General features: G+C 41.0%; 1 protein-coding gene across 1 annotated transcript; it reads left to right on the top strand.

Annotated features, from left to right (window-relative positions):
• Positions 1 to 35,165: 35,165 nt before the first annotated feature.
• Positions 35,166 to 134,332, top strand: LOC126199479 (transcriptional regulatory protein AlgP-like). Its single transcript, XM_049936400.1, has 2 exons — positions 35,166 to 35,273; positions 133,598 to 134,332. Exons 1-2 carry the CDS (start codon positions 35,166 to 35,168, stop codon positions 134,330 to 134,332), a joined length of 843 nt encoding a protein of 280 aa, XP_049792357.1.
• The last annotated feature ends 9,847 nt before the right edge of the window (positions 134,333 to 144,179 follow it).

Raw genomic sequence — 144,179 nt, 5'->3', positions numbered from 1 at the left:
TACACACACAATAAACTGCAATCATTTACTTCCAGAATGATGGATATAGAGTAATTTTGGGCAAAATTTAAACTGACTGTAAATCGTGCTCTCGAAAGTATGTGCGTAATAAGTGGATTAAGGACGGAAAAAACTTACCGTGGTTTAATGTTTAAATTCGGAAAATACAAGGAAGCAAAAGCTCTTGCAATCTCGGTTCATAAGAGGACGCATAGATGACGAGAGGCAAAAATTAGCAGAGCCTCGTGCGTGTGTGAAAAGGCGTATGCGTGAAGCATTCAACAGCCACCAGAGGACGCGTAGATGACGAGAGGCAAAAATTAGCAGAGACTCGTGCGTGTGTGAAAAGACGTATGCGTGAAGCATACAACAGCTACCACCGTCATATCTTGGCTAAAGATCTGGTGGAGAACACGAGAAAATTCTGATCCTATCTAAAATTGCTAAGCGGGTCTAAGCCTTCCTTCCAGTAACCCTTTGACCAATATGCTTCGGCAGTAGAAGACAGCAAAAAAGAGGCAAAAGTTTTAAAATCCACTTTTAAAAAATCGTTCACGCAGGAGAATCGTACAAACGTACCGTAGTTTTACCATCGTCAGAATACCGTATGTAATAAGCATACCTGGCGTAGAGAAACAACTCAGAGTTATACAAAGAGTAGTCTATGTCATCGGCCCCTTATTTAGTCTGTATTTACCGCGAACATCACACTCAGCGAAAGTGCCAAGCGACTGAAAGAAAGCGCAGATCACTCCTGTATATAATAAGGGTAAAAGAACGGACCTGCAGAATTACAGTCCAATATCCTTAAAACCGGTTTGCTGCAGAATTCTAGAGCATAATCTGAGTTCGTATACAATAAATATACTAGAGACTGAGAAGTCCACGTACAAGAAACAGGGCGGATTTAGAAAGCATCGCTTGTGCGAAACAGAGTTGCTCTTTTCTGATATGATATATATGGCGAACTATTGATGAAGGTAAAGTGGCAGATTACTTATTTATAGATTTCCGAAAAGCATTCCACATGGTATCACACTGCAGATTGTTAACGAAGTTACATGCATACGGAATATGTTACCGGATATGTGACTGGCTCGAAGACGTCGTAAGTAATAGAACCCATTATGTTGCCCTCGATGGCGTGTGTTTATAGGAGACAGGAGTCACATCAGGAGTGCACCACGTAAGTGAGATAGAGCCGTTGCTGTCTTCTGTAGATATAAATGATCTGGCAGAGTGTCGTACGGGAAGGTGTCGAAGGTAAGGGATTGTAGGATGATACAAACTGAGCCACACAAAATTTCTAGTTTTTTTGATAAACGGCAGCTGGTTCTCAGTGTGAAAAACACGTAAGTAAATAAGAATGAGTAGGAAATCAAACCCGTAATTTTCGGATACAGCATTGGTAGCGTCTTGTTTGACAGAGTCACGTCGTTTAAATATGTGCACGTAACGTTTCGAAGCGATATGACATGGAATGAGCATTTGAGGATTGTGACAGGAAAGGTGAACGGTCGACTTCGGTTAATTTGGAGAGTTTTGGAAAGTGGAGTTCATCTGCAAAGGGGACCACATATAGGACGCTATTTGGGATCCGCACCAGGTCGTATTGAAGAAGACAGCGAAGCAATTCGGACACAAGCTGCTAGATTAGTTATCGGTAGCCTTGATCAGCATGCAAGGGTTACGCATATGCTTCGGGAGTGTGAGAATCCCTGGGGGAAGAAGACATTCACTGCCAAGAACACTACTGAGAAAGTTTAGAGACCCGGAATTTGAAACTGACAGCAGAACAATCCTAAGGGGTGAATTTTGCGTGCTTACCACGAAGATAAGGTACGAGAAATTAGGGATCGTATGCAGACATATACACACTCGTCAAATGGTGCAAAGTGTTCGAAATTCTGAGAAATTGGGGTTTAGCTGTATGGAGAGATGGGCAACGTGCAACACGTACAAGAGTCAAGGGGGAATAATAAGAGGTGAAGGTCCGCCACCCGTAGCTGAGTGGTCAGCGCGTCAGAATTGCAGTCCTAAGGGCCCGGATACGATTCCTGGTTGGGTCGGAGATTTTCTCCGCTCACGGCCTGGGTGTTGTGTTATCCTACTTATCATCATTTCATCCCCATCGACGCGCAAGCCGCCGAAGTGGCGTCAAATCGAAAGACTTGACCAGACGAACGGTCTACCCGATGGGAGGCCCTACTCATACATTTAAGGACAAGAACGAAGTTCTCAGATAAAAAATGTTGTAAGTCAGTGATGTAGTCTTTCGCCCATCACTGTTCAATCTATACATCGAAAAAGCAGTGATGGACATAAAGCAAAAGTTCAAGATAGGAGTTGAAATCCATGGTGAAAGGATACCGATAACAACATTGATAGATGACGTTGCTATCCTCAGTGGACGGGAAGACGAACTATAGGATTTGCTGAATAGAATGAATAGTCTACTGAGTACAGAACATTGACTGAGAGTAAATCGAAGAAAGACAAAAGTAATGAGAAGCAGGAAAAGGTGAATAGCGAGGAACCTTACATTAGGACTGATGGTCACGACGTAGGTGAAGATCGGGAGTTTGCTACTTAGGCATCAAAAAAACCAACGATGTATGGAGCAAGCAGGTCATCAACAGCAACCTATTGCTGGCAAAAAGGACACTCGTGGCCAAGGGAAGTCTACTAGTACCAAACGAAGCACTTAGCTTGGGGAAAAATTTTCTAAGAACGTACATTTGGAACACAGCATTACTTTGTAGCGTAACATGGAGAGTGAGGATATCGGGAGAGGAGAGAATCCAAGCATTTGAGAAGTGGTGCTGCAGACGAATGTTGTAAATTCGGTATCATGACAAGACAAAGAATAAGGAGCTTTTGCACAGAATCAGAGTGGAAAGGTATGGAAAACACTTGAAAGAAGAAGGAACAGCATAGTAGAACATCTTTTAAGTCATCAGGCAATAATTTCCATAGTAACAGAAGGAGATGTAGAGGGTAAAAACAGAGGTTAAAAACTGTAGAGAAAGACAGAGATAGGAATACACCCAGCATATAACTGAGGACGTTTGTTGCAAGTTCTACTCTGATATGACGAGGTTGGTACCCGAGAGGAATACATGGTGGGTCACGTCATACAAGCCAGAAGATTGATGACACAAATAGAAAAACAAAAAAAAAACTAGGTTCTGAAGGATTTATGCCCTCATCCCCATGTGCTAGTCTTTCATCTAGTTCAGTGTATGGTTCACAGTATTAATTTCTACGTAGATACTTCTATGGCATTGGGAAGTTACTGAAACCTCAATTTACTTCTCCCTCACAATGCTTTTCACTCTCCAAAACGTAAGAGGAAAATTGTGGAGAAATCTGATAAAATATGGATTAATCTCTGGATTAATTAATTCACATCATTCATCCAAACATATTCATCTGTTGTTTCTGTATATTTTTAGTAAGCCATATTCTGATTCCTCATCGAAACTTGATTGTAAATCAGCTTTCAGATTTGGAAAGTAGAAATTTTTTCAAGCATTCTGATTTTACCTCTACTTCATTTTATATGGATTGTTATTAGAATATAATGCACCAAAATGAAAAAAGTCAACGTAATTTGACACACCAACACTGAGTTTGTGTTTAAATCATCCATAGTAATCTATTTTTCTTTTAGCTCTATGTACACATACCTTTCCAGCAATAGTTAATTCATCTGCATTGAATTCATCTGGCAAAAACTAACAAATTTAAATACTACAACAGGTTTTAGTCCAAAAATGTTGTCTTTGCTATGGTTAATGTGCTTTAACATTCATTCACTTACATTTAATTGGTGGCATTCTTATATTCATTCTTTTTTTAAGTGTTAACATTTTTACTTTTCGTTCTCTTCTTCAGGGAAGTGTCCAGGCGTCTCGGATGAACCAAAGCTATGTTGTTCGAACATGGAGCAGATACGGAGAGACAGGAACTGCGATTACATGCCTCGCTCGGGCCGCCCAACGGCTAGTACTGCAGTGGATGACCCCTACCAACCGATTGCAGCTCGGAAGAACCCTAACAGCAACGCCACCATGTTGAATAGTGGTTTTCGTGCAGCCACAGGACGTCGTGTTACGACTCCAACTGTGCGCAGTAGGCTTCACGATGCGCAACTTCACTCCTGACGTCAAAGGCGAGGTCCATCTTTGCAACCACGACACCATGTAGCGCGGTACAGATTGGCCCAACAACATGACGAATGGACCGCTCAGGATCGGCATCACGTTCTCTTCACCGATGAGAGTCGCTTACGCCTTCAACCAGATAATCATTGGAGACGTGTTTGGAGGGAACCCGGTCAGGCTGAACGCCTTAGACACACCATTCTGTGAGTGCAGCAAGGTAGACGTTCCGTGATATTTTTGGGTGGCATTATTTGGGGTCGACGTACGCTACTGGTGGTGCTGGTGGTCATGGAAGGCGCCTTAACGGCTGTACGATACCTGAATGCCATCATCCGACCGACAGTGCAACCATATCAGCAGCATATTTGCGAGGCATTCGTCTTTATGGACGACAGTTCGCGCCCATGTCGTGCACATCTTGTGAATGATTTCATTCAGGATAGTGATATCACCCGATTAGAGTGGCCAGTATAATCTCCAGACGTTATCGAACTTGCATGGGATAGATTGGAAAGGGCTGCTTATGGACGACACGACTCACCAACCACTCTGAGGAATCTACGCCGAATCACCGTTGAGGAGTGGGACAATGTAGACAAACAGTGCCTTGATGAACTTGTGGATAGTATTGCACGGCGTATACAGGCATGCACCGGTGCAAGAGGACGTGCTACTAGGTATTAGAGGTACCAGCACGTATAACAATCTAGACCACTGATACTGAAGGTCTCGCTGCATGGTGAAGCAACATGCAATGTGAGGCTTTGATGAGCAATAACAAAGACAGAAATGATGTTTATGTAGACCTCTACAACAATTATATGTATAGGTTCCAGAACTCTCGGAACAGAGGTGATGGGAAATGTTTTTTGATGTGTGCATATTTGCTGGAAACTTTGGGTCATTTACTGAAGGCAAAATACATTAATAAATTATCTTTTATTAGAAGCGTTGAGATGCTGTAGAAAATCAGTAATTTGATGTCCGTAGTATCTTTCATTAGGTTTTCTAGTAATGTTAGCGTAAAAATTGCGAACTGATCCTCATTCCAGCATTTACCAGACTGAAACTTCCTGGCAGATTAAAACTGTGTGCCCGACCGAGACTCGAACTCGGAGTTCGAGTCTCGGTCGGGCACACAGTTTTAATCTTCAGGAAGTTTCATATCAGCGCACACTCCGCTGAAGAGTGAAAATCTCATTCTGGAAACATCCCCCAGGCTGTGGCTAAGCCATGTCTCCGCAATATCCTTTCTTTCAGGAGTGCTAGTTCTGCAAGTTTCGCAGGAGAGCTTCTGTAAAGTTTGGAAGGTAGGAGACGAGATACTGGCAGAAGTAAAGCTGTGAGTACCGGGCGTGAGTCGTGCTTCGGTAGCTCAGATGGTAGAGCACTTGGCTGCGAATGGCAAAGGTCCTGAGTTCGAGTCTCGGTCGAGCACACAGTTTTAATCAGCCAGGAAGTTTCATATCAGCGCACACTCCGCTGCAGAATGAAAGTCTCATTCTGGATTTACTAGACTATTCTTTAATATTTATCAGACTTTAAATCACCATCAAGAAATTTATGGTAAATATGATTTATATATGTATATGAGCTACATAAAAGAAATATATCCATCACGTCTATATCCATTGAAATATTCCCTAACTGCATCCTGATATTCAAGAATGAAGTTATCGAGTACTACAGATAAATTATCTTGATATTTATGTGGTGGATTAATTTCTACATTATTTTCAAAAAATTTATAATATTCTCATTATTTAGGACACAGTCAGAAAACAAATTTGTCTGTCACTTGGATTCCACTTTTTAGTATATTTTTATAAATTGTTGGTAATTGTCTGATCTAAACTTTTAGAGTAAATATGTCGACGATTGATTTCATTTCACTTCAAGCATCCCAGAGTCAAACGATAGTGGTCAGTCATTAATATTGTGTCCCTACATCTGTTTGACCCTGTCATTGTACATTGAATAGAATTGGGCAAGAGCCTGATATGCTTATTTCTAGAATTCTTCTCTGGATTTGTTAGTTTTGGGTCCCCATCGGTTTCCATCTAATTAATAATATTTTCATTAGTAGTAGGCTTTAAGTGGTTTATCTGTTTCAGCTGAGTGGTAAGACATCTGTTCTCAAGGAAACATTTACTGATCCTACACAACACATCTATGCTAATGTCACACCAGTAAGTTTTCATACAACATATTATCTCCAAATATTTCATAGGAAAATAATAACTTGTGCTGTGATGGAGAGGCAATAGGAATATTGTTCAGTTTACTTTGAAGAGCTAACAAATATTTATTCATTAAGGAAAAACAAGTATTCAGATAAAGTTGTTACTGAAAGTGATGTTAAATTCCATATGGGTATATGAAAAGACTGATGCTCCTGATGTTCCTAAAATTTTTCCATTTGAATTAAGCAGGATAAATTTTAACCTAGGTGATGGGATGTTTGTGAAACATACTGATCACTTTCATTAAGAAACTAATATTTTAGTTTAATTCAAGCCTAATACTGAATTTTGTTGATCACTAATTGATGAACCTCATTATCCTGTACATATCACATTTCGTAGCACTATTTAGTGTTTAGAAATAACTGTAACTGATGATAATGATAATTTAACTAACTTCATTGCTGCTTGTGTGACAGTTGTTTTAGTAAAAGCACAATAAAATTATATTGTTATTAAAAGAACAAGGTTGAAGATTACCAATTTTATTCATTCCCTGTGAATGAGAAAACTGGATATTACATAAATGTTCCTAACAAGGTTAGTGAAATTAACAATCATAAATGAGATGGATGCCTTCACCCCAGTCACACCCAGTTGTGCATGAGCCTAGATGTTTGAAGCCTATGGAACAGATTACCCAACACATGATGGAAAATACAAAAAAAGAATTCAATCGAAATTTATCTGGAAAAGCTATTTAATTTTATAATAATAAAGAAAGAAATAATATCTTATTTAGAACTGAAATTCCCTTTATTTAATCATTAGTTTTGCTGCATTTGACATCATCTCTTGCTAATACAATAAGCATGGAAGGTCATAACTTAACAATGGAAAAATATATAGCAATAAAAATGAGGTGCTTAATGCATTTGGAATGCTAGGTCGATATTAAAAAAAATATAAGGAGGTCATGTTTGAGGACTATCTTCCTGTAATTATTCTTAGATGGACTCATGGAAACGATTCTGAACTGAAGTAAGATGTAATCTCCCAAGTGCAGGTAGAATTTCCGTGCAGCCCATGGAAATTTGTATGCCTATAGTGAAATATGAACATAGTTATGAGCTTGAGATGGCAGATATATTTGTATGAAGTACAAACTGGGAATCTCTTGCATTTAGAGGTACAAAGATTTTTGGGTTAAATATTGTGAATTCCTATAACTCACCAGTCCCCAGCTCGTGGTCTCTCGATGGCGTTCTCTATTCCCGAGCACGAAGTTCCAGGTTCGATTCGCGGTGAGGTCAGAGGATTTTTCCTGCCTCGACATGACTGGGTGGTGTTGAGTCATCTTCATCATCGTCATTCATCCCCATTACTGTCAGACGAAGGCAATGGCAAATTACCTTCACTAGGACCTTTGAAAGTCCACCCCTTGCTTATTATGCTGATTATTTTTCATGTAAGAAGTATCTCCCTTTAATATATGCGGATGCAGTGCTCCATGGTTCCCATTTCTACTGCTATGTGTTTAATTCTTTCAATTAGGCCCAATAAATTGAGATATGGGTAATCAATCCCGCTAGGAAAAATAGTATTTAATTTAAAAATGAAACAATGGATAACACAACATTGGTGAATGGCCATGGAACAATATGTGCACATTATGGACGGTAAGACATTTTTTTTTTTTGCTACTATGAATTCAGTTAGTTGCATAAAGTTCATAATGCATACAATGGATGTGCCTGGATTGAAAATTCATAGAATATGGTCATTATCTTAGTGGTATGGATGAAGGATACTGAATAATGCTAAGAGAGAACTTCAATTATCATTCTGATTTATTTCGATAATATTTGAGAAAACTATTACCCTCTGTGACAAAACATACATGAAATCTATTATATTTAAGAAACGATCAATCTGAGTGACAAAACCTTCATGAAGCACTCACTATGTCTTGCATCTCGTCATACCGGAAACACAGACAACACTTCGCCGCCAGTTACATCTACTAATGATTGAAATGGGTAAAAATGAATGTTACTGAATGGTGGCCACATAACTCCATTTAGTTATTGTCACACCTATTTAACACGTGGAGTATGGAAGGATATCACCTTTCACGATCTGAAACATTACTTGGGTTACACATGCAGTACCATGCGGATAAGTTCATGCTGAAACCGCGTATTACGCAACCGTAATGGAACGTGAGCATACCAGCCCAGGCTTCATGACTCGACATTATTCATGCTATGATTAACGAAAGGCAAATCCAGTGACTACCGTTATGAATGCTGTCAACACGTGCCCAAGTGCGACAATAAAGAAACGAGTAAAGTAAAGCATTGAATCATGAAAAATTTATATTGCTTGTATCCAGAACTAAACTATGCAACAAATGAAACTTTAATGAACCCATCCGCTATTGACCTAAAAACAAGAACCGTTGGTTCATGCCCCCAATCACCTCGCGCCCAGCCGGCCGCGGTGGTCTCGCGGTTCTAGGCGCGCAGTCCGGAACCGTGCGACTGCTACGGTCGCTGGTTCGAATCCTGCCTCGGGCATGGGTGTGTGTGATGTCCTTAGGTTAGTTAGGTTTAAGTAGTTCTAAGTTCTAGGGGACTAATGACCACAGCAGTTGAGTCCCATAGTGCTCAGAGCCATTTGAACCATTTGAACCTCGCGCCCATATCCGCTAGTTGAAACACATTAATGTAAAAAATTTCTACAAACAAAATATCGCTGAACGTTTCCCGGTATTAATTCACACCCAAACATGTTTCATAATAAATGTGACCCAAAACCCCTACAATATGAATAACTTTTCTCACCATCCATGACGAGCGCCGCCCCCCATGTCAGTCTCGTTCAATCGGCAGCCCCAGAGTCCTCACATGGCACGTTTCAGGACCAACCGTCAACCGTTCAAAAAAACTGATGGTGGGCGTAGGACCTCAGTGAGAACCAACCTCACAAACTCTGCCCTGCTCATCCCCACTATCTTTGCAATCACGAACTCTCTGCCGGATCAACTCAGATTGTTATGTTCGTGCTAAACTACCCTACTGCTTCCATCTTTGACTAACCCAGATTATTATATATTCCATGCATAATTATGTCTATCCATCCACGTACATTACGTGATCACAGGATGAGAGAGGAGGTGTGACACCAACAGAAGAAAACATATACACGGAAGCATTCTTGATTCCACATGTTAATTAGCTAGATGAAACAACGAAAGGACGCTCTCGGTGTAAAATGAATTATTAAACATGTAGGAATTAATCAGTTCGTTAAATGAAGTGTAAATCTGTGACGTTTCACCTTGCCTAGTAAGGTGGCGCGGATGTCCCGCATCGTTCCCCTTCGCTCTGTAACGAGGTATGGGACTTTATGATCATCATCATAACTCACCAGTATTTGATATGTCTTACCGTGTATTTGTTACATTTCAGGCAAATCGAAAAAATTATTAGCTGTTAGATTCATCATTACTAGACTATGTTAAACAAGGCACACTTCATCTTATGAATGAAGGAAGTGAGTTATTTCCTTAAGAAATGTGGAACATTGATCCACCAAATAATTATTTGAAGGCCTACAGTTCTTTTCTGGATTTTAAAAACGTAACACACCTGAAAGATTATGTTTTCATAAATCCATATAACTTGATAACCAGTTATCCAAATCATATGATAATATGACCTATAGAAAGAATATAGTTAACATTCGAAAAACAATGGAACTTCGTGCAACATTTAATAATTAAATTTTTGCTTATGTAACATAATTATTATGTATGACATAAACGAGACTCACACATGATGCACAGCATAGAATATTAAGTGACAATATTTAAAGAAGATAGATGAGATAGCTTCCTTCATGTAGATAATGCTAACTTTTTGAATTTCTAAAAGCGGTTAATATTTGGCTGAGAAATTCTGGAGATCAGAAGCGGTGACGCATTAAATAGGTCCTGACTGCGTGAAAGAACTGACTCAGTTGACCTATTCAGGAAGTGGGCACGACTGCTGTAAACATCAGTTCACAACTACTGCTTTGGTCTGCCTTCTTCTCTCCATCTCGCTTGCTCAGTTCGTTTGCACCAATCATACAGCAGTTGGCAACTTCATTCATAGATGGCAATGAGGCAGATTGTATTCAACGCAGTTTAAGAATGTATTTTGTATTTTACATGAAATATTCATATTCCATCTTCAATAAATCATGAAAGCGTCTCAATTTCAATGAAGCTTTTCACTCAAATACCAACTACATATACAACCTTGGAGACGCTTTATTCTGTCATACTACAAGTGAGTACAACTCCAGAAGGGATTTGGCCATTATCTGATGGAGTCTTAAAAGCATCACATGAGGAGAGAGCTTGCCATTTGACAAACAATTTTCTACCGTCACTTCTATACTATTCATCATCATCCTGGAAAAGGTTTAATACATGTCATACAGAGGTGATGACGAGTGTCAGCTAACTTTAAAGGAGCGCTCTTTGGTGCGCTGACTCGCGGACTTACAGAGGCTGGAACCTCTGTCTAATCATATCACTGAGTGGAAGGTGTTCAAAAGGTAATGTTAGGAACCTTTTTAGTGTATGGTATGCAGCTCTCTGAATAAAATTTTTTTCTGTATCAATGGAGCATCTACTCAAGCAGCTCGATAATGCAATCAATCTTAATTTGTTTAGATAATTAGTGAGCTTGAAGTAAATGCTTTGTAGAACATTACCAGATGCAAATATTTTAATAGGAGATCTGAAAAAAATTGTGTGGATCCTGATAAAGACTTTAATATTCTTTTACCAGGTAAATATTAGAAATTAATTATTAAATCTGATTTTAAGTTTTTTGACTATGGACCCTTACAATGAGGTAAAATGGATTAATGAAAATGAATAATGATTATAATAAATTTCAGGATTAAGAATTTTTAGTTTCACTGAAATTCATTACTTTTTTATGATTATGATTATTACTATGCCTACCTGCCGCTGCACTGGCATCCATGTGCGCCCACTGTTCCCTCTTACTGTTGATGAGTAAGAAATAAAAGTAACAGGTAATCTAGATCATTATTTTCTTTAGTCTTTAATAAAATTTTGTTTCCTAATTTTAAAATCTCCAGCGAACAGGCCCAAATCATCTGCAAAGTGTAATGAATAAAATATATAAGTATATATTATACTTAGATATGTTGATTCCCCTCGTTATTTAGATTTTTATTGTTGTTAGTTTGATGTGAATGATCTGAAATAAGATAAGGACAGGTGAATGAGTTTGAATGAAATTATGTTAGTACATATAATGTGTATATTTAGGCTAATTTTATTATAAGAAGAAACAAAGATTTCTTGTAAATTGTATAAGAACATATTTTTTCTTTAGAATGTTTAGAAGACATCTTTACTTTTTCTTATAATAGATTGAGTATGAACCTACAAATTATGTCTCCTGACTCCATTAATACAATCATCAGCTCCATCAGTTTATGGCAGTTGTTAACTCCAGCATCTGGAACCTGTACATTGTCTATAATACCAAATATGTGATTTGTGTTGACAAATCAACTGTAGGAATGCACATCAGTATCCTAAGGTGCGAGGTGGGCAATGTCATCCGCCTTTAGGCCTCCACGTTAGTGAACACTTTGTCTTCATACGGCGTCCTCATCCAGATAAATTTTTTTCGTCTTCAAACAAATATGTCTTACTTGTTTACACATTAACCTCCGATAAGCAGAGATGTAAAATAAATCGTACATAAAAGAACTATCAGTCTGCTGCAATAGTACATTCGCAGTATTCCTGTATTCCATACATTTAGTAGTTATGGACACAGGACTGGTAGTGGAATATTACAGAACAGCATTTTGTCCAATACCTATCATACATACTGAAGCACCGGAAACAAGCACCATCACTTTTTCTGTAAAGCAAAGTGCAATTAATGTGTGATTTTTACTGAATGGAATTACGCCATGATGATCGTAAAATTACATAAATGGTAACTTATACCGTGAAGCAAAGTATGTTCTTAATTAGAAGAGAACGAATATTTTCTCTACAAAATTGATGAAAGTATTATAACTGAAATTTAGTGCATAGTTACAGAAAATAGAATGGCTGAAGTATTGCATTCCAACTTTATCGCTGGGGCTCTACTGTGTCATGGCTAGTTAATTAGAATGGCTATTGCTTTCCTTACATTTGTAAGGAGTATTTTTGCGACGATAGTATACATCTGTTGCGGCAACTGACATGCAGAGAAATGTTCACCTATGTCGACCTAAAATTGTATTAATGACCTACTTGCTGAATCCCTCTTACTCGTATATGGACTGAAAGATTGGGATACTTGGATGGATACGTTATATTACTGAGTAAAATATTAAGGTCCCTTACAGATGTGTTTTCTCACTGTCTTGTTTATCATAAACGTCGTCTTCTCAGTCGTCGACTCGGTATCCATAGCTCGTTGCAGAATTAATCACCGTACAAACACACAGAATAATATGCTTTCGGTCATCTATTGCTTGTAATTTTTGTCATTGTCTACCATAAACACAAAAATTATTATTATAGTATTCATTGCGTACCCGAGTGTGAGGCAAGTCTCCATGTTGCTGAAACCATTACAAATTCCTTTATACCTGCATAACTAATGCACCCTACTTCAGTTAGCTCCCAATTACTATTTACCACCATTCGTCTTCCAACACGAATTCTACCTCTCCATTTCAACCCACCAAAACAACATATCCCTCCGCTACCAAATTAACTATTCCTTGACGCTTCAGGACGTGCACTATCAAGCTACAGTGGTACCAACAGAGCCATTTTGCGTGAAAATCCTTCCGTTACTTCCTTTGTAGTTAAACCAGTTACGAATGGAATCATAATTTTTCTGCAAACGACGTGTCCAATTACTCTTTTGTCCTCTTGTCTGCCTCATTTATCGTCGACGTTTCACTTCAGTACAACTCTACACTCCATTAAAGTATGAAAAGAATTACCTAGCACTCAAAACTACTTTCTCTGTCAACACATTTCTATTCTTCAAATAAAATTTCGTATTATGACTAGACTGCAAGTTATACTCCCTGTAATTCACACGTTTCGGGTCTTTTTCTGCCCAAATACTAAAACTCGTCTATTATTTTCTGGTTTCAATTGCCAAATCATTTGCTTCTTCACCACCTGAACTGACCAGACTACACTTTTATTATGTTGTTAACCTTTTAATGTTATGCTTACAATCTCAGGAATTTTTTTTCCTTCATTGTCTTTGTGTGTTTTGCGCGCGCGCGCGCGCGCGCGCGCGCGTGTGTGTGTGTGTGTGTGTGTGTGTGCCATTGACAACAGAATTAAAATGGTATCCGAAAAAAACTTCAGATTATAGGAAATTAAACTACAAGCACTGTAGAATTTTAAGGCCACTATCATTCAATAGGAAATTTAAGTGAATGTTTTCGTATGCTGCATAATGTATATGATAGAATACTACATTATGGACAGTGTGCTATATAAGAATTACGTCGCTTGGCCAATTAATTCTTCAGTGAGTATAACTACAAGTTCAGTTTAGTGGTATGTAGAACAGCATGCGGCAGGGCGTGGTTCTGTTCTCTTTATATTGTTATCACATTCACACGGTTCAGTCCACATACCTCGAAAGGCTTCTTGTCTGCTCGTTCTCTCTTCCTGTGTCGGAGCATTGAGATCGTAGATGTACGAACCATCGGTACAACAGTTATAAATTGTCGTACTTTTTGCTACAAGTAATTAGTCATGTAGTGAAATTGAACTGTATAGTTCCTGTTACTTAGTATGAGTACAGGTCATTCTTCGTAACTGCAAGAAAATTATAATCGGATCCTTTTACCGAAGTCCCAACTCAGATGATACAGTTGCTGAAAGGTTCGAAGAAAACTTGAGTCTAATATCAAACACATACCCGAATCATACAATCATAGTTGGTGGTGACTTCAATTTACCGTTCGAGATGTTGGCGGAAACACATGTTTAAATCCAGAAGTATGTTTAATACGTCATTTGAAATAGTGCTAAATACATTCACTGAAAGTTATTTCCAGCAGTGAATAGTAAACGGTTGTGGAATCACAATTGACTTCTTAGCATCAAATAATCTTGAGCTAACAACGAGCATAAAAGTGATAGAAGTGTTAGTGAAAAAGCGGCTGACGTAGCGAGACAGAGTGTTGTACCTCCAGACCCACCAAAAAGAAATCAGACGATATTTCACTTTTCGCCTTCCTGAGAGGCAATCTCTACGCCTTCCAAATTAACAACGTACCGATAGGTGTAGACTTTATGTGGTTTTAATTCAAAGAAATAGTATCGACAGCAGTGAGAGATTTATACCAAATATATTAACAAACGGTGGAGCTGATCTCCATTGGTACACAGAACAGGTCAGAACAATGTTGCAGCAACAACTAGATATGCCTGCCAAATTTAAACGGGCGCAAAACCTCCAACACTGCGATCTTTTACAGAAGCTCGAAATTTTGTGCGGACTTAAGTGCGAAATGCTTATAACTGGTACAACAACGGAACTTTATCTCGAAACCTGCCAGAAAATGCTAAGAGATTCTTGTCTTATGTATAATATGCTAACAGAAAGACACAATAACTCACTCCTCTATGCGATAGCATTGAATATAGTATTGATGACAGTGCTGCAAAAGTAGAGTTACTAAAGACCGCCTTCCTCAATTCCTTCACCATATAAGCCGAAGTAAATATTCCATAATTTAAACCAAGAACAGTTGCCAGCACGAGTAATTTAAAAGTAGATGTACTCGTAGTAGTGGAGCAACTTAAATCACATAAGAAAAGGAAGTCTTCCGGTCTAGACTGTATACAAATTAGATTCCTTTGAGAGTATGGTAATGCAATAGCTCCGTACTTCACAATCCTATACATTCACTCGTCTCGACCCAAGATCCGTATCCAAAGATCGAAAAGATGAACAGGTCAAACCAATATTCAAGAAAGGCAGTAGCGGTAATCCACTAAACTACCAGCTCATAACAATAACGTCGGTACGCAGCAGGATATTGGAACATATTGTTGAAAATTATGAATTGCCCCGAAGAGAACGGTCAATTAACGCACAGTTTGCACTAGTTTACAAAACATTGTTCGTGGAAAAACAGCTTCCTCTTCACTCACACGAAGTGCTGAGTGCAGTGGACGAGGTATTTGATATTGATTCCGTTCTTCTAGATTTCCAGAAGACTTTTGACACTACTTCACAAGTGGCATGTAGCCAAACTGCGTGATTATGGAATATCGTATCAGTTATGTAACTGGAATCGTGACTTCCTGTCAAAGTTCACAGTTACGGATAGAGAGTCATAGAGCGAAAGAGAAGCGATTTATGTCGTTCCGCAAGGGAGTGTTATAATCCGTCTGCTGTTCCCTATCTGTATAACCGATTTAGGAGACAATCTGAGCAGGCGCCTTGGTTGTTTTCAGATATTACTATCATTTATCGTCTAGTAAAGTTGTAAATTGCAGAACGAAATAGAAGAGATATCCGTATGGTGGGAAAATAGGCAAATGACCGTAAATAATAGAAAGTGTGAGGTCATCCATTGAGTGCTAAAAGGAATCCTTTATAATTAGATTACACGATAGTACAGGCAAAACTAAAGACAGTGATTTCAACTAAGTAGCTAGGAATTACATTTACGAACAACATGAATTGGATTGAAGACATACAAAATGTTGTGGGGAAGGCGAACCGAAGGCTGCGGTTTATTAGCAAAACGCTTAGGAGATGTAACAGGTCTACTAAAGGGACTGCCTACACTACTCTTGTCCATTATCTTATGGAGTACAGTTGAACGGTGTGGGACCCTTACCGGGATTAACCGAATACGTCGAGAAGTTTCAGGGAAGCGCAGTACGTCTTGTATCATTGAGAAATAGGGTAGATAGTGTCACGGATGTGTTACAGGATTTGGAATGGACACCAGTAGAATCAAGGCGTTGTCTTTGCCTCGGAATCGTCTCACGAAACTTCAGTCACCAATTTTCTCCTCCGAATCCGAAAATATTTTGTTGACACCGACAGATACGAAGAAACGTGTATCATAATAAAACAAGGGAAACCCAAGCTCGTATGGAAAGATATAGGTGTTGGTTTCTTTCGAGCGCTTTTCGAGACTGGAGTAATAGAGAATTAATGTGAAGGTGATTCGATGAACCCTCTGCCAGGCAGGTTTAATTTACGGAGTACCCAAGTAGATGTAGGTATACATGTGATTGTAGATGTTGACGTATTCACTTGGTGCAAAACAGCGTTAAACAAATTACCATTAATACCTACAATATGCAGGCCACTAAAATCTATCTAAAAAACAGTTTCTGAAAGTTCAAGATAAGAATCGGGCGTTCATGGCCTACACTATCGTAGCAAGATGTTCAAAGTTCTATAAGTATTTATTGCCACTATAACTCAAGCAATCGCTATCAAGTTGGTATTTACGTCTGCACTAGTAGAGTCTCTTCAAGTTTATAGTTATTAATAGGGGCTACACATAGTCACTTGAAGGTAGCCAGAAATTTTGCAAGATTGTCTCGAATATTATTCACTATCTAAAGAGTCACTGACCCATATCTTTACGCGAGTTAAACATTCTGTCAGTTCACTGGTTTTCCTTTACAAATGTGCTCGCCACACTATTCCGTCAAGAACGCGAAACATGTGCGCAGTTTTTTTAAGTTCGACCTGAAGATATAACAATTATCTTTCACACCGAAGCACATAATACAAACGTTCACTAAAATGCTTCTCATTCAAGTTGCTTTCTGGTAGCGATAACCAAATCGAATTAATGTCTGTAAATTTTTGTTTTACCTACTATTAACGAAGAGTGATCTAACATTATGTGTTCGGTACAATGGTCGGAAGCGAATCCCAAGGGCAGCGTCCTCGTACAGACAGCGTTCCTCACTCTACACAGGAAGTTCTCAGTTATGATTGGCTGTTGACCTGGATAACCATTTCTTTCTAGATTATTTACGCGGAAAAATCCTATCTTATTCAATCGCTATTTAGAAAGTAATTTTTTGTAAGCAAACCTTCAGTTTATTACATTAGATGTAATTGTAAACCAAATAAACTATGAAATATTTCCAAAAGTAAATAAAAAACCTACTCCGTTCCTAACTTCTTTTCCTGATGCTTTTTTCACAGCATGCTGACTCAGACATATATCACATGACTTACTGTTCTTCCCAGGAATTTATCCCATGATTTGGATTCCACATCGATCTTCACAAAATAAAAAATTTCAAACTTTCATTTGTCTTTCATTCACTGCTCAATCAGTCCTATGCACTGACATAAAGACATATAACTGAATATTAAGTTTAAAATGTTCCAATTTCCCAACAAAATTATAAATTTTATAAAATGGAAATTCTAGTTACTCGATTTTTAGGAACGGAACTTTTCATAACAATTAGATATGATGTTGAAAGTTAATCTATTGCCGTTACTAGATCAGTTTTGAAATACAAGAATTTTTTTTTAGTGATTTTGCGTTAAGAAACTTTATCTTAGAAAGCGCAATAGTAACGAAATGAAATTATTTAAGAAATAAAAAAAATAATTGAACAGAATCAGAGAGTAACTGATGTAGTTTAATTTGGTTCATAGGGAGTAAATAGTAGTGGCGTTCTACTGGCAGGCTGTCACTGATACAGGTGATATCTGATATAGGTGCGTAGCTGCGTTCTAATTAGATTAATTAATAAATAAAATTAAATAAAATAAAAAGAAAGAATCTCCTGCAGTTACTGGATCAGGGGCCCTTACCGCTACATGCTTTACTGCACATATGATAACACGGAGTAACTTACTATGTTGCATGCGAACTTTTTGTAACAGATTTTCTTTTCATATGAGTAACATGAAGCTGGTCTTTAATTGTCCAGACTCAGTTGATGAAGTAAAAGATAGGTAAATTTTTGTAATTGCACAATTCAGCTTGAAAACTACCAAAAGCTGCTTATCACAGCGAACAGAAAACAGTTCTAAAGCCTTTTAAACATTCACCATAAAGCGTTGTTTCTTTTTTCTTTTACAGATTTCACTTGAGCTTCGTTTAGCAGTTGCTCTCAGTACAGACTGATTAATAAAGGCGATAGGCTACAACCGTTGTACCGTTCCACCTCTGCTACAGAGTCTGTTTCAACTCCTACAACTATAGTCAAAGAGTGAAAAGGACATTTCATGCACTCTTGGTACCTTCATTCGACATAGGTCTGTCAGTGCTCTGTCATACTATTCTGCTGGTGTTTTATCTGCCTTCAAATCTTTCTGAAGTTCCATTTCTACAGCGTTCTACATAAATAAAGATACAAATGTTCGTTTGTTCAAAATCTTAAATCTCCGAAAATTATTCATCGATTGCCTACAAATTTTGATACAACGTTTCGTTCGAAAACGCAAGTGTTTTATATACCGACTTGCCACCTTGTGGCATACACAGTCAGTTCCACAAGAAAGTGTTCGCCGTTATCTGTATGAAATAAAAGACAGTATTATAAATGTATGTTTACGAGAAAATATATGTCATTACTAATTGCACAATTACCTCACAGTTAATCCAATCGCCGCCATTATCAATTATATTTGGGCACTTCAGTAAATCACTCACGTTTCCAAACTCTATATATCATTTGGCCCATTTCGCAACGAATGACTTTGACTTTCTAAGAATTTTAGCAGCAGCTGCATATGAAAGTTTTGGTCCCTTTGGATGAATTTACACGGGTAACTGCCTACTGACGCTTCAGATATTTTGCACTCCTTTTAAGCTGGAACCGACAAAACAAAACATTTAACTCTCACACTGTTTATGTATACACTGTGCGAAAGTGAATTGAGTACAGATTCGGAACGTCGCTGTGGATATTACATTACAATTATGGCATACAGTCTCTTGCAGAACTGACTGTAAATACGTATTGAACGTAGAAAGGTGGAATGTTGTTACAAAAATCTCTAAAAGTACGTGACTGATGTCCTTCAAATTTTTACTCGATGCTATAATGAACATTCGGATGGACGTAGATCACACACTTTTAATTGTATATAATACAGATATACATGACAACACATACAGGGGAAACGTTGGTACCAAAAACCTCGAAATGTTCCTCAGCGATTTACTTGGTATTTTTATATCATACTGTAATGAACATTCTGATGGATATGTACTATATTTTTAATAATATGTCAATAAACATGAAATATATGAAGGGGAAATGCTACTACCAAAAATCTCGTAAAGCTCTTGACCGTTTTAATTCTCATTTTTCCACGTTACTCCAACAAATATTTGTATGGTCCCAGACTACATATTTTTTATTACGTAATACGTAAATGTCTGTATATAATACAACTGGAAAACTGTGTTAGGAAATATCTGCCAAAGTTCTTGAACAATTTATTTAAAAATTTTACAGAACTCTAACAAGCATTCATACTGGAATAAGCTACATGTTGTTTTTTTTTTAAACAACGACGTATAGATTGACATTTAGAGCCAATAGCGGGAGTTAATATGCTGCGTTTTGGTTAGGTTAGGTTAGGTTAGTGTTGTTTAACGTCCCGTCGACAACGAGGTCATTAGAGACGGAGCGCAAGCTCGGGTTAGGGAAGGATGGGGAAGGAAATCGGCCGTGCCCTTTCAAAGGAACCATCCCGGCATTTGCCTGAAACGATTTAGGGAAATCACGGAAAACCTAAATCAGGATGGCTGGAGACGGGATTGAACCGTCGTCCTCCCGAATGCGAGTCCAGTGTGCTAACCACTGCGCCACCTCGCTCGGTTGCGTTTTGGTCTTCTGTTATTACATGCGCATTTGTTTTCTATCTCGTAGTCAGTTTTAACTATGATAGAAGGGCATTTAACCCATTAAAAAAATTGCTTCTCTCACACATGTCGTTTGCCATTATAACTGCAGACAAAAATTATATACAAAACAATGTATTTATGGACTATGAGATTTAGATCAAAATATCACTGCGGAATATAAATTTGCAATAACAATAAACAAAACACAAGACCAGTGAATGAGAGAGGTGTACCTAGACAGAGGAAGCAGGAGGATATCGATATTAGAGAGAGGAATGGACAGAGAGAGGGGGGTAGTAGGTGATAAATACAGGGGGTAGGATGAGGAAATGGGCAAGGAGAGAAAGAAAATGAGACGCACATAGAGAGGTGGAGAAGTGTTTTAGGACACATATCCAGTTCCAATACATATTTAGCAATTAGGAAGCATTGTCCGTTTCGCTAGTACTTTCTCTAAATTTGTTTGCTTCAAGTATCCCTTTCTTGTATTCTTCATCCCTTTCAACCGATTGTTCTTTGTTTAGTAGTTGCTTGTCATCTAAACTGTCATATTCATAGTTTCTTTTCCTTATTCGTTTTTTTAACTCTGTTTTGCAATTATTGATCACGCTTCTACAGCTTCGAATTTGTTGTCTTGCTGTTTCTGCTTTATCACTTTTCTCTTTCCGTCGTTCTGGGTCTTTAGATTACTGTATACGAACTTTCCTGCTCCTTTTGCCGTATATGTATATACTCCATTACTCGTCAGTCCAGTTCAGTATCTCCTGTGATACCTATAATTTCAGCTGTGTCTCATCTGTTTGTCTACGGAACAGCTGCTGTCTTCGCTAATTTACCTTCCACAGTATTCGCCTTCTATTTTGTTCCTTACAAATCGATGGTCAGAACTCTTTCTCAAATTTCTTGAATCACCACAGTTCCAAAGAAAGTTCTAATTTTATTGTGTATGCTACTCGCACTAGAATTCGATTAGCTGAGTGGCCACATTTACAGAACGAAGTTCACCCAAAATAGAAACTCATTCCGTCAACTAATATCTGATTATATAGTTCGGTATTAGTTTACTTATAACGTGATAGGAAACACCACTGTACATCTCAAAATAGTTACACTTAAAAAAAAATACGGAGTTTAAAGACCGATAGAAGGGTTTTCATGTCGAATGTGATTTAAATGAAATAAATTCTCTACAGGAATACTCATATTATTATCCAGATTTATATTCATGTAAAAAACTAGGCGTACCGCGGATAGCGTGGGACGGCGCGTAGAAATTTATTAGTGTTTCTCGAGTTTGTTGCAAAATAGAAGACGTATGTTGTGCTTGGAATAGAGCACAGACATCACTCAACCATTAGCTATAATTTGAGTGATGTAGCTGGTAATCTTGTGTCACAACTAAATTTCACTTATTTTTTAATTTCGAAGCTGATGAAAGGTGCTGTTTTAAACATCGGTTAGAACTTTAAAACATAAGAAGTAAAATTATAGGTCTAACAGTAATATTTATGCAGACTAATGTAGACTGTATCGTAATAATGAAATTCTGGTTACTGAACCCGGATTATGTTTCTGCCTTTTTCTTAATGCGAAAGGTCAGTCGAGTAGTGTGGGACGTACCACAGTGCGGTGGCACGTTTGTTTTACTTTTAGAGCACGATAACGAGCTTGATATAAGAAAAAGCCGGGTGAGTGTCAAGAGGAATGGTCCGAGACTGAAATGAAGCAAGCTGCTTCAAGTCTTTAGGAAGAAGAAATGAGAGAAAGAAATGCTGCTAGTCGTCTTAATATTCCTAGAACAACACTGCAAAGGACGATAAAATCAGCTGTAGCGAATCTGAAGACAACTTTGACATCTCATAAAGGTTTTTCATCGAACATTTTAAGAAAATTACGAGTAAGCGCGTAGATGTGCGTCCAAAGGAACTTTGCATCGTATTCGGAATAATACAGACAGTGAAATGTTCTATTTATCAGCCGACACCGGGGAAGTGACTTTCAAGTAAAATGTCTCGCTTATACGGGAATATACACAATCGATGTATGAGTATAAGTTATCAACACATGGTTGACGACATACGAAAGTTTGAGTGTGGCGTCTGAGTCATGCACGGATACCCAAATGTTAAGGTGACCACTCGCTATAAGCGGTAAAACCTGGTTCGAGTCCTGGTCTGGCACAAATTTTCACTGTCGTCATTCCATTCTACAAGTGATGGTTGTCCATATTCCCAATTGCAAATACATTCAATATATATGTAAATTATCAGTCGCTGATCTGGACTACCGTTTCCGGATGGCAAAACCAGCGTTTTCATTCCATTACCTTATTAATTTGGGCAATACACAGGGAACGTCAGTGGTGCTGTAGCTGGTGTTCCGACACGTGATTTCAATTATAATGGGAATAATAATACGTTACCACGAACAATTATAGCATCTGGGGTGGGCACAACAATAATTTGTGCACTATAAGCGGTAAAACCGGGTTCGAGTCCTGGTCTGGCACAAATTTTCACTGTCGTCATTCCATTCTACAAGTGATGGTTGTCCATATTCCCAATTGCAAATACATTCAATATATATGTAAATTATCAGTCGCTGATCTGGACTACCGTTTCCGGATGGCAAAACCAGCGTTTTCATTCCATTACCTTATTAATTTGGGCAATACACAGGGAACGTCAGTGGTGCTGTAGCTGGTGTTCCGACACGTGATTTCAATTATAATGGGAATAATAATACGTTACCACGAACAATTATAGCATCTGGGGTGGGCACAACAATAATTTGTGCACTAGGGAGCAGGATACAGGCCAGCGTAGCTGGGCTCACTAAACGATATCAATAGACAGTGCTGTAATTGAATAGTCACCCACATTTACTTACGATTTGGCAAGGACTCATGTAAAACAAAAGCATTTCCAGTCCCAGAAAAAACTCTTTTGTCAACTCTACAGTAAACTATCTCTCTACGTGCCCTGCTCCTCGCGGACCTAACTGTAACGTCGGCAGCCGCTGTCCCGTGAAGCTAAGATGTCGAACTGAGGACGCGATCTGCCCTGACGAACTGACGCCCAAGCGTTGTCGTCGTTATCCTTTATGCCAGCGCTGGAGAGGGCGCCAGTGTCGTGTAGCTGAGGTACATCGCCTTACTTGCATATACCGCCACTCCTTGGGATCGGCAGGTACTGACGTTCGCGTTGGCGGGCTCTTGACGGCTAGCGCACGAGTGGTGTCTTACGATTTCTTAATAAGATTTCTCAATCAGGAACCCGCTAGATCTTTCCTCATATGGTGAATGTAGTTCGCATTACACCCACCAAAATTTGTGCGGTTGCCCTAAAACCGTGACATATACTACACATCATGCAAGTTTGATGTTTGCTGCATGTCAACAATACTGTGTTGCAATACTAATATCACGCTGTGTATTATTGTTATGCTGCTTGGCAGACTGTTAAGAAGGCTTGACCCACCCGTCTATATTAATATTGCACAGGTGGGTATAGCTTCCACGTTGAGAGCTGTACATCAAAAGAACACCAGCAACAACCATTCCACTGCCTCCAACATTCGTTCTCATGTAAAGACCGTGCGAACGAAGTAAGCGGGGTTAAGTGTTGTACATAATCACATAGGCCATCATTACGACCTAGCTCCATTAGCGATTGGAATAGAACGTGGAATGACTACCAGTCACACAAGGTATTCTCGTCTATGAAAAGAACAATGCTTCCGAGTTATGAGTGTACAGAGACAGATATACATTAGCAGTTTTGTAAATGTGATTACAGTCAAAAGCTCACTGATCCCACGTAGCTCAATGTTGTATAACTTTAGTGGTCGAGCAGTCTGTAACAGTGCACAGTGATCGATTTTTTCGACAGGTGCGACTCTAACATAACAACCATGAGATGTAATGGAGTGCTTCGCCCTATTTGTCCAAGAAATTCACAGTGCCGTAGACACTGGCGAGCAGATTGATGCCGTATTCCTGGACTTCAGGAAGGCATTTGATACGGTTCCGCACTTACGTTTAGTGAAAAAAATACGAGCTTACGGAATATCGGACCAGGTTTGTGATTGGATTCAGGATTTCCTAGAAGAAAGAACACAACATGTCATTCTTAACGGTTCAAAATCTGCAGATGTAGAGGTAATTTCGGGAGTACCGCAAGGAAGCGTGATAGGACCTTTATTGTTTACAATATACATAAATGACTTAGTTGACAACATCGGTAGCTCCGTGAGGCTATTTGCAGATGACACGGTTGTCTACAAGAAAGTAGCAACATCAGAAGACTCGTACGTACTCCAGGAAGACCTGCAGAGGATTAATGAATGGTGCGACAGCTGGCAGCTTTCCCTAAACGTAGATAAATGTAATATAATGCGCATACATAGGGGCAGAAATCCATTCCAGTACGATTATGCCATAGGTGGTAAATCATTGGAAGCGGTAACGACCGTAAAATACTTAGGAGTTACTATCCGGAGCGATCTGAAGTGGAATGATCACATAAAACAAATAGTGGGAAAAGCAGGCGCCAGGTTGAGATTCATAGGAAGAATTCTAAGAAAATGTGACTCATCGACGAAAGAAGTAGCTTACAAAACGCTTGTTCGTCCGATTCTTGAGTATTGCTCATCAGTATGGGACCCTTACCAGGTTGGATTAATAGAAGAGATAGACATGATCCAGCGAAAAGCAGCGCGATTCGTCATGGGGACATTTAGTCAGCGCGAGAGCGTTACGGAGATGCTGAACAAGCTCCAGTGGCGGACACTTCAAGAAAGGCGTTACGCAATACGGAGAGGTTTATTATCGAAATTGCGAGAGAGCACATTCCGGGAAGAGATGGGCAACATATTACTACCGCCCACATATATCTCGCGTAATGATCACAACGAAAAGATCCGAGAAATTAGAGCAAATACGGAGACTTACAAGCAGTCGTTCTTCCCACGCACAATTCGTGAATGGAACAGGGAAGGGGGGATCAGATAGTGGTACAATAAGTACCCTCCGCCACACACCGTAAGGTGGCTCGCGGAGTATAGATGTAGATGTAGATGTATGGTATCCTAGTATTTCATTAGCTACGTATTCCATATCATATTCGTAATCCGATCAAGTTATACGCAGGTTGAGGCTTTCACTGTACGCGACTAGACTGTTACTCACACTTGTCACTCACTGCTTTGTATGTTACATTTCTCGTATTTGTCTGTGATGCTCTGAACGTATATTCATCCGGTATGTCGCAGTCATGTACCTAATATCACGTTTATAAGGCCAGTAGAGTATAAAGAACGTCTCACACTAATTCCATTAACGTCATATGGAATCTGAAAAGCGTGTCCCTAAGTCAACTCTGCTCAGATCAAACCATTTTAAGTGTTGATTTTAAATATGTACTTTGGTAAGCTCTCATCGTGCGCAGAGGTATCTTAAATTCGATGGAGTCTGCACAGGGAAAATCATGCATTATTATTCAAATTTTATTTGCTTCTTCTATAGTTCTTCTGAAAAGCTTTACTCTTCTTCATCGAATATTCCGCAGGGCTGTAGCTCAACATCTAATTATGTGTAGCTCTCTCTCTGTCCACCATGTATCAATAGTTTCTTTTACTTGGTGCACAAGATTTAATTTTCTAGAACTTTCTGGGACTTTAAAGTGTATTTCAGGCCGCGAATGGAATCAAGAACTTTACCTTTCACTTGTGTATCTGTCACCCACTCAGCTATGTAGACATGACTCACACCCTGCACTCATACTCACATCTTCATTTCAGTCAATAACTCGCAATTCCAGAATTTCAATGAGGCTTTCCTGCATACCATGTTGTGCCTCTCATGGAAGATAGGTTATTGAGGAATCGGCTTGGCCACAGACTGGATGACTGCTTGCCGATTTAACCATTTTACAACCTATTACCTTGCTGTATGCTGTTATAGTCAGAGTTCCCAATGGCTTTTCTTTTAGTATTACCATCATGTTTTGTTTTACATCAACGCTGGATTTTCTCGCAATATGTCACTGGTTGGTTGGTTGGTTGGTGGTTAGTGTTTAACGTCCCGTCAACAACGAGGTCATTAGAGACGGAGCTCATGCTCGGGTTAGGGAAGGATTGGGAAGGAAATCGGCCGTGCCCTTTCAAAGGAACCAACCCGGCATTTGCCTGAAGCGATTTAGGGAAATCACGGAAAACCTAAATCAGGATGGCTGGAGACGGGATTGAACCGTCATCCTCCCGAATGCGAGTCCAGTGTGCTAACCACTGCGCCACCTCGCTCGGTAATATGTCACTGCTGAATGCACTATAGCACTATTGTTCAACTATAGCAGTGGCAGAAATGAAAACGTACAAAATGTTTCTCTCTTGCCAACCTCAGTTACGTGACATTCTGGTTCTTTGGGTAGGTCTCTGAAGATTTGTCCACGAATTGACCCCTTGAGAATAACATGGCGATTTACTTCTCCATTTCCTGATGTCTAACGTGTCTCTACACTAGTTGTGGACACTGATGTAGAGCACACTTTACGTGTAGTACTCCTCCATTCAAACCAGCATCGTTTCAAAATGTTTGAAGGAGCGTGTAATGTCTTTCATTGATGAAGCCACAGCTGGAGCTCTTTTAATGGCACTAACTCGTCAGGTAAATTGTCGAAGGTGCCTTTGATGTCAATAACATGTATACGTTGGTTCAGTTAGTGTCTGCATCACCTGGCTAAAGCCATCAACAATATACTGTCCAACCAAAACGTAAATTACTAGATGTAGAGGTTTACCGGGAGACTGTCGCACACGATACTCTGCATTATTTCGCCCAGCGTACTGACTAGAGAGATAAATGTATACGTTTTAACATATGGTTGTTCGTTGTCTAGGTGTTAAATGAACCTTATTATACGACAAACACATGAAGTTTACATTTTTGTTAAATTCTCTCCGAGTGCCTAATCTAGATATCTTTCCTTTTTAAAGGGTAGCCAATGAGTACTCACGACAGTTCGTTCTTATTGTGTTCATCACTTTTCCTTGGGCACAAATCATATACAACTGTCAATATTAGTTTCAGTGAAACTCTGATCTCACCAAGAAATGTTTCAAGATTGGTTTCATCCCTTAGAGCATTCTCAAGTGCTCATAATAAACTATAAATACATATTCCTATGCCTTGCAACTTTTATAAGTAAGACAGCATATGTTTTATTTATAATGACATGAAAGAAGGTCTCCTGTCGTGTGCGTTTAATATGTTTATCAACATAAGTCTAACTTAAAAGTAGTTTGATAAAAATTTTAATTGTGACGAGTTGTCATGCAACATTATTCATAATTATGCTCTGTATCGTTAATAGCGCCTTATTTTCCAATAGGTCTAAAAGACGTAAACAATCGCGTAAAAATTCTCACTGCAAGTGGATCTATCACACAGTACAACCAGCAGATATACAACCAGCACATACGATTTGGATAAATGTATATGGATACATTACTTGTGACACTTTAATACAGTAATAAAAGCTCTTTAGATCTTTCTTCTCTAATTTATCTCGTCGTTAATCATACGTATTTTACCGAATAGTTAAAGTTACTGATTTAATTGCTTTCCACTTTTCTTAGTGATACCAAGTTGATTACTACCAACTGAAACTGTTGACAGTGATATCGTAATTTTTTGCGATGGAACATAATACATAAGTTTGTTACATAACAAAGCATTGAACACATTTTCACGCTATATAGATAAAATTTCGAGGTATTACAAAGCGTTGCGAACAGTCATTCACATGCGTGTCACAGACATGGTTCTGACTCTTCATGTACTGTCCAGGAGTAAATGGTGCTAGTGCACGACGTCTGAAAAACACAAGGGTTTTCCGAAGCAGAAGCTCTTGTTAATGCATTGAAATTGGAGCAGCTTATATCCAGGGTAAAGTATAACACTGAACATTTCATAGTTGTCCTACACCGAAGTTCTACTTATATGTTAAAAACTTTATGATTTGTCCAGTATATGATTAGATCCCAATGCAAATTAATTTATTGGTATCTATCACTTAGAAAACCTTGAAAAGGTCATCTCACTGCGTTAATGTTGCTGCATTTGCTTCCAGCTGTCTAGTGTACAGGAATGCAGGTAACGAATATATTTTTTATTCCATCGACAATGCATGAGTTCACCAAACAATTTTTATGTTTCTTATAAACCAAAAATGCCACGTGTGTGCGAGACTCGCTCTTTATATAATACGTCACATAAGTAAAGCTTTATTGTTTCATATGGAATCAGACGATGAATGAAGAAGCTCGCTGACGGGTAAGGGTATCAACACGTAAAGGTTAATGAACTCTCGATGGTATGGCTCATCGCATATCACCTTTAAGCACCCTTTTTATACTGAATATACGTTTAGTATAGGGGAAAGTTTGCAGCCATGGATCAGCTTGCTCGTATTGTCCCATTGCCCTTTGTGAGGAACATTCGAATAGCTGGCGAATCGGAGCGAGTCCTTTGTCACAGGGGTGTAATGTCGTTGCTTTGACTCACAGAGGAGCGTTTGGGGCGCTTCTCCCTTTCAGTCCCTGTTCGCACTGAACTTTGCAGTGGATTTTATGTCTGGCATTCAGTCCCCGATCAGACGTTGCGTCTCTTTATAAGCGTTAAACGTGCCTCTCTGAACATATAGCACTGTTAAAATATTTTTCCATCAACTAATCAAATATTGACTTGTAGACTCTACACTTTTTCATTATGTAAGAGGTTCGCGTGTTACAAGTTTTTCAAATAGTATTCCACAGTTAAATTTGTATAATATTGCAATGAAAAGTAATGTCTAAATTAGAAGCGATACTTCAAAGGAAGAAGAAACACTAAATCCCAACAACCTCTGGGCTACTTTGCATCTGCCCAGCTTATAACTAACACGTGACTTCCATTCGTTGGTGACCATTCCATGGTGTCAGAAATATCAGATGGGTCTATGGAGAGGTGAAGGAGGAGTATAGACCATGGGATAGTAAACGGTTATAGTGGTAGACTAGACTAGTGTGTACTTCCAAGAGTCAGAAAACTTCCGATTTCAGATAAGGAGAAAAGTAAGCCAGTGATCAAGACGTCGAAAATAAACTCTTTTGTAGAGCCTTGTTTCGGAAGTGAGCCGAAGTAAAGGAGCAGACGTGAGTTGATTTTGAGTACCACATTCGGGATTTTTATGCACATTTCATGGTGATACATGGCTTGACAGTAGATGCTATATTGGGACTCGATTTCTCAAAATAGTGTGAGATGGTTCAACAATTACAGGAGAACTTAGTTACTCAGAAAGTAGTAGATAAAATTATGGTTGTGCTTTTAAATAACAGTGTGGAAAAGGATGGAGAACAAGGAGTCGTGGCCCTGAAAATAGTAGAAACTGACATTCACAATATCGAGGCAAATCTTAGCTTTGTGGAAGTCGTAAGTCGACTGAAAAGTATCACATTTCAGACTTGAAAGGATTTACGTTGTTAGAAGCATTGAGTAAACTCACAGAGCCGCCCTATCTAGTCACCATTCAGCTTAAAAAATGTAGTTGTCCTATTTACATGACGTGATCCCAAGAAATAGGGAGTTTTAGTTAAGGAAGGAGTTATCACATGGACCAAGCGCAATTTGGACAAAATGTATCAGGTACATGGCGCAAGAGATAGAGACAAGAAAAACAAGAATGCGCGCATTGCTCGTAATTGCCCTGATGAGGAGATGCATATGAATTTGAAGTATAATTTCCTCCCTGCATGCATGTAATGTCAGGTGGGGACCATACTAAGATGTGTACATGCGCCTAGTTACACATGTGCTAAGTTGGAAAGCTTTTAGGTGAGTGTGTAAGTAAGCCTGAAAACGGCTGGAAATTGTTGTATGAAGGGCTCAAGCACTAAAAAGGAATAATAGTTAAGATAGGGGGAACAGAATGTCATCACCTACTCTCATTCCTATATTTTTGCACTGTATTTCCCAATTTTTCAGTTCTGCGTAAAAAAATATTTTAAACGGCATCCTTATCATTCTTTAATGGCAATACTCTAATTTTAGCACGGCACGTACTATATAAATACAGCTTCCCAACGGCTTGTACGTAAATTTTAGAAAAGTTCTGGTTGTTCATTGCTTCCCAGATCCTAGAAAGTGGTACACCGCCATAGGCTATCTGCAAATGTATAAAAAACATCTGTCTTCAAACTATGTGTCACTCTCTTATGATTCACCTAATGCTACAGATATTGTCGCTGCAAGACCTTCCTGGCCGAAAGTAACTCTGTTCTTCTACTTCCTCAGTTTCTCTCTCAATTCCAGTTTTAAATATCCTACAATATGGTGTCGATGTAGAACAGAGAACTCTGACGCCTTCATAAGTGCAAAAAATTAAGTGAAAACATTAACCTGTGGATGATCTTTCGACACAATCAGGTTACCTCTTAACATGTTAGCACCCATCACCTATTATGAAATCGAAGTTCTGCCAAAAACAGTGGCCTCTGACATTACCCGTGTACCTCTCCTATGCACGCTGTAGCTCTGTAATTCCTGTGTGATCTCTTTGCAGGGACGATGCGTTTTATTTACTGAATTTTCTTCATTTTTGTTGAACGTAGACTGACCTGTAAGTCTAACGTACTTAGCTCTGAACGTAACATCATTTCTGGTTATACCCCCTAAGAAAGAACAAGTTTTGACTCACGTGAGTGCGTGGAGCACCCCTCCCATTTCATCCTCTCCTTCCTCGCTGCATGCATGTGATGTCAGGTGGCGACCATACTAAGATGTGTACATGCGCTTAGTTACACAAATGCTAAGTTGGCAAGCTCTTAGATGAATGTGACATTAGGAGGCATAACTTGAAGTGAATTCATCATTAGACTTTCTGACAAATGTGCATGAACATTGATCCAGTGTCGAAGCATGTCATAACATACCAAGTAAACATAAATGCGTGGGCACATTCACAGATGAGACTTATTAATGTTCACCCAACCCCACTGAAGGTTTGACAATTTTGTTCAGCATAGATATAGTTTGTAGCTCATATACTGTCAGCTTATGGTGTTAGAATACTATTTAAATTCTGAGTGACTATTTTCTGTGTCAACTGACACTGCCTTGTTTGCTTAGCGTTGTAGGTTCCACTCTACATTACTGTAAGGTAACATTTTCAGCAGATTGTTACTAATACTTTGAATATGGGGCACTGTAATATATTTTGTTTTAATATGACGATGTCCAGTTTGCTATAGCTTCGTTTGATTCTTATCTGCAACTGATTACAAAATGTGTCACTTCGTTACTGTTTTTCTGTAAACATGGTGACATACCTATGAAGTGTCATGTAGTCTACACTGTTAGCATAAGATAGCAGTATTAGTAGAAGATGACAAACGTTTTGTTCTGAAAGATAAGGTTAATACCGTTCATGGAGGCAGTGTTGGATTGGGTGACCTTGAAAGTGGATGGAAGTGGGTACTGAATACACAGCAGCTCTCCATTTCTACCTGCACAGATCTTTACTACCGCTGTTCAGGATGTTGTTTCACCCAAATGTCATGCAGACTGCACTACCCTCGCTGTGCACAGCTTAGCCAATAAGATTTGTATTGCCGTTTGTGTTTAGCACTATTATTAATGAATTTTTTTACGTATATCGATAAATAACAGACAATTTATGGTTCCTCTCAAGTACGGCACTATGATCAAACTACGCTCATTGTCCAGTGCAACGTAACATTTAAGTTCGATCATCTCCACTGCAATGTGTATTTTGGTAAGTAATAGATTAATTTTGGAAGTGGAAACATTTAATTCAGAGCATATCGTGACCATCATCAGTGCAGTTAAAAAAGTTAACTATGCTCAGTGACGAGTGTAGTTTAAAGTGTAAGTTACATCATTAGGCTTAACATGAGAACTGGTTGCGCTGTTCCTTACTGTTATAGAACAATTAATTAGCAACTGTGGTTCCATGGGTAACTTTGTGCTCATAATCTTTACATATTGTCATAACTAACGCAGAGAATTTTATTTTGGCAAGAATTGAATTTTCGTTCATTATCAGATCCTTGACTATTGTTAGGTATTGTAACAGGCCAACTGGTTAGTATTTGAACACAAAATATTTATGTGTTTTGATACAAAAAAATTTAGTTCAAAATGTCGCTTTTTAGAGTGTTCGAACTTCCCTCTTTTGGATGAAGTCTGTCCATCATTATCTATGAGTATGTATGTTTGCATTTCGTATTTGGTGCCTTAGGAAGATACATTTGTGTCTTACAAAAATACACAGTTTCAGTTCTACAGTGCATTAAACATCTCTCAAAACGTCATGTTTTTAGTGCAGTCTCTTGTGCCAGAATATATAACGACAGTGGATAAACGTTGTGGCGGTACGTCACATAAACGGACATTTGGAGAAAGGGAAAAGAAGTTTTTGTAATGCGACGTGTGAAACAGAAAACGTCTGCGCGGCGTATAACAAATAGTAAAGAATGTAAATTATTATTATCAAATATCAATGTAATTAACAACGTACGGCTTTTTGTATAATCTCTGTGCAACATGGGCCATGATGCTCAGAGACAATGCTTGGATTGAACTCTCCATTTTTGTTTCGTCTAGAGGTAGGCCGCCATTGTAGCGCTGGATGATAATTCATGTAAGTTTTTTCTATATTTTTGCAAAATATAACAGAAATTCTTATTAGAAAGTGTGTATTGTTGACTTAGTTGTCACCTCTCATGGTCGCAACCATTAATTATCACCAACAAGTTCTATCAGAAGTTCGAGTTGCGAGGAGCTCTTCTTCCCTGGCAGCATTTGGTCGGCCATTAACGCTGACGATCTTTCATAAATAATAATTCATGTTATAATATTAAATGTAAATGCGAGAGACTTCTCAGTTTTGATCTTTCACAAATTTCAAAGTTAAAAAGAGTAGTGATAGATTTCATTTACAAAAATGTACAGCACTGTATGATTTCAGTATGTTTCATTTTGGCCACTTAACGGCAGATCAGATTCTTTCCAGTTTTGCCTCGAAAATAATAAACAAGAAATATTAAAAGTCATTCCATTGAACAAGCTCCGCAATATCTCAGATAATCTTTGTGAAATTTGGTACATAAATAACCAGTAGCCCCCGAGACCAATATTAATAATTACAGTTTGCGTAAGAACACGCATATTTCCTCTTCTTAATAGCAGCGCTCACGCTAACTATCTATTAGAAAGCGGTGAGTTGCGCGTTGTGTTTAAAAAATACTATATCGTACGTACATCGGGGTAGCCGATATCCGTACGAGTGTTATCGCGGTATAAGTTAATTAAATGTCTCATGCTAGCCCACAATATTTAAAGACACCCCAGCCACAAAAAATTATAAAGTATAATTAAAAAACTTAAAATATTTAATTATACAGTTATAAGTGGCCACATATATAGTTATACCGTGATAATTGGCGACTAAGAACGCGGGACTCGTATTATTATGGACCAACATTGTATACAGAAAATTCTACAAAAATTTTAGTAAACATTTATGTGTATGTAATAATGTGTTGGATGCAAGAACTAATACCATATATGTAGCATTGTTCCATGTACCCAATAAAAAAACATTCACCTGTACGAAACTGAGGCAGTGACGATTTGTGGACCTGAAGCTGAATCAATACATACAATTGTCTCAACTGAGATATACTCAGCAGCAGCAATACTAATTACTAAAGCTAAGGGTGTAAGTACATGTGCTTCTGGGCTGGAACCAAGAAGAGGAAGGCATCCGTGGGCCATGCACTGTGCTGACTTTCTGGGCAAAAATTTGTCATAAATGCGTAGATAAAGTGAATCACGTTCTTTTGCCACAGTGAGAGTTTGGTCAGATTCATTTACTATAACTTAGTACTTGTGTGTCATTTAGTGCTAGAATTTGCTAGACACTGAAAAGTATTTGACATAGAGGTCACACAAACAGCTGTGTGCATTTCAGATAAACTCAAGTGCAATTAACTAGAGGTCCACTTGTGTGTGTGTGTGTGTACTGTTACCAAAGCAATGTTTCCGTAGAGATAGATTTTTTGTAGTGCACACGAAGTATTGTGATAGGATTACGTCATAAAGTGAGTGTTAGAGGATAGGTAGTAGCTTCATTACTAGTAATTAGTAAGATTTCATTAGATTATTTCAGTATTGGTTCAAATGGCTCTGAGCACTATGGGACTTAACATCTATGGTCAGCAGTCCCCTAGAACAACTTAAACCTAACTAACCTAAGGACATCACACACATCCATGCCCGAGGCAGGATTCGAACCTGCGACCGTAGCAGTCGCGCGGCTCCGGACTGAGCGCCTAGAACCGCTAGACCACCGCGACCGGCATTTCAGTATTTTTGTATGTGTTTTGTATATGTGACATTTTGGAGGACAGCGATTTCTGCGAATATTTGTGTCCAGCTAGTGAGAGTAAATTTATGCAAACATGGTTAAAACACGAAAGGGAAAACTAGTAGAGAGCGAGAATATGTCTAGGTATGATACAGATGATAACATACAGGAATTTCCTGTAAAGAATCCACCCGAAATGTCAGGCTCTGAAATTCCTAGACAGGAAGGTGAGCAGCATGTGACAGATAACGTATCAGGCAATGGTGAGGATCAGGCTCAGATGAGCAGAGAATTTCACTTAGTTGCTGGGACAAGGAAGGATGATGCTACGGCATCAACAGTTAATGTTGTGCAAGCACCTGCACCAACAGCTGATTTCTAAGAGTGAATCAACGTGAGGAAAATGAACGCGAACGCAGGAAACACGAGTGAGATGCTCAGATCCTGCAAAAATGAATGAAATGTTTGAACAACGTGACATGGTGTCATATGTGTTACAGATCGAAGTGATAAAACAAGTCGCAAAATTGGTTGAACAAAACAAGGACATTCGCAAAAAGGTAACACAATTAGACGAGCGCGTAGATCGATTAGACAAGGCGCATAGCGTCTTACAATACCAAGTGAATAATGTTGTTTAATTGGTAGATAAAAGATCAAGCAATTTAGAAGTAAAGTTTGATAACACTCTCACGGACCAAGTGAATAACTTGTTTAATTGGTATATAAAAGTAAAGTTTGATAACACTCTCATGGAAGCTGTGCGTAGATTGGAGCTATGGGCGTAGTGATCGACATCCTCTTTAACACTCTCACGGACCAAGTGAATAACTTGTTTAATTGGTAGATAAAAGTAAAGTTTGATAACACTCTCATGGAAGCTGTGCGTAGATTTGAGCTATGGGCGTAGTGATCGACATGCTCTTTATCTGGGTAGTAAATATAGATAGAAAATGGGCCATGTAATATATGCGAGATCAAAAAATGGGACTGCGAGAGAAGGCAACCGCTCTTGCAGATGAATTATACAGGTATTGTCGCTGCAAACGAGGCCGGAATGCTACCAACCATAGCACAAGTAAAACATGAAGAATCGTTAGTCAAAAACCGGCAATTTCAAATATTTAACGATTAAAAGAAAAGTGTACATCCCGTGAGTTTCGTAAAGAGCTTTCGAAACGTATTACCTGTGTCATAGACTGAACATCAAAAAATTCAGTTCGTTATCTCATTTATTACGGGTGACACGGCACTGTGGGTGATGGAAATCGCGGATGTGTCAGACGTTCTCGGTATTTGAAAGCAAGTGCTTAGCCAGGTACTGGTCTATATACGTACAGGAGCGTCTACGTAAAGGTGTACAACACTGAACCCTTTAACCCTCGCTGTGGTAATATAAGGTCGCAGGTTCGAATACTGCCTGGGGCGTGGATTTGTGTGATGTCCATAGGTTAGTTAGGTTTAAGTAGTTCTAAGTTCTATGGGACTGATGACCTCAGAAGTTAAGTCCCATAGTGCTCAGAGCCATTTGAACCATTTGAACAAGACGAGATATTGGGATGAACCCACGCCCGCGAGAGGTTTTACAAATACTAAACGGCAAATTACCAATAGCTATTAGGCAAAAATTAGTGCACATACCTGATACCGACCTGGAACTGTTCATGGCAACAATAGATTCTTTGCACTTAATACTTGAGGATGACCGGCAGAATGAGCAAAGGAACTCAAAGAACGGTCAAGGTAGTAATCAAGCAAGAAATCAGGGTAATGAGAGCCCTCGTAAAAATTGTTGTGGCAAAAACAACGAATATTCGCATGGAGGGAACCTCCATAAGAACTGAGTGAATAATGGGCCGACTGCGAATAACAACTGGAGTAGCAATGTTTATAATGCGAACCAGTATGCCAATTAAATGGGGGGAGACAATTAGAACCGAAAGAGATGGAGCGAAGAGGGGGGAAATTCCCTCGTCCATGGTACATCGCAAACTGTGACTGATGGGGTGAGACTCACAGACGTGGCAGTCCAAGTATCGGCAGGGTGCGACAGTCCGTCAAACACTGGCCGACCTCTGTAACTCATCCCAGACGGTTGGCAAAGTTAAAGAGGGGGTCAGGCAGAATGTGGGTGTGCATTTACCCTGTTATAACGACAGACACGATATGAAGGAAGAATTAGTAGTTGATCCGCGATCGGCAAAACAACAGGAGGTAGTACATGTACAGGCTGCATTCAGAGCAAAAGTAAATGGCGTAGAAGTGACAGTAATAGTTGATACAAGGGCGAGTGCCTCTTTCATAAATGAGCAGTTATTTAAATTTATAGATCGTTAAAGAAGTTACACAGTTCGCCAGTAGAAAATTGTATGGTCGTAGTTGCTCTACGGGTCAGACTGTTGAGGAATCAGGTGCAGGCTGAGATTTCCACAGAAAAAGAAGCCGTATTATGCTCATTCCTTGTGGTTAAGTATCTTACTGTACCTTGCATACTGGGACTTAATGCGCTGTGGGAATTGAAGGATAGAATTGACATCTCCCGGGCCAACTGCACTTTATCCTGTCGCAACCGTCGATTTGACCTGGCACTCATTAGGACTCCGGACGCGGATATAAACGTCTGCCGAAATGTCCGTGTAACTGTAAATGATCCAGATACTATTAATATCAATGACTGTATCATTAATCAAAACAGTAATGTACAGAAACCCGTTTGGGAGTGGGAAGCTGTCACTATCAAACAACATCTTGTAGAAAACGTAGCCGAATCAACATGAATGACTGTGGAGTGCTTGAAAACTACTAACATTTCTTTCAGCTCTTGCGATATGTGTATTTGTCTTGTTTTGCTGATGAAGTGATACCCAGGTGAATATTTACATGTTGTGCGAGGCGAGCTGCCGGAAGATGTTTCTGACTGCACAGCTTATGCGTCTGTCACAACAAGCTGACTTTAGTCAAGTATTAAATCAATTGGTAAAAGTGTTCTCAGAGAAACGAGGAATCATTAGGGGATATGAATTTGACATGCAGGTTAAGCCCAATCAAACATTCTGTCGTGCTACCTACTCTATACCGTGGTGTAAAAGGCCAACCGCAGGAAAAGATACAGAACTAGTTAAGATTTATTTAATGTATTTTGAATTTTGTGTATATGCTTATTACATATGTGGTAGTTTTTAAGTATGTGTATGAGTGAAATGCTTGTGAATGAGGGTCATGCATTTAAATATGTGCAATCAAATAAAGTATTGGAAAATGAATCCGCATAATAGCACTTTGCACGAACGTGGAAATGAGGGAGAGGCATTGTGCATGGTTGTCGGAAACGCATACTAGCCGCAGATCATTGACTGATTGATAGAAATAGGATGATATATACTCTGAACAGTATAATACATGAAGGTATGACGGATAATTAACATCTGCACAGATTCCAGCTTGGAAGCGCTTGCAGTTGCACCAGCACAAGCAAGGCAATAGCAAATGCAGCAACAATAAAAGCAATGAATGAGTGTTGAATGAACATAAATAGCACAGGTAAAAAACCTACTGAACGAGTTGGTCGACACTTTAAATAAGAGGTGCCAACTGGATCAATCACTTCGTACATAGTGATAAGACGTATCTAGAAATAACTCTAATTTGTATAACGTATGAAATAAGATTACGTAAAGTGAGAGCCGTATTTCTTATGTAGCTCAAGTAATAGGTGTTAACATATGTTCTAATTTACAAGTAAGACTTTCCGGATACTTAGCGCAGCACGGATAAACTGAATAACTGAGTGGAATGTGATGGAAAAAGTGAACAGTGAACTGTATGATAGCACACTGAGTGCTGACTGTATTTGGTAGTGAAAAAACTGTTGTTTATGTACAATGAAATAAGATAAATAAAATTAACAGCATGCATGGTGGAGCCTTCCGCAAGAAACAATTTAACATGCGAATGATACTCATACTGTGGATGAATGTGTCTCTGGACAAGAGAAATTTCCTATGAACGGAATATCCTCAGTGGGCTGTGAATGGACGCTACAGGTAGCGAACAGCGAACTGCGGATTCCGTGGCCGACAAACGCACGCTAGAAGTAATGCAGGCCAAACATAGTGAAGTGAAAATTGTCACAGCAAGGTTCTTGCATGAACACTCACCACAGTGACAGTGTGTAGTGCTGAGTAGTGATCAATCAGAAAAGAAAACAATGATTAACTGCGAGTAGTGAAACGTGTGAGTTCAAGCCAGAACCTTATTTAAAGAAGTGGACCTCGTACGTTCGTACATTATATCAGTGCATGCAAAAACAGTAAGCACGAATGACTGTGGAGTGCTTGAAAACTAATAACATTTTTTCAGCACTTGCGATATGTGTATTTGTCTTGTTTTGCTGATAAACTGATACACGGTTACATGTTACGCTAGGCAAGCGGCCGGCGGATGTTCCTGACTGCACGGCTGATACGCCGCGCATGTCGACTGGTCGTCAGCTGTCTGCGCGGACGTCACAGCCCAGGTCAACGAACTGTCGCTCTGTCGCTAACTGTGGCAGGCTGCCGTACACGCTTCTGTCGTTGCCAACAACGATTCGCCGACAGTTCAACAATACACCTGCGTCAGGGAGTCTTACTTCGATGCAGTTTCGAAATGTTTTTATGGTTTACGACGAATTAATAAATACCTACTACAATGTAAATTTGTAACAGACATGTGCAAAGGACACAGAAACTGAAAAACTGATTGCATATTTCAAATCAAACGTACTGTGTATGTAATAACGGTGACTATATATTTCTTATTATGATGTATATGTGTACGTGAAAAAAAAGTGTGCCAAGACAATTACAAAGAGTACAGGCACAAACGAATATTGTTCACCAAGATGAACTTTGATACTATATGACAAACGTACTGTGTACGTAGTTTCAATTAACATCAATTTCTTGTTGTAGTGTATTTGTTGATTAATTCAATAGACATATTATCAGCATAAATGATATAAAGAGAGACTGACTGTCAATAATCCAAAGACTCTGGGAGAGGTTTTTGACCCGTTTTTCCTTACGCCTGTAACCCAAATGGGGAAACGTAAGCTAATTCGTACCGGATCTTTAAGATTACACATTGTTAATATTCCTCGTGGGAACAAATAAATGTAATAACACGAAAGAATGAGATCGAAACATATTTAAAACACACGAACGATATAGTACGAATATAACTATACATGTGACTGTGACTTGAACACATATGTACCTACCTTAATCGTGCAAACATGAACACTTAAATAATTATGTAAGACGGTAGTGAGACTGTACATAAAGTAGTAAACAACATTAAGTACACCCTCACTATGCGGCCCAATTGACAGTACGTCATATAAATGGAAATTTGGGGAAAGGGAAATGTAGTTTTTGTAATGCGACGTGTGAACCACAAATTATCTAAAGACTAAGTACGTCTGTGCGATGTATAACAAATAGTAACGAATGTAAATTATTATTATCAAATATCGATGTAATTAACAACAAACCGCTTTTTGTATAATCTCTGTGTGGAAGTTGGCATTAAGCATGTAGTATTCAATCCCGACGCAATTTCTCTGTCAAATCGTGAATGTGGTAACATGGGCCATGAAGGTCAGACACAATGCTTGGATTGAACTCTCTCTTCTGTTTTTCTTTCATCTAGAGGTAGGCCGCCATTGTAGAGCTGAATGATAATTAATGTATTTTTTCTGTATTTTCGCCTAATATAACAGAAATTTTTATTAGAAAGTGTGTATTTTTCAAAATGGTTCAAATGGCTCTGAGCACTATGCGACTCAACTGCTTAGGTCATCAGTCTGTGTATTATTGATTAGTTTTCACCTCTCATGGCTGCAACCATTAATTATCATTAACCAAGTTTTTTTCAGAATTTCGAGTTGCGAGGAGCTCTTCCCCCTGGCAGAATATGGTCGGCCATTACGCTTACGATCATTCATAAATAATAATTCAAGTTATAATATTAACTGTAAATGTGAGAGATTTCTCAGTTTTGATCTTTCACTAATTTCAAAGTTAAAGAGAGTGGTGATAGATTTCATTTACAAAAATTTACAGTACTGAATGACTTCAGTATGTTTCATTTTGGCCACTTAACGGCAGATAGATTATCTCCAGTTTTTCCTTGTAAATAATGAACAAGAAATGTTGAGAAATCATTCCATTCAATAAGCTCCGCAATGTCTCAGTTAATCTTTGTGAAATCTGGTACATAAATAACCAGCAGCCCCTGAGCCCCGTAATAACAATTACACTTTGCGTAATAATACGTATATTTTCTGTCCTAAATAGCAGTGCTCACGCAAATTATTTACTAGAAGGCGGTGAGTCGCGTGTTGTGTTTAAAAAATATTATGTTGTACGTACATCGAAGCAGCCGATATCTGTACGAGTGTTATCACAGTATAAGTTATCTAAAAGTCTCATGCTAGCCCACAATATTTAAAGACACCCCAGCCACAAAATATCACAAAATATAATTTAAAAAATAAAAATATATAATTATCTTGTGATAAATACCCCATATATAGTTATACTGCGATAACGTTCTACTCCATATATGGTCTTGGTCAAAAGTAGTAAAAGTAAAGCTATGTTAGTGAATTAAATAAAAATATTTATATTTTCTTGAGTCATTACCTTCTCACCCAACTCCCTCTCCCACTTGTATTTGTTCGGTTTTCTATTTACACTAAAAATAACGTAGTGTAGTATCACCTAGGCTAAGACGAATTGTTAGCTGGTTCTGCCACATTTCATTTTAACAGAGCACATTAATTTTGTACTGTTACACAAGATGTTGGTATCGGATTGTGGCACTTAATATGAGACTCCAGAATCGTGTTGCCGGCATCAAATGTAACTTACAGATTAAATTGATTCGTCCTGTAGCTGGCAGCTACAGTTTACTTATTTATTTGGGTCAACAATAACTGCTCACATGCTTAGCACATATGTTATCTAGAGTTATAGGCTAGTTCGAGTTCCCTTTCCTATATAGCCTGATTTAAGCCGAAGATGAAGTTGTAGCTGCTGCTTAGCATATTTTAGTCGATTGTTTTGTTTATTATTATATCAGAATAATAAAGATATAGAAATATCATTGTGGCGGTTAATTTTAGAGTCCGCAGCAATGTTTTAGACAATAAGGTTAATTATGGATTAATTGAACTCTTTCAGTATCTGACACGTTGTTTGCTAACATGTGTGCTGTACATTTTTCGATCTGAATGCATTAATTTAAATGGGCACATATTGAACTTGAGGAAACATTGAGCTTTACACCAAGTGTGGTACAATGATTGAACTATTCTTATTTACAACAGCTGCATAAACTCTAAGTTGCATCTGAATAAACGCCATGTGCATTTTCATAAGTAATACTGATATTTGACATGCAGAAATACTTAAAGTTATCGTCCACTGTCCATGGCACCTAGTGTGGTACCATGACCTACGTTCATTGATCATAAACATAGATCATAAATATTCTGTTCTGCGAAGTATGTTTTGCGAAGTATTTTTTGGACTGAGAGGTATTATAAACTACGTCTTTTAGATGTTTTTGATGAACCGTATTTTTTTTAAGACGTGAAAGATAAGCCAGATCATTAGTATACTTCTCTTGTCCATACAGCTTCATAAGGCATTTTCTGTTTCTTGGATACCCTCCAAACACGTATCCTACACGACCCTAGGAGCAGCCTTTTGTTAACTCCACTTTTATTTAACCCAGGGCCATCGATTTCTAAGTTTTCATATGCTTCACGCCCTTAAAAATTTCTTGGGAGTTAATTGGCCTTGTACAAGAAAGTTCGTCCTCGTACATCAAATTTAGCAGCCCTTGTATGAATTCATTTCTATTTTCCGTGAGCCAGATTTGGTAAGCTTCCCCTGGTCTTCCACGTATATTATAGTAATCTCACCACGATCTTTCTTTTCCACACACATCGTCTTCAGTATCTTCCACGCTTGGCCTGCTCTCGCACCACCAAGGTTATCTTATATACCCCTCTGACATTCTGGGAAGCCACATTTATGTTGTCATTGCTCTTCGTGATTATTTCTGTTTGGCTCAATCCAGTTTACGATCAGCATCGAGCGGAATGGTCAATAATTTAGTACAGGCCCCCTTTCTCGTCACAATCAATTTCTTTTCTTCTTCATACCACTATGAATTCCGCTTCTCTTTTCTGAAACTTGTTTTCTCACCCAGAGCTTCAAAGGGCGCCTCACGTGTCACTACTTTGAATGGTTGATACACAGTCTCTACAGTATGATTGTTGATGTGTGATGCCTTGGTTGCCAATTTGAGTTGACAGAGGAAGCATACTGAATCCTGCTAGAAACAACAGATTATACCAAGACTTCACACCTGCCAACTCTTTACGTCCTACACCGTTCCTTCTAAAGAGAAAGTAGATTCTTGAAACGAGAGTGTAATGGTCTGATCGACATTCGGAGACCCATAGAACTCTCATGCCCCAGTGATTTCCGAAAACTGATAAATCGGAGAGTAAAGTTGGTCCACATCAAGGACGTCCCAAAACTGCTTCTGTGGATGAAAAAAGGAGGAGAGTAAAAATTACTTATCAGGAGATTGACGCGAGGTGCATTAAACATTTGGGGTTGAAACATGTTGGTCACAGAATCTTTATTGAATATGGACTCTAATTTTTTTTTCATTTCTTGCTGCACATAAAGATGCAGACCAGTTTCTCAGTAATGCATAGCACATGTCATAACAGATAGAAACCATCCGTTTCGTACAGAATAATAATTGTGTATATACCATAACATACCCGTTCGAAAATAACCTGTAGGTAAATGCTAGTAGTGCTGTACAAATATATGTGAGGTGGAATTTGTCTGCTGGAAAGCTTGTGGCAAGTGTTTTAAAGGATTCAGAATGAATTCTTAGTTATTCAAGATTCAAAGAATATTAAAAGATGTTTCTTAACGATTCTACAAGAATGAAGGTAGCAATTTGAGGTGGATATTAACTTACGCCTGGAAACTTCCAGTTTTATTTAGCACCATTTCAGTGTTGCTGATTCATGTGTTTGCTGACACGAGTCTCCAAGATCATCTTGCTCGTTCGTAAGATTGTTCATTTCTAAACTAAGATGACTTGCAGAAAAATCTTGTATTTCAACAGCACAGAACACAACCTACCGAAAACTGAATGAAAGAGTGTTTCATATTGATGACATGTATCAGCGATGAAATGATCGCAACGGACGTACTAATCTTGCTTCGCATCACTGGCATCCAGTATCGTCTGGTAATGGGAATATCCCTGTTTCGTTTATGTTTTTGAAATAATACGTCTCTGTATATTCATTTCCAACAATCTTGGCTGATTTGCGACGCTGTGATGCAAAAGCAGCTGTTGGAACTTTTGTTAGGGGTAATCAGAAAACTTCCATTCGAAACGTGATTTCGGACAGTTGTTTTGTAAATAAGGACTTTGCTGCCTTTTTCGTATGTTAAGATTGATACTAAGATTCTAATTTAATTTTTGTAGAGAATGTAGTCTTTTGAAATAGAATGAATCTATTTGAAGTCCATTGCCACTTTCTGGTTTTCTGCACATTCTATATATTTGATCACGAACCGGCTATCAACTCCAAGGCCATTGTCAGGAGACAAAGAATGCTGGCATGAGAAGCCGAAGGCCTGTTCTTAGTCAAATCAATGGATGCTGGAAAACATCTGGAAAGAGAATGTACTATTCACATTCGGTAACGACCCGATAGAGAATTAAGGAGAAATGCATTTCTTCAGGACGATGCTCTTATCTGTGAAAGTGATTATGCAACTATGCGACATTTACTTTAAATGAAGAGTTGTTAGACTACGAAATCCTATTCGTCAGATGTAATGTCCTCTGGATACCACCAGTTCTCGTATCTAGTGAAATCAGTTATCTGCATACGTATTGTGGCCAGTGGAATGGTAATTGAAGCTGTAAGCGATTTTGTAAACCTTTTAAAACAACGCTGATTTTGTCAAATAATTGCCAAAATTTGAATAAAGACATTCATTCACTACTAGGCGCAGACAATCCATTAATTTCCTTAAGAAAAGAGTTATTGTTATTAGTGTTAGAGCTTAGTTATATACAACAAATTTGGAGGTTTTGCAATCATTACGAATAGAAAATAGTCCGAAGAGTAGATTACAAGAGAACTGGCTTTGAACATTTCCCACATCTCTAAAATATTTAATGATTAAACTGTGATCTGACGACATCAGTCAGACCATAAGTAAGTTGTATGATATTGGTACCATATTTTTAACACGTTCGAAGGATAGCCGCGAACACAACATCTGTTATCCAATTGCAACATTTCGCTCTGTAACTGTGTCGACTGTGTTTGGTAATGTCGACAGCGTTGTAAAGTTGATTATTAGTTGTCAACTTTTGTCCTCTGAGTCTTTCATGGTTGGATCGTTCATAAATATCTTCTCGGTTTACAAGTCTCGTCACTTCCAATGAAATACCATAGATTCCGAAACCCCACTCTGCCATCGTCATCAGGTGTAAAAATCATTGAGTGCTGGACTGGCATGGTGCTCCATTTACATATGCTCCATTTACATGTGTTATTTAATTGAAGGTGGATGGGGGAGATAGGAAAGAAAATATAGAGAACTAGATATACCGACTGCATCGGGACTTAATGCGAAATTAGAGGCGACGAGTGAAAATGTGTCCAGACCGGGACCCGCGCCCGGGATCTCCTGCTTACCATGCAGTAGCGTTAACCAATACGCCATCCGGACGAAGCATGTGTCGTAAAAGCACTGACTATCTCGGCACGCTCCAGGGATGATCGCAGTCACTCCTAGTGCCACCCAGCCGCAGTCTCCGTCCATGTCCAGCATGCTCGCTAATGTTAGATTCCCACTGGAGATGGAGCGAAATGTGCATCCACTCGGAATATCGTGGATTCATTGCCCGTAGACGTGAATAAATCATGTGAGTGCCATAGCAGCGTCTGGGACCTTCGAGAGATGACCAACGTGACGCATGGGCGGAAGGCATGTTGGCCAGCTGATTGCAGATCTTACCTCTACAAGGAACTAGGCAGTTGTGTTTGTCCGTCTGTGAAAACTGCAGAACCGAGATAAAGTCACTTGTCACCTAAGGACCTTCACAGGGTTGCCATCTTTTGGAAGAATCTGTAAGGTCTAGGAATAGGCAAACCAAAATCTTCAATGAAACTCTAGTTCCTAATTAGGATCTGAAACAGTGTTTTGCCATGCAGATATCTTTACAAACGCAAACCATCTATTCCCTTGAAGAATCAGTGGTAGGTACAAACGAAATAATTTTCTGGTGCCGGTAAACCCTAACATAGTCATGAAGTCAACTTCAAGAATTCGCACAGTGGCTGTAGGGCATGATAGTATTACTTTGCAGATGATCAGTTACCTCATTTGTCGACTAGTAGTCTAAATAACAGACATTTGTAACGATACTTTGCTCCAAATAACGGACTTTTTTAACGATTCTCTGACCTCCAGTACATTCCAAAGATCCAAAAGTTGGACTCATGAACCCATTACCCAAGAAGGAATCTGTAAAGCAACCATCCGACTACAGGACAATTTGTATTCTACCAGCATTAATTAAGAATTTAGAATTCATAGCTCACTAACGGCTTACTGATTACTTAACGTTAAAGAAACTTTTACATCAGTATGTCTGGTTTCCTGTGAAAACACAGCATGACACTGCTCTTACAACAGTGACTGAGGAATTGAAACCAGCTGTGGACATAGAGGAGGCTACTCTTGCGTGAATTTTAGAGTTCAACGAAGTTTTCAGCACTGTTGATTTTGACGTTTTACTAGTTTAACTCACCTATCAAAACTTTTCTTGAAGTGCTGTAGAGTGGTATGTGTATGGTCATGACGTGTGTCCGACCACAACGTAGACACTTTTACTTGCATGTTGAAATTCTGTTAATGCAGCCCACACCACGAACCACTACGAAGGTGTTGTGTTATACAGATTTGCACTGATACTGTTTATGTTTGGCTTTGTTTGTGGCTAGATATTGTTTGTGGCTAGTTGTAGCTACTGGAATATAATAGCGATGACATTAACAGCGCTCATGACTGTCAAAAGATCTACAAGGTTCGCACGATTAACTACCACCAACAAAGATCTCAGCTTCATTGGAAAATGCTATGAACTGTAGTAAACCAGATACTTGACCTAACCACTCACAGCCACAAATTAAATCTTCCAGTATGTTAGTAGTACAGTATGTAGTAGTACACGACAACGCACCTCGCTAGCCAACGGCATAACAGAGATGATCAGCCCGTTCGTGAAGTACTAGGTGTTGGCCTCAATAATACCGTATATATATCTATGCAACCCACCCACATTTCGTAAAGCCAGCAATGTGTCTGTCTGCTCTTTTAAGGAATATTTATTTTACATGCACTTTCAGAGGTATAATTTACTGCCTTGTTTACTTGATGATATTAATCACAGATAATTTCTTTACGTAGCAACCACGCTACAACAATATCGATGAATGACTCAAATACCCACGCGTTAATTCTTTTTAAATTCACATCCTCTCAGCCATAAATAAATTCTCTTCCTTTCAAGAATTAATCATCTTCCCCCTTAAATAAGATCCTGGAGATAGTTTCTCTTCTTTTTAACTTAAGAAATACGAAATACGGACTCTCTTTGGAATTTAACAAATCTGTAGTCGTATTCCTATTTCTCTGGAAATTAAGAGTATCCTTCCTTTTTATGTTGCAGTTGTTCCTTTATCTAATCTTCGACTTCATTTTCTCACTTTACGATATTTGCTATTAATTTGTTTGCTATGAAACTGAACATTACTTTAATAATATCCTTGATTCTTAAATATGGGACAAATGAGACTCTGGACACTATTTTAATTTTTTTTAAAGAAACTATTCTGTCTTTATTTCTTGTCTTCCTTCATGTACAGGTACAAGTCAGCTTTGATTTTACGAGTACTGGCAAATCAAGAAACACATCTCAGCGAAAAAAATCAAACAAAAAATTCTGAGCTTCAGAAATGTTCTCGGAATGTTTTTACATAACTGGTTTATATAACCTAAGATACATGTTTTGATGATGATTTATAACAGTTATAACACTTGATAATGGTCTATGGCCGAAATCTAGATGATTGTGAATAAAACCTGTTTACAATCAAATGGCGACTACACACAAAAATTTGCAGGTACTCATGTATCCGAGCTCGCTAGATAGATAAGTCCCGAAGGCCACAAGAAAAAAAAAAAAAAAGGAACTGGTCGTACATACGAAAACCACACTGGTGGTAAGTAGTCGATAAATATCAACGCACATAAGCTAAATACACTAAAATGTACGAATCTGCATATAGATTACAATGAAAACTCTATAGCACTTCCGCATTATCTATAGCTGCCCCTGCGCATCAGCACATCTCTAAAAGAGAGCGCTTTTCGTAACTTATCTCAAGCTCTTAGAGAATATTTACGAGGATCTGATAGGAAATCAAAACTCCCACATTGCGAGAAATTATACCCTTAACGACTGCGAAGACGGGCAACCGGATTATAAACTACACAAGTTTTAGAGCCAGCGTAAATCCTGACGCCGAGTACGCCGTGTGCGCTCGCTTTAATAGCGCACTTGTCAGCGGTTTATGCGGCACTAAAGCTGCGAGCCCGCCCTGGGGCAACCGGGGCGCCTGAATGTATGCAACCTGCAGCACAGTGCTGTGCTGCGGCTGCAGCTCGTGCACAGTTTGATGACGAGTTACGCCGCCGAGTGACTACGCTCATGAGGCAAAGTATCCTGTCTTAACTGTGACCAAAATTACTAGGTTTCAAGTCAATGGCAAGCACAGTTTTTCTCATATAAGCGTTTTCATTAGAAAACAAAAATATTATACCATATATCGATATCGTCGCTCAGTTTCCCAACACATTTTGGCTTTGTTGGTCGAGTCTTCATTCCACAGAAATCAAAACCCATTTTTTTGTATCGCTCCTATGACACTGACGTCTTCGAGGCTCCTTCGTTTGCTACGATATGATGTCGGAGACATATAGTCTGTTCAGCCATTGTGCAATATTCGTCGCTGAACAACATATGTTGCTTAATAACAGCAAAAACGACAACGATACTGCATACCGAACGTGTCTGGAGATTAACATCTTATGGTCTGGTTTCACAATCATGTAGAATTTTTAGAATGACATCATGTTTGCCGTTGATAGAAGAAAATTATTTATTTCACTTCACTGTTGCAGTTTCGGCCTTTGAGACATTATCGAGTGGTGCTGCATGTGTTTTTGCTTCAGCGCAAGTCGACTTCAAAAGTCTTTCGACATGTATATGTGTAATAGTCAATGAAAAACCTTTCACTGTAGAAATAAAGGAACACAAATAGAATCCGAAGTACATCGTGGAACGACGTAAATTACACAAACTTTTACCAGTGAATACATCCTTAACATGAATCGCCACAAATCAACTTTTTAGCACACTGGTTACATGTGAACTGAAGCAGTTGGTCTGAAAATACGCCATCGAAAACATGTGTTTTACAATTGCATGTGCACGTGTGCTAATGAAAAACCTTTTGCAGCAACGCTTGATAATGACCCTAAGGCCCAAATTGCGATAGGGAAGTGAAATAAATAATTTTATAGATTCAACGACTAACATGTTGTCTTTCACAAAAATAAGTAACAAATAACAAAAAATTTGAAGGTATATACCGTCTCCAGAGGATGTAGGAGTCAGTGTGTCACATACCCCTTATATTTCAACGAGCTTGAATGACCATTACGCAACACTGATATTGATGCATTGACTGACTCACATACATCAACTTGCACTGTCAGCGTTCGCAGAAGCAGCGCTATCACTACACTTTCCCTATATCATTCAGAAAGGTACTCAAGGTTCTATACTCTCTTCCCACGAAAATCTCACGTGACTGAATCTGTCGTGGAAAAGCGTGCTACCAGTGACATGTATCGCGTTACGCAGTGAGGGAATGCTCCCTACGCCTTCTGCTTGACATGCAGAAGAACGTGACACAGTCTTCGAAATTAACTATTTTCCAGTACCACGTCACTGAAACTAATACTGAATATAAGTATAGAAAGCAATGCGATTTGTTCGTAAGTGCAGCAATGTAAGGCTTATGAAGTGCAAAGCTACAACAACTATTAATTTACGAGATAATTCAGTTCTGTTAATAACTTTTAGTTGCACTAAGAAACAAAAGCTACATACCTGTAGCTTTAGCAGCAAGTGTATTTCGATAAGGAATCATCCAACGAACAATGACGCAAAATGTTTTCACTGTTTTCTAAGTAATTTAATGAAGTTTGTATTTGTAACTAAAAAGTAGATCATCACAAATTGCCACCCATTGTCGGTTGTGTGATCTTTTTGAAATTTCAGCGACGTGTTTCTTAAATTATAGCGACGTTTAAGCACTTTTAAGATTTAAATTATTATAGCCCAGAGTACAGAGTTTAACTCTGTTTAACTGTTATTGAATTCATCTGTATAGGAGCAGGGGAATATAATTGCCTTCATTGTATTAAGAAGACTTCTTCCACTAAGGAAATTCCGTTTTACTTTGAATTCACAATTCTGAGGGCTATTTAGATTTTAGTGTGATGTCGGTGAGTTTGTCTTCGAGCAGAGGGCTAGCTGTGAACAGGTGGTGAGTTCCACGCCCACGACCAATGTCCAAATCATTTTGGAGCAGTCCACGTGTGTACGGCAAGTGATGAGTGTGAACAGTCTATGTGGCGAAATCTGCGCAGTCAGGCGATGCTAGTCTGCCCGAAGCTGTCGTTGTAGAACCCGTAGTCTTTTCTCTCGGATGTCTGTGTTTTAATAAACGACTGTTTGTGGAAAGGATAATAAGAGTATTTCATACAGCTTAAGGAAGATGTTTATTTGAAGCCATATTTTTATAACAACACTGAAACTTACTAAGAGAGCAACGATTTAGCAAAAGAGGTTGTGAGCTATCTGCATAAAATTCCGCATGGGAAGCGATTTTACTTTCGAACTAATCGGTGTATAATTATTTCAATTTAGAGAGTCGAACACTTGAACATTCCCAGCCTTGCATATCAGAAATCTGAAAGGTGCTGCTTGTTTTTGTGTTGTAGACGGGCTTGCATTTGATGTTAACTCTGGAGATTCAACATATTTCAATTCCATCAGATTCAAATTTCTGCTTCCCCAAAACCATATCGCACTATTCATTACCAGGCTGCAGGCAGTGTGTCTCAGCAAATGGAGCAGTAATGTTAACCAGTAAATCGAAAATACAGGTTTTTCGTTCAGACTTCTCTCAGGTTACTTATTCAAGTGTTGTCCAAGCACTTGTTGCCAGGGTGGCAAATTAAAAAAATCCGCTAGTTGAGAGTGAATGCTTAGTACTGTTGATTATGTAAAGGTATTCAAGTTTTTATTTGCCATTTCCTTAACAGAAGCCTAAAAATTTTACTGCCACCGCTCCATGCACTGGCGCAAACAGCTGTTATTTATTCACCGAAGCAAAGTTAGATTTATGGAAGCTAGGCTTCTGCGGCCGTTGTAACTGTCAACAAAATTCTTCTGCGATATTGACCGCACTGTCGATATATAAAACTGTCCGACGTTTAGGCCACTATTTGTAAGTGGTGTAGGACACAAGACATAAAGGGAGGGAAACGAAAGAGGCTATAGCGACTGACAGACGGAAGGAGAGAGACGACAATTCTACTTATAGGAGAAAATATGAGTACTTGCTATATTGTATGAGAGAGGGAGCCGGCCTTAGTGGCCGTGCGGTTCTAGGCACTACCGTCTGCAACCGCGTGACCGCTACGGTCGCAGGTTCGAATCCTGCCTCGGGCATGGATGTGTGTGATGTCCTTGGTTTAGTTAGGTTTAAGAAGTTCTAAGTCCTAGGGGACTGATGACCACAGCAGTTAAGTCCCATAGCGCTCAGAGCCATTTTTTGAGAGAGGGAAGTGGCTACAATTATTATCTTTTTGGGGGGGGACAGATTATGATGTTGGCAACCAGAAGTACTTCAGCTCTTTCTTAAATCGAACAAGGAACGAATTCTGCACATAGTGTTGAGTATGTTACTGCATAGAAGCACAGTAACAGCTTTGATAGGAGATATGTGAGATTTGTCGTAGGCTTTAGGTGAGACAACAGTTGCTTGATGTCCGCTGTCAGATGTTAGACAACATGTATACTAAGAAGCCGATAAAGTAGATATAGTTTATGGTAGTCGTCAGGTTGCAACCACACTAGCTTGGACCAATGACCCACTCACATGAACATAGAGACGGCTATTGCATACGTAATGTTGATAGCATTTAGCGTTCAGTCTACCACACCGGAAGTTTTACTTGGATGTGCTCGATTACACGTCAATGGTAAAGTTCCAGCAGAACGGTGAACGCACAAGTTAACTTTTCACATCCGCAAAGATATGGGTTCTGAACCTTCTGCAGGACTTACAGGACACAGTATTTCCTACTCAAATTATGTCATCAACCAGTGTTACACTTCAGATCTGCAAAGTTTCTTATCGTTTACAGTAAACAGTCGACATGTACAAACGTATTCAGTTGGAGGGTAGTCTATTAGGGAATCCAGAGAAGTATGTTAGTTAGGGGACATAGCTATTGACGAGAACCGTCTTGCTGGACCGATTTTTCGGAAGTTGTTGGTGAGAGTGTGGAGAGAGCAATCATAGACGCAGTGTTTGGAGAGAGCCTCTAGTCCACAGTTGCATAAATTGCTAATTTGAAGCGGCCAAGTATGTTGCGCATATACCCCACTCTCACGTGTAATGTTCTCGTATATTATACAGTTATTTAATAGACAGCCTGTATAATGATGAAATGGACATCAAGAAGTGGTGTGGTCTGGTAGTTAGCTAGCTGTAGAAAAGAAGCAGCCACTTGTATGGAATCTTACCTGCTTGGTGGAGCTAAATGTTTAAAACGCTGCAGTCGGCGGACTTACGTAGCATCACGAACTGTGGCCTGAAACTGCTTGCAAAAACGGTTCCAGCATTTAAGTACTTCTATAACAATAGCTGCCTAGAGTGAAGCCGATCATATGACACTGCCAGGTGACGTTAAGTGTTTTAGTCTTGTGAAACCAAACCCTCTCTATAATGAGATAATAACCTTAATAAATACTTATACAGAAAATGCTTATGTTGTTGCGTAATTCATGCCATAAGATGTTAAGAAGTATCATTCCTATGTTCTACACTCTAAAGCTCTTTCGTATTTCTCAGTCATATACGATAATACTGGTATAACTTAAATAATACATTCGGTATCCAACACATGGAGCTAATTAAACGGTTAGAAAATCTAGTGTCTGTCCGTGCTGTATGGCATGCTACGAGTGACACGCTTCGACTTCCACAGGTAAAAGATCAAACGATTTACCATTAAGAGGATGAACTATGGATAAAGTAATTACAGCTTCTTCCATTGTTACATTTGATGAAGTGAAACGCTTCGGTATTCAACTTCTATATGCTAATACAACTTTCAGTTACCTTATATTTACTACAATACCTATATCAGAAGGTCAAAGTCAAACAGCGTATTACCTATCGGAATGCTGCCGATACAGTTACACATTTAATAAGCCACCACAATACGCATTGTACCATCAGTAAAGCGCAAGTTAATTATGAATTAATCTACCTTACGTCTTTATACGTAACTTTTTTAGTACTGTGGGATGCGTATTTTGAAATTTTGTGAGACAACAAAAGATATCTGCTGGAGTTACTAATATGTCCTATTTACGGTAATCTTACCAGACCGAACCATGTTATCTTTACATTGAAGATTACAATACAAGTTTTTCAATCTTACCATTATTTCTCGATATAAAATTTTCAAGTGTAGTTGCGTAAATAGATTATTTTATCGTTAAATGCATGTTGCAGAACTAGTTTCAGAGGTTCATCAAAATGCGATTGCTATAGTTTTAGTTAGATAGCTTAAGGTCAACTAAAGTCTGTTCGTCATAATGACGGATAATGAGGCAGAAATGAAATGGTAGCACAGCAAAATACAGCTAAACATTCCCTTGCAGTCCTGGTATAGCCGTTTAATAAATTTATAACTGCCTCATATTGCATTAGATTTAGTCATGACTTATTCCCTAGGATCACTCCTCAGCCATTTTCATCGCATAAACGTTCGAGATAATCTTTATTGTGTATGTGATGGAATAACAGTCAGAAATATCAGTCACTGTTTTTTGCAACGTAAACTTTATGCAAACCAGCAAACTGGTTTCATACAACACTTAATAAGTTCTCATAACCCATGAACAACTAACATAGCAACTGCCCTCCATGAAATTAATATATTAATTTGAAAAGAAGTAGTAACATTTTAAGGTAAATGTAGCCTTACTGTGTTCAGCTGCAGATAACTGGGAGACGGCTGTAAGGACTTTAGGACAAGACGAAATTAACATTCGCATGAAGAGTTACTGCCAAGTAACGTAGTTGAATGAACTTTGGAACCTATGTAGAAAAAGCTCCTACTGTATAACGCAGAAGGTAATTGAAAGAAATAATCAATGAGACGAACAGAAACGACAGTTTTATTTGAAATTTCTTAATTTATTTGTGTTTAAACTGCTGAGTTAAACTGAACGTATTGTCACTTTGCTTGTCTTTATTATTTCATATCTGACCTATAGAATTATTCCTGACAAATACAACTCAAACGCAATCTCACTGCTCAAATAATTAACACAAAAGAATGGCCCTGAATTAGAAGATATCCTAACAATAACCTATACATTGCATAACACACTTACCTCTTAATTACACGAACTACAGTGATACAGCAAGCACCAAAACAGTTAGCTAAACAAATGATTCTAAGTACTGTAGGCTCCAACTACTAATAGGTATGTGGTTAGCAAAGAAAAGATTTTGGCGCAGAGCCAACAATGTATTTAGCAAATTTTACGTTAATAATGTGTCATCCAGTTCACAAAATTATATAATCGTCCGTGACATCAAGTTCCAAAAAGATTATATAATCATCAAAACTCTTACGTTTCCATGACGGACACACGTCCAGACCGTCCGCTCGCGCTAACACTTCAGATCTCTGACCTACATCACTGCTAACTATTAACTTCAAACCTCGATCACTGCTGACTATATACACCCAACTGCCAGTCCGACCAGTCACATAGACTCTTACAGAGGGCGCACAGCGCTGTCAGCGTTATTAATGCAGTCTATCGCGCTGCCAACTTATAAACAAGCTAATTTCGTAAAAAATTCACCTTCCCAGTTATTTCAGCTTAAGTGAAAATAAATTAAGCATTTTCACCTGTCCACCCTTAGCCGAGACTACCCCACTGGAATATGCTGATTTTGCTTGTAGTTTGAATAATTAGTGCACGATTAGAAATTAGTTACTGTTTACTGCTAGCGCGTAATTGCACATAGAAAATTTCCTTTGTAGTTGTAGTTTCTTATTGTTGTACTATAATACAATGAACAAAGCAGTTGTCGCATTCACTTGGCTTTTCACTAAGTATCTCGTAGTCGTGTTTGCAAATAATTAGATATTTATTATTTTCAGTGCTACTTTAATGTGTCTTGTTATTTTTTTGCTTTTCAAATTGTGATTTTTCTGTCTATCGTATGAAGTAGTGTGACAAGCATGGCGTGTGAAAAGCGTAACATTAGGCTTCAAAGCATATTGAGAAATGACAGTGAAGAAGAGCGTAGTGTGTTAGCATCACCTAGTAATGAGTTAAAAAGTGTTCGACACAATAATTTGTTAATGTGCATAAGGACATGGACCAGTCAATACATAACGCCGTAGATAGTGAAACAATCAGTGAACAGAAAAGTATTGTCGATCGATCGGTCGGTAACAGTTCGCCTAAGGAATGCGAAATACGAGAACCAAATCTTCCATATGCCGTAGATTAAGGTTTTGCGTCATCACCCTTTTCTCAACTAAGTCAAGACTCTCTCTCGTCTTTTCAAAATCCGAGTATTGCCGGTGCAAATGTTCTGCCGAAATGCACAAAGGAAGATGTTTCATACACTAATACACTGTTATTGCGATTAATGCAACAAACAGAACAAAGTCTTCAAACGTTAAACACAATAGAACAAAATCAGATACAAGCACAGCAACAAATGGAACGAAAACAGGTTTAACTGCTGATATACTTAAAATCGAATCGAAATGTCAAAAAATTTGTGAGCATTTTCAGCCTATTTTTTTGCGACATGAAAACACATTACAGAATAGTGAAGCATCCATAAAAGAACTGCAGATTATAGTCCACGAAAATCACGACACCTTGCACACCAAAATTAACTCAGTTGCCTCTACCGATACGGTTACGCACCCTGCAAAAAATTAGGAAACCTCAAAGGACACAGTAGATACAATTTCGACCGAAATGGACACTCTAAAATTTGGTTCAGAAATCAGCACATTATCGGAAGAAGTAGCCGAACTTTCGGATCAGTTAACAAATTTATCTACGAATGAAGATGATTATTTGAATCATACAAGACCAGTAGCCTTTACTGACGCAGAGGAGTACGAAGAAATTAGAAAATTCAAACAAAGTCAGAGACAAATCAATGCGCAACACAAAAGAGAAATGTGGCAAGTACAAGATCAATTGGCATAGGTGATACAAGAGTTACATATTTGAGAGGATGCTAGCACTCCGACACGTTAAGAGGAATGTAAAAATAAGGAAGAGTCTGAGCCGTGGTAAAACTTGCTGTTTTGAAGAGCGCGCCGCATCGCGTAGTGTGAAGCAGTCGCCCTCCGTTTCTGGCGGTGGCGCCGCTGTGGCAATCGCAGCTTTGGTGTCTCCCTCTGGTGGGAAAGGGGAAAGGTTGCCTGTTCACGTGCATGTAAGGGGCGCTAAGAGCCCGCCAGTTGGTCAGTCTCGAGTCAGTCTGGGTCTGTCTCTCGTCCGCATTTGTTAGGCAGTTAGTGTCTGCCTGTCGGTCGGACTGCTAGTATGTCCGTCGTTCGGATGAACATTTAAAGCCGGCAAAATTAATTTCCACACCGCCAGTAAGAGAACTCAGCGAGTTTCCGCCCAGTCTGGGCTTAGTTCCTGCATCTGAATCTGCGCGTTAGGTCGAGAGTCTGCTCGAGTTTGCTCAGGCAATGGCCACTGGCGGTTGGATCGATCGGTTGGTTGGTCGCGCACTGAGACACGAGATGACTAGTCCGTCTTGAGTGTCGGCGCATGTGAGGTCACCACGTGAGTCCAGTGGGCCGCGACGTATAGCGAGGGGTGGTGGCTACGTGGTCGACACGAGAGCAACTGGAGTCAACCCACGATATCAGTCTGGCCGGTGCGAGCTGCGACGCCGTGGTGTAACTGGTTCTCCGAGCGCTTCTGGGCCCCTCAAAGTACCATCATGTGGAGCTTGGCTCGGTCCTTTCCTTGTGCAGGGATGTCGCTTTGCCAGTGGGCGTGTTCCCTCTGCATGGTTGGGTCCGAGCCAGTATTTCCGCCTTCGTGTGTCTAAAAGTGTGCGGGAGACGCACCACCAGTGCAGTCGCGACGGAGCAGCAGTCGCGGACGGAGCAGCGGGCAGTCGGTCGGTTGGTGCGGACCATGAAAGACGGGAGATCGGCGCGCCTTCCTGCGTCCGTTGAAGTGGCTGGCAGCAACGGTTCGGGAGAGCGATTTAAGAGGGGGGGGGGGGGGGGTGCTGCGCCAGGTTTTCTCGAGAAATCGCCGTTTATTAGAAGTTAAGTGATAGGTTATATGTTGTGTGATTACTCTTGTTAAATTCTACTTGTTTTCTTGGTCAGTCTCTCGTCCCCAGCTTGCTCGTCTGTCTCTCGTCCGCATTTGTTTGGCAGTTAGTGCCTCTCTGCCATTTGGAGCTGCCTCTGTCATGTTTGTCGGATTTGGTGTGTGAACGAATTTATTGCTTGGAGTGTAACCACCTAATTCCTGAAACATGTTTTGATCTTCCCTGTCATCTTGAGAGGCGGTACCTGTGTACTGTGGAGCATGTTGGCTTGTTTGGCCAACCTTGTATAAATTTCATAAGATTGGATTTCATGGGATTTCATTTAAATGGTCATTTTGGTATATAAAGTTACCACCCTTCCACTATAAGACTTTCCTTAGAAGTTAAAATCAAGTTGCACCTTCGGTGGCAAAGTTAATTTTTTAATTTTAGTGTTCGTACCATTTCCATCCATCCTACAGGGTGCATAGTTTGTGCTTGTGTGAATTGTTAAATCTTTTAGTTTAAAGTAATCTGGTGTGTTGCCGATTTGTACCAGTGTAGGCTTTCAGAGGTTGTTGTGAGCGGTCTTAACTAAGGCCGTGTCAAAAGGGAGCGGCAAGGTTCTCAGTGTGGAAGCTCACACAGTCAGAAATTTGTTTCTTTCTTCCTCTGCATAAATTGTAACTTAATACTTAGAGGGTGCTTCCTGATTTTAATCTGTTTCTTTTAAAAAAAATGCTTTAGGCACCATTAAAGTGAATAAATTACCATTTGTTAAAAAACAATTTCTGTATGATTTCATCAGTTACTTCCTGGCAACTACTTCCACGCTCACATAGTGTGATTAAATGTGTTAATGTTCTTGATGAATCGCTAGTAAATAAAATAAAATTTTAACAATATTCTTTGAAGGTAAATAACGGTTCAGAGGCACAAACTAATAACACAAAGTATTTTGGAGATTTTGAAAGGAGTTGGCAAGGTGCAGCGAATCTTGAAATAGAACCGCTGACACGATGTAACAATGACCGATTTGCAACTCGCCGTCATGATGATTTTGACTATACGCTCTTCATCACTACCCGTAAATTTCAAACATTCAAGAATTCTGGTAATGACATTCATCCACGAGGTTAGCTTGATCAGTTTTTTTCCTTTTTTCCCTCCTAATTGGTCATTAGATCACAGATTAGAATTTATGCCTGGAATCTAGAAAATGAACCAGCTGTAAGAATGAGATCGGTTATTCGCGACTGTCACAGTGAAGGACATTTCTATTATGCCTTCCTTTCTGCATATTGGTCTCAGGCTACTCAACATCGAGTAAAACACAGAATTGTAATGATGAAACATTTCGAACATACTGAATTTTCGAGCCCTGTAAAGTATTTTGAAGGTATATTGCACAAAAATCAGTATTTGTCTAACCCATAGAGCCCTTGGAACTCATCCACATTTGCTTAAATAAGTTGCCTGAGAATTAAGGCATGTTACTTTGGCTGGAAGTTGTGAGGATAATATCGAGGCTTTTCAGGGACTTTTACAAGAATAGGAAATTGACACAGACAGTCGCAGAGTGCGAAAAAAGGAAAACACTAACAATTACAGATCACATCCATCACACTTCCGTGACGACAGAAATAATAACCGAACACGCAAGGCTTTTACGATAGCGGAAATCGTGACCAAAAGGGACACCACCCACATGACAAGCGTTGGCACAATAACAACAGTTACAGGGAAAGATCACCTCTCTTTGGTAACGAATATGACAGAGATAACAGTAGAAACAGACAATATAGGAACAGGAACTATTATTATCAAGGGAGACAAATTAACTTCAGACGTAACGGTCCACCTCGCAATTACGATTCCGGGAGAAATTCTCCATCACATAACAGACAAGAAAGAAATTACAGAAATTACCCACAAGACGAAATACGCTATAATCATGACGACAGACCTGAATTTAATGAGAACTGGCGTGATTCAAACAGGGTATGGCCCTCTCGACGAGTTGAAATTGTAGAAGTTAGATCTCCAAATCCCAGAAACGACGTGTGACAAGAAAGAGATAACAGACAATGACTTGCACCGCAGGCAGTCACAAAACGTGCTTATGAAACTGACAACGTAGCTGCCGTGGCTATCAATTACGTGAAAATGGAAGACATTACGGACATATTACTCCAGGAACATGACATTAAACAGAACAATATTGTATCTCCTGTAATTCACAGCACAGCAAATGACATAACATCTACGGCAGTACTTGACTCTGGTATTACTATTTCAGTAATTAGTGAAGCAGCTTTCAGTAAATATAACAAATCTAACAATTCCCCCACACTTCCTTTATCTAAAATTACATTACAAAGTGTCATTTTTGGAAAAAGTGTAGATTTACGCCAACAAACTAACCTATAATTCTTTTATTAAAGTCACAGATTTACTATGAACTTTCTTATTGTTCCATTACTGGGTGTAGATTTTTTTGAATGACTATAAGGCAATTTTAAACTTTCACAACGTTGAAATAAGTTTAGAGCCACAAGGTAAGTCAACAGCTTTGAAGTTTCAATATTGGCTTTCAAAACCATGACGAGGAAATTAATTGGCTTTACCTTTTGTTAGATCATAGTTTGAAACTTTCGACGGAACTTGACACTAATAACCACTTTGCAAGTGCTGACAGCCATGGTATTGATGACGTGTTAGATACTAATGTTTAAATTTTAAAAAGTTCAGACAATTGAGAACTGTAATAACACTCATAGGCAGGACCTTTTTGACATTTTACAAGCACATTCCACAGTTTTTACACACAAAACACGAACAATTAAAGGATTTCAATACTAATTCCGTTTTAGTGAGCATACTAAAGTTTGCGTCAGACCACACGTAACTCCGGCACATTACAGGGACCGTGTTAGAATGGAAATACAATCTATGCTTGACGAGGGTATTATTGAACCTCCCGTAAGGAGGACAAAATGCTACAATACCTAATGCTGTAGCAAATGAAAACAACAGGCATGGTGTAGAAAACTAAATCCCATCGATGAGGAAACTGGCGCTCAAAAGGCGGTAACAGTAACACAGCCAGTAAGAAATAGACTAACAACTGTCAGCCAACATACACGGACAGCACACAGGAATGGTGAAATAGGAGCAGTAAGTGCCAGTGATGTGTTAAACCACTCTCATAACGTAGTGGACAGTATTTTGGATACGCTAGGAAATGGATCAAAGAAGAACAGGAATACACTGAATCTTAAGCCTTCCAACTATGTACACACTGACAGAAAAAAAAAATGACAACGCTAAGAATGAGTTGCGCGACATAAACGGAATTTTTACACACCTGAGAAATGACGTCTATAGAGATTTCGTTCCAGCAGCTTAAGAGCAGCACTAGTAGCACCTCTACGAGATTTGCTTTAAATACACAGTGTAGCGGTTGTAAGCGTTACTTGTCTTTGAGACTGGACGTCGCCAGATGATGTTAAAGTTTTTAACGCGACAGAAACGCGATTATTAGCAATTCACTGCGTATGAACGAGATCGTGTAACGGGTGAACGACAATGTGGATGTTCCTTCTGCCATACTGCACAAAGATTTGGCAAGAGTGTAGTTACAGTGCGGGACTACTGGCAACTGTGTTCACGAGAATGTACGGTAGCAAGAACACCGGACTCCGGACGGCCACGTGGCATTAACGATAGTTAAGACTATCGTGTCTGGTGGACAGCTCTGGCGCATAGAACTGCATCTGCATCAGCAGCTTGAGCAGCAGATGGCAAAAGTGACAGAACGAACTGTTAAAAAGCTGTAACTTTAAGGAGAGCTCCGAGAAAGACGCCCTCTAGATTGCGTTCCTCTGACTCAAAACCACCACCGTTAGCAGTTTAATTAGTGTCAAGCGAGAGCTTTCTGGATGGCAGGGTGGAGGTCTTTGGTATTTTCTGACGAAAGCTGGTTCAGCTTCGGTGCCAGAAATGGTCGTGTGTTGATTGGCAGGAAGCCAGTCAAGGGACTTGAACCAACCAGTCTGTCTGCTAGATACAACGGACCTACACCTCTAATTATAGGCTGTGGTGCTACTTAATATGACAGGAGGAGCAGTCTTATTGCTATTTCACGCACGCTGACTCCAAATTTGTACGTTAGTTTAGTGATTCGATATTTTGTACTGCCATTCATGAACTGCATTCCCGAGAGTATTTTCAACCGGATAATACGCACCCAAATACCGCTGCTGTAACAGAGTGTAAACATTATGTTTTGATCACCAGATTTCTCCAGTCGGGCATCTGTTAGACATAACTTGACGACAACTCCATCTCATCCACAACCAACATAACCAACATAAACCGTCTCTGTATTGACCAGTTAACTGCAACAGACATGCACCCCGCCCCAGAAACTGCCATCTGGTATTTGTACGACACAATTCATGCTCTGGCGGTTCTGTCGGTTATTACTGTATCAGCATTTCATATTTGGTATGTCTTATATCGCCCTTATATGTTCTGTTTATTTATCTTAAATATATTACCTACGTCGGCTGGAATGGCCGAGCGGTTCTATGCGCTACAGTCTGGAACCGCGCGACGTCTACGGTCGCAGGTTCGAATCCTGCCTCGTGCATGGATGTGTGTGATGCCCTTAGGTTAGTTAGGTTTAAGTAGTTCTAAGTTCTAGGGGACTGATGACCTCAGAAGTTGAGTCCCAAAGTGCTCAGAGCCATTTGAACCATTTATATTACCTACACACGTGTATTCCAGAAATTTCATTTACATTACTTACTTTTTGAAATATATATAAGATTAAAAATGCACCGCGCGGGGTAGCCACGCGGTCTTATGCGCTGTGTCACGGTACGCAAGGCTCCCCTAGTCTGACGTTCGAGTCCTCCCTTGGGCATAGCTGTGTGTAAGTTATTTTAAGTTAGATTAAGTAGTAAGCCTAGGGAGTGATGACCTCAGTAGTTTGGTCCCATAGGAACTTACCACAAATCTCCTATTTTTTAAAAATGTGATAAGCCCAGCTGCATAACAAAGAATATTTTTTAATTACTTTCATACTGCGTTTGCCACACAAATGGCAGTCGGTCTTTGACCTCACCAATCAGCCTCATCCAGCGTCCTCGGTCCATGTATTCTTCTTCAGACAACCCCACCGCACACATATCCACTCTGACCTCATCAATCCATCGGAGTCACGGCCTTCCCCGTGGTCTTTTGCCTCTAATATCTTCCTCCACTACCTGCCTCATGATCTGGCCTTCTCAACGCATTACGTGTACTTCATTCTTCTTTCTTTGATCACTGCCACGATGTCCCTCTAATTCACAGTTCTTTCTTACCCTCCATTCGTCTCCAACCTCCACTGGCCCAAAAATCTGTCTGAGGATGGCACTCTCAAATGTCAGGAGTTTTCTTTCCACCTTTTGGGGAGATGGTCCAGGTCTCTGCTCCATATAAAACTGAAGGTCCATTATTATCTAGTAGATCTTTGTCATGGAGGATCTCGATGAAAGCCGGGACTTTAATAGTTTTTCCAGAGCAAACCTTGACCTGATTCCTGCTTGTATTCGTGTGGTAATTTCCTGGTCTGTCTCATCCTTTCATTGAGTATAGCCCCAAAATATTTAAAGTATTTTACCCTTTCAAAGACTTAGTCCTTCATCTTCAGGAGTCGGTCATTATTTTTTCTGTTAGCTAGAAGGTATTTTGTGTTATCCATATTCAACTTGAGGCTAGCTCTGATTGTCTCTTCCATTAATGTTCTTGACATCTGAATCAGGTCTTGCTCTTCCTCTGCTATTAATACTACATCATTCGCGTAGGCCAGGGTGTTTCATCCTTCTTCCCAGCTGTATTCTTGTCTCTAGGCTTGCTACCACTCTCAGGGCTGTCTCCAGTACCAGGTTAAACAGAAGAGGAGAGAGGTAGTCTCCTTGTCGCACTCCAGTCCTCACCTTGAACTTCTTTGATATGTTCATTTACTTTCACCATGCATGTTATCTCCTGGGTGTAAACCAGTGTCATTTTTATGAGTTTTTTGGGAGCTTGATCCCCTTTCCAGTTCTTGCCATATTGCTTGTCTATTCACACCATCATATGATTTTGGAAGTCCACAAGAAGGAAGTGTATATTTTAGGGGAATTCCCAGCTCTTTGCTAGCACTGGCCGTATTGAATGTAAATGGTCTACAATTGACTTTCCCTTTCTGAAACCTGCTTGTTGGAATCAAAGTACTTTCTCGTAATGTGGTGTTAGTCGCTTCAGTAACACCATGGGGGAGGATATTTTTTAAGTTATCTTAAAATGATTTAGCCAAACTGGCATCGTAATGAAATAAAAATTAAATCCAGTTGGCGTTATCGAACAGTAGCAGTGCAATAACACGTTAATAAGCCGAAATATTATGACCACTGCCAATAACCCCTTACAACCGTGACACTGAATGCCGCCTGGTGACAAAGTCACATTATTATCACGCAGAACCTTTGTACGATTATCTCGAAAACGGCGAAGCAGGTCGTATAATCACAAGCTACTGCCGTGAGCATCTACGGAAAGAGGTGGAAGGACATTGAAATTACCGCCAGGCGCTAAATGTTTGGACATCCACGATCCTTCACAGAACTTGGGGTACGGGAGCTTGTTATCTCTGTAAATTAGGATGGGTGATGATATGTGGCATCTCCTCCGAAAGAGCACAACGCTGGTGCACGCACAATTGTTTCGTAGTACACCGTTCGTCGTACATTGCTCAACATGGAGCTCCGCAGCCAACCACCCCTATGTGTTCACATGTTAACCCAACGACATCGTTAATTAAGATTACAGTGGGCACGGGACCGTCGGGATTCGACCGTCGATCAATGGAAACCTGTCGGCTCTTCCGGTTAATAATATGTCTGTTACGCTAGGTCGGTGGTCGTCTCAAGAAACGCCGTCATGGAGGTGAACGGCGTCTCGAAACGTGCAGCACGCCACGGAAGCAAGCTGGTGGGAGCAATATTATCCCATGGGAGACATTCTCCTGCGCTTGCATGTTGCATGGGGGCTGTGATAGTATTCTATGACTCGCTGACAGCTCTGAACCACATGCATCCCGTCATGCTTAATATCATCTTCCAGCCGTATAACTGTCCGTGACTCGGAACCAGAAGCGTGCTACAGTGGTTTGAAGAGCATTAGAGTGAACTCACGTTGATGTTTCGGTGACAAGTTCGTCTGATGTAAATAATATGGGACCCATCTGGGTCGCTATCGAGCGCCATCACCGTACGCGATTGTACGCAGATCAGCAGCCGGCTATTTAAGAGAATTATAGGATCTGTGCAGAGATATCTAATGCCACATACTTCCACAAACCCGCCAACCAACGTTTGGGTTCCTGATACGGAGAACCAGTGATCTATTTCGTTTCAAGGACGGACAAACGACATGCTAAGCAGGGTGGCCGCAATGTTTTGGCTCATCAGTGTATAGTGCAGGGGAGGCCACAGCGCTGGAACGAATAATATGAATGACATTCATGTTCCCAACTAACTAGGACGTAGATGTGACACGAAAAAACATGACCGTGACGTAACACCTACATTTGACAAACATGTAAGTACCTTTATGCAAGAAAATTACACTTCACAAAAATAAACTATTCTGGAACTAAAATAAGTTTTACTTTGTCAGAGTAATAAATGAAATACAGTAAAGCTTGGTAAATGAGATAATATCTCTCTTTTTCATTTATTGAAATAGGTGAGTGATGATTTGTGATGCCGAAAGACTACACACTGATCAGTTTTGTCTTACCTGTGAATCCCTAGTATGCACAATGAATTAGAGATTCTGGAAATGTACATATCTCACGGGAGCATTTTATGGAATATAGTTGATTTAAATACAGCTTAGTTCCTTGTAGTATATGGATAAGAAATGGAACTGAAACTGCTGTATAACAATCTTCGACATGCTTTTCTGCGACCCTGTAAGCACGTTTCTACAAGATGTATGACGAGCCCCGACTGCCTTCGTTGAATGGCAAGAAACAACATTCCTCCAAACCGACATCGTCCAGGTGTGTCTCGAATTTCACACACTCGCGTAGTTTACGTGTGGACATGCCTACTGAAGCAGAGGAACAGATATTGCTACACAGCAGAGTAATTTTATTGTACACGTAAAATGTACATGTAAAAGTTCTACCATGCGAGCTCTGAACAGAGGAGGCTAGCTATGGATCTGTGTGCCAATCGGAATGTCAACATTGCGTACTGCTACTGTGATGGTTCAGTACCGAGATGCAGGCAACCTGATGCATGTCGCAGCCGTCGTTCGCCGTTGCCTACTTGGACATCATGGATGAGAAGACTCCACCGCAGGTCATCGTTGATGACCCTTACCAGATTCAGCACATTTGCGCAGCCACCTGTCTGACTCTTGGACGTTCACTGTTGACTTGGATGGTCTGTGGTCGATGATCAAGTCCCAATCTTCACGGTAAGCGACATTGTGCATTATAGTGGGTTGTCCTGACCTGAGGAGGCGACAGGCTCTTAGCGATAGGGCTAAGGTGGAGCCGCACTGTATCACAGTATATCACAGAAATTCATAGCATGCGATGCCTTCTCGGCCTCCCGCTGCCGGCAGAACAGCTTCAATGTATAACTCCCTGGCCTTTACGTCAACATCCCATCTTTCTGGTAAGACATTAGCACTTCTTCGTGGCACACACTTATGCTTGGATACGGACTGTCGTTCTGAAGACACTTAATAGCTTCTTAAACTCAGCACAAGGCGTGATTGTTATTAAGATACCACTGTGTCACTGACGACTCCAGGCATAAACTGGACCACCAAGCCTCTTGCTCACAAAGTGAATCCAGCTAGCTGGTTCGCAACAAAGCTGTCTGAATTTGCTGCGACCTCAAGACCCCAGTGCCACTGGAGCTACACTTAAAAGCATCGACAGTCAGTACCAGCACAATGTCATGTGGTGAGTCAGCTATATATTTTTATGGCCTGTTCAGAGTATATGTGTACATATTTGTGCCACTCAAGCTACAAAGATATCAACAGCACCCTTATCGTGTCATTTGTTAAAACACAAGAGCCTACAGGTTTGTAATTTTCTGGGATAAATGTTGGGAAAACGTATTTAACGTCAGCTCATTTTAAGTTTTGTAACCGGTCGGAGGATCATTTGCTATGAACCATGACTGTACCAATCACGTTTAATACTTGTAGTAGATTTGAGCCTTTGGTATAGCGTTCATCCGAGTCCTGTGGGGCAAAAAATGCTGAAGAACGTCTGTCTGGCGTTTTGCGTAACTTACCATTGCCGTTTACAATCAGTAAAACTAGGGAAAATGCACACCCAACACATAAGCAACTATTCTGTTTGTGACCATGTCGCTACTGGTGAAACAAGTGCCACCTCTTGATTGTCACAGAGACAAAAGGCTCTGTAAACAAAAGCAGCAAATCAGTACCGAGATCTGAAGATGGTCATTGGTGACAGAAACCGGTAACCTGAGGGCCTAACAAATTTTTGAACATAAACGGAAATAGAGAAATTTATTGAAAATCTAAGAATAATGGTGCAGAATTAGGAGAAAAGAGCAAAATGTACGTAACTTAACGCTCATAAGGCAAAGAGTGAATGCTCTGTGCATAGCGTACAATTATGTATACAGTGTGGTCAGAAACAGTCTGAAAAGCTTTTGAGGCTGTTGCAGCGTAGGCTGTGATGAAAAATCACTGTTAAGAAAAAAATAGGATACGTAGCACCACTTGTAAGTTATTTAGAATTGAAGTTAGCGAGTCAGACCATTGAGTACACAAATCCAAGTGTCTCACCGATACAGTTAGTGTTAGCTGATTTCATCGCGTATAGCTAACTAACGAGGCTGCTCAGCCTTTTGCTCTGGTTTGATCTCTACTACCATCCCATGACGAATTTCTGTATCACTCGGTTTTAGGAAACCTAACGAAGAACGCATTTGGCGGCCATGAATTTGTGCAATCTACTGCCTGATTGGCTAACTTAAATGCTAATTAATTAGTAAAAGTTGTGAAGCGACACTTTTTTAATCAGTAATTATTCATCAGCGCTAATTATCTTTCAGCAATGCCAAAAGCTTTTTAGACTGTTTCTGAAAGCCCTTTATAATTGTATAGCTCTGATCAGAAGATATTTTAAGATAGAATGCAGGAGGAGTGTTACACAGCAGAAAAATTTTTTGTACACTTTTACACTTCTTTTTAAATTTCTGCCAGACGAGTTCAGAATATATAAGGCTAGCTCTGGGCTGATGTGTCAGTCGGAATGTCAACAACACATACCACACTTCCGACGGACGTCAGGGCAAGAAGCGAGCATTGCTTCACACCCTGCGTGTGAGGATGCAGAAACGTAACTGCCGAAGTGCTACTTAACAAGACAGTGCGAAGTAACACCTAGTAACTTCAGCATAGTAACACCACTTCAAAGTCAAATGTATAGAGGAAGACCCGAGCTCAACGACACGAATAATTATTGATTTACTATGGTAACGGGATCGATAAATGAGGGCACGTTTGCCCACACACCCAAACACACTGGGCCTGTGCAGAGATACGATCCTTTAAATAATAAAGCTTTTGAAGATCGAAGACCCAATCAGTCATGCTGCCATTCTGTCCGTGACACTAAAAACAGAATGGCAGTGTACTGAGTTTCAAGGTAACCAAGACATGCTGATGGGTGATGGTCTGCCAACTACCTGAGACTGACTTCAATACCAAGACGCAGGCAACCTGGTGCATACCATAGTCGTGGTAGGCTGTTGCTACCTACTGAGACATCACAGACATTTCTCCAGCCAGCTCTTTTCCAATACAGGTCATAGTAGATGAATCAATTATTCAAAAACAGTCTTAATCGCATTTATTATTATTATACCGCCAACTGGTTTCAACCCGACTTAGGGGTCATCTTCTGGGCGTTTACGCCATTGGTCGACTGCTGGTGGTGTCACTCCCGTCTACATAATTGATTAATCATACTAATCGCTGCTTCACAACCATGTTGTCCAAAAATCATCGTAGATGAGCTGTAAACCGTAATCTGCATGCAAACCAGGAGTAGTGCGGTCATGCACCCACCTTGGTTGGCTTGTGTATCCATGTGGATACCCAGCTTCTGGCCTTCATGAAAACCGACGTCCTGCACCACATGCGGTAGCCCTCGGAATGGGCAAATAACACCCCAGACATTTTCTAAGAAAAACAATAACATGGGAAGTTTTGACCCCGAGGTTGTTCTACAACATTCACCGTTTAATTTCACACCAAATGCATAATTACGTATTATAACCATTCAGAAGACAGCCAATTTAGTTAAACAAGTAATCAATTAAAGAGAGGTACTTTCAGCTATAAGTTAACACACAATCTCGAAACGATGCAATATGACTAATTACTAGCATCAAAGTCAAGATTCATAGGTAGGTTAATTCATAGGCTGGTTAATTATTAGAATGAAACTGTACATAAAAATTTCCTTCTCTTTAAAGCAAGTCAAATTCATTTACTGCAGAAAACCAGCCCCTGAGGCACAAACATACAAATAAAAGTTGTACACTTCATGAAACTTAACTGGATCAAATTTTCAAGGATAATTAATATTTGACCAACCTTATTAATTCTCAGAAACATGAGTTAGACAAACATATTTCCTAGAAGGGCTCGGTGCATAAAACTATAAATCAACAGAGTATGAGACACGATACAAAAATGTAAAACAGTGCAGTAAATAACTTCATGGAACATGATAAATTAAATTCAAATGGATCAAATAGCTCTGGGCGCTATGGGAAAGTGCTGTGGTCACCGGTTCCCTAGAACTTAGAAATACTTAAACCTAACTAACCTAAGGTCATCACACACATCCATGCCCGAGGCAGGATTCGAACCTACGACCGTAGTGGTCACGCGGCTCCAGACCGTAACGCCTAGAACCGCACGGCTTCTCCGGCCGGCATGATAAATTAAGTTTTAGTTATTACACGAATTATTGAATGCTCTGGGCCAGTTTCAAACCACAGTGAAGAAAAACTTAACTTTGCCCATTAGTTTCGAGGACTAATTGCAACAGCACAATATACAGAGGGAGCCCCTGGGATTGTCACATACAACAAGGAATGTCGCCTGATGTATAGGTATCCCTTGCGAATGGTGGTTGTGCGGACTGGCCAGAGCGATCCTCTCAGCAACCTAGTGTGGACGGTTGACGCAAGCAAGTAAGTACATACAACTGGGGTGGGATACGGACCTAGGATACAAAAACTTATTACTCGAGCTACCAGAGGAAAAATTCATTTTAGTTGCACACTGGGGTTGGTCTACTCTGAGGTATAGTATAAAAAATTAATTTTCATGAACCTTGCACAAGGCCATTAGCTTGGGACTGACAGAAGTTTAAGCAATCGCCCTAAATATCTGGGTTGGTATCTTCAAACCTGCATAACGTGAATGAGCTCACAAACAGAACAATATGAAATTAACCTGCTCACTAGACAGTACAAGATATTTACAGAAGGAAACTTAAATATATATTATGCAATAAAATGTTAAGTAGGTTACAAATTTACATTAGCGATACCTGCAAAGATGCCCAGCATGCCACACTATTTCCAGTCTTAAAACAAGGAAAATGAAGCTTAAATATCTTAAAATTAACTACTATCCCAGCGGTGAACACACGAGCAAATAACAAATCAGATACAGCCAGAAGAACAAAGGTACAGTAGCGTAACCTTAGATTAAACTTAGCAGTCTACGTGGGCAACACTAGGACACGCCAAGATTTCCATCAGTTTCATGATAAATACATGAATCTAAAACATGCAGGTGTAAACCTGTCACAGTGCGCATGGCCGCACACAAAGTAGGCGAGCCCGCATTCACGCTTGCAGTTCACATGCAGCAGGAAGCAATTGCAATGATTCGATCCAGATTTCAGAACAAAAATACCCTTGCTTTCAGAATGTCGGCTTCTTTCTCCGAAAATACGGTTTTAATGGACAAATGAAAGGCTGCCGAAATCTGATCTGCCCGTCGCTTACGCGCAACGAAAATACGGCACAACCGCAAGGATAGACACCTAGCACAATGCTGCCATGCCCTACATCTGCAAAGCTACCACCGGCCAAACAGTGCACACTTTCTTGTAGACAATCTCGCCAAGCTCAGTGCAATCGCCTCAGTGACGCTACGCCAACTCACCTTCGCTTTCCCCGCCTTCCATCCCGGAGCGTTACCTAGCAACAGCCGGCCGCTGTGGCCGAGCGGTTCTAGGTGCTTCAGTCCCGAACCGTGCTGCTGCTACAGTGCCAGGTTCGAATCCTGCCTCGGTCTTGGATGTGTGTGTGTTGTCCTTAGGTTAGTTAGGTTAAAGTAGTTCTAAGTCTAGGGGACTGATGACCTCAGCTCCCATAGTGCTTAGAGCCATTTGAACCATTTGATTTTGGATACCTAGCAACACCACGCGGCACCGAACCAAAGATACGCAAGCAGTGATGGATGAGACACGCCGCCATGGCCCAGTCCTCAGCCGAGCGCACGATGGGCTGTCAAAGGGTACTGAAGTGTAAGTCGCACTGTGGCGCCAAAGGTCGGGGCAGGCGGCGCCTTCTCGGCCGGCAGCTGCTACCAGCACAGCACTCAGCTCTGGCGCACTGGCATCCAGGGAAACACTGGTCCTTGGCACCTGCGTACGCCCGTCACCGACCTCCGCCCTGGGGACAGTATTTGACTGTCAAAACTCAACATAAGGAAGAAATGTTTTTGGAGATACCACTGTGTCACTGACGCCTCCGGGCATAAATTAGACTACTCACCATCGCTCCGTGCCCAGCCCCCAGCAAACAATGGCACTTTAGCTCCCCGTGACGCGACCGTCTGATGCGATATGGCGTCGCCATGCCGAGAGCAGGAGAGTTAATCTTCGATCTCGGATCGGCGTGAGAAAGAAAGTGAGAAAGTAGAAAGAATAAATTAGTATTACATTGTCCGGAACAGAACAGAGAGAAAGAGGAATAATTTATATGGCTGATGAAAAAATTGGAGCAACGTAATCCACAAGTTTAGCGCAAGAAGCTACTGTACATTTCAAAAGGTATGCTTTGGTTGAACTAATTAAGAACCAAGAAGACTCGTGAGTTACGCAGTATAAACAATAACCATAGTGCTACTACAATCAGAAATCGTAGATCACATCATAAGTACGAGGACGTTCAGAAAAGCAAGGCCTCCAAATATTTGGTGTGAAAGATCATAATACTATCCAAATAAAACAAACATTAATATTCTACATATTTATTTCTGCCAATGAGAGACCAGTTTGTTGGAAAAGTCACTCTAGAATGTTTGACTTTGTTGATGGAGCCACAACTTCACCTGTACTTGTAAATCAGTGTCAGAGCGAAGATCTCGAGGGTGTTACTTAATCTTTTAAAACAGATGAAAATCTGACGGGGCTCAGTCGGGACTGAAAGGACGATGATCGATGACAGTAGGCCGAAGGCGACAGTTTGTTGCGGGTGTCGCAGTTTCATGCGTGATCTTGGCACAGTCATGTTCAAATTGAAGGTGCTCCATGTATGGAAGAACTATAATTCGGAACTCGTTTTCAGAATGCTGTTTCTCGCACAATGCAATAGCTGCGTTACACAACGTCATGTTACACTCTACAATTCTGAGACCTCTCGCGGCAGAGGGCATCTAGTGTGTAGACGTGAAGTATAAAGATTTAGAATCCCCAGAATGAGATATTCACACTGCAGCGGAGTGTGCGCTGATATGAAACTTCCTGGCAGATTAAAACTGTGTGCCCAACCGAGACTCGAACTCGGGACCTTTGCCTTTCGCCGGCAAGTGCTCTACCATCTGAGCTACCGAAGCACGACTCACGGACGGTACTCACAGCTTTACTTCTGCCAGTATCTCGCCTCCTACCTTCCGAACTTTACAGAAGTTCTCCTGCGAACCTTGCTGAACCAGCACACCTAAAAGAAAGGATATAGCGGAGACATGGCTTAGCCACAGCCTGGGGGATGTTTCCAGAATGAGATATTCACTCTGCCAGAAAGTTTCATATCAGCGCACACTCCGCTGCGGAGTGAATATCTCATTCTGGAAACATCCCCCAGGCTGTGGCTTAGCCATGTCTCCGCTATATCCTTTCTTTCAGGAGTGCTGGTTCTGCAAGGTTCGCAGGAGAACTTCTGTAAAGTTTGGAAGGTAGGAGGCGAGATACTGGCAGAAGTAAAGCTGTGAGTACCGGGCGTCAGTCGTGCTTCGGTAGCTCAGATTGTAGAGCACTTGCCCGCGAAAGGCAAAGGTCCCGAGGTCGATTCTCGGTCGGGCACACAGTTTTAATCTGCCAGGAAGTTTCAAAGATGTAAAATGTTAATAATGTTTCTCTTTCAAAAGCTGTATGAAATTATGAGACATTACTTTTCAGGACTCCCTCGTTAATAACAGTAATAGAGACACAACAAGGACGATGTGACAAGGAAAAAAAAAAAAGGAAATCACAGGTAATGCTAATACAACGTATTTTTCAAAGAATAGCTGATATCTCACTTATATAGTAACAAGGCAAAATAAGCAGTTTTGTGTATACGCTTTGGTTAGTGCTGTTGTTATTTCATGCATACTATGATGACACTGAGCGATCATAATACAAAATTAGAACGAACTTTTGATTTGCGTGAGTTTTAATAGTCAAATAATTTTTTCTATTTTTGTCGGTGCTACTGTTGTACTTTCTAGTATCGTCGTCTGCTTGTTTGTGACTTTTATATGTTGCTCAACATAGTTGGAGACTTTGATCACTGAAAGAAAATATTACCCGGACTTTTCAAAAACCGTGTTCAAAGAATGTGATGAAAATGTTTTTATTTTATGTTTTACAATAACATTATTTTTGCTAACTGCATTGTTGGTGAGTATTCTGCCATCATTGCACTGATGGTAAAGGCAGAAATAGATAATGGGAAGTTCAAAACGCATCCGATCTTCTCTTTATGGGATCATTCTTTTCGCTGAATTTTGTTTCTGCGGGCTAAAAATCTCTATCGTATTTTGGTATTTCACGAACTTCGTAATCAATGGCTTACACTCGGTAGCACCTGATACTCTTTGTCCCATCCAAACACTCCTGCCAGAATCCAGCACCATCTTACTAATAACTCTTGCATAACAGGTGTGAGTAGATTGTCTGTGTCGTCTGCCTTTCATCTCTTTCGCCCATAAGCGTATGCTTCTTCTTTGAACTGTTATCGTTCGTTTGTCGTAATAATTTTCCTTACAAGTCCCGCATCCATTTTGCGTACCCTGACAGATTACTATTTTAAGAATGTTTGCGACAGTTTCACGGACGTTTGTTAGGACTGCTACTATTTCGGGGTCTGCTATAGCTAGCAAATGTATTCCGCGTAGCTGGGTACTGACGTCAGCGCGATCCAGTTCCGCTATAACTGGAACCGAGGGGTTGGCTTCCGCCGCTTTTTCGCCCACGCACAAGAAGCGGGGCGTCTTCCCAGTTACCGTTTTTCCCAGGTTAGCTGTTGTTGGAACTAGGAAAGTATTCGGCAAACAAGAAGTACACCACTGTTAACACAAGTTCCTATTGCACAAAACATTGGCACTCGAAGACATATCTTCGGTTTCTACGAAAATGTGTGAATCTAACTTAATACTTGCTACCTCATAGTTGACATTTAGCATAACATCTATAAGCATACGTTAACAATTGAAAATAAGCGTCTCTCGTTTGCGGACTAATTAAAAGCTTGGAGCTTTAATTTTGCTTAAAAACACGAAATGTGGTGTTAGTTTTGCTACAGATGTTCGCTTAGAAACATTCTTTTTAGAACTGTAACGTAAATGTGACGCTCACTAACTTAATTATTTGCGCAATGTCGACAAGTGCTATGTTACAATTTAGTCCATCCATGAAATGATCTGATGTTCAACACTGGATTCCAGTTTCTCACGGTAACAGCCACGGTTTAGGTCAAAGGTTCCTGTTACAATGAGACACCCTCATTTACCCAATAGCCTTATCAGGCAGGGATAGCAAGTGGATGTATATTGATGGCTCCGTTTGCCCTTGGGGCGGGTAACTGCCCCTACAGTCGGAAGAACCAGTAATCACAACGGCAAGGTGATGCTGAAGACTATACAAACGTCAGCATTAAAGAGTCATAATGGGTATGCACAGTAGTCGTGACCTGCTATAGGTAGTCATGATGATTCCCCACTGAAAAACTTTTCCCGAATATTACAGCGTTAATATTTCGCGGAAGAGACTGTCAAAAGGCCAGACGCAATTTGAAAACATTGAAAAGTTAAAAAAATAATTTCCGGGTGCACCGAAACCTAAAATCAGTGACTTCACAGTGCACTAAATAAATCTCCTACCATTGCTTTATCTGACTCCTCAATACAGTGATCCTGATTTGGTATCTTTTGCATAGTACAAACACCTCACATACACTTCTTTGGCAGTCCAATAATGTAACTGCATGATCAATACTCCCAGTTTGAACAGGCTCCGAATCAAAAGACAACTCACATCTGGTGAGAAACGTAACTCTTAATTGTTCTGTTTTTCGCTCTTGCAATGCACAGGTTGAACTGGGCACTCTCTGTTGTCAGTGAGGGTTTAATATTGCCAATAACTTCTATTATTTCATTGGGTGCAGTTCCAAACGGTAAGCAGTAAATGCGACCATGCTTATGAATTTTGCAGAATTAGGAAGATACAAATTATTATTCCAATAAAAGTTAAATACTTTTTAAACGGATTTCCTGTATTTTTGACCAATCCGAGACGTGAAAACAATTATTAACGTTCATTTATAAAACATTTTCAACGAGCAGTTGTGACAATGGCTTCAACTCTTCAGTTAATTAAATGCAATGGTCAAGCCGTAATAATGCTGTTAACGTAAGTCAGAAATTCTGGTTGTAATGTAGTCACAATTTGAATGAAATGGTGTACAGATGTTCCATCAGCATTCAGCTTACCTTCTGGTCAGAAAAGCATGCGTGGGCGGAAGGAGAATGTTGTTCACCGTAGTGACGAAGTAATTTGGCGCTGAACGTAGAAACCATACTAGAAACTAGCTATCTTTGCTGATGGTTCAATGAACCCTATGTTGACTGGTTTAGTACTGATGACGAAGTACAACTCCGTAAATTCATGAGAAAACGAAAATGATAGCAAGGAATTTTTTATGATTACAAATACATTCGGATATAAGAAGACACATAATTATTACTAAAATACAGTCAAACCAAGATGGCACGCATAGCATTAGTGGACAAAAAAAGTGATACAAAATGCTGGAATACGTTAAACATACAAGTCAGTCCCTCTCAACTCCTACGAGTTGTCTGGCCTGCTTTCTCTGGTGTTTCGGCAAGTACATGCAGTTTCGTTTATGCAATCGGTAGCAAGACTTCCAGCATCGATGGAAAGCACTGGTTTGTTTCGTGTTACAAACAAGATGATTATGAAATCGGAGTTTTACTGTACCACCCGATAGACCAATTCCAAACTACGATAGTGTAACATTCTTTTCATTGTTCGGTATTAACAGGGAGATTTAACGAGCCCTTTATTTGCGCTGTCAGCTCCCGCCGTTCAACAACGCTGCACATTCGTTGCCAGGGTACTGGTTATTCTTCGTGTATTAATGGTTCAAATGGCTCTGAGCACTATGGGACTCAACTGCTGAGGTCATTAGTCCCCTAGAACTTAGAACTAGTTAAACCTAACTAACCTAAGGACATCACAAACATCCATGCCCGAGGCAGGATTCGAACCTGCGACCGTAGCGGTCTTGCGGTTCCAGACTGCAGCGCCTTTAACCGCACGGCCACTTCGGCCGGCTATTAATGTTTTTGTTAATATATACTGATATTACGTATTTCGAACTGGATTCATTTGAGACACTTTTTCTTATGAACATGTAAATACAAGTTTTCTGTATCATTTAGTTTTCAACGGGAAACAAACCGACGTTTTCCGTCGACGCTGAGCGTCACAGATCGATCGAGTGTTGATTGAACGTCGTAGGCTAGGCATGTGATGAGTTTAAATGCTTTTATACTCTGTTGGGTTAATAGAAAACCAAGCGTCCACTTTGGATCGAAGGCAACCCTTCCCACAAAGCCACATAAGTAACATTTTAAAAAAATCGGTCTCTTAAGCCCAGGATGATTCCATGAAACATTTCCTTTTCCAGTCTGAATATCAAGCAGGAAAATAGGTACACTTTAACGGCACGATAAGTGAGAGTGACCAATAGACCCTGTATGAAAATGTTCTCAAGTTCTACACAGTCGTAACGCTTCTTACCATACCATAGCGCCACAAACCATTAAAACCATATGGTCAGTTGTGAATGAAGTGTCTGGTCAGCAGCACAAGGTTGACGATATAAAATCGGTTTGCAGTAAAAATATTTCTGTTACTGATCAATCAGATGAATGTACAGTATTAAACAATCTTATTATGAGCATTGCTGGTGAATTAAAGAAAAATGTAGTTTCTGCAGGAAATCATATTACTCTCTTGGCAAATACCTTTAAGGAGGTTGATGTCTGAAATACTCCTCTGTGATACAGACAAGAGGGAAATTGAGTCAATAATTAAATCACTGAAGATTAAGGCCTCTCATGGATATGATGGAGCCCCTAGCAGAATATTAAAGTCCTGTGCTGCACATGTTATCCATGTATTTAGCTATATTTGTAACTTTTCCTTTGGGAATGGTCAATTTCCTGAGCTATTAAAGTACCCCGTAGTAAATCCGCTTTATAAAAAGAGAGAAATTGATAGTATAGATAATTTACACCTATTTCTATGCGATCAGTGTTTGCTAAAGTTATTGAAAAGGCTGTGTATGTTAGGATAACTGATCATTTTATATCACACGATTTGCTATCAAACGCAAAGTTCGGCTTCAGAAGTCGTTTAATAACTGAAAATGCTATAGTCTCTTTTCTCTGTGAGGTACTGGATGGGTTAAACTAAAGGTTTCGAACGCTTGGCATATTTTTTGATGTAACTAGGGCATTTGATTATGTTGATTATAATATACTGCTCCAGAAGTTAGACCATTACGGAATATGGGGAGTAGCTTACAGTTGGTTCACCTCTTTCTTTAGCAAGAGGCAGCAAAAGGTCTTTATTTGCAATGATGAAAACGGCTGTCATGTGGGGTCAGAATGGGGTACTGTCAAGTCGAGGCGGGGGGGGGGGGGTTGCCCCAGGGATCAGTGTTGGGGCCACTCCTGTTTTATATTTATATAAATGATATGCCCTGTAGTATTATGGGTAACTCTAAAATATTTCTGTTTGCTGATGACACTAGCTTGGTAGTAAAGGATGTTGTGTGCAACATTGGCTCTGTTTCACATAGTGCAGTACATGACCTAAGTTCATGGCCTGTAGAAACTAAACCAACGCTAAATCACAGTAAGATTCAGTTATATACAGTTTGTAACACACAATACAACTAAACCTGGCGTTTTAATTTCACAGAACGGACATATGATCAGTGAAACTGAACAGTTCAAATTTCTAGGTGTTCAGATACGTAGTAAGCTGTTGTGTGAAAGATCACGTTCAGGATCTTGTTCAAAGACTTAATACTGCCATTTTTACTATTCGAACGATATCTGAAGTTACTGATCGTTCCACACCAGAAATTAGTCTTCTTTGCTAATTTTCATTCGCTTATGTCGTATGGTATTATATTCTCGGGTAACTCTTCCCATTCTAAAAGATTATTTTTGGCAATAAGTGGTGTAAGTTCACGAACCTCTTGTCGACCCCTGTTCACGAGCCTGGGTATTTTGACACTGGCCTTTCAATATATATATTCCTTACTGTCTTTTCCTGTTAAGAAGAATAAGCAGCTTTCACTCGGTTAATAGTCGGCAGAAATGAAACCTGCATTTGGATCGGACTTCCTTAACTCTTGTACAGAAAGGTGTGCAATATCCTGCTGCATCCATTTTCAGTAAGCTACCACTCGAATTCAAAAATGTTAGCAATTTTGCTTTCAAATCGAAACTGAAGAGTTTCCTCATGGGTCACTCCTTCTAATCTGTCGAGGAGTTCCTGAAAAAATTTATCTGATTCTTATTGTATTGTTGATTGCGTTTACTTAAACTAATGGACTAACTTTTTTCGGGTTCATAAACATTTATTTTTATCTGTTATTACTTTTATGTTGTAATTTCATGTTCTGACACTTCCATGACCTTGGAGATTTGCTCCTTAATTTGGTCCCACGGAACTTGACGTGTAAATAAATAACAATAAATAAAATACATAATCAGCGACCGACTCCAGCAAGCAGACAAGACGTGAATAGATTTCGACGCGCTTTGTCGCTTTCAAAACATACCGTCCACCGCAAGTCATATGGTGCACTCGAACCTGACAGACCCATGGAAACGTAAAATCAGAGAGTGACTTGCGGTTGCCTTATTGTGACGTGTGAAATACATCCATGCATGCAGAAATCGAAAGTTCAGAACAGAATGTATCTCTGAAACGTTATCGCGAGTTAACAAAATTGTTCAAATATGATGGAAATCTTATGGGACTTAACTGCTAAGGTTATCCGGCCGTAAGCTTACACACTACGTAACCTAAATTATCCTAATGACCAACACACACACGCATGCCCGAGGGAGGACTCGAACCTCCGCCAGGACCAGTCACACAGTCCATGACTGCAGCGCCTTAGACCGCACGGCTAATCCCGCGCGGCGTCGAGTTAATAACGAGCGAAATAATTCAGTAGTGACAGTTACAAATGTGACAGAAAACTTTCACAGAATATGTGGAATGTCATCTATTCTAGACGAGGCCACAAGGCACATGAAAAACTAAAGTACGATAACACTGTTGTAATAGGATACAAAATTTAGTTATGCTTGATTGAATCTGCCTGGTGTGTAGTTATCATTGCTCACTTAGCAACTTAATAATGATATTCATGTAATATGTCATGTGTTCTTTGAGAACGACGAAGTTTGTTGACTCTTGATATGACTGTATTTGTCAATGCTCGTAGTTCGAACATAGTGTGAAATATCACAGGGTTTGATTACAGTTTCGAAATTTGATGTTCTTTATACACGCCAGCAGCTTTCCAACAGTGGTAGTACCGGGTCCCCTTTAGATCACCGAAGATAATCAATGTCGAGCTTGGTTAGAACTCGGAATGGTTGGCGCCAGGGCCCGGCGAGCGCTGTTGGCAAGCCGGGTGAACTCAGCCCCTGTGACGTCTATTGAGAAGATACTTGTCTGAGACGTAGTGGCACCGGTCACGAACGCTAACGACGGAAGGTACATCGATGTGCTGACCATATGCCCCTCCAATGCGCATCCACTGATGCCTTTCAGCTGAGGATGACATGGCGGTCGTCAGTACGGATGGCCTTCCGTGGCCTGATCAGCACAGTTTATTTAATTTTCTTTAGACAAAAAGTAATATTCTTGTAACATAATGCGTTTCAGACGGAGTTAAGTGGTTAGCAAATACCGCGCTTTTGGAAGCTTAGCTCCAGTCGATGGAATAGTATGTATCTATAGTAAATTTTGCGAGGTCTTAACTGATGTTGCACAATACATCTACTTCAAATTCCTTGTTTTGGCTACATGCTACTGTAAAAGGAAACATGAAGCTTAGATGCAAAGCGTACCCATAGAGCAGATGTTTCGCTATTCAGGACAATACGTAACATGCGGCATATAGTATTTCTTTTAGCGTTCACTGTCCATAAAACCACAAATATCATGCATTCATCACAGGCATCCCACTGCCAGTCGAACTCTACACAACAATGCGAAAAATATTGACACAGTATGAAGTCAAAAGGTCAAATGTATTCAGAAACACTGTGTACAAGATGATCCCCGAAGCGACGAAGATGACGCTGAGACAAGTAATTTAATATAAGACACATGCGGTTACAAAAGCCGGGTAATGCCCCAAAAATTGATGAGATATGTGTAACATGTGACGTCACCAGATGACAGAACTCGCCGCACGTACAATGGCTGGAATTGAGGGTTAATGAATGATTGTGCGTTGCAACACTTGCATTCGAACGAACAGGGCATATTTCGATCACATTTTGTCAATGTCATCTGTTGCAATTGTAGAGGTTACAAAATTATTGTGCTCCCTGTAACCATCTAAAAGCTATTCTTATTAAGTGTTCATTTCTTTTTTTCTCCTTTTTGTTTACAGACACTAGTTTGTCAAATGAACATAGATCATTTGCTGGTAACTACGCATTTCGGAAGCTTATATTCATTTAATTGACACACAATACAGTAGATTTTTGTTGTACCTGTCAATCAGACGCAAGACTCAAACCATAAGCCACAAAGTCGAGCGCACGTGGCCCAGAGCCACAGCGACGTGAATACTTGACTTCCGGTGCGACGATGCGTGATAGACCAATACGCTCAACCGCTGCACTTGCGACGAGGTACGTCATTTGTTGACGTCACATGTTCAACACTTGGCATCCGCTTTTGGGGTCTATCTCGACATTTGCGGCCCCATGTGTCTCATTGTAAATTACTTGTCTTAGCATCATCTACGTCGGTTCGGATGTTTTTAAACGATCCTAAGGATCACCCTGCGTAGTGCTCGAAGAACTCTCTGTAGCAGCCTGCACTCCGTAAATCGTGCAGTCCCTACCCGTACTCTTAATATAAATCGACCCAAAAGATTAATAGTCATTGTATCATAGGAGCAAACTACTTGCTCAGGAGCGCGATAGGTGCTTGCACAGTATACTAGGTTTGTTATCAAATGGTTCAAATGGCTCTGAGCACTATGGAACTCAACTGCTGAGGTCATTAGTCCCCTAGAACTTAGAACTAGTTAAACTTAACTAACCTAAGGACATCATAAACATCCATGCCCGAGGCAGGATTCGAACCTGCGACCGTAGTTGTCTTGCGGTTCCAGACTGCAGCGCCTTTAACTGCACGGCCACTTCGGCCGGCTAGGTTTGTTATCGATCACGAGGTTACAGAGGTCAAGGATCACACTTTATTAATAATTATAGTACAAAGTGAAGTCTCCAGTGACAGTTACATTTTCAGCTGGCACACCAAGCCCTTTCATCCATACATGTATTTTTTCATCATTACTAACTTTTCTACAGGAGCGTCTATACAATGTAGATGGCATATTACTATAAACATAACTAGGTCTGTTTTGAGTCTACGGATCAATTCCACAATGCCAAGTCTTGTAGGCGATGACATCTCGATCGGCGAAAGATTCAAGTCCAGGAAGGGAAGCGTTTTCACAACGAACGAAGTTTATTCTCGAGGCAAATAATATGTTTGTAGACAGACATGCGGTGGCGGCGTTGACGACACACACGACGACGAGGCATAGTGCTTCAATGCTGTTGCAGATAGAGCTCACAGCCGAGTGATTCGGCTGGCGTGCACTGCCCGCTTATATAGGGAGCAAGTGACCTTGATTACGTAAGCGGCTGATAACGGACTTAGACTGTGCACGCACCAGCCTGAGAGTGTTATTCCGGACGCGCGCTATAAGTCTCTCTAGTAGCGCTCTCCGCTGGTGCGTCCGGGCCTTATCACGTGGCGCCGAGACAAGTTGCTTCACCAACTCGCCAGCCGCTCAGCGGGCAGTGCGGCACTATGTTTTGGAATTTTTTCACACTGTTGCATCCTTGAGCCGCCAGTGCGCGATGTACGACTAACGGTTACAGAGGCTATTGGAACAAAGTAGCTGCTCAGGAGCGCGATAGGTGTTTGCACAGTATACTAGGTCTGTTATCGATCACCGGCGACGTAAGTCGTGACAGTGACATTGGCTGTGTGGTTCAGTCGGTTGTAAGGGATCAGCACTGTAAGATGTGTCGTTCTGAAACAGTGACATAATGGAGGTAGGTAGCTCTCGCGTTTGGACGTAAACCTGACCAAACTGTGAACGATGTTGCCCCAAATTCTTGATGTATCAGCGTGAACTGTCCCACTTATCTACAAGGAACAGTGTACCATTTGAAGCTATATAAGGCGGAGTAACAACAGTGGTCGCCAAAAGAACATAACCGACGTGAACCAGATACGAGCGTCTCACCCTGTCACGGGCAAACGGTTTCAAACCCGGCAGGAATTGCTGCTGTTAGTGTATGCACTGCCACCTCAGCAAGTCACCGAGTGAACTCTGTGAAGGGAACCGCTTGCAATTGCCCTTCGTAGTTGATACACTGCAAAGGGATGAAGTATAAAAGTGGCATGTAGCGCTACAAGTCTTCAGTGGGCTCAACGAGCGTTGTCTTTACTTCTAAGTTCTGCGATGAGTGCGTCGTGAACACTACCGTCGTTCAAGATGACAGCGTCCATAAGGATGCACGCTTACGATCCTAGTTTGGCGAATACTCGAGCACCTCGACTGGTCTGCCAAATCACCCGACCTTTATCACGTAGAAATACGGCAGATGACATGTATCAAACACCGTCCCTGCTATAGCTCCACAGGATATAATCACCAATCATTGGCTTGAGCCGTATTTGGCATAGATAAAGAACCTTTCCTTCTCTCCACCTAGTCCATTTAACGTCATTATCAAAGCCAGATGCAGTAGTATGCGCTATTAGAGCTTCGTCCCCAGAGCGTCACTAATTTCTGCTAGTGTTAAGATGCAGTACCGTAAGAGATAATACGTTCGTCTGCCTCGACAGCAAGTGGGTAACCAATTTAAGTGACACCCACTTAAGGGGGACCAGTGACCTATGGCACACTAGTGAGCTTGATATATTTGAAGCACGTAACAGCCTATCATCACGAAGACGTTTTCCGTTATATCAGTGTGACGTGCCCCACTTCGGTGATTTTGTCAGCAGAAATAGCAAATAAGCGTAAAATCTCATTTGATAAAATTTGTTTTATGCTTAAATACTTTATGCGAATTTTTTCCCAGGGACAATACTCCCTTTGCCATTTGGATGTGTGTTCGTGACTCAGGGAAATTATGATGACTGGGCGCGAACCATTTGAATGCACCGTAAGCATCCTTACAATATGGTCAAAAAAAAAAAAAAAAAAAAAACGTTTTCCACCTAGAGAGAAGAGCTTCCGAGGCAATCATGCGGCTCCGAGTCACTCAAAGGACGTACGTGGCGACCTATGCTGTCTCTAAAAATTGGTATTTTGGAAGTCATAGTCCCACAAACACAACAATAAATTGAAACATTAGAACAACTCTATTATGACAACGAGACGTAAGTCGAGGTATATGGTAACTTACCAAATAGTTACATATTTCGTTGTGTCCTGCCTCTGCATTCGCATTCTGCAGGCTTCAAACTAACCAAGAGCCTGATTCCGTCAAAGATCGGACGAGAGCAGAATAGCACAGAAACTTTTAAATTTCGTAGTATAAAATTCATCTAATCAATCGATCGGGCTGTCGTTCACAGCATCTTCATTCGTATCGAGTCATGGACCAAATGTGCAGACGAGAATGGAAACGTAATGTCATATTTAATGACCTGCTTTAGGGTTACAAATTCAGCGCTTTCTTCCTAACTCGTAAGAATATCTGTTTCATGCCATATGCAACTGAATATTAATTAGTATCTTAAGAAATCTCCGTTACCTCATTGTTTGGCTCGTATCAGTGTACTGCAGCGAAACCTAGCATTAGAACTATTCCATTTGGATTTTTAAGATGCGTTGTATGTTTTGAAAATACTTTCAAGCCAAAGACAGAGATTTAGGAACCAGGTTTTAAATTGTAAGACATTTCCAGGGGCAGATGTCGACTCTGACCACAATCTATTGGTTATGAACTGTAGATTAAAACTGAAGAAACTGAAAAGGTGGGAATTTAAGGAGATAGGACTTGAATAAACTGACTAAACCAGAGGTTGTACAGAGTTTCAGGGAGAGAATAAGGGAACAATTGACAGGAATGGGGGAAAGAAATACGGTAGAAGAATAATGGATAGCTCTGAGGGATGAAGTAGTGAAGGCAGCAGAGGATCAAGCAAGTAAAAAGACGAAGGCTAGTAGAAATCCTTGGGTAACAGAAGAAATATTGAATTTAATTGATGAAAGGAGAAAATATAAAAACGCAGTAAATGAAGCAGGCAAAAAGGAATATAAACTTCCTAAAAATGAGATCGACAGGAAGTGCAAAATGGCTAAGCAGAGATGGCTAGAGGACAAATGTAAGGATGTAGAGGCTTATCTCACTAGGGGTAAGATAGATACTGCCTACAGGAAAATTAAAGAGACCTTTGGAGAAAAGGGAGCCGCTTGTAAGAATATCAAGAGGTCAGATGGAAACCCAGTTCTAAGCAAAGAAAGGATAGCAGAAAGGTGGAAGGAGTATATAGAGGGTCTATACAAGGGCGATGTACTTGAGAATATTATGGAAATGGAAGAGGATGTAGATGAAGATGAAATGGGAGATACGATACTGCGTGAAGAGTTTGACAGAGCACTGAAAGACCTGAGTCGAAACAAGGCCTCGGGAGTAGACAACATTCCATTGGAACTACAGACGGCCTTGGGAGAGCCAGTCCTGACAAAACTCTACCATCTGGTGAGCAAGATGTATGAGACAGGCGAAATGCCCTCAGACTTCAAGATGAATATAATAATTCCAATACCAAAGAAAGCATGTGTTGACAGATGTGAAAATTACCGAACTATCAGTTTAATAAGCCACAACTGCAAAATACTAACGCGAATTCTTTACAGACGAATGGAAAAGCTGGTAGAAGCCGACCTCGGCAAAGATCAGTTTGGATTCCGTAGAAATGTTGGAACACGTGAGGCAATATTGACCCTACGACTTATCTTAGAAAATAGATTAAGGAAATGCAAACCTACATTCCTAGCAGTTGTAGACTTAGAGAAAGCTTTTGACAGTGTTGACTGGAATACTCTGTTTCAAATTCTAAAGGTGGCAGGGTAAAATACAGGGAGCGAAAGGCTATTTACAATTTGTACAGAAACCAGATGGCAGTTATAAGAGTCGAGGGGCATGACAGGGAAGCAGTGGTTGGGAAGGGAGTGAGACAGGGTTGTAGCCTCTCCCCGATGTTATTCAATGTTTATACTGAGCAAGCAGTGAAGGAAACAAAAGAAAAATTCGGAGTAGGTATTAATGTCCATGGACAAGAAATAAAAACGTTGAGGTTCGCCGATGACATTGTAATTCTGTAAGAGACAGCAAAGGACTTGGAAGAGCAGTTGAACGGAATGGACGTGTCTTGAAAGGAGGATATAAGATGAACATCAACAAAAGCAAAACGAGGATAATGGAATATAGTCGAATTAAGTCGGGTGATGCTGAGGGAATTAGATTAGGAAATGAGACAAAGTGGTAAAGGAGTTTTGCTGTCTGGGGAGCAAAATATCTGATGATGGTCGAAGTAGAGAGGATATAAAATGCAGACTGGCAATGGCAAGTAAAGCGTTTCTGGAGAAGAGAAATTTGTTAACATCGAGTATGGATTTAAGTGTCAGGAAGTCGTTTCTGAAAGTATTTGAATGGAGTGTAGCCATGTATGGAAGTGAAACATGGACGATAAATAGTTTAGACAAGAAGGGAATAGAAGCTTTCGAAATGTGGTGCTACAGGAGAATGCTGAAGATTGGATGGGTAGATCACAAAACTAATGAGAATGTATTGAATAGAATTGGGGGGAAGAGGAGTTTGTGGCCCAACTTAACAAGAAGAAGGGACCGGTTGGTATGACATGTTCTGTGGCATCAAGGGATCACAAATTTAGCATTGGAGGGCAGCGTGGAGGGTAAATATCGTAGAGGGAGACCAAGTGATGATTACACTAAGCAGATTCAGAAGGATGTTGGTTGCAGTAAGTACTGGGAGATGAAGAAGCTTGCACAGGACAGAGTAGCATGGAGAGCTGCATCAAACCAGTCTCAGGACTGAAGACAACAACAACAAGAACAACAACGACGTTCGTCGATTAATTTCCACACTGTGGGTCACAAAATACACTCCTGGAAATTGAAATAAGAACACCGTGAATTCATTGTCCCAGGAAGGGGAAACTTTATTGACACATTCCTGGGGTCAGATACATCACATGATCACACTGACAGAACCACAGGCACATAGACACAGGCAACAGAGCATGCACAATTTCGGCACTAGTACAGTGTATATCCACCTTTCGCAGCAATGCAGGCTGCTATTCTCCCATGGAGACGATCGTAGAGATGCTGGATGTAGTCCTGTGGAACGGCTTGCCATGCCATTTCCACCTGGCGCCTCAGTTGGACCAGCGTTCGTGCTGGACGTGCAGACCGCGTGAGACGACGCTTCATCCAGTCCCAAACATGCTCAATGGGGGACAGATCCGGAGATCTTGCTGGCCAGGGTAGTTGACTTACACCTTCTAGAGCACGTTGGGTGGCATGGGATACATGCGGACGTGCATTGTCCTGTTGGAACAGCAAGTTCCCTTGCCGGTCTAGGAATGGTAGAACGATGGGTTCGATGACGGTTTGGATGTACCGTGCACTATTCAGTGTCCCCTCGATGATCACCAGTGGTGTACGGCCAGTGTAGGAGATCGCTCCCCACACCACGATGCCGGGTGTTGGCCCTGTGTGCCTCGGTCGTATGCAGTCCTGATTGTGGCGCTCACCTGCACGGCGCCAAACACGCATACGACCATCATTGGCACCAAGGCAGAAGCGACTCTCATCGCTGAAGACGACACGTCTCCATTCGTCCCTCCATTCACGCCTGTCGCGACACCACTGGAGGCGGGCTGCACGATGTTGGGGCGTGAGCGGAAGACGGCCTAACGGTGTGCGGGACCGTAGCCCAGCTTCATGGAGACGGTTGCGAATGGTCCTCGCCAATACCCCAGGAGCAACAGTGTCCCTAATTTGCTGGGAAGTGGCGGTGCGGTCCCCTACGGCACTGCGTAGTATCCTACGGTCTTGGCGTGCATCCGTGCGTCGCTGCGGTCCGGTCCCAGGTCGACGGGCACGTGCACCTTCCGCCGACCACTGGCGACAACATCGATGTACTGTGGAGACCTCACGCCCCACGTGTTGAGCAATTCGGCGGTACGTCCACCCGGCCTCCCGCATGCCCACTATACGCCCTCGCTCAAAGTCCGTCAACTGCACATACGGTTTACGTCCACGCTGTCGCGGTATGCTACCAGTGTTAAAGACTGCGATGGAGCTCCGTATGCCACGGCAAACTGGCTGACACTGACGGCGGCGGTGCACAAATGCTGCGCAGCTAGCGCCATTCGACGACCAACACCGCGGTTCCTGGTGTGTCCGCTGTGCCGTGCGTGTGATCATTGCTTGTACAGCCCTCTCGCAGTGTCCGGAGCAAGTATGGTGGGTCTGACACACCGGTGTCAATGTGTTCTTTTTTCCATTTCCAGGAGTGTATAAGACGGCCCATATTTCAAATCAAAACTTTAATTTGATTTGAAGATCCCTACTAACCAGAACTGTTGGTTTCGTCATGCGGCCATATGAGGTATTGTTAGGTCCAATACAAATATCTGTGAAGATGTCGTGGCCTTTCCTTGCAGAAGTACATCTGTAGCTACACATGAACACATGTAACGCTTATGAGACACACGCGTAGGACAGTTATCAGTGCACATCGCCTTTTTCCAGTTGTATTGAAGAACCAACGTATAATAATCACTAACTGTATTATATACCAAAACCACTCGAGACTATACTGTTAGAAGAGGAAAGGTAGTGTTAGAGTTTATTGTGTTCTACACTACTGAAGATGCCTAACGTAATCATTCACCAGTTTGCGACCAATAAGTAAAGTAAATTTCATTGTCAAAATCTGAATTAGTGACGTTTAATTTCACATGATAAGCAGCAACCAATTGAAATGTTGCTTATGGCAATGGAATATTTCAGTCCATTCCTTAAACAAGAGGTTTTGAAGAAGACGTTAACAGCATTCTGCTGTTTGTTTGAAAAATGCCGAAACTTTTATATCTTCAGATGTAGAGGCGGACAAGCAACGATTTCAAGAAAAACTACAATGCACATTTTATTTTCATTTGACCTACTTTCTACAAAGCAGCTAAACAACATCGTTGGCCTCGTAGTGTGCTGATATGAACTCTACAGATATACCACACTGCAGTCGCCTTTCCCATAACACCGCAATAAACAGTATTTGTTACAGGTTGATATCCGCGTTTTCAGTCGTAAAGTCGACACTAAAGTTGCCAGTCTCACTGCTGTGGCTTCTGCATGCTGCTCTAACGACCTGTGATTCTGCAGTTCTTCAATTTTATGTCGGCATATGAGAGACAGTAGCTTGCCACAGCAAAACAGCAGTAAAAAGTGGTTTCCAGGAGTAATTGAGTTTTTATCTTAAAATGGCGCACTTGCATCTGCACTTTGTGAAGTGGGATTACGTCTTCGATTTCAAGGAATTTCGCACATGGGGTTATAGATTCTTCTGCTTATCCTTCTCGACATAATTCTTATCATCATTTGATTTTGGATAAATAGGTTTAATGACAGTACTAAAGTGTAACCCCATCAATAGAGAAGGGCCCAATGACAGTGCTACAGAAAAACGCCAAAAGAATGTGTAATGATAAAATACAGATTTGTGTAAAACACGTTTTATGCTAGTATATTAATAAAGTTATACAGAGTATGGACGTGGTAACATTAAATAGGTACATATTTCAAAGCACAGTCAGTAACGCTCAAAGTCTATGTTTTGTACAAGTAAACATATTTACCTCGGAACATCTGATGAACCGCGTTCATAGTCGTAACCTTTATCTTCCTGGACATACAAGCGTTATTCGTATTGAGACGTCTGATTTTTGTGTAAGTGATGTTAACTTATTTCATTAAATAATGGACGTGTAGGTGTTATCCTTCTTCGCTTTGCTTCATTTATTCATTGAACATTATATGTATATTGCATATGTGTAAACGTAATACTGAGAAGTTCCCTGCAGCTGCACTTTGGCGTCAGCGTCGCTGAATAATCTATAGAGTGTATATGGAGAAGCTCTCTTACCAACAAAAAATCCCAAGTAAATAGGGAGCATTATGACCGATACAGGGATAAGTGACCACAAGGTCGTTATAGCGAGACTGAATACTATAACACACAAACCAACCAGAAACGGCAAAATACATCTATTTATAATATCAGATACAATTATCTTAGCATCTGTCTGAGAGACAGCCTCGGTTGTTTCCAAATCAACGATGACAGTGTACAACAGACGTGGCATGGATTCAGTGAAATAGTTCCGAAAGCAGTGGAGAAATTTGTACCAAATCAGTTAGTAGGAGACGGAAATAACCGCCCCCCCCCCTTTTCCACCCCGCCGAAAGGTACACAAAACAGGTCACCGTTGCAGAATCACTGTAAAATGAGCGCCAAAAGGTCTCCTAGATTGACAAAGTTTTACAGAAGCTCTAAATATTTGGCGAACTTCAATGCCAGATGCTTTTAACAGTTCCCACAACGAAACCACTATCTGGAAAATTGCCACAAACTTCAAAGACATTCTGGTCCTATGTGAAGTATACCAGCGGCAAGACAGTCTGTAACTTCACTTCACGAAAGCGATGGTAATGTTACCGATGACAGTACCACTAAACCTGTTTCCGATAACAGTGCCACTAAACTGGAGTTCTTAAATGCAGTTTTCTGAAACTCCTTCAACGCAGAAGACGAAATAAATACTCTAGAAAACGAGTCAAGAACTGCTGCCAGCATGAGTAACTTAGAAATAAATATCCACGATGTAGCAATGCAGCTTAAATCACGTGATATAGGCAATATCTCCTGTCCATGTTCCTATACAAGCTATATTCCATTAAGTGTCCACTGATATAATTACTCCGTACTTAACATATACAAGGTGCGTTCCATAAGTAATGCGGCCAAATTCTTAAAAAAATCATTTATTGAAAATATTCCTACAAATAACCAAAAATTTTCGAAATAGCACCCTCCTGCGTCGATACACTTCTGGAGGCAGTGTTTCCATGCCTGGAAGGCATCCTGGAATGCCTTTTCCGGACTGTCCTCGAGAGCTGTTGTAACATGCACCTGGATGCTTTCAATCGTGTCCCAATGTTTTCCTGTTATGACTCCTTTTAACCGAGGAAACAAAATAAAAGTCATCGGGAGCCAGGTCAGGGTTGTAGAGAGGCTGGGGAGCCAATGGGGCCTTTGTCCTGGCCAGGAAGTCGTTGACAATGAAGCTGTGACTCGACGCTTTGTCGTGCTGAACTTTCCACGTGTCCTAGATATCACTTCAGCAGCACGAGACCCTCCTTTTCTGTCTTTTAAGAATTTCCAAGTAGAAAGTTGAGTACACTGTAGTCCCGGTAGGTACGAATTCGTGGTGGACGATGCCTGTGACGTCTTAGAACACAATGAGCATCGTTTTGATCCTGGAATTGCTCATGCGTGCCTTCTTGGGCCGGGGCGACGATGGGGTGTGCCTTTCTGAACTCAGCCTTTTTGTCTCAGGGTCGTACTCAAAAATCCACAACTCATCAGCAGTGATAACTGATTTAAAAAAATAAGGATCATTATCACACATTTCCATCATCTCTCGGCACCGAAGAACTCGCAACTTTTGGGACGAGTTGGGAACACACCTTTCTCATGTTCAAATCTTCGGTCGCAGTGCTGAAAACGGTTGTTTTTGACATGTTTAGAGTTTCTGCTATCAACTGAAGGGTCAGCGGTCTGTCAGAGTTCAAACAATCGCGCACACGCGTCACATTTTCGTCGACTCGTGCGGCTGATGGCCGTCCACTGCGAGGTTCGTCGGTGATCTTCTCTCGGCCCTCCATGAACGACTTGTCCTATCGAAAAACTTGTGATTTGGACAAGCAGTAATTGCCAAAGGCATGCTGAAGTAATGGAAACGTTTCGGTGGCGTACGGTTGCGTACGGATGGTCTACAGAATGATCCATTGTGTCATGTTACACAAACTCGAAACGGGGTTGACGGAAACGCACGTCTTGACTCTCCGGCAGCTCGCAGCCGAATGAGACCAAGAGCGTTTTGAAGCAAACACCCCCCTCCCCCCCCCCCCCCCCCACTTAACCCAGCCGGTTACAACACGCTGTGGTGTACCGTTGCGCCAGAAAAATTTGGTCGCATTGCTTATGGAACGAACTCTGTACAACTGAAAGACTGGAAAGTTGCACAGTTCTTAGCATTACTCATAAAAGAAAGTAGGAATAAGTCGATAAATTACACATTCATGAAACTGAAGTCGACTTCCAGAAGGATTTTGGACATACTACTGTGTTGGAAGATAATGAATTACCTTGAGAAAATCGATCTGTGGAAGTATTGTTCGTTTGAGACACAACTAGCTCTTTATTGCCACTACGTGATGAGTGTTATCAACAGGTTATCGCAAACTCATTTTATAATTATAGATTTCCTAAATGCTTTTGATACTGTTCCTCACAAGCTCCTTATTATAAAAACTTCTTATCTAGGGTGTATCGTCTCAGCTGTGGGAATGCATTCGTGATTTCCTGCAAAAAACGTCACAGTTGGCGGTAACTGATCGAAAGTCATCGCGTAAAGCAGATGCGATATCTAGCGTTCCACAAGAAAGCGTAACAGGCTTTCTGCTGTTTCTCAAGTATATAATTGATTTAGGAGATACTTTGTGCACCCATCTCAGACTGTTTGCATATCACACTGTGATTTATCGTGTAGTGAAGCCATCAGGGGATTAAAATCAATTGCAAATTGCTATAGGCAAGATACCTGTATGGTGTGAAAAGTGGTATTGATCCTAAATTATGAGAAGTGCGAGGTGATACAGCATGTGCTGAATAAACCTTCATTAAGTGACGTTTGTGTTCATCATTCAACCAATTACACCTTCCTCTATGTGACATTATTCTCGTGGAGGCACTGGGTATTGGAACTTGTGATACCGCACGTTATCGACGATAGAGTTGCTCCCATCAGGCCATTACAGAGCCGCCGTTTACGTGGCAAGAAACCCGAGTTTGATCAATATTCAACAGATCGCAATCTATCGCAGACAGAAGAAGAAGAGGACGTCACGATGACAGCAACTGTGTGCCACCACATGAGACATCCTTCCGGGTTCTCTGGTGATGATGGGCAAGATCCAAACAAGTGGCTGAAGGTATATGAGCGTATAGCCAGATTTAACAAATGGGATGACACCGTGTGTTTGGCTAACCTATTTTCCTACTTGGAGGGCACTGCCAAGCAGTAGTATGAGAACAACGGGGAGAAGTTCACAAGCTGGGAACTATTCGAGACGGAACTGCACAAGTATTTTGGCTACATAAAATTGCAGAAGTGCTACGCTGAAGGTAAATTAAAGTGCAGGGCACAGCGTCCAAGAGAAACGACACCATCCTACATTCAAGACGTCTTGGAGCCGTGTAAAATAGTGGATCCTCGAATGAAGGAGTTAGATTGCACATCTCATGAAGGGTGTTGCTGCGGACATGTATCAAGCCCTACTCCTGAAGGAGGTTTTGACAGCAGGCGAACGTCATTAAATGGTACCAGTATATTGCGACAATGCATCAAAGAAAGAATTACACGGAAGAAGTTCGAACGGCTTCCAAACATCGTATCGATGTCTGTGATGGAGGAAGCAACTGATTTCACAAGTGTTCATCACATAGTGAGAGAGGAAGTTCAGAAGGCACTTGGATTGCATGGCGAGCAAAAAACTGAGACACTTCAGGACGTCATAAGGGAGGAAGTGGAACAGACACTGAACCCAATCTCTCATCCTTCATTTCCCTTTAAAATGGTAAAAAATTCGAGACCCAGGTAGAGTTACGTTCCTACAATGCCGCATGAGGAACCTGTTTGGGCAAGGTAGATCACACAAATGTGAAGGCTATCGATTCAACAAAATACCTAGGAATTACATTTACAAACAACTTAAAATGTAACGATCATACAGGTAATGTTCTCAGAAAGGTAAAACAGGGACTGCGTTTTGTTGTCAGAACACTTACAGGATACCACAGGTCTTAAAGAGACTGCCTACATTACGTTTGTCCGTCCTCTACTGAAGTGCTGTTGTTGCAGTATGGGACCTTTACCAGATAGAATTGACCAAAGGACATCGAAAACGATCAAGGAAAGGCAGCTAATTTTGTACTACCGTAAAACAGTGGAGAGAGTGTCACGGATATGATTCGCGAGCTAAGGTGGCAGTCATTAATACAAAGACGATTTCATTGTTGCGAGGTCTTTTCCAGCATTCCACTCCGAACACGGAGATATTTTGTGGACGCCCGCTTACATTGGGAAAACTTTCTATAATAAAATAAGACGAACTCGCATGGGGAAATTTGGAAAGAAATAAACACCGTCCAAACAGGTCTCGAAGGTCCAAAGGTACCGACCGGCCGTCGAGTCATCCTCAGACCTTCGCCGCCACAAGATGCGGATACGATGTGACATATGGTCAGCGCATCGCTCTCCAGGCCGTTGTGAGTTTTCCTGACCACTGCCGCTACTTCTCAGTCAGGCAGGTCCTCAACTGGCCTCACCAGGGCTGAGGGCAGCCCTCTTGCCTACAGCACTCGGCAGACCTCGACTGTGACGCACCCAACTGTTAGCCAAGCGCGCCAACAGTTAACTCTGGTAATCTGAAGGGAACCCTTATAACCACTGCGGCAAGGCCGTTGCCATTGAGAGATTTAAGTGTTCGTTTTTCCCGCGCGTTGTTCGCAGTTGAAACAGTAGAAATGGTCCAAGTGGCTCTAGGCACTGTGGGTCTTAACATCTGAGGTCATCAGTCCCCTACACCAAGAACTACTTAAACCTGACTAACCTAAGGACATCACACACATCACACACATCCGAGACAGGATTGAAACCTGCGACCGTAGCAGCAGCGCGGTTCTGGACGACAGCGTCTAGAACCGCTCGGCCACAGCGGCCGGCGGAACCGTAGAGAAATAGAGTGAATGTAGTTCGATTGACTCTCTGCCAGCCATTTAAGTGTGAATTGCAGATTAGTTTTGTATATGTAGATTTAGACGACGAACTACGAAGATTCCCGACGTAGTACTTGCTCTAGTGGGTTAAGTGCCTGTAAGCAGCTCTCGATCAGCTGCATGTGAAATGGAAGTTACGGTGAGTACCGTGTGGCGAGTATTACAGGTAATGCGGGTACACCACTACCATCCACGCAAAGTCAACGCTTTGACTCAGGCTGACTTTGCACCTCATGTCGTGTTCAGTCCTTGATTCTTGCAGCACGTTACAGTGATCCTCACTTGCCTGCGTATGTATTTTTCATGAATGAAGCCTAATTGGAAGAAGATGGAACGCTAAACAGTCGCTATAGTCATTTATGGGCCGATGAGAATCCCCACGTTACAGTTCAGAACAGCCATTATCTCAATCAACATGTCGGCAGAAATAGTCTGTCAGTAGGTGCTACGCCCAGTTCATGTACCTCCCACTCCAAAACACCAGTGAACATACAGTTTATTAGAGTGATACCACCCAAAAATCAGGATCGACGAAAAGTAAATAGACAATTTCCTGTTTCGTGGCAAGAACGTTCACTTGAATTCACCACACTTCATTTCTTCTTGTGGAACCGTCTGAAAAGTCTTTTGTATAAAACGGCATTTGAGATTAAAGAGAACATGCTGGCAAGAACCTTCGCAGTCTGAAACACTGTTCAGATGCCATTGAGGATGTTAGAAATGGTACAACAGAACTTTGTGGAATGTTGTCCTGCGTACACTGACACGGGGGAATTCTTTCCGAAAAACCACTGCTAATGTAGCAGCTTGTGAAACTTGTGCAGCTAGACAGAATTCATTACTACTGTACCGTGGTCTAGGGGTAGCGTCTTTGATTCATAATAAAAAACGTCTTCGGTCCCGGGTTCGATCTCCGCCACTGCCTAAATTTCGATAAATGATCAGCATTGGCGGCCGAAGACTTCCGGCATAAGAAGTCAGCCTCATTCTGCCAACGGCCTCGTCAAAGAGGGCGGAGGAGCGGATAGAGGTTCAGGGCACTCTCTTGTCCTTGGGGTGGGAAATTGCCCCTAAAGGCGGAAGAATCAGCAATGATCAACGACATGAGTATGCAGAAGGCAATGGAAACCACTGCATTAAAGACACGTAATGTGTATCCACAGGACATGTGGGCTGTATTTGAAGAAGTGTCATGATGATCTCTCCATTGGCAAAAGATTCCGGAATAGTCCCCCATTCGGATCACCGGGAGGGGACTGCCAAGGGGCAGGTTACCATGAGGAAAAGATTGAATATTCAACGAAAGGATAACGTTCTACGAGTCGGGGCGTGGAATGTCTGAAGCTTGAACGTGGTAGGGAAAGTAGAAAATCTGAAAAGGGAAATGCAAGGGCTCAATCTAGATATAGTAGGGGTCAATGAAATGAAGTGGAGGGAAGACAAGGATTTCTGGTCAGATGAGTATCGGGTAATATCAACAGCAGCAGAAAATGGTTTAACAGGTGTAGGATTCGTTATGACTAGGAAGGTAGGGCAGAGGGTGTGTTACTGTGAACAGTTCAGTGACCGGGTTGTTCTAAACAGAATCGACAGCGGACCAACATCGACAACGATAGTTTAGGTATACATGCCGACGTCGCAAGCTGAAGATGAACAGATAGAGAAAGTGTATGAGGATATTGAAAGGGTAATGCAGTATGTAAAGGGGGACGGAAATCTAATAGTCATGGGCGACTGGAATGCAGTTGTAGGGGAAGGAGTAGAAGAAAAGTTACAGGAGAATATGGGCTTGGGACAAGGAATGAAAGAGGAGAAAAGCTAATTGAGTTCTGTAACAAGTTTCAGTTAGTAATAGCGAATACCCTGTTCAAGAATCACAAGAGGAGGAGGTATACTTGGAAAAGGCCGGGAGATACGGGAAGATTTCAATTGGATTACATCATGGTCAGACAGAGAATCCGAAATCAGATATTGGATTGTAAGGCGTACCCAGGAGCAGATATAGACTCAGATCACAATATAGTAGTGATGAAGAGTAGGCTGAAGTTCAAGACATTAGTCAGGAAGAATCAATACGCAAAGAAGTGGGATACGGAAGTACTACGGAATGACGAGATACGTTTGAAGTTCTCTAACGCTATAGATACAGCAATAAGGAATAGTGCAATAGGCAGTACAGTTGAAGAGGAATGGACATCTCTAAAAAGGGGCATCACAGAATTTGGGAAGGAAAACATAGGTACAAAGAAGATAGCTGCGAAGAAACCATGGGTAACAGAAGAAATACTTCAGTTGATTGATGAAAGGAGGAAGTACAAACATGTTCCGGGAAAATCAGGAGTACAGAAATACAAATCGCTGAGGAATGCAATAAATAGGAAGTGCAGGGAAGCTAAGACGAAATGACTGCAGGTAAAATGTGAAGCCATCGAAAAAGATATGATAGTCGGAAGGACAGACTCAGCATACAGGAAAGTCAAAACAACCTTTGGTGACATTAAAAGCAACGGTGGTAACATTTAGAGTGCAACGGTAATTCCACTGTTAAATGCAGAGGAGAGAGCAGATAGGTGGAAAGAATACATTGAAAGCCTCTATGAGGGTGAAGATCTGTCTGATGTTATAGAAGAAGAAACAGGAGTCGATTTAGAAGAGATAGGGGAACCAGTATTAGAATCGGAATTTGAAAGAGCTTTGGAGGACTTACGGTCAAATAACGCTGAAGGGATAGATAACATTCCATCAGAATTTCTAAAATCATTGGGGAAGTGGCAACAAAATGACTATTCACGTTGGTGTGTAGAATATGTGAGTCTGGCGATATACCATCTGACTATCGGAAAAGCATCATCCACACAATTCCGAAGACAGCAAACGCTGACAAGTGCGAGAATTATCGCATAATCAGCTTAACAGCTCATGCATCGAATCGGCTTACAAGAATAATATACAGCAGAATGGAAAAGAAAATTGGGAATGCGCTAGGTGACGAACAGTTTGGCTTTAGGAAAAGTAAAGGGACGAGATAGGCAATTCTGACGTTACGGCTAATAATGGAAGCAAGGCTAAACAAAAATCAAGACACTTTCATATTATTTGTCGACCTGGAAAAAGCTTTCGACAATATAAAATGGTGCAAGCTGTTCGAGATTCTGAAAAAAGTAGGGGTAAGCTATAGGGAGAGACGTGTCATATACAATATGTACAACAACCAAGACGGAATAATAGGAGTGGACGATCAAGAACGAAGTGCTCGTATTAAGAAGGGTGTAAGACAAGGCTGTAGCCTTTCGCCCCTACTCTTCAATCTGTACATCGAGGAAGCAATGATGGAAATAAAAGAAAGGTTCAAGAGTGGAATTAAAATACAAGGTGAACGGATATCAATGATACGATTCGCTGATGACATTGCTATCCTGAGTGAAAGTGAAGAAGAATTAAATGATGTGCTAAACGGAATGAACAGTCTAATGAGTACACAGTATGATTTGAGAGTAAATCGGAGAAAGACGAAGGTAATGAGAAGTAGTAGAAATGAGAACAGCGAGAAACTTAACATCAGGATTGATGGTCACGAAGTCAATGAAGTTTAGGAATTCTGCTACCTAGGCAGTAAAATAACCAATGACGGACGGAGCAAGGAGGACATCAAAAGCAGACTCGCTATGGCGAAAAGGCATTTCTGGCCAAGAGAAGTCTACTAATATCAAGTACCGGCCTTAATTTGAGGAAGAAATTTCTGAGGATGTACGTCTGGAGTACAGCATTGTATGGTAGTGAAACATGGACTGTGGGAAAACCGGAACAGAAGAGAATCGAAGCATTTGAGATGTGGTGCTATAGACGAATGTGTAAAATTAGGTGGACTGATAAGGTAAGGACTGAGGAGGTTCTACGCAGAATCGGAGAGGAAAGGAATATGTGGAAAACACTGATAAGGAGAAGGGACAGGATGATGGGACATATGCTAAGACATGAGGGAATGACTTCCATGGTACTAGAGGGAGCTGTAGAGGGCAAAACCTGTAGAGGAAGACAGAGATTAGAATACGTCAGGCAAATAATTGAGGACGTAGGTTGCAAGCTCTATTCTGAGATGAAGAGGTTAGCGCAGAAAAGGAATACGTGGCGGGCCGCATCCAACCAGTCAGTAGACTGATGAAAAAAAAAAAAAAACGAAAACGACAGAATTATGAATTTCACTCTCTCTGACACCACGTTACGTGCGCCATTGCTAATCCACATAAACAGGGGATATTTGCTGAGGGTAATGGGGAGTACCCATACGGACTTCAATACGTCATGATCAGGGTTCGGCATTTGGAGCCCTTAGTTTTGGGCCTGCGTGAGGCTAAGGCGGAACATAAGTAGTTTTTCGTATATACCTTTCGACTCAATAGTTTGTGGACTAGGGTCAGTTACCACAAACACAAATATTTACCTTTGTCCAGAATCCCCGAAAGTTTGTAATACAGTCTACGGTCTCAATCAGCACAACAAGGAAACGTAAATTCCTGGGTTAGAAGGATTTATGAATATGTTGGAGTACTGCCTTTTCTCAAAATAGTATAATCGACACTGACGAATTGCAAGCTGTCTGCATTAATTTCCAACATGCATTACACTTTCAACGAATTCGGTTTACTGTAGTCTAGGTACGTCCGTAGCTATGAACTGCAGAACGACGAGCAATACAATGATTTTAACGAAGACCGCACATAAACTGACAAACGTATGCAAATATATACAACATCTTGAAGAGTTCGTGAATACTGCTTAAAACTTTAGTGTTACACCTCGACAACTCTCCTCGGACTGGAACAATCAGGGTGAGGCTGATGCATTCGTTACAGGATTGGGAAACAGAAGGTGTTTTATCAGATCATAACCTGGCTTGCCAGTGGAATCTAAGGTAGGAATGAGCTCCGAGCAAAATGTTGCGCGCTGCATGGTTGAGCTGTACAGGACAGACCAGTAGCTCGGTTGTAAGCGAGAGACCACACGACAGGTTTAGAGATATTAATAAACTGTGACGCTGCGAGCAGTGTAGAGGGAAACAGTGCTTTAAAAGTATTATTTGTATGAAATTTTAAGTTATCAATATACTTAATGCACAAGTATTGTAATTGCTACATTGATGAACTGTGTTACCTGTGACATTTTAGGCGTACGTTTATTAGTTCAGTGCCTATCAGCTTCATAGCTTTTCCTGCTATGTGTTTTGGTAATAAGAGGAGAAGCTACAGGCATCCCAGTTTACTTCCAACATTCATTTAGTAGCATTTGAGCTCCATCCAATGTACATTAATTCATACAGTCTCCTCAGTAACTGTGTATCCGTGACCTAAGTGCTACTTCTGCACCGTGACAAGGACATATTTTGAAGACACCTGATGCATAGCTGTTCTCGGAATATGTGTATTTTGTACTCATGTAGCAGAGGACATGTAAGCTGCCAGCATACACTGCATTCCCAGTACGATTATCACCTGACATCTGTGGTGACACAGAAAGGGGAGTATGCAGAGAGCGGAAACAGATGTTATATTCATTTTCAATGTTCCTATCATCATTCTGTACGAATTTTATTACAAAGAGCGGCATTCCTGGTGTGGATAAAAATCCACCACGAAGAGAAGTGTGTTTTTTTGTCAAGTTTGAAATTACTAGTGAGGCCAGTATTCACAAAACTTACCTTGGTGTGATTGAGCTGTATCTGAAATGTGACTGAAGTGTATTTGAACTGTGTACGGTGGCAGCGTAAACTATGTATCATTACATAATCTTGAGTACACAGCGTGAAAAGAAGCTAAGGTCTCAGTTAAGTAAGCTATTTTAAAGTGTGCTATAGTCATGCGACTAACAATATTTTCCAGGATTCTTTGCATAAAACGTTCTCGGTTTTCTTGGAACGTCAAACCTGAATAAAATTCCAAGCTTCAGTGATTGTCTCCGTCATGATCAACAGAGGCTAAAGCTGACTGAGATTCCGAACTTGCGTTTCAGGTGAAAAGAGAACTTCTTCTCCAGTGTTACACTCACACCAGATTAATGTTCGTGTGCATGGTCCATGGATACCACGAGTGTTTAAGCATATTTTATAGCATAAAGGTACCATGAAGTGCTGAGGGTTACAAGGCAATCTGGGACCAGTGTGCGGGAGACGTTTTCGTACCAAACTGCATGTGCAAGCAGTCCTTACAGCACTAGAAGGTACGGCACCAACAGCACCCACTCAACTGCAGCGAGACCTTGGTGGCGGCAGGACACAGATGGTGGCGTACTAGAGGGGGTGTTGTGTTCGTGTGGTGTAGATCAACGTGTGTAGCTGCTAGTAGGAGGAGCTGTGTAAACTGAGAGTAGTGAAATTAGAAAATGCCATGTAAATTTAGTAAATTGTTTTGAACCGTAACATAGCAAGTGAAGAGCAAAGAATCTATCAGCTAGTTAGTTGCATGTTTCATAGATCCTTTGAACAATATTTTTTTTTCAAAATGATGTGCAACAAGTCAGTTTACAGAGTATGTATACAACAATTGTGTGAAAGTTTAAGGACACACTATTTTTCAATTCTCTCAGGCAACTGTCTTTTTCTCGTCCATGGAGTAGAAGGAGCTTTTTTACTCCATTTCAGGCATTTTATGCATTTGGGAAAATGGTCAAATATTTTTGTATCTGCACGTTAACTCCTTTCGGAGCACCTGACAGCTACAATAATGGGGAGTAAACGTAATTTTCTAGTCTAGTATTGTAGGTGTGGACATCAATGTTCTTCCTAAATTGTCATGGATTATGCATGATAAATTCTGATTGGTGATATGTTCTACAACAGTCCAGTTAACATGGCCGACTCTTTGAAGACGACTGCCACTCAACACCACAGTTCTTTCTGCTCGCCTTCGTGCTACCAATACTTTGTTTCTAAGAGGTGAATTACGCCAGCAAAGTATTGCATAAAACATTATTGAGTCGAAATATGCAAAATATTTCCCGAGGATGATTCGATTGTTTCCAAGATTATCAGTTATTCTGGGTGATTCATGATGTCCCTACTAATGACGTTTTACGTAATTTGTAACGTAGTATTTGGCCTTCAGGCACCACACGCGAGATTTTCATAATCTCTCGCCAGCTACGAACAAACTTTTAGTCCTACAGAATAAATAAGATTTATCGTTTTGTGGAAAATTTAATGCAGCTAAATTTTATACTGCGATATGTTCTCCCTGGAGGCCATGATTTTCGAGTATTTAAAGGAAAATGTCCAAAAGTGTCATTTAAACACACCTTCACTTCCACACTGATTCCTCCCCAGTCAGGGTTTCTAGTACGTTATTTGTGGCACTCCCACCTATAACAGCGCGAAAATTTCCAACTACGGAGACTGTTTCCGATATCGAAACTACGAGGGCGGTTCAGAAAGTAACCTCCGATTGGTCACAGTGCGGGTTGTGGGGGGAGTAGCGACGCCATCTGTGCGTTCACGCACTCAACAGGTCAGTCGGCATCAAGCCGTGGTCGAGTGAACGTCGTACCTGCGCTAGTTTAGTTTTTGTGGCAGTTTGAAATGTGTGCTGCAATAGAAAACCCCGCCAAATGTGAAGTGCGTGCTGTCATAAGGTCTTTTACAGCCAAAGGATATTCTGTAGCAGCTATTCATCGTGAGCTTTGTGCCGTGTACGGACCAAGAGTTATGAGTGAAGGAGTTGTCTGTGAATGGGTACGTTTATTTAAAAGTGGACGAGAAAACGTTCATGATGAAGAGAGGAGTGGTAGACCATCATTGGTGACTGACGAGCTCGTTCAGACGGTTGATGCAAAAGTTCGTGAAAATCGACGTTTCTCAATGTCGGAGTTGTCTACTGGTTTTCCACAGATTTCTAAGACTCTCTTGTACGAGATAGTGACAGCAAGATTGGGTTACCGTAAGTTCTGTGCACGATGGGTGCCCAAAATTCTTACCGACCACCACAAAACTCAAAGAATGGCCTCTGCATTAGACTTTCTATCACGTTGTGAGGACGAAGGAGAACCATTGTTAAACAGAATCGTGACTGGTGACGAAACCTGGATTAAGTACGTGAACCCTGAGACAAAAGAACAATCAAAGATGTGGGCACATTCAAATTCGCCTACCAAACCAAGAAAAGCCTCGCAAGATTTTTCTGCCAGAAAACTGATGGCAACGGTGTTTTGGGATGCCAAAGGGGTGTTGTTGGTTGAATTCATGGAACGTGGTACGACCATTAATCAAGACGTGTACTGTGAAACAATAAAAAAGTTACGACGGGCTATACAGAACAAACGCCGTGGTATGCTGACTTCCGGTATCGTTTTTTTGCACGATAACGCCCGTCCTCACTCTGCTCGCAGAACAACGGCCCTTCTTGAGTCCTTCAAGTGGGACGTTATCAACCATCCACCTTACAGCCCAGACCTGGCGCCAAGTGATTATCACCTCTTCATGCATTTGAAGAAATGGCTCGGGTCACAGCGGTTTGATGACGACGAAGAGCTCAAAGATGCGGTCACAGGCTGGCTCCAGGCACAAGCGGGTGATTTTTATGCAGAAGGAATTTCAAAGCTTGTGAAGAGATACGATAAGTGCCTCAATCGCTATGGAGACTATGTAGAAACATAGTGCAAAGATGTAGTTGTAAGATGTACATATTAAAATATTTTTATTTAACTTGGTGTATTTTTTTAAATCAACCGGAGGTTACTTTCTGAACGGCCCTCGTATTTTGATCTCTATTGATTGCGCTATTACGCCACCAGCAAAGTCGGCTATTTCGTTAACGTTATTCATTTGAACTTGTCCGTGAACATAATGAAAGAAGAACCTCTTTTGTAAAAGTTCACGTAGAACTAATTAAGTTGACAATTCGTTCCAAACTTAACCATTACAAGCACAGTAATTTTGTAGACAGTACACTTAATGAATACAACTATGTAACTGCTTACTTTATGCTCGTAAAATTCATCAGATTCTTCGGTAAAAGTAACACAAACCTCAATTCTACAATTTGTAAAAGGTCAGCTGAGTCGGAGGCGTAATAATGCCAATCAATGAAGACCATAAAAGTCGAAGGTGGGAAATAATTCGTGAAGTCGCAAATTTTTTTACGGTGTTACTAGGGAGTGCCATGAGCAACATACTACAAATTAAGACAGTCGGGGACCGATTGTGGGAGTGGGGGTGGGTCTGAAGGACACTTTTGTGCTTTTTTATTGAATAGCTCTAAAAGTATAGCTTCTACTAAAAATGTATCCCAGGGGAAAATTTAATTACATTAAATTTCCTACAAAAAAGTCCTGTTAATTTTTTCTCTACGACTAATGGTTTCCACATTGCAAGTAAGCAATTATGAAAATCTTGCACGTGGTTTCTAAAGGTCAGGGACAACATTTCTGGTTGAAAAAACGACATTAATAGGGGCCACTCAATCACGCTTTGTGAATAGCAAAAGCAGTTGGACTTTGTTATTTGAGGTACACAATATGATGCGTCCTTCAGTTCACTTTCATCGGTATGTACACCACAAAATGTGAGGCATTCCATGTTGTTTTCTGACGGCTGATCATATGCTACAACTATTGTTGGGATAAGTCTTTTTCTAGTAGAGAACTGAATGAATTGTATTCTCTAGCATTTAGGGAGAGTCCATTTTCAGAGAACAACTTAATCATTCTCTGGAAAATATCATTAAGAATTTCTTCTGTTGCCTTCCCTCTCATGGTATCTGTTATAAGAAGATCATCTCTTATAAAACATACACATTCTGCTTGTTGAGTGTTAAGTGGAAGTTCATTCACATATATAGGGAATAGCAGTGTGATCAAAATTGATCACAGTGCGGCCCCATTTGTTACATTTTCCCAGCCACTAAAACTTTCTATCCTTCTAATGTTGTTCCAATTTTAAATCACAATCCTTTTCATTCTGTATTTTCCGGACCTGTTTTGTGTAAAGTCATTAAATTCATAAAACTTCAATAGTTGTAAGAGTGCAATATTATCTACACAATCGAACTTCTTGGGAAGATAACCAGAAATATCAACTGCTTGTATAATATTATTTTTCTCGTCCAGTTTTGGCTGCAAAAATTCGTTTTTTTTTTTTTGGTGGAAAATCGTGGAATATTCTTGCTCCTATTGTTTCATTAAGTGTCAATATGTGGCGGTGCTACACTTAGCCTTCAAAATGGCATCTGTATTGGAGGTGCGTTCCAAGCACACAGCTGCCACTGAGTTTCCTTTGGTGGAAAGTCAGAGCGTCGCAGATATTCACAGGCGCTTGCAGAATATCTACGGAGACCTGGCAATGAACAAAAGCACTTAGAGACCTTGAGCGAGGCGTCTGTCATGATCGCAACAAGGTCGCAGCTACCTGTCTGATCTCCCAGTTGCTGGCCGGCCGGTCACAGCTGTATTCCCCTCAGGAAATTGAAGAATCAGCTTCAGCGTATTCGTCATCACAACAGTGTAACCGAACTTTGATTTTCTACTGCAACGCCAGGCCTCATACACGTCTGTGCCCACGAGAGGAGCTCACAAAACTTCATTGAAGCGTTCTTCCTCAACCACCCTGCAACCAGAATTACGCACCTTCCAACTGCAATCTGTTTGGCCCAATGAAGGATGCACTTCCCAGGTAGCAGTACGTGGAAGATTGGGAGGGTATCGATGCAGCAAGACTTTGGTTCCGGCGTCGGCCTGTAGAGTGGTACCAATTGGACATAAGAGCCCCTCTCAAGTGAGGCGGCATAATGCCGTCGTATTGAACGCAGGTTATGTTGAAAAATGTTGTTTTGTTGCCAGAAGAGTGGGGACTAATATGGTGTGTGGGTTGAAATTCAAATGGTTCTGAGCACTATGGAATTTAACATTTGAGGTCTTCAGTCCCCTAGAACTTAGAACTACTTAAACCTAACTAACCTAAGGACATCACACACGTCCATGCCCGAGGCAGGATTAGAACCTGCGACCGTTGCAGTCGCGCGGTTCCGGACTGAAGTGCCTAGAACCGCTCGGCCACCACGGTCGACATAGCTTGTGGGAATCGTGAATAAAACCAAACCTGTTTTCAGAAAGAAAAGTGATACCATACTTCCTGAACGCCCCTTGTAGCCACCAATTGTCGATGCGTTCACAAGGTGGAGACCTCTTTGAAAAATCTGCGTGAATAGAGTACTTGGCGTTGGCTGCATACCCACACAGGGGATAAAATTTACCTTTGTTGCTGAAGAAGTAACTAAAATTTTATTGAAATATGGCAACGTATTACGAGTATTGGTTGCTTACGATGACTATATGTTACTGAGAGTTTAACATGATAAACGGCACTACAGGACCTGATAAGAGCACTGAAGTACGTAACTAAAGCAATGAAAAGGCTCTGTCGTAAACAATCTGTGCTGGATGTTCCATGCTCGGTGGATGTGTTGAGATGCAGCGAAGCTTAGACAAAAGCACTGGCAGTGTCACACGTCTGTAGTGTGCGCCTCGTTGCGGAAGGGCTGTCTCTCAACTGCGTGCAATGCGCTGTAGCAACTGCATGTTTACGGTCCGTCTGCTTGTTTACTCGATGCTGCTCGACGGCAAGTGGACGTTGTGCTGTTTTGTTGTTCATCGTCTATTCCCCAGCAAGGTGTGAAGGGCCGAGAAGGGAGTTATATATCTCCTCGTATCTCTTGCCACATCGAGAGAACTGGGAGTAGGACAGAGAGGTTTTTGTATGTGCCACAGCTAGATTAGTGGTGTGAGGTTGCAGATGTTAATGTTATGAACGCAGTTAATTACATCAAGGATAATTGGGAAGAAAATAGAAAATGGTTCTGCTGAAACCGGTTAATACACCCCTGACGGTTTTCATTTGTGTGAATGGGTTTCATCTGTGACAACAAAAAGAAAATAAGGCTGGTGCATTAGTTTCGTAGCGTTTCGTTTTAAGCGTTGGAAGGTGTATGCTTCGCCGGCGATGGGCGAGGCATGACAGAATCTCTGACCAGAGAGTAGTTTATCGTTAGTTGTTGCTTGAAGTGAGTCTGCGCTAGTCTGCGCGAGTCGACAGTAGAAGTCGGTCTGCGGTAGTAGTCAGTCGGATACGGTAGTAGGGAGTCGGCATGCGTCGGCTGTGTGCTCTGGTCCCGACTCTGGTCAGGACTCTGGAGGATGAGTGTTGTTGTAGAAGGTAAAGAAGCAGCATTGCGCATATTTAATAATGTATGTTAATTGTAATTTAATTTGTTCAGAAAAAATGCCCCAATAATAATTTTTTTTATAAAGTAACTCTTTTAAAGAAAAGTAATCATTTCAATTTAAACAATTTTTCCACTCTTTTGAAGAAAAAGCATTCATTTCTATTTAAAGAATTTTTCCTATGCATTTCTTCCAAGAATAAAAAAAAAATATACGCCAGCATTGCACGAAGCTGTGGCGATAAATAAGATCAGAAATAGTTGCAGTTTTTATTGAGGTAAGAATTTTTGCTTTTGTTATTTAGAATACAGGGCCGAAGGTCAGCGCTGCTGTCCTTATAAAATTTACCAGATATTATTATTTCTGTTGAGAGGTTACATTTGGTTCATGGTTCATTATTTAAATAATATTATTGTGTGGTTTTTGGTCAATTATCATTTATCAATTTTGTGGGGAGTTCACGCATGGTTCCATTTCACATCTTTTATTAAACATTATGTTGTTGGGAGGTTACATTTGGCTCCATTTCAAATTTTCAAATATTAAAATATTGCGGGGAGGTTATACTTGGCGACATCCGGACCAGGATTGTATTTCTTTGTGAATCTTCTGAGAAGTAGTCAACTATCTGCTCTTATTTACTTAAATGTAATTAGGATTTGGCGCAACGCATTTACTAATTTGTCACTCTTTCTTCCACAGATCATCGGCAATTTGTTGCTCTTTGTTGTAATTATGTTTGTTGCATTTTGCATTGTCTTTGTTTCATTTGTGAATAATTTTGATTAGTGAAAAATGCTGCGAAAAACTGTTAACAGTACATCGCGATGTGTAATGAGTGAAATAGCCGATTCTAATAATTTGACCGCTAGTATTGGCGACACTCAGTGTAATGATGACAATCCTCCATTTACAGACAATCAGTACGTACCGACCGCCAGTAACGATTTTTATCCTAATGATGAACAAATAAATACAATTGCGTCCTCTGTTAATTAGACGACAATTGATGACGCGAGACGTTCTGTTACAATGAACACTGCCCAGCTTGAGACACCCGGTTTGCAAAATTTAAGTAATCAACAGACAAATTTTTCTAATGAAAATGAACAGTGTAATCAGAGTACGACAAATTTATTTAATTCCGGTGTAGTGACCAACAGTGCACATCCGATTTCCAAACCTTTTCAAAAATTACAGAATGACCAAATGGTTACAGAAATTGTGACAAATGCATATACACCATCACACAGCACAGAGAATGCAGCAGCTATTTTTGGCTTGGATCAAATTATGGCAGTATTGCTACAGTTTAAGAAGGAACAAAACGAGAATGTCAAACAACAATTTTGTGAACAGAACAAACAATTTAATGAAAAACAAGACAACCTTAATGAAAATTTCTACCAACTTAGTGAACAGAACAAACAATTTAATGAAAAACAGGACAACCTTAATGAAAAATTAGACAACAATTGCAGACAGCTTAGTGAACAGATTACAGCCGTTGCCACGCAATGTCATGATACTAAAGAACAATTACGTGAGGAAATTGAGGCTTGTGCTAGAAAAAATTGTGAAGAAATTAGATCTGTTGCTCAAGAATTAAGAGATACGCAAACAGCTACAACAGAATCACTTAGAGACGAAATTAGTGCAGTCGGTAAACAGTGCTCTGAAAAAGCAACACAGTTACGCGACGAGTTTAAATTAATGACAGCAGAACTTTCACGCACACTGGATGCAAAAGTAGATGCGAAATTCGACCAAGAGAACAGCCAAATTGATGAACGTTTTAATCATCACCTGCAAAACAGTGAAACGCGTTTCCGTAAATTTATATAGGAACAAAATAAAGTAAAACGACAAGTCATGGAAACAATTACTGCACAGAGACAGGAAGATAAACGTAAATTGTTTGCGAAAGCAAAAACATACGTAGACCACAATATTGCTACTGTATCAGACGAAATTAACACTATCAAACAGTTCAACACCGAATTGTGTGATGAAATTTCCGATCTTAAATCAAAAACAGATACACACACAGTACACTTTCAAACAGTGACCGACAGACTTGAACAATTAGAACTAACACAGGATTCCAATGTCATCAAAGCTGACGTTAAAAAATTGAGCGAAACCACACGTAAAATACAAAAACAGATTAAAGCTTCTGACACTAAAACCGATGATGAGGTAAAAATACTGACTGAAAAATGTGATGAATTGGCCAATCGTATTGACGTTATTGAAAGTAATAATGACAGCTAATCAGACGATACTTCACCGATTGCGTTTAATCAAACACCTGAATTCCAAAATCTACAGCAAGCAATCAGTGAGATAGATTCATCTAATAATACATTACGTAGAAAATCGTCAACTTTACAGCAAGAGGTAACAGAGATGAAAAATGTTTCAGCGTTTAATACATCACAGCAGACGCCACTTTGCGAACATTTGTCAGACTCGCACAGCCAGTATAATTTAGGTAATTTACAGAGACTTCGTGACTTAAAATCCGAAAAGACACAAACAAACAGATTCATATGCAATCGTGAACATATTCACACATTCAGAGACGATAACGATGATTACGAGCAATTTTTATCCGTAAGAAAATCTAAGGAATTTAAAAATGACAGAGCACAGGTACATGCTTTGAACCGTATACGACAATTTGTTTTTGTATTTTCAATAGCATTGCCTGTTATACAGAAACTACAATTAGCATGGATACAGCAATTTGTTTTTGAATTTTCATCGGCATTGCGTGAAACGCAAAAGCTAAAGTTTATCTGCAGCGCGTAATAGGCCTCAGGATATTCATTACGCTTTAACGAGTATGTGCCGTAGCGTGCACAGGACCCCGAGCCGTGGTAGTGCTGTTTCATCTTTAGTTTTCTGCACTGCTGCCTTCTCTTCTACTATCCTTTATATCTATCAAAGCAGCTCTTTAACTTTTGCTCTACCTACGATTAAGAAATGACTCAAGAAAACCCGATATGACGAATTTTACCGAAAGTTACAGTTTTCATTAGACGCTCCAGAAATGACAACCACGAGAACTTTAATAACACACAAAAATTTAATCATCAGTATGTGTAAAATTATCAGCAACAGGTAGCACATTTTGGTAGCAATAGACGTTTTTCCCAACAAGAGCAACAAAACCAACCGGTTGGCATAAATAACCAACAATGTAGTGCACAAGGTCAACCAAGCTTTAATGTTTCGCCGCGTACGCGTAAAGCGTCGGCCTCAACAAATAGTAATGCACAACAACAAGGAAACCTGTACGTACAGAAAACACACTATTTCAATTCCTATCGCAGTGCACCGTATAGAAATGACTATCACGACAGACGTAAAAATAATGAGCACAATTTTCAGCCTACATTTCATAACAGTCTATCTTATCAGCAGCAAGAACATCCGCCACAACAAATAATCATGAATGAACCACACAGTAGGTATCATCCAGAACGTAATACGTCAGGAAGAAATAATAGAAAAGTACAAATAGTTGAAAAGCCACAGCATCCTCCTGAAAATAATAACACGCCAGATAGAACTTGATTAAATACAGTACAGGTTGCATATTCCAGTAACGCAAGCAATACTTCTGATACGCAGAATCTTGTTCACGAGAATGTTATTTGAAACATGCTTTGTTGAATGTTCCACTTTTATCGCACCCAGATCTTACCAGAAATTTTTCCATTGCCACCGACAGTTCTAACACCGCTTTAGGCGTACACATTTTTCAGGAAATTGAAGAAGATGGTTCTACAGGAAATAAAAACATCGCTTTTGCAAGTCGCATTCTGTCACCTGCTGAACGAAATTATTCTGTTACAGAACTTGAAACACTATGTGTTGTATAGGCTTTTACCAGATCTAGGCATTATCTTTATGGAAGACACACTACAGTTTACACAGATCATAGAGCGATACAATTTTTACTTTCGGCTAAATTTACACACGACAGATTAAGCAGATGGAAACTTTATTTACAAGAATTTGATTTTACAATTGTACACATTCCCGGCACACAAAATATTGTAGCAGATGCACTATCCCGTTCTCTTAGCAACAATCAGCAAGACATCGCAACCAACTTCTGCAAAGTAAATTCCAGCGTCATGTACATTCAACAAGTTTCATTTGAAAATTTTATTTCGTCGTCATTACAAGACATAGCACAAGAGCAGAATAAAGACAAAGTATAGAAAGAGATTAAACACCTTTGGCAAGATAGGAATAATGTTACCATTACAAACCATTACACTGTACGCAATGACATTGTGTTTCGCCGCTCTCACCCTGACAGCAACAATTGGTTATTATGCATTCCTGACGAACTTGTTAACAAATTAATCTGGTATACTCATTTAAGTTATGCACATTACGGAGCTAGAAAATGTTTTCTTATACTGAGACAGAGCTGTTATTTTGCCAATATGGAGAAACGTATACAACGAGTTTTAGCGTCATGTAAAATCTGCCAGAAAGCTAAATCAGACACGACTTCACATATTCCTCCATTACATCCCATTGTACCTGTTAAATTAAGACACATGGCCTCTGTAGACATTTTTGGTCCGATTCCCAGAACTAATAGAGGTTTTTGCTACATCTTTGTCGCTGTTCAACTCACTTCAAAATTTGTTACCTTCACTGCGCTACGCAAAGCTACTGCTAAAACTGTTTCGAAAGCATTCGTAAAACATTTTCTATTTCATGTAGGGCATGTGTTGAAAGTAATTTCCGACAATGGATCACAGTTTCGATCTGCTATATGGACACGTATGTTACGAGCTAGAAACATTTCTCCGATATATATATCCAGGTACCATGCTTCTTCGAACCCTTGTGAACGATTAATGAAAGAAATTGGTAAACTGTGTAGAATTTACTGCCATAAAAAAACATATTGATTGGGACACACACATACTCTCATTCCAAGATGTAATTAATTCCATACCGAATGAATCTACTATGCTATCTCCGTCTGTTGTACTGAAAAATGTTGAACCACCTAACAAAATTAAAGAATTAGTAACTTTTACTACATCTCGTCGACTACGACACCATGAAATAATTGACATTGCGCTGAACAACATCAAACGTGCCGCAGAGCGCCGGAGAAGACAGTAAAAACAGGTTTGTATACGCCGTGACTTTCACATTGGACAGAAGATATTGCCCGCATCTCGTGGTCGTGCGGTATCGTTCTCGCTTCCCACGCCCGGGTTCCCGGTTTCGATTCATGGCGGGGCAGGGATTTTCTCTGCCTCGTGATGGCTGGGTGTTGTGTGATGTCCTTAGGTTAGTTAGGTTTAAGTAGTTCTAAGTTCTAGTGGACTGATGACCATAGATGTTAAGTCCCATAATGCTCAGAGCCATTTGAACCATTTTGAACAGAAGATATTAGTACGTACACACTATTTATCCAACAAAGGAAAGAGTAAATGCAGTAAATTTGAAGTTCTATACGCAGGTGCATATCGGATTCGCAGCATTCCTCACCCTAATGTAGTACACGTCGAAACATTGAGAACCAGAAAAACTAACGGGAACCACCACGTGTCGAACGTCAAACCTTTTATTGAACGAAAATACTTTATGATTTATCACACTGTAATGCGATTTCCTAATTTTTTATGACCGCTTATGCAATTATATTCTCATGAACAATTACTGATGATTATCGTATTTTTTTTCTTGGCAAGTGCCCGGCAAGGTAAGGTTAGCAGGTCGCTTTTTTTGTCGTTACACATCAGACCGTGCATATTTTTCCAGATGAACATACACATTTTTATGACCACTTATGCAATTATATTTATGTGACTACTTACTGATGATTATCGCATTTTTTCTTGGCAAGTGCCCGGCAAGGTAAGGTTTGCAGGTCGCTTTTCTTGTCGTTACACACCAGACCGTGCATATTTTTCCAGATGAGCTTACACATTTTATGACCAATTATGCAATTATATTTATGTGACTACTTACTGATGATTATTGCATTTTTTTCTTGGCAAGTGCCCGGCAAGGTATGGTTAGCAGGTCGCATTTTTTGTCGTTACAACATTAGACAGTGCACATTTTCCAGATAAAATTACGTATCTTACGAATAATTATGCAATTCTATCTAGTGATATATTAATTTTATCAAATTTTCTCTCCATTAAAGTCTTCAATTCTCGCCTCTATTAACTACACAACATACAAGCTGTACACAAACAAGATCACATTTCTTGTCGTTATACACCCTATGCCGTGCATATTTTCCATATTTTTCTGTATGTATGATTGTTTTCCTGTTTTGTTTGTATGTACTATGAAATATTTAAGATATAACAAACACCAGTTGACTTTAACATTTTGCCTTATGATAGCTAAACATCGTGACTACTTTACTTTTTTTGCTGCTGCATTGTGATACACTGTGTACATTTTTGCTTCTCAACACTGTCGATGTTCCTGACATATTACGTTTTCTGACATGCTATGCTGTATGCTCAATTATGGTACTATAAACCAGTTTTTATCTAATGGGTATATGAATTAAATGAAAGACATTAATCTTTGTTCATCATTTCCAGAAAGAAATAACGTGTAAACGAAATAAATTAAACAGAAATGGGAATTTCACCTTCGGAATGAACTAAAGAGGACGCAAAACTTCGTGATGAAGAGTAAATGGATCAGAATTAACAAGCATTAACAAGAATATACTGTACACATCGTAGAATAGCAGTCTTAACAAATTTTTTCTTTCAGGATACATGGCGCTTGATGCAGGCTGTCAGACAGAACTACACATCTTAGTTTTAGTGATGAAATATGATAGAAATAAGGAATAGTTGTATAATGAATAATGAAGTAACTCTTTTGCAGATGATAATGAATGGTGATGAATAATTATGAAGAATATGCTACTATGAATAATGAAGTTTTTCTTTACCGGTGATGATAATAATGGTGTTATGGTGATATGGATAATGAAGTTGTTCTTTGCAGATGAAAATAATGATGAAGTTTATATATTTGGTGTTAGTTAAGAGATGCTATGCAGTTATTTAAGTATTTGTTGCAGTTCATTTTGACAGTATGTGTTATATCGCATGGTATAATGACTGAAGGTTTTGGAAAGGACAGCTACGGAACATATATATTTTTATACACACTTCACTACCTGTTATTCGAAGTTCACTACTTTTCAGCATAATATGCGTTTCTTCTTTCAGCTCAATAATCCATTTTGTATTTTTTTCCAGGAGAAGCTTTTCATATTACTTACTAAACCTGTTACTTATTAAACCTGTTCTAGTACTTGCATTTTTTTTACCCAGTTGTGTCTATCATTTATAAATGTGATCACATATACTGACTTTGTTTCATAACCTTGCTACAGCTGACTCATCACGAATGACGTTATACATCTTCATTTGCAGCAATAACTCAAAAGCAAACAAAGTAATTACCAGTCCCAAATAATGCTACTAGTTTAAGAGAGTTCTAAATAATACTGATCAGCTCTGAATAGTATGTCACTTCAATAATGACTTCTGAATAATACAGAAAAAAAATTGTTTTGTAACTGGCCAATGAATGCCACTGTTTATAGTAATAAGATGACATATGATGCCAATGGTTACTATAATTAGACTAATTATGTATAAATGCTATGCCAATAATTAACTCATTTTGAGTAATGTCTTCTGAAGAATACAAAAAAATGCATTGTAACTGGCTAATGAATGCCACTGATTATTGTAATAAGATGACCAATGAGTGCCAATGATTACTATAATTAAGTGAATTATGCTAATACTATGCCATTCACTAGCTCCTGTCTTCAATGATGACTTCTGATGTTTTGTAACTGACCAATGAGTGCCAATGATTACTATAATTCAGTGAATTATGCTAATACTATGCCACTCATTAGCTCCTGTCTTCAATGATGACTTCTGATGTTTTGTAACTGACAAATGAGTGCCAATGATTACTATAACTAAGTGAATTATGCTAATACTATGCCATTCATTAGCTCCTGTCTTCAATGATGATTTCCGATGTTTTGTAACTGATCAATGAGTGCCAATGATTACTATAACTAAGTGAATTATGCTAATACTATGCCATTCATTAGCTCCTGTTTTCAATGATGACTTCTGATGGTTTGTAACTGGCCAATGAGTGCCAATGTTCTCTGTAAACAAACGATTTATGAACATTATTCTGTAATACTACATACATGGTACAGAAATGTTCAGTAGCTGGGCGATGAGTGACACCAATTACTCAAATCAGTTGTTAGACTAATGTAATTCTCAATGAAGACTACTATGTGACTTAATGTCCTTCACCTTCTGACCTAATTACCAGAAATTACTGCAATATCCATTTGTCCTGTCTATCCTCATCATCATGGAGCACTATATTTGGTTTTTGCACTAATTCTACGTCGGTCTACTTTACAAGAACATGGTGTTCACACGACATGCTGTCCACCACCTTGAACGATGGAGATGTAATTATGGTCCTACTGTTTGGTGTACCTAGTGTACTACCAAAATGACAGCATGGAATATTATTACGACATTTCAGTGTCTTGGCTACACTGATTAATAATTCAAGGAAAAGAGCTTCAGATTCTCTCACATGGTGTTGTGCTTCTGTAGAAAGATATGGACTTTCAGTGCAGCTGCGTGCAACCTAAAGTGCTACAACCATGACGCAATCCTTCCCATTTCTTTCCTAATACTTATAAAATGATAAAGTCATATACTGTGCGTGTGCACTTCCTTTCATTTGTCAACAAGATCAGTTGTCCTAAAAATACTAAAGACTTCTATAGTGAATGTGCACTTCATTTCACTCCTTAATATGTTTATTTGTTGTAAAAAAAATATTAGAGAGTTTTACAGTGCGTGTGCACTTTATGCAATTTGTACTCATTACGTATAATTTTTTTTTGTGATTCCCTGATATGTTCTGAACTACAGTGCATGTGCACTTTTGTCATTTCTCAATATGATCTGTACTCGTTGCCTATACATTTGTGTTTTCCTGATATGTTCACTACTGCAGTATGTGTGCACTTTTGCCATTTGTTAATATGTTTTGTACTCACTGTGTATACATTTTGTCTTTGCTTGATATCTTCTGTACTCAGTGCGTGTGCACTACATTTTATTTCATGTTCTGCACTTATATATATGTACATATTCTGTGACTGTTAAGGTTAATTAATTATGAAAAATTTGTTGCTAATGGGAAGTCCAATTGACTCACCATCACTGCCAAATTTTTGCCCCCCCCCCCCCCCCCCAGTGGAGGGTTATGTAAGGTGTATGCTTCGCCGGCGATGGGCGAGGCATGACAGAATCTCTGACCAGAGAGTAGATTATCGTTAGTTGTTGCTTGAAGTGAGTCTACGCTAGGCTGCGGGAGTCGACAGTAGAAGTCAGTCTGCGGTAGTAGTCAGTCGGATACGGTAGTAGGGAGTCGGCATGCGTCGGCTATGTGCTCTGGTCGCGGATCTGGTCAGGACTCTGGAGGATGAGTGTTGTTGTAGAAGGTAAAGAAGCAGCATTGCGCATATTTAATAATGTATGTTAATTGTAATTTAATTTGTTCAGAAAAAAATGCCTCAATAATAATTTTTTTATAAAGTAACTCTTTTAAAGAAAAGTAATCATTTCAATTTAAACAATTTTTCCACTCTTTTGAAGAAAAAGCATTCATTTCTATTTAAAGAATTTTTCCTATGCATTTCTTCCAAGAATAAAAAAAAAATATACGCCAGCATTGCACGAAGCTGTGTAGATAAATAAGAGAAGAAATAGTTGCAGTATTTATTGAGGTAAGAATTTTTGCTTTTGTTATTCAGAATACAGGGCCGAAGGTCAGCGCTGCTGCCCTTATAAAATTTACCAGATATTATTATTTCTGTTGAGAGGTTACATTTGGTTCATGGTTCATTATTTAATTAATATTATTGTGTGGGTTCATGGTCAATTACCATTCCTTTTAATTCTGTGGGGAGTTTACGTTTGGTTGCATTTTCCATTATCATTTTTCAATATATTGCGGGGAGGTTACACTTGGCTCCATTTCAAATTTTCAAATATTAAAGTAATGCAGAGAGGTTACAGCGTTGGTATTCCGATTACTATCTGTTAATTTATCAATTGTAGATTTTATATGTAGTTAATTGTTGATAATTGAATTTAAGAGTTTAAATGTGGTAATGCTGTTATTTGGAGGTAGTGGGTGGAGCTACGGACGCTACAAAATGGAGTGCAGAGTGGAGCAATCGGAACAATTCCGACATGTTCTACTGTTTGAGTTCAAAAGAGGGGTGCAGCAGCGGAGGCAGTCAGAAACATTTGTATCGTGTATGGGGATAATGCCGTTGGGCAGAGCTTGGCAATAAAGTGGTTTTCTCGTATTAAGCAGTACCGTTTTGACACATTCAAGAGTACCTTCGGGGTTCGATGAAGAACATTTAAACTCATAAGTCCACAGTGACCCATGTCAGTACGTCAGTGTACTCGGGAACTAGCAAATGTGATGAACTGTGATTGGTCCACCATTGTGCGACATTTACATGCAATGGGTAAAGTGCAAAAATATGCCAAAATATGGGCGTGCTCTAAGCCAAATATCACAAAAACCAGCAGGTGGCCAAATGTGCACCTCTGCCCACTCCTCATCAAATGGCTCATCAACAACACCTACCATCCCTATACCGTAGCGTTACTGGTGAGGAGACACGACATTTTTACGCTAACATATGAAAAAGGAAGGAAAGGTTGAGTTAAAAAAACCAGCACGTCCCCATACAAAGACATGTGCGGATCGACAAAAGATAGTGCTAAGCATCTAATGGAACAAAAACAGTGTGGTGTCCTACCTACCCTAGATGTAATCACCATTGCTAAAACTAATTGTCAACACCGAGGCGTCTTGCATACTTAGTCCAAGAACTACAACAGGTAATACAGCATGAGGTCATGCTACTCCATGATAACGCCCACTCACACTTTGCTACACTGACTAATCTATAAAGGAGTTGGGTAGTAAAGTCTTTCCGCACCTACCTTTTTCATCTAATACTGTGTCCTCAGGTTTTCACCTTTTCAGCACTCAATCGACCAACATTTAAGGAATGACTTTCCAGATGAAAATGCGCTCCGAACATGTCTCGACGAGTTTTTCGTCTCAGAATCAAGTAATTTCCACAGTCGCGTAATCGAAATGTTACCCGAGCGTCGGCAGACTGTTGTAAAAAGTAAAGTGTTTAGTAAACTTATGGAAAAAATGCTACAAACTTGCCTGAGTTGCCCATACAGTACTACAGTAATTGTACAATAGTACACTAATGTTACTAGTAACATTCATCAGGTGTACTTAGTTTGATCAGATATCCTTCAATTGGATTCACTTCAGGGACGAACGTACTTCAAATGTCTCTATACACAGTTATGGTGATTACATTCATTGACAAATTGGTTTTACTGTTTCTTACAAATGTGTAGAACTTACAATTGTAGCTACTTTTCTGTTCGCCAAGTTTTAATTTGTAAAGTACACTTCTACAGTTACTACCTTCGCTCAGAAAGTGTTTCTTGCGTTCTTAGAGGTACACTTAACTTATACTGGCATTTAGTGGCACTAGCGTAGTATACTGTAAGCTGCTCACTTAACGAATTCACATACGTGTCTGTCAAACTTTGCAATGGGTTTCCTGCACTTTCATATTGTTGCAAGTCAAAATTGGACGAAAAAGCAGGGTTTTTGTGTCCATTGTATTAAATCTACTCCAAATGAAAACTCTTCAGAAGTGAAATTAGGTACAATTATTCACCATGCAGTCCACAGTAATAGCTTCTTCAGCTTACAAACAAGCAAACGTCAAGTTTTCCACTAGATAATAAGGACTAAGGATTCAGTACGATATGTAAAATGAATACTTCTTGATAGTAACTTTCATTAAAAATTTTCATAATTTAAAATGAAAGGTCGATATCGAGAAAAACACATATAATTGGCATTCTTGGACACCCTTCAACTCAACTGAAGAAATTTCTTACCTTTAATGTACGACTGCGACTACGAGTGCGACTACAAATACTTTCCAAATATAAGCTGGGATCAAAGAAACATAGCACATATGGTAGTTTCTGAAATACCGCACATTTCGTTCCATTACAAAAAGCGAGAAATGAGGAGAAAGTGAAATATACCTCAGCGATGTTAACAATACTATCACACAATACCGTCAACAAATTTCGTAGAAGCTACACATTAGCACCCTGCTTCCTTCTATAACTTTTATCGTGCGCACTGCTACTGTTTTCTCCGTTGGTGCGATCCTTTCCTTGTCTTCTTGTTGAACACTGCACAATTGCTCACTTTCAAGTCAACATACGTGGTGGCTTATCGGAACTGCAATGTTTCAGTAATGGTAAAACATACAACGAGAGAAACTGAAGTTGATGTTTGTGTCCCTGACGTCTCAAAATGTTTATACTGTCAACCGTACTTAGGGTGTGGTTGAAAATTACTCACCCACAATCAGTCGTCAGTCTAACATAACTGTTCAACATAAGGAATACACATATTACGTCATTAGCAGAACCAAAACTTAAGCGAAGGCACTTTATTGCTGCGTGAAGTTCTTAATCACTTCATGAACAAGGGTAATCTATGAACATGTTTCTTTTTCATAAGCCTACAAGCTGTATGTTGTTATAAGGCAACTGCGTTGCGGTAACCACACTTCTAGTACCACTGAAAGAACCAGGTTTACCAAAAGTGATACGATGCGTATCTTGACGTCAGAGTGCCAACAACACGAAGATTCCTACAGTGTTTATTTCAATATTTACTCAAAACATAAATACCAACAGGAAGTCTACAAAATAGAAATGAGCTGTAATTATGTACAAAAATTTTCAGGAAAATTTAATGTTTCATTTAAGTTTTGTAGATTATCGTATGACTTACTAAATATTAACGTTGGTACAGATGGAAGATCTCCAGTTACAACAAATAAATGTTACACAACGGCAACAAATGTATATAAATTCATAATCAATATATGTTGGCGTAATTTAGTGTCGTTTGCTACTTAAATACACCGAATATAGTTCAGGTCTATAGTTCAATCCCACCGATGAAGAACAAAAGTGCTACACATATTCTGGCAAAGGGAAATAACAGCTGTGTCCGTAAAAAGAAATTGATCCTACTCCTATAACACTGTATGTAGAAACAGTTACCGAAGACAGAACGAATGGACGATAATAACTGGGTATAGACAAGGCATGTTGTATCTACATATCACTTTACGGCTGTTTTCCACTAGCAAGTGTTCTTTCTTTATTGACCATGCACTAGAGTGGAATGTGGATGTTTTCTCTTCCGAACGTAATACATATTGCTTCCTTTGACACAGACCACGCTGACTCTAATGACTAATTCAGTGAAGTTAATTAAAATAAAGTAATATCTTTTTCATTTGTGGATACCAAAAATTATTAAATGGATTGGAGAGACAATGACACTTAGCAATTTACCTTACGGCTGTTAATACAAAAATAAATTGGCTTAGTTCCAGCTTGTATCATGTAGTTTTCCTACGTTTACTTTGGTATAAAATAACAAAATACAATTCTTTGTAAAACTTGTATCGTTCGTCACTGACTAAAAACTCATATCTGTGACCACTTGTAGTTACAGATGAATATCATGACCAGGTTTTTTTTACGAGCTCTCAGCGGGGTGACTGATCTTTCTCTTGCCAGTATGTTACCTTGTCTTCTCACCCTGTGATCGAAGACTAGCCTTTTATTCGAACTCACTTCTCGTATGCATATCAGGTAACAGGCCACATTTGTAGTACAGTTGTCTTCATGAATGTGTATTCTTCGTTACTTCACGTTTGGGATGACGTGATACGTTTCTACACAACGAATGGGATCAAACCGTCATCGATAGACATAAAACAAAAAAAGATGTGAAATCTTTATTTAACATTACATATGCGATACATTAACTTTTATAACTTAATAAAATTTTTCTCTTGCCAGTATGTTACCTTGTCTTCTCACCCTGTGATCGAAGACTAGCCTTTTATTCGAACTCACTTCTCGTATGCATATCAGGTAACCAGGCCACATTTGTAGTACAGTTGTCTTCATGAATGTGTATTCTTCGTTACTTCACGTTTGGGATGACGTGATACGTTTCTACACAACGAATGGGATCAAACCGTCATCGATAGACATAAAACAAAAAAGATGTGAAATCTTTATTTAACATTACATATGCGATACATTAACTTTTATAACTTAATAAAATTCTGATGCTAGTCAGCAGCTTACTGGCTACATATAATAACAGTAAATGAATTTACCTAATATGGATTAATTAGATTCAGTCTCTCATCTTAGTTCTCAAGATGACCATCTACACTACTGAAATCGATCTTATAAAAATGCAGATACTATTGCGTCAGTAAACAAAAAAATCCAGAAATAGTACCATTCACACAATTAGAAAGTCATACTTCATCAAATGAAATGATATCTTGACCTTATCAGTTTTGAGATTTGTTTACAATGAATATAATCGTGACGTTGTGGTACTGTACACTGTCAAGTACAAACTTATTTTCATATAATTCTTGTCAAATATTCTAGAGGAAGATTGTTACTTTCTTTCCAGGAAGCCGTGCGTGATTGATTTTTACTATGAGTTCAGTCATGGTAAAAGACGTTTGCTGAAATACGTTGTATCGCTAATACTGTTCTGTGCTCAGTAACATCTTGTTGCTGATAGATAGGTTATAGACCCTGGCACCGATAGACGATACACAAATGAATGATCAGTTTCTATATCTTCACAGATTTGCTCAGAATTTCGAGCATCATGATGTGGAGGAAAATATGATGTATGCTACACATAATAAATAACTATAATGAAATATAATTCTTTGTAGAAAAATTCTGCTCTGCATTAAAACAAATTCAGTTTACAATGTACACAAAAATAATGTTGTTTTAAACATGTATATGGATAACCCTATTAATGTCGAATAAGGTATATTGCTACAGCGTGAGCAGGTTTATAAAAAATTAACAAAATTAAAAGACTATTCCTTCACTCTATGAAAATTATACAACAGCTAATTACATACTATGAGCAGCTAGACAGCCAGTGTGAGAAGAAAGGTTACTCTAGTCATCAACATAAATTACAGATTTCTTGTGCTCTTTACGTTCAATTTGCCCTTGTATCTTTTATAATTGCATCTACTTACCTCCATTTAGTCATTTGCTCGATCTTCTCTTATCTGTGTCAATTCTGAAACGATTTACGATGGTTCATTTATATCCCATTTGTCTAAACACGTTTGCCACCCATAATCACATCTTTTTGATTACAATAGAACATATTTCGTCTAGAACAGTGCGATAATTCTTGATTTTTTCCTTTCCTCCACCGATAATTTAAATGAAATATTTCTCTGTTGTTTTCTGACCTAGTTGCAGATTCAGAATGGTTGTTCATTAAAAATTCATGCATAGCGAAAGTCAAAAGTGTTCTTTTCAGAAATACATCAACGGTTTTCCAGTTACTCCATAGATTTCTTTTACGGTCCATTCAGTCATTAATTTGAAATAAATAAACAAAAAATGCATCACCTGTTTCTAAGAATTCTAAATTTGTTATTTTGTCCGGTAAGCCACATAAACATTATTTACCTCTTGTTAAAATTGGCTCAGAGGCCAAATTTAAATGTTGTTCTATTGAGCTCTTGATCCAGACGTTGAAATTCACGTATTCTTGAGGGAAATAGTAATGTGTAACACGAAAACTGTTGGTCGTTTAAACATGTGCAGACACCACATGTCATTACAGGTTATTCAAATTTCGTGATTTGAAATCTTCATCTATTGTTGCTGAGAGTGAGACACATGACGTGAAATCTACATAGCTTATTAATTCCTGTCAAATCCCAATTTACAAATATAGGCTAACCTGACTGTATCCGTCGTATTATGAAACATATGTGTACATATTCTTCAGTATGTAAACATTGATTAGATTAATGCCTTCATTCTCTAGGTCTGTTCGTACCGAATTAATTAAAATTGGGTCAGTTATTCTTACAAAATCTTCAAATTGAGACACAGTAAGAATCTATGCTCGCTGAACCAGGTTACAGTTACTTCACGACTGGAACACGCACTTCCTAATCCTCTCTTTTCAATTACTTGATTAAGACAGAGTGTTAAATTTAATATTTTGGTGACATTTTGACCAGAAAGCTCTCAGACTGTAAGTTTGTAAGCTTTTCTCCATTATTGTGAGGTAGAACCCATGTATGACTTTTCTGATTTTAGGGAACTGTCTTTCGCTATTGAATTTTTGTTAGCATTTTTTATGTAGAAAGCTTTGCTGTTCACAACAATCAAAACAAAGTTCGCTTACAGATAAATCGTTTCATTGCGTATCTCATAAATCATAATCTGCGTCTATATTAATATTAGTAAAGGTGTGTGCACTCCACCAGAGTTCTACGTTACAGTTTATTTTTTATACCACTATTAGCCATTACTTATTTCTCACTTGCTTGCCAGAACATTGGATAGTAAATGCCTATGTGCCCCACGACTTGTTCTTAGACCTGTTACCACTTCCTAATGAAGCTTACGCTAGGTATAAGATAAGAGCGAAATAAATTTTGCATATTTTATGTCAATAACCGCTATTTAATCTTACTGAAGAGATTTTTGAGAGAAGATGGCCACCCTCCGCCGACTTCTGAAGCTTCTCAATAGGGAATGTTACTTTTTGTTTCGTACTGCACTTGTCTATTTGTTTGAGTTCCACAGGTTTCTCTTTAAGAGACCCACTATCGTGTGATAACAACTCCGTAAACAGGGGCAGTGGCGTAGAGCAGACTGCACTTTAGTCCATGTTTTAAGAACCTATCACGTACAGGATGTGGTGGAATGCTCCTTTCCCTCAGTTTCACCATATTACTAGATGTAGCTTCCTTATCACACTAGACTGCCATAAAATCCCCACAAAATTTGTTTTATTTGCCGTACTTCTGGTTCCATGCTCGTTACATTCGATAATGATGAACGGTGAGGGGTAATTGTCTCAAGGATGTCAGTAGTTCTTCAGATTCAGTAATTACATGACGAGGAAATACTATAGTTTTTCGGAAACATCTATCAGATTTTATCAACGACAGATAACTCCCTTTCAGTAAAACTTTTGGAGAGTCCTATTTCTCTTGACAGCCGACCAATCTGCTGATATTGTTGGAGACAGGGCAATTTTCATCTGGAAATACAATAAAACATTTGTGCGAAGTACACTGACCGGAAAAAAAATCGGAACACCAAAATATACACAACTGGCCATTAAAATTGCATCACCATGAAGAAATGCAGATGATAATCGGGTATTCATTGGACAAATATACTATACTAGAACTGACATGTGATTACATTTTCACGCAATTTTGGTGCATAGATCCTGAGATATCAGTACCCAAAACAACCATTTACGGCCGTAATAACAGCCTTGATACGCCTGGGCATTGAGTCAAACAGAGCTTGGATGGCGTGTACAGGTACAGCTGTCCATGCAGCTTCAACACGATACCACACTTCATCAAGAGTAACGACTGCCGTATTGTGACGAGCCCTTTGCTCGGCCACCATTGACCAGATGTTTTCAATTGGTGAGAGATCTGGAGAATGTGCTGGCCAGGGCAGCAGTCAAAGATTTTCTATATCCTGAAAGGCCCGCACATGACCAGCAAACACGTGGTCGTGCATTATCCTGCTGAAATGTAGGGTTTCGCAGGGATTGAATGAAGGTTAGAGCCACGGGTCGTAACACATTTAAAATGTAACGTCCATTGTTCAAAGTGCCGTCAATGCAAACAAGAGGTGACCGAGACGTGGAACCAAAGGCACCCCATACCATCACGCCGGGTGATACGCCAGTATGGAGATGACGAATACACGCTTTCTATGTGCGTTTACCGCGATGCGACCATCATGATGCTGTAAATAGAACATGGATTCATCAGAAAAAATGACGTTTTGCCATTCGTGCACCCAAGTTCGTCGTTGAGAACACCTTCGCAGGCGCTCCTGTCTGTGATGCAGCGTCGAGGGTAACCGCAGCCATGGTTTCCGAGCTGATAGTTCATGCTGCTGCAAACGTCGTCGAACTGTTCGTGCAGATGGTTGTTGTCTTGGAAATGTCCCCATATGTTGACTCAGGGATCGAGACGTGGCTGCACGATCCGTTACAGCCATGCGGATAAGATGCCTGTCATCTCGACAGCTTGTGGTACGAGGCCGTTGGGATCCAGCACGACGTTCCGTATTACCCTCCTAAACCTCCGATTCCATATTGAGCTAACAGTCATTGGATCTCAACCAAAGCGAGCAGCAATGTCGTGATGCGATAAATCGCAGTCGCGATATGCTACAATCCGACCTTTATCAAAGTCGGAAACATGATGGTACGCATTTCTCCTTCTTACACGAGGCATCACAACGTTTCATCGGGCAACGCTGGTCAGCTGCTGTGTATGTATGAGAAATCGGTTGGAATCTTTCCTAATTTCAACACGTTATAGGTGTCGGCACTGGCGCAACATTGTGTGAATACTCTGAAAAGCTAATCATTTGCATATCACAGCATCTTCTTCCTGTCGGTTCAATTTCGCGTCTGTAGCACGTCATCTTCGTGGTGTAGCAGTTTTAATGGCCAGTAGTGTAGTTCCATAAAATATCTGTAATAATGAGTACGAAGCTGCAGTCATGGACTGTGCGGCTGGTCCCGGCAGAGGTTCGGGTCCTCCCTCGGGCATGAGTGTCTGAGTTTGTCCTTAGGATAATTTAGTTTAAGAAGTGTGTAAGCTTAGGAACTGATGACCTTAGCAGTTAAGTCCCCTAGGATTTCACACAGATTTGATTTTTTTGTCTTCTGTTGATATCCGACATGTGCTCGACTGGAGACAGATCTGGTGATTGAGCAGACCAACGGAATGGGAAGGATTGGAGAAGTCGTATGATGGGAAACCGACTCTGGAATACTTATCATGAATGCGAGCACAACAGTCGAATCACCAGACAGAGGTGGAAATTTGCAGTCAGGTTGCGTGGGATAACCGCGAGTGTGTGCTCCTGCTGTCGTACGAAATCGCATCGCAGCTGTAAGTCCAGCCCGTCAAGCACGCCGGCAGGCTGGTTGCAGCCGCTGACCTGGCCTCCTGGTAACCAACACACAGCCATCACTGGCACCGAGGCAGAACCAGCTTCCATCAGAAAACAAAACTGTTATCCACCCTGACCTTCAATGACCCCTCGCTTGACAACACTGAAGTTGCAATGACGATGGTCAGGGGTCAGTGCAATTCACGCTAGAGTGTGCTATTCTTGAAGTAACCGATTTTTAACAGTTCGTTGTGCCACTGTGAAACCAACTGAGGCTCAAAATGCTGGTGCAGCACCATGTGCTAGAGCCATACTCCGAACGTGATGGTCTTCCCTTTCGGTAGTGCCACGTTGCCGTCCGGAACCCTGTCTTCTTGTTGCGATCACACATTCCTGTGACCACCGCTGCCAGCAGTCATTCACTATGGCTTCATTCCTAGCAAGTATTGCTGCAATATCTCAGAAGGAACATCCAAATTCTCGTAGCCCTATTATATGACGTCGTTCAAACTCAGTGAGGTGCTGATAATGGAGTCTTTGTCGCCATACATGGGTGCTTGACTAACATCAGCTTATCACGTGGAGTCTCAAAGGTAACTGACGCTTATGACCGTTACTGCGTTTATGTAATGTAAACCTGATCTGCTTTCTCATATTGGCGCTACAAGAATCATTCTTGCTTGACTGGCCGGAAATCTAAAACGTCATCACCCTTCAGATGTAGTAACACGTCTACCAACTTTAGTTCATCTGACTTAACTCCTCCTTGGTCTGGCGGCTTATCTCCGTCAGTGTACTACTACTTGGTGCCCCATTTCACTTACCTGGAGCACTTCTAATGTTGATGTCGTTCGTGTTAAAGATTCTCACTGAAGTTCTATTAGTCGAAGAATCATTGCGCCGATGTCGAAGGACATTCTGTGTGATGCTATATGTGTTATCACTCACTCACATGAAGTTAACAGGTTGTGGACCTTTCGAGATTTTTGAAGAGGAAATCTTCCTGGACTTTTTTGTCTACTGTTTGAAACATAATGCGCCGGTGTGGAACGCATCAAAGAGTCATAAGAGAGAGCCGGGCCGCTGTGCGGACTCCCGCCCATTGTTGCTGTCAAACTTGCTCACACAAATTACAGGGTACTGCGCGAGTTCTGCGCTGTGGCGACAGTGAAGCTCGACGTTGCGTAAGCGCAGTTGGCCGCCGCCTGTTACTGACAGCTCCACACAGGATCCCCGCCCCCTCCCAGCCCCTCAGCCACCAGAATTACCCCGTCATCCCAGCCTGCGCCTCCCTGACTGTTCCAGCGCACCAAACAATCGCGCTATTTCCTCTTTAGGAAGCACCAACCGGGACTTCTCTTCATGTTGCTATACTCTAAAACGGTACTTCTTTACCCGTCTTCGCAACAACCAATCTTACTGGAGGTATTTTTTACGGATGTGTCTTCGGAAGTCTTTGGGTAGCTGGATTTTTTGTGATATCTTATAGCTCTGCATTGGCATCTGTGTTCACGTCGCAAGCACTATTGCATTGTCCAAAACTGGCTTAAGAAAAAAAAAACAGATTTTTCCTGCAAATAAAGTGTTATGGTATTCCAGAACGACATTATCACTCTGCAGCGGAGTGTGCGCTGATATGAAACTTCCTGGCAGATTAAAACTGTGTGCCGGACTGAGACTCGAACTCGGGACCTTTGCCTTTCAGGGGCAAGTGCTCTACCAAACTTTTTTTTTTTAAATATCTCATTTTGTTCGTTGTATCTGCTCGGGGCGGACGTCGAAAGACACCGGTTTCAGTTCGTTGTTGATCCATTAACTCAGTTTCTTTATTACGCAGGACAGCTAGCCCTTTGACCAAACACGCTCAGTTACCGTGCCGGCGACCAACTGAGCTACCGAAACACGACTCATGTGGAGACTTGGCTTAGGCACAGCCTGGGGGATATTTCCAGAATGACATTTTCACTCTGCAGTGGAGTGTGCGTGGTGTGTGAGTGGTAGAACACTTGCCCGCGAAAGGCAAAGGTCCAGAGTTAAAATCTCGATCTGGCACGAAGTTTTAATCTGCCAGGAAGTTGTAATGGCATTCATTACGGAAACACATTTCGCAAAATATCTGATGTTTTCAGTAGGCGCTACCTTACCACTTTAGGAAGTTCATTGGAAGTATGTTGCCACTTCCACAGCAATGTTTAGTTTAGTCTTATATTGCATACTTTAGGTTGCACATTACGATTACAGTGTATGTTGAGTCAATTGATGAAGTGATTCTCGTGATTTCAGTTCTTGTGGTACCCCTATGTGCAAGAGTGGTTCAGCGAGAAAGTTAATGCTTACTCTTGTCAATAGGAAGACAACAGTTAACCCTTGTTGGAGATGATTAACCGTTATTGAAACTTATTTTGATGGGATTGAGTAACTATCCTTTTCAGTTCTAGATGTACTTTAAACCAATTTTGCCATTTTAAAAACAGGTAAATTTTGACCTCACGAATTGTCGGCCAGAATCGCAATCTCTAATCGGCCGTTTCACAAATTGCTTTATATCTACAGTTATGAAATGGTTGTGTGACTACACAAATTATAGATTCCTCTTTTCATATAAAGGCTGATTACTGGGTGGCTGTGTGGTGTCTTTGAAAATGGGACACTCTACCGAATATCTTGTCACAAATCGTAACGTGCAGATCACAAATTGTCCATGGTTTGTATCCTGAGACTTAAGGTATATTATGGCACATTGTGTATACTTGTAAGTCACATCAGTCTGAATGTTGTGTAGGTAACTAGCCATAATCCCCGTACGGCGTGAATTAATGCCACGTTTGTCCTTCCAATTCCAAATCTTGATATTTTACAGTAGCATCAATAAAACAGCATTAACGTGTTGAAATATGCTGAAATTTTACAATTATTTTAGTTCATAAAATTGAAAACAATTCAGGTTGCAGTTACTAATAGTCTACGTTAATACTCATAGTCTGACTAAAATTTCTTGTCGGTTCACATTTCATTAGTTGAAGCTTGTTTCCTCCAATCAGATCGCTCAGCGTCATAACCTAACGGTTTGCCTTTGCTAAACTTCCACAACCACTGCCTAGTTGACCTTCAAATCCTTGTCCAGAAACATTTCTTTATGTGTTTGTACTTTTGGATCCCAATTCATGGGCATGCGCCATCTATTTCGCTTTCTTCACACTTAATAACACACGCAGTCAATGATGGCAACGAAATACTCAACTTTCATACACTGCACTAGTCAAATACTGACGGATTCTTTCGTACAAGATGTGATTCGGCGTCACGCATACAGCATCACAGCATACACAGCCCACGTAAATTATAAGGGGTGAAACAAAGGTTCCCGTCCGAATACCGTACATATCAGGATTTGTTTGCTAATCAGGCAAAACCGCCGCTAGCATTGAGGCAATCGTCCCGCCGACGCACAAAGTTGAAGGTACCTTGTCGGTAAAACACCGTGCTGTGCTGCCTGTAACAGCCAGCTGCACATCCACGTCGGATAGGAACCGTCAACCCTTGAAGGCTATTGTTAAGGAACAAAAGGTGCGATAATCGAGTGTGGAGAGATAGGAACTGTAGGACGGGTTGCTCGAATGTTTCCCACTAGCCCGTAACGGATGAGGCCGGCTTCGGGTGGTGTTCTGTGTCGAATCGCAATCACCATGCAGCTTCACGTACCATCCACAACGATGGTTTGCGACAGGCATGGCGCTCTACACAGGTTCTTGATTCCCCGATGGACGTCTACAGGGGTTTGTCCTTCGATACCCAAGAAAAGAATAGCAATCCATTGGTCCTGTTTTGGACGCATTTAGTAACAACGTCTCCACTGTTCACGTTTCTGCAATTCCCGCACCCATGTCGCAAAGACAAGGATGCCGCACTAGTCCCTTGCTACATGTCAGCGCGTTTATACTTGCATCGGAGTCACGCTACGTTGCATATACGCTGCAGCAACGTCCTCAAACGGAAACTGTTTCATGACCTAGGGCAGTAAATCATAGTTGTGACTCGTTATAGAAAGTCATAGATTTCAGAGTGTAGTGCAGGACAATAGTAACGCCTAGTGGTTAATATGCGGTCGTGACGTGTCGAAGATTGTGTGTTCCAATATCGTAACATGCTTGGAAATTATTTATTTCTAAGTCTTATAAAAATGATTGTGACTATAATCTCTATTCAGTAAATTGGTTCAACTGTAACTTCTTTTGTTCCTATTACCTTCCCGTGTTGCTTTCATCATCGTATGACTCTTTTTATTTGCTCTTATTTTTTGCTTCTTATCAATCTTTTTGGTTTGTACCTGTGTGTGAGGCCTATAATCTGTCAGCAGGACAGCTCATCAGTTGGTAACGCGGCAGCTCGTGCAGCCAGTTTCAGGATAGCCTCAGTTAACCACTGAAAGCAATAATTTACAACTTACCCTTAGCATTCAAATTGATATTTTTCCTTCTTGAGTATACTAGTTGCGGTTACTTTTAATCACCGAGAACAAACCGAGCGTGATTAATAGTTCAGCAGCAGTCTGTTTTCCCGGTGGCACTGCTACACACAGGGTTCTGGTTATCTTAGAAAATGTGTTCATTTCACGGCTACAAACGCGTCGTCTGCCGTCGTTCGGTTATGGGTCACTTAATCTCAACTATGGACAGACCCACTTCCATCTCTGTCACGCCTCACGGCGACCACTTCCAGCATTGCTTCGTATTACACTTTATGTAACAGCACTTGCGAAATGACCTGCCATGTTTTTGTGGGGTCCATAACTGAACGGAAGTCGGCAGCGGATATGGCAACACTGTAGCGCCAAGTGCTGCACGTCAACCAACAACCAATTGTAATCTAACTATAGTTTGAGAATTTTGAGATTGTAAATCACCAAACGCACAATATTATCAACAGAAATTATTTTAATTATGAAGTTTAATGCCTACTCTTCGTTTAATCTTAATTTTCATAGGATACATGTAATATTAATGTCTGGTTTGTAGGCATGTACACACTCTAACTATTGCTTGTTTGCTTCTTACCGTTACTTCATTTGTAGTTCATTGAACTTCCTTAAATTACCACATCTTTACTCAGAATACATATAATAATTGTGTTATTGTCTAGTCAGCGAACTGTTCAAATTCTTTATCCCAACAGACACTCCCTATTTTAAAAGAGTCAGTCTTACAAAATTTTTTCAGTTCTTTGTGGATGTATAGCTGCGAGTGAGTAAGAGTGCTGAGACCTGCATATCATATTTTACATTTGAAACATTATTTTCAAACTTTTACCTACATTCGAATCAGATTTGTACATTAATAGCGTTGTTTATATCGCGGTTGACCACTTTATACATATATACAACCAACCAACTAACTGTAGCTCTATAAGAATGAGAACCAGCATATTTTCTTTCATAAGTCAGCCATCAGAGTTTGTCTTTTAGCACAGTATACACTTTATGCGTGAACATTTATTGTTTGCAACAGCAGGCTTCCCGGCGTATTTCATCTATGGAATCTTCTCGGGTTTTCTGCTGCGACGTTCTTGTCGCTGAGGTGCTATCCACTTCATGCTTCCTATGATCTGTACGCTGCGAGATGGCGCATTGCTCCGTCTCGCATCCGTGCCGTCCGCCTGTGGCCTCTTATGCAGTTCGTGGCAGACGGATGTTGGTTGTGGGTAGAGCTTTGCCCCTGGCGGCTTAAGTGGAGCTGCATCTCAGCTGGACCCGTCTGGTGGCTGTCTTGCTGTGGAAGGCATCGCAGCCCATGTAGTGTGGCCCTCCACAGTTGCAGCAAGTCAGCGGACCTTCTTCCTCCTTGCTGCACTGCCTGGTCTTGTGATGTCTGGCGCACAAAGTGCGGAATGCAGGCATATGAGAGTAGTGCGCCACATGGTCCACTTCGATAACTTTTCGAGTTATGATGGTGTCAATCAGCACAACGAGGTACAGAGCCATGTTCCTATATGTCCTAGGTGAATTCATCAGGCCGGCAGAGCAGACTTGGAAACCCTGAGCTGCGTGCTATCGCATCAGGAACTCTGGCTCCATCTTGATTGGAAGGTGGGCCCCCCAGATGCTTCTACACCTCGGCATTGTAGGTGAAACAATGCCAATTTTCGTCTCCCACAAGCTTCAAGAGCTTGCAGTAATCACCAGTACTGTCTGGATGGACATTTTACAGGTCGGAGCCTCCGTTGTGAACGTCCTCTGGTTGGTCGATGGAGAGTACCTCCTCTTGCAAGGTCCTGTAGCCTCCTGACCTCCAGATGGTGAACACTAGTGGGGGAGCCAGTTTATTTACGTGTGGCAACATCATCCTGTCCTCAGCTGCTTCCAACATGTCACCATACTGGTTTGCAGTCTCCACACCAACCGCTCTCGCTTGCTGGAGCTCAACAGCTCTAGCACTGCACTTACAGTTGGGACCGATGAAGCCATCTTCATTGAGTTTATGCAGGGATGCACCACCTCTCAGCCTTCTTCTTCTCCTGCTTAAGCCTGCAGAACTGGGTGGGGGAGTATTCTTCTACTGCTGCGGCACTGCACTTCCATGAGATCTGGGACATCTCCATGTCCTCACCCCAACCAGGCGGGTTCATCATGCCGTTCTTTTGTGTGTCTGCTCCTGCCGCATCTGTTGCGGTTGCAGCTTATGCGTCTGACGCACCCACATTGGGAACGGTTGCGTCAGGTGTCACTGCTGCTGTCGCAGTGGGTGCGTTGCAGCCGATGTCGGTGCTGCTGTTGCATCAGGCGCGATTGCCGCCGGTGCGGTTGGCTCATTGCCAATCAGTCCGCAGGTGTCAATTTACGCCCTGGGCGGCGCTCGTAATGAGCGTGCAGGTGTCATGGCTTGCTGTGTAACTGTCCTTCACCATGATGAATCCTCATCTCCTGTGAAGCGGAACCTCCTGTGCTGAGATGATGCTTGGCAACCTCGCACATTTGCCGTTGGCACACGTGAGCGCCTCAGCCGCTTGACTGCTCACAGTGCAGACAACTTAGCAGATTTCGGAGGCTGGAAGCAGGGTGACGGCACTGGCAGGAAAGTTTCTGTTAAGCGCCAAATCGCCACAGTCTTCATTTCGGAAAAGCAACTTCCGTCTGCTGGCACCGCGGTCATGAGTTTGTCTCTTCCCTTGAACGTAACACTTTGTTTTCCAGGAAATCACAACACTTCCCTTCTCTTGTGAAAGGGGACGACACGCCCTTGTCGATCTAGCCGTTCAGAATCCCTAACCTCTCTGTACTGTCTATACAGAAAGGTGGTAGCCAGGTCGAGATTCATTCTTACTGCAAGAGAGAAAAGGCAGTAGGCGCCTAGACGCCGGGAAGTTTTGGCGAAAGCAGTCACAAGCATCCACTGGAGTGTCTGGTCCTGAAGCTCCAGTAGTGCGTCCAGGTGTTACCCCTTTCACGGCGCAGTCACAAGCATCCACTGGAGTGTCTGGTCCTGATGCTCCAGTAGTGCATCCAGGTGTTACCCCTTTCACGGCGCAGTCTCAAGCATCCACTGGAGTGTCTGGTCCTGAAGCTCCAGTAGTGCGTCCAGGTGTTACCCCTTTCACGGCGCAGTCACAAGCATCCACTGGAGTGTCTGGTCCTGATGCTCCAGTAGTGCGTCCAGGTGTTACCCCTTTCATGGCGCAGTCACAAGCATCCACTGGAGTGTCTGGTCCTGAAGCTCCAGTAGTGCGTCCAGGTGTTACCCCTTTCACGGCGCAGTCACAAGCATCCACTGGAGTGTCTGGTCCTGAAGCTCCAGTAGTGCGTCCAGGTGTTACCCCTTTCACGGCGCAGTCACAAGCATCCACTGGAGTGTCTGGTCCTGAAGCTCCAGTAGTGCGTCCAGGTGTTACCCCTTTCACGGCGCAGTCACAAGCATCCACTGGAGTGTCTGGTCCTGAAGCTCCAGTAGTGCATCCAGGTGTTACCCCTTTCACGGCGCAGCGCTATGTGAATCACTTCTTGTTTGCGACTGTTGCAGAGCCGTTACCCTCTGGGAGCTACCGCGATCTGATCTGCAGCGCTTCAGAGCTGCCTATGCCCTCACTGTCAGACACTGTCTTCCGTAGTCCTTTGTAGCCGTAAGAACATTGTTAGATTCCACCCACAATCCAGTGACGCTACTGCGGAATCGCATGGTACGCTAGGTGTCGCCAGTGTTGTTGAAGGGAGGGGGGGGGGGAGGGGACAAGCGTTGGAGCTTCAGTGCGGGTGACCAGTCTCGGTGTCCGTTCGTTCCAGCACAGGCCGCGGAACCCTTGAGACCGGAGCACACCTACCGAATTTTTCTAATTGCTGCATTCCATGCTGAACTGAGATGATAACCTCTGTCTTGATGGATTAATGTGTCTTGTAGATGAATCTCTACTGCCTCCTTCACCACTGAATGTAAAATTCCGTAAGTTGTTTCCTCAAATTCGAAGGTGTGTCCTTGGCTGATGCCGCATAACGCAAATGTACTAACATTTCCCCTAAGAACAGGAACTATGATTAAATACTCTGTAAGACAGAAAACGTTGCATTACAAATTATATGAATGGGATGGAAATCGGTAGGTGTGATTTACATGTACAGACCAACGAATTGATTGGGAGATTTCTTCAAGGAAAAGAGCTTCAGAAACTGAGCAACTGAAAAACACGTTGGTACACCTCTGGCTCTTCTACAAGCAGTTATCCGTTTTGGCATTATTGGTAGAGTTTTTGGATACCCTCATTAAGGATATGGTGCAAAATTCTGTCCAAGTGATGCATTAGATAATCAAAATTCCGGATTGATTGTGCCCTTAACGATCCAATTGTTCTCAATGGAGGGTGAGATACATACTTTTGCTGTTCCGAGATATGGTTTGGCAAGCGTGAAGACAAGCAGTAGTAGACCAGAATGAGAGTTTCACTCTGCAGCGGAGTATGCGCTGATATGAAACTTCCTGGCAGATTAAAACTGTGTGCCCAGCCGAGACTCGAACTCGGGACCTTTGCCTTTCGCGGGCAAGTGCTCTACCATCTGAGCTACCGAAGCACGACTCACGCCCGGTCTCACAGCTTCACTTCTGCCAGTATCTCGTCTCCTACCTTCCAAACTTTACAGAAGGTTCGCAGGAGAGCTTCTGTAAAGTTTGGAAGGTAGGAACGAGATACTGGCAGAAGTGAAGCTGTGAGACCGGGCGTGAGTCGTGCTTCGGTAGCTCAGATGGTAGAGCACTTACCCGCGAAAGGCAAAGGTCCCGAGTTCGAGTCTCGGTCGGGCACACAGTTTTAATCTGCCAGGAAGTCTCACAAGCAGTAGTAATTCTCGCCATGTGCGAGGAAAGGGGGGGGGGGTGTAGGGTGTTGCTAAAATGCAGGCCCAGGATGGCTTGCCAAGAGGGGCGACAAAACGGGGCGTACAACACCTTCAGTGTACCGCTGTGCTGTAAGATTGCCTTAGATGACAACCAATGGAATCGTGCTATGAAATGAAATGGCTTCTCAGGCCATCACTCTTAGTTCCCAAGCCATATGATGGGCCACAGTCATGTTGGTGCCCTACTGTTGTCTGGGGCGTCTCCAAACACTTTGCTGGTTTTCTGGACCCAGTTGGAGCCATGACTCATCACTGTAGACAACTCTACTCCAGTCAATGGTATTCCAGGCCCAAATAGTGTCTGGAGACACTCGGGACTGCAAAGGGATGCGAACCTTTCAGTCGTCACATTACAGCCTGCAGCTAAGAGTGATGCTTTTTGGTACCATTTATTTCATAGCAGGGTCCTTTTCGTGGTCATCTGCAGCACCCATATAGCGTACTGGTACGTCGACGATATTCGTGGCAAGCCTTCCTAGGTGTCAACAAGATAGTGCGCACCCAAACACGGTAAGAATTTCTACTGTTTGTCTTCATGCCCGTCAAACCCTATCTCGGCCAGAGAGGACGCCGTATTTCTCGTCAACTGTGTACGTTTGGAGATTTAGGGGCTGGGCACCCCTGTCAAGTTGTAATTTTAACGATCTAATGCCCTAATTGGATAAAATGTGGATCATTATTCTTCCGGAGTACTTCAAGCAACTCTGTCAATTATTGCCAAACCGAAAACTGCTTGCATTAAGATCAGAGGTGAACCAATGGGTTACTGACTTCCCAAATTTGTGAAACTGTTTCTCACGAATAAATAATTCAACTTTTCTGATATTGTGATCGTTTGTTTGTCTGTACATCCATATCATTTCTTGGCATTACGAACATATTTCGTGAAAAAATGTACCCGGGCGGAAGTGAGATGAACATAGTCAGCCAAAGGCTTTACAGATTGTTATGCATTGTGAATGATTAGCAGAGGCAGCCGGGCCCAGTAGAGAAACACCAGTGTTGCAGAGAACTACTGAAAAGATGGAATACCTTCGTCACTTCTCAAAACAGAAGTATTTAGAGTACGTGCCTCAAGCCTTCAACCAACATAATCTGGCGTTTATAAGTTCAAATGTTCAAATGTGTGGGAAATCGTATGGGACTTAACAGCTAAGGTCATCAGTCTCTAAACTTACACACTACTTAACCTACATTATCCTAAGGAAAAACACACACACCCATGCCCGAGGGAGGATTCGAACCTCTGCTGGGACCAACCGCACAGTCCATGACTGCAGCGCCCGAGACCCCTCGGTTAGTTCCGCGCGGTGGCGTTTATAAGTTTTCCGCCTTTCATGTACTAACTATTCTCATCTCAATAGTATAGCCTACTCCGTTTGCTTCTGACACTTGAAGCAACATCCTGCAATGCAGTACGGGATCCGCTGTTTGACCACGAGTCACAAGAGAGCCGCCGCCAGAGTAGGGAGCCGGTCATTTACAGGAGGGAGGTAGGGAGGTCATGACCATCGTCAGCTGCACCCTCCCGCTGTCACCATGGTCGCAGCTGGACACGTCGCTGACAGTGGCATTTGAATATTCCCATGCTCAGCTCTGTTCTTTGCGTTGTCAGCCGTGCTGGACATCTACTTTTTCGCATAAGGGGCAACTAGACGCCTCCACCAAACTGTTCCTGATGTACTGTGGGCAAATCCACTGTCGTCCTATCGTCGCATTTCCCTTTCCCTGAGCGACAATCCATGGAGCATTTAACACTGAAGTCGCCTTCTTAGAGCAATGTCTGAACCTGATGCCTATGGTAAAATGAGTCTAAATTATATTGATTTTGTAGTGTCGGCAGACTTGTCAACACTACGCACACTATTTGAAAGAGGCGGCCAAGATGCACGCGCTAACTCACGAAGGATGGAGTGAGGTCTGAAACAGGATACGTAATGAATGCTATAAAGAAAAGTACGTAGCTTCTGGACTACTTAACTTTAATCCATCCTTTGTATACATCGTTCTTGATGAGACATCTGGAGATTGTGGCGATACAAGTGAGACTCTTTAGATACAAGCTATCTAAGGCTAATGGCGCCTTGCTAGATCGTAGACATGGACTTAGCTGAAGGCTATTCTAACTGTCTCTCGGCAAATGAGAGAAAAGCTTCGTCAGTGTAGTCGCTAGCAAAGTCGTCGTACAACTGGGGCGAGTGCTAGTTCGTCTCTCGAGACCTGCCGTGTGGTGGCGCTCGGTCTGCGATCACTGAGTGGCGACACGCGGGTCCGACGTATACTAATGGACCGCGGCCGATTTAAAGCTACCACCTAGCAAGTGTGGTGTCTGGCGGTGACACCACAGATCTTATTTTGGTCATGGAGAAAAGGTTTGACCATCATCTATTTTGTAAAGTGGATTTCAGTGCGAGAGAACCGGTGGATTTGTCTAGTTGTAATGGAACTCAAGATTGGTTAGTGCCTTCTACATGTGGACAGTTTAACCCTGAGTGGCACTCAGCGTCACATAAGGAATCAGTCCCTGTGAAACGAAATTTATCTTATCGTCTGGGGCATTCGGTTAGGCAACGCTGGCAGTTGATATGGCTCATGATTAGATGTTAGAATTAAGTCAGTGAATCTTGTTGTCTTGTCTTGGAAATGTTAGTTCTAAAAATCTTGGTTATTAAGGACAATGCTTCGACAGAACGAAGGACGCAGGGTGCTTCAGAGCTGGAAGCAGTACGCAAATAGTTAGAAAAGGTAGCACAATTAGAAGCGGATAATACAGAACTGCATGGGTTGATGGAATCACGATCTCAACAACTGGGTTTAGATTTGTCAGTCACTAGATTATTTACCCTTTTTTTGGTAAGGTAAACGAGAATGTGCAGGCCGTTGTGGGAGACTTTGGATATCTGGCTGATCCGGAAGGTTGGTGTGATAAGTAATACACTCCTGGAAATTGAAATAAGAACACCGTCAATTCATTGTCCCAGGAAGGGGAATCTTTATTGACACATTCCTGGGGTCAGATACATCACATGATCACACTGACAGAACCACAAGCACATAGACACAGGCAACAGAGCATGCACAATGTCGGCACTAGTACAGTGTATATCCACCTTTCGCAGCAATGCAGGCTGCTATTCTCCCATGGAGACGTTCGTAGAGATGCTGGATGTAGTCCTGTGGAACGGCTTGCCATGCCATTTCCACCTGGCGCCTCAGTTGGACCAGCGTTAGTGCTGGACGTGCAGACCGCGTGAGACGACGCTTCATCCAGTCCCGAACATGCTCAATGGGGGACAGATCCGGAGATCTTGCTGGCCAGGGTAGTTGACTTACACCTTCTAGAGCACGTTGGGTGGCACGGGATACATGCGGACGTGCATTGTCCTGTTGGAACAGCAAGTTCCCTTGCCGGTCTAGGAATTGTAGAACGATGGGTTCGATGACGGTTTGGATGTACCGTGCACTATTCAGTGTCCCCTCGACGATCACCAGTGGTGTACAGCCAGTGTAGGAGATCGCTCCCCACACCATGATGCCGGGTGTTGGCCCTGTGTGCCTCGGTCGTATGCAGTCCTGATTGTGGCACTCACCTGCACGGCGCCAAACACGCATACGACCATCATTGGCACCAAGGCAGAAGCGACTCTCATCGCTGAAGACGACACGTCTCCATTCGTCCCTCCATTCACGCCTGTCGCGACACCACTGGAGGCGGGCTGCACGATGTTGGGGCGTGAGCGGAAGACGGCCTAACGGTGTGCGGGACCGTAGCCCAGCTTCATGGAGACGGTTGCGAATGGTCCTCGCCGATACCCCAGGAGCAACAGTGTCCCTAATTTGCTGGGAATTGGCGGTGCGGTCCCCTACGGCACTGCGTAGGATCCTACGGTCTTGGCGTGCATCCGTGCGTCGCTGCGGTCCGGTCCCAGGTCGACGGGCACGTGCACCTTCCGCCGACCACTGGCGACAACATCGATGTACTGTGGAGACCTCACGCCCCACGTGTTGAGAAATTCGGCGGTACGTCCACCCGGCCTCCCGCATGCCCACTATACGCCCTCGCTCAAAGTCCGTCAACTGCACATACGGTTCACGTCCACGCTGTCGCGGCATGCTACCAGTGTTAAAGACTGCGATGGAGCTCCGTATGCCACGGCAAACTGGCTGACACTGACGGCGGCGGTGCACAAATGCTGCGCAGCTAGCGCCATTCGACGGCCAACACCGCGGTTCCTGGTGTGTCCGCTGTGCCGTGCGTGTGATCATTGCTTGTACAGCCCTCTCGCAGTGTCCGGAGCAAGTATGGTGGGTCTGACACACCGGTGTCAATGTGTTCTTTTTTCCATTTCCAGGAGTGTACTTGAGTGTCGAAAAATTGAGACTAATAGGGGAGGCTAAAACTATAGTACGGTATAAAGAGGCTGTTAAGGAAGTCACAAAATCCGAATAATGTAAAGTATGAAATGTTTCAGATGTGGGCGAATGGGGCATGTAGGGAGGCAGTGTCGTCAGTCACCGGGTAATGTGAATTAAGTAATTGGAAGTAATAGTCTTAGAAGCAGAGGACCGGCGAAGAATTAGGTGTTAAACGCTAAATGGAGCCCCATGTCAAACTGCGTTCATTCTCAGTAAGATTGGATGCTACGAAATTGTATGCAGAAGTCTAATGCGCGGTAAGAGAAGCAGGACGGAAAACCGGTTCCAGGATGTTACTGGACACAAGCGTCTGTTGCCAGCAATGAACTGGTGAAACATAAGCAATGGGACCCACCGCGAAAAAGTGGTGTGCAGTGGGGGATAAAAATACCACACCTTTAGGATCATTGAACGAAGACTTTTGACTGGAAACGATTCAGTTTAAACAACGTGTAGAAATTGAGCAACATGTAAGTGCCGGCTACGACATGATTCGGGGATTAGCTTTCTTGTATCAGCATTGTGCCAAAATCAATCTTGAGCCACATAGGGTGGAGCCTGATGGAAAAACTTTCCAGTTAGGTTAAGCTATTGCCAGTCTAGCAATGTTGTGACGGTGGCCTGTTGAGAAATACGAACTGATTAAACCTCAAAAGGTCACACTAAAACTTAATTAGCACTGTTGTGTACCTAAGGGTACTTGGAAATCACTTTGGTTCTGTGCTGAGTCTAGCTTGCCGGTAGGAATTATGTGTGTGATGGAATTGTTGGAAGAGAATGAAGTATTAGATCAGGCTATTCCTCAAGTTAAAATTGTTACACACATACAAGAAGTAAAGAGTGAAAAGAAGGTGCTAGTTTTTATAAATAATTTTAGTGCAGAAGACATAGGATTAGCAAAGGGGTTGTTAATCGCTAATATTGGTCTCTTGGAGGAAGAAAATGGGACACGAGGTTGCGTCAGCCACGGAATATCGCCGGACGCCATTGAAATTGCGTTACGAGCAAAAGTGAAACACCTACAGGGCAGCAATAGGGAACAGAATGAAAAGTTAATTTTGCAATTTAAGGATTTATTTTTCCAAAAGGAAATCGATGTAGAGACTTCTGTATCGTGCATTCAGGGCCATGGGCTCGAGAGATTGGTGCACGTTTCACAATCTCTCCTAAAGGTCATTCAAATCTTCCTACTCCATCCTTCTCTGCTTGTTATGACCTCCAGTGTTTCCGGATTCGACAAGCCTTTGTGTTCATATTTCATCGCTATTCGCATTAGCTTGTTGCAACTGGAGCAATACTTTGGAACAGGATTTATTGATTTTGAGTTACTTTTCATTAAAGCACAGTAATAACAGCATCTCACCACTACTACCAGTAGAGTATGTACGATCCTAGCTGCCGTTGCTCCTCAGTGAAGCCATTTTGAAAGCATTTGAAAGCGCTTCTTGGTTTTCAATCGCTTTGTTGTTTGAGTTACTTCCAGGTGCACAACCTGTCGGTAGATACGATCGAATGCCTTTAGCTGTTGGCATCAGAACTCCCCCATTACTTCTTTGATTCGACGAATACCTGCAAGTGCCCCATCTAAATGCACTGTCACCTCACAGTCGCCTTTACGTTACTCTCAGGTCGTTCTGCTAATTTCTGTAGGTCTCCCTAACTGTCAGTAAACTTCTACATTCGTAAACAGATATCCGCTACCTTTTCGCAGACCGATTCTACAGTACTGCAACCTTCTGCAACCTGATTCCCAGGTCACTGTTCTTTTTTGTTCATTTTTCATCTGTAATTCTTTTTCATGCTCTTCTAACTTGTTCTTCACTTGATGATGTTCTTGTCTGTTTTCATAGAACCTTTTATCAATGCCATCCATTTGTTCGTGAAACTTACCTTCAGTAGAAGATTTTGCCCCTGCGGCGAACAGGCCCCAGTGATGGACATGTTTTGTTTACCAGTTTACGCAGTAGATGTAAGAGGCAGAGTAGTCTGTAACTGCAGAGGAACACGTGTGCATGTTGTCACTCACGCCACTTATCCATTGCCAGTGGAGAGAAATCCGCTGTTAAGTGAACATCCATCGTTATTATTGCTACGTAGATAATATTCATAGGGATTTTGGACTCTCTTCTGGTATGATTAACGAATCTCTCATAATGTTGAGTAAAGTATGCATGGACTACGAATACGGTAACAGTCCTTTCTTAACAAAACTTCCACATATTTGAACACCACTAAGTCTTTTTAAACTTCCCATATTATCTCCAGACCTGGACATTATATTCGAGCGCAATGCCAGACAGAATACGAAATCTACGAACAAATATACTGGAGCTGTCTTATATTTTTCAGGGCCTGTTGTCAGAATTTCATCTTCAAAGAAATCAAAACGCGACGAGAAGATAATGAAAACTACTTTCTACGGCGTATTAGCCGGAAAATTCGTTATCAGGCAAGCAGCAGGGAACTTTTCTGTCCCTAAGAGTTCATTAGAAGAACGTGTTACTGCTCCTAAAATGTACAACAGTGGTACCATCTTGTGGCCGATTTAAAACACTTTCATTGATCAATTGGAAGATGCGATAATCATCTTAAATTTTTTGTCCTTAAACAACAAATAATTTTTTAACTTCCTTTATGGTTTAACAGAATATGTGAGCTCTCCACTCAGTTCAACAAAGACAAAAAATTGCAGGAAAAATTATTTTTTCGAGCTTTCACGAAACAACATTCCGATTTTCCTTACGTTGAGCCCAATCTACTTGCCCTCAAAGACTACATGGTTTAAACAGGGTGGGTGCCCATTATGCTAAATTGGAGGAACTAATGGCCACGTTCTCTTTCCCACCGAGCAGAATATATCATTGTGTAAGAGGCGTTAATGCTGTTCACACGAATACTAGAAAAGTGTTAACTATTAATCGCGAAAAGCATGTGAGTGAACTTAACTCGGGTGAACGTGGACCATACGTCATAATAATGATTTGTATCAGTGCAGCAAGGGAAAATTGCCGAGGATTTCTATGGACCCACAACTCAAGAATCACACACCAGACGGTAGTGTCTTCGAAGCACTTGAAAGTGGCAGGATATCACTTTTTGGGTTTTTGAACTGGATGCATCGTTTGTGGAAAAGATAAAACTACCATAAGCGAGTCTAGTTCTACTCATTCTCGATGGATGCAGTACTCACAAAGATCTTCAAGTTGTGCTATTTGCCTCCACACACTGTAAGACGTCGTGGTCTCCTGACCTTCATTGCTTACATATTCTGCCTTCACATCAAGACGCTTCATTCGAACCCAAACTCGATAAGATAAAGTCAATGTTGTATGAATTCATGTAAACGATATGCAAATAACTAGTAAATCGCAAATGCGCACCGAGATTGAAATACTCGAGGCTGGTGTACACACACACATTCCAGACATGACGGTCACAGGAGTTTTTTGTTTGGGAGAGGCAACCGCATGCAAGGAGGCCGGTCCCTTCAGAGAACGAGCCAACCTATCTACATCGGACGGCTGCCGCCCATGGACAGCGTTTGCCCGAGTGAAAGGAAGAATGACCCAGTGTTCGGCTTAAAAGCAAATTCCGCTACACCGTGTAGGAGCGCCCAGCCTATGCATTCTTTACAAACATACACTCCTGGAAATTGAAATAAGAACACCGTGAATTCATTGTCCCAGGAAGGGGAAACTTTATTGACACATTCCTGGGGTCAGATACATCACATGATCACACTGACAGAACCACAGGCACACAGACACAGGCAACAGAGCATGCACAATGTCGGCACTAGTACAGTGTATATCCACCTTTCGCAGCAATGCAGGCTGCTATTCTCCCATGGAGACGATCGTAGAGATGCTGGATGTAGTCCTGTGGAACGGCTTGCCATGCCATTTCCACCTGGCGCCTCAGTTGGACCAGCGTTAGTGCTGGACGTGCAGACCGCGTGAGACGACGCTTCATCCAGTCCCAAACATGCTCAATGGGGGACAGATCCGGAGATCTTGCTGGCCAGGGTAGTTGACTTACACCTTCTAAAGCACGTTGGGTGGCACGGGATACATGCGGACGTGCATTGTCCTGTTGGAACAGCAAGTTCCCTTGCCGGTCTAGGAATTGTAGAACGATGGGTTCGATGACGGTTTGGATGTACCGT

Source organism: Schistocerca nitens, chromosome 8 (genome assembly GCF_023898315.1).
Source record: "Schistocerca nitens isolate TAMUIC-IGC-003100 chromosome 8, iqSchNite1.1, whole genome shotgun sequence".
Taxonomy (NCBI): domain Eukaryota; kingdom Metazoa; phylum Arthropoda; class Insecta; order Orthoptera; family Acrididae; genus Schistocerca; species Schistocerca nitens.
This window is presented reverse-complemented; position numbering and strand designations above follow the sequence as displayed.

Coding starts and splice junctions, on each gene's coding strand:
- LOC126199479 (XM_049936400.1), top strand. CDS start 35,166: ATGAATGAAATGTTTGAACAACGTGACATGGTGTCATATGTGTTACAG. Junction 35,274..133,597: donor ACAAGGACATTCGCAAAAAG/GTAACACAATTA, acceptor TGGCGAAAGCAG/TCACAAGCATCCACTGGAGT.